At 37.6% G+C, this 144,179-nt stretch overlaps 1 protein-coding gene and 2 non-coding genes across 7 annotated transcripts; 1 reads left to right on the top strand and 2 right to left on the bottom strand.

Moving 5' to 3' along the window:
* Nucleotides 1-43,264: 43,264 nt before the first annotated feature.
* Nucleotides 43,265-140,120, bottom strand: NRIP1 (nuclear receptor interacting protein 1). Of its 5 annotated transcripts, none has more exons than XM_032878017.1 (4): nucleotides 139,772-140,120; nucleotides 120,434-120,515; nucleotides 91,102-91,223; nucleotides 43,265-48,243 (listed from the first exon to the last, which is right to left on the bottom strand). In XM_032878017.1, exon 4 carries the CDS (start codon nucleotides 47,889-47,891, stop codon nucleotides 44,421-44,423), a length of 3,471 nt encoding a protein of 1,156 aa, XP_032733908.1. In that variant the 5' UTR covers nucleotides 47,892-48,243; nucleotides 91,102-91,223; nucleotides 120,434-120,515; nucleotides 139,772-140,120; the 3' UTR covers nucleotides 43,265-44,420. The 5 variants fall into 5 exon arrangements, with proteins under 5 accessions (XP_032733908.1, XP_032733905.1, XP_032733909.1 ...); XM_032878014.1 differs by lacking the exon at nucleotides 139,772-140,120 and adding an exon at nucleotides 138,902-139,103; XM_032878018.1 differs by lacking the exon at nucleotides 91,102-91,223 and having other exon boundaries at nucleotides 139,911-140,120.
* Nucleotides 98,040-98,147, top strand: LOC116879662. Its single transcript, XR_004385078.1, has one exon. It is a non-coding gene; the product is annotated as a U6 spliceosomal RNA (small nuclear RNA).
* On the bottom strand, nucleotides 115,106-115,258 carry LOC116879664. Its single transcript, XR_004385079.1, has one exon. It is a non-coding gene; the product is annotated as a small nucleolar RNA SNORA62/SNORA6 family (small nucleolar RNA).
* Nucleotides 140,121-144,179: the final 4,059 nt, after the last annotated feature.

The following is a 144,179-nucleotide window of genomic DNA, read 5'->3' as shown; positions in this document are numbered from 1 at the left end:
AATGACTGCTTTTAGAAGTTAACCCCATTTAGGATCCTGGAGGGTGATGTCCAGAATTTGGTCCATGTCTCCCACAAATAACATCTCAATTTTCATTTCCATCTTCCATGTACCTTTCCGTCTTCACACGTATGATAGAAGCTGTGTCAACCTTATGCAGAAAAGATGGAAGGGTAGAAAACACAATTGTCCTCTTGATAATATTGGGTGGTCTTGGAGGTGCTCGCTTCGGCAGCACAAATACTAAAACTGGGTGGTCTTGGAGGCTCAAATTGCCGTGATTCACCTGCTGTAACCAGTCAGAGTCTCCTTCTTAGGAATTAATTCTAGGACACTCAGTGGGTGGTGACCAACTGACAGATTAACTGTTTGCTTCTGAGCCTGGGGCCGTGTAAGTTCAAAGCCTGGGCAGTCATCAGAGACCCTGTGCAAGAAAAGCAGAAGCAGCCAGTTGGGATAGAAAGAGAACTTGAATAGAAGCAGATTAAGAAGCAATGTCCAGAAAAACATCGTCCTTGAAAGGGAGGCAAATTGAGAGAGAAGAAATCTGTTCACAGAGAAGGGGCTAATCAGTCCTGTCACTTCCGGGATCGGTTTTATCTGGATTCCAGAGAGACCTCTTTCTTCACTTAAATGAAATGACTTTGGGCTAGTTCCTACCTCTTATGAGTAAAAAAAAGCCCCATTCAAATACTTATTATTCCTTTTCCCACTTTAATTTGCTAATATTGTTTCTACCTAGCATTACGTGGTATAAGCGTTGGCTTGGAACTTAGTTCTTAAAGCCATTTTAACTATTTGATTAGGCTGAGAGAGTTCCTATATTTTCATAGAATCTTACAGCGTTCTGAGAGAAAAGACTAATGAATTGCTTCTGTGAGTTTCTATTCCACTCAAATTTTTAAAAGCAAATGTTTTCAATTGTTATTAATTGAGCTAAGCATGCAAAAATGTCATCTATAACTTTGAGGAGGGTGTTTTGGGCTAGTCTTGAAAATATTTATTGAAACAAAATATTTCATCAGTTTTATGGGGCTTTTGTGTGAATCTAGCAAACTTAGCATTTATACAAGGTCCGAACACCATAGGAAAAGTTCTTAAAATGAATTATTTAGGCATTCATATCCACAGTACAAGAAAAAGATGAAACAGAATTTTTCTTCACGTAGTTGACCAAACTTCCCAGTGATTTTTTTTTTTAAGTGCTTTGCTAAAACAGCTTGGGGGTTCCCACTTTAAAAATTAAACTCCTGGTGTATATTTAGCTATTGGGTGTTTTCATTTTTATTTATTTATTTTTTTTTGTCCCTGGGTACAGTGTTTAATTTGTACATCTCAGTCATCTGAATGATCTTGGTGATCTGAAGCTATTTCCTGTGGAACACTCAAACCTTCCTCCCAAAGGTCCTTGAAGCTAGCTAGACCCAGCAGATACCAGGCTTCCAGGAGCTCACTGTTCTTCACTCCTGGAGGGCTTCATTCTTCACTCCAGAGGGCACCTGGGTGGCTCAGTCTGTTAAGTGTCTGCTTTCAGCTCAGGTCATGATCCCAGAGCCCCACATCTGCTCCCTGGTAGGCAGGGAGTCCGCTTCTGCCTCTTCTCTTCACTCCGTGCTCTTTCTCTTCTCTCTCTCTCTCAAATAAATAAATAAAATCTTAAAAAAAAAAAAAAAAAAAGGTACCAGAAGGTACCTGCTCATGAAGGAGATAGATCCCAGAGCTCTAACTTACACCTAGAGTGTTGGGATAAGAGCCAAAAATCTCTAGGAGTGTGACCTTTAACCAGTTATGCTTAAGAGAGGCTCATGCTAAGAGGAAATAAGATTGTAAGTGATCTTTTGGTGACCCCGTCACCTATAGAAGACAAAAAGTTTGATAGTCTTGTTCTTGGAAAATGTCTATGAAGATTTAGCAAACCCACTTGATGAGTAGGTTAACATAAGGTTTCCTGCTGGAACTCAAGCCGTAAGACTGCAAATAAACTCTTCAAAGGAAAGGTAGATCGAGGTGTCCATAGTACAGTCAAAAGGGGTGTCTATGCCTTGGTCAATAATTACATACATAGAAAGAGCCCAAATCACATCTTTAAGTTTCCCTATAGCACATCAGATTTGGCCCAGAAAAATGCAGTAATTTATAAAAGCTACAGAGGAAAAATTGAAAAGCTTTGGAACTATTAAAAAGTATTGGCTCTCAGGGCACCTGGGTGGCTCAGTTGGTTAAGTGTCTGCCTTCGGCTTAGGTCATGATCTCTAGGTCCTGGGATTGAGCCCTGCATCGAACTCCCTGCTCGGATGGGAGTCTGCTTCTCCCTCTGTCTATGCCCCTCCTCATGCTCATGCTTTCTCTTTCACTTGCTCTCTCAAATGAATAAAATAATAAAAAAAAAAAAAAAGGAAAAGTATTGGATCTCGAAACTCAAATCTAATTCCAGTTGAGACTAATACCTGTAACTCAAAATTCTGGCTTCAGATCATAGGACACAGGAAACAAAGAACAGAGATTTAAAAAAGTATGTTCTCTCATCTTAAATATTTGCTTATTGACAGATTTCCAGGTTGTTCTTCTTTGTCCCCCCATGTAATAGTATTTGACATTCTCTTTCTCTTCCTTTATTTATAAACACTCAACATCCTCAGGCCTCAGTCTGCAACCAAAACGAAGGCATAGATCTGCCCACTGAGTTACAGGCTTCTCCCTACTATACCTACCTAGAAGGAATCTTGGGCTCCGAAGAGTTTTTCCTAGCACCCAAGAGATTCTGGCACTTGGGCGTTTTGAGGGTTGAAAACCAACCGGCTGTGCTGTTTCAGACTCTCCTGGCTTTTTGCCATGGTCGGTGGGGCAGCAGTGTGTTTCCTGTCTTGGGATCCTTACAGAGACCATGACCTTCTCCCACAGGGTTCCTGGTGTCCCCAGTGCCGCATAGCACTGCGATGCCATCCAGGCCCGGGCTTCCCTTCAGTCTACCCTGCTTTTCTCCAGAAATGGGGCAAAGATTTCTAATCCCTTAATTCATGGGGCTCAAACCATTCCTTGCCACCCGGCCCAGGAATGGGATGCCCCGTTATCCTCTTTATTTCCTTTGTTCTCAGCTTCCAAATCCTTCTCGGGGCTTCAGACACAAGACTTCCTCCTCCCCTCTCTCCTCCCTTCTCCAAATGCAAATCAGACATACAAATATATGCCTGGGAGGATTGCTGAATCCAAAAAGCTGTTCTCAGTTTCAGCTAAGAAAAGACCTCGATCTACATCTACATTTGCTCCTTTCAAACGCCAGACTACAATAGTTAATAAAGATGAGATACAGAGTCACCTTTATACCTTAGTCTTTTGTACTTGCAGTAGGACGGACATCATGGTTCTTCCTAGCTTGCCAAAAAATGTGAGGGGAAACGTGCTGAAGTAGCAGCAAAATTCGGGGCTGGCAAGGTCAAGTGACATGTGCTATTGTTCACAGGAAATAATGGCAAACGGAAAGATTTTCCATCGTGACAAACAGATGGAATAGGCATGGAGAGAAAGAAGAGAGAAAAACGGTAGAGTAAACACAAGTTGGGAGCTGCGCTGTTTGAATTAATAGGTGTTAGACATGAAAGAGAGGGCCTGAAGTGGTTTATAACTGCATCAAGATAGAATCCGTTTTACCAGGATAATTTTATGTCACCTGGTGTTATGCATGGTTTATACAGCACGAGGAGCTTGGAAGTAGAAAAAATGAGTTTCCAATGGAAAGGGCCAGAACTGACTCAGACACAGGACTCGGGATCCTAAGACAGGAAAACCTCAGACTCAACAACCTGAGTTGACCCAGCAGTGACCCAGGAGAAGCAGCGACCCAAAGGGGGCTTCCAAGGTGGGAGCTAAAACAGGGAAGAAAGAGAGAAGCTTGAATGAGAAAAGGTCACAAGGGCCTAAAAGAAGATTGTGTATTGAAAAACAAGGGCTCGCTTGCCAGAAAGACAAAGCTGGCTTAGGACAAAAGTATGCTCTGGAAATCCTCAATCATTGAGGCAAGAGGAAAGTTGTTTCAAAAGTAGGTAGTTCGTAAATAGATTATTACTTCCAAAATAGAGACAGATCGGTACTCTAAAGACCAAATCTTATGGAGTCCATTCTGTTTCTCATCCTTCTAGAGTTGTGAGACTTACCTACTAACTTCCAGATGCAAAGTTCCGCTCAATTGACTGAAGAATGACTGAAATCTTAAGCAAACTAGATCACCAGGTTCTGTTGCTTTCACAGAGTCTGAATTCGTGCCATCCCCTTTTCGGAGTGAATACCTAAGGATGTTTCCAAGGCATCACAATATTATGTTGGCCTAGTTACAATGGAGAAAGTGTCCTTTCTAAACTTTGTGTGTGTGTGTGTGTGTGTGTGTGTGTGTGTGTACATGCAAGCAGGCTCGCGGGTGACGTAACAGTCAGCCTTCAGTCTATAAACATTCCCAAGGAAGAAATGTATCCCTAGCAAGACTGTCAGGCACAAACCAGCCTGACTTCAAAAAAAAATCAGAATTCACACATCCGAGTGTGTACTGTTGCTTTTAAAGTATCCATTTAGAAGGCTGCATACTTATATTAATAAAGGGATGGCTCTAAACATTTTTTGGAGTTCCTTTTTGAAGATGGCCTTCATTTTCTGTGCCACGATTTTGGAATGTCTTTATGATAATGTAGCTTCATCTTTTGAGTGTAAATGTGATTTATAAATAACCAAAAGTAAGTCAGAAGCAAATCTTAAGATGATAGATAATTAAATTGGGCAATATCATAAGGAGGTAAGCTGAACTTTGGAAAAGCTTGTAGATGTATTTACCTTATTTTGTTACATCTCAAACTTTCTTTTTGAAGAAATTTTGTTGCTTTTGCTTTTGTAATCAGTAACATCCTAAATGCTGCTCCTGACAAAGAAAATGGGTTACATGTGTGTATGTTTGTTTCATCACACAGTGAAAGCAAAAAATCTACAGACTTCATTTACATTTAGCAGGGAAAAAAAAATGTTGCTCCAGATACAGTTTAAATCCACCATTGGTAACTAAGCAGAACACTTGCAACTAAGTCAAACACACACTTCTAAAAAGATACATCAATGAGCGCCTACATGGCTGAGTTGGTTAAGCATCTGCCTTCAGCTCAGGTCGTGATCCCAGGGTCCTGGGATTGAGTCCCTGTTTGGGCTCCCTGCTCACCGGGAAGTCTGCTCCTCCCTCTCTCTCTCTCTGCCCTTCCCCCAGCTTATGCTCTCTCTCTCTCATCCTCTCTCTCAAATAAATAAATAAAATCTTCTGAAAAAGTAATAAAAATTAAAAAATAAAAAGATACATCAAAAGATGAGATTACTTCTAGCAAATTCTTTCCATCTTCTATGTAAAGGTCTACTCGGCAAAGCAAAGATGTTTTGACAGGAATTTTAATACGGTTTATAGTATCATATTTTATTAAAGATTTTTCTCCTTTTGAAAATGTTTTTTAATAACCTCTCATATGCTCCTCAGTTAGAACTATTAATGGTTGTATATTTTCCCCCTATGACTGATATGGGAAATTCTTAATACTAAATGCAGTAAAATAATGTTTTTCTATAAATTCTAGAACTTGAATTCGATATAAAATCATTCTTACCAGGCTTTAAATTATATCAACTCAATGAAACTTATTTATGCAAAATGTTTCTCCCTACCACTGTGCTCATTGGCAAACACTGCTGAGCTTGGTGTTTTATAGCTTCTAAAATAATTATTCAATATGATATTAGGTTATAGAATGTGGGGCACAAATCCCTGAAGCCTAGAGAGGCGCTAGGAGGTAGAGTCCACTATCGTTCAACCTCACCATGGTTATGCTTGAATCTGATGTCTTTCCTACCTATTTAACTTGCTTCCTCAAATACTAAATATATGTTTCAAAAGTCAAACCATACTAAAGTCAAAAAAGCGGGAGGGAGGGGCACCTGGGTGGCTCAGTGGGTTAAGCCTCTGCCTTCGGCTCGGGTCATGGTCTCAGGGTCCTGGGATCCAGCCATGCATCGGGCTCTCTGCTTAGTGGGGAACCTGCTTCCCCCCTTCTCTCTCTGCCTGCCTCTGCCTACTTTGATCTCTGTCTATCAAATAAATAAATAAAATCTTAAAAAAAAAAAAAAGGGAGAGGAATACCAACATTGCAATACGTGAGTACAGGCAATGGAGAAAGGGGTCAAAGGCTAGCCTGAAAATAGGTAGACTTACAGACTAAGTTCTCTTTCTTTCATCATTGAGTGAAATTTAGTCTAGAGATTTTGTCAAAAGACATAAAAGGATATCATTTCTCTGAGATGTTGCCTCTAGAGCATGGGCACCTTACATTAGCATTACCAGCACTTTGGGCCGGAAAATTCTTTATTGAGGGTGGAGTGGATTCTGTTCTGGGGACTCTAAGATGTTTCGCAATATCCCTCGCCTTTGCCCGCTAGATGCCATTAACATCGCTATTCCCAAAAATGACAGCCAAAAATGATTCCAGACATAGCTAAGTGCCCCCCCGGGGGACAGAATCATCTTTCCTCACCACTCCTAAGTTGAGAATCACTGCCTGAGAGCAACTGTTTTGGTATTTAGAAGACGTTTCTGACAGTAAGTTACGGAAGGTTGACATCATGCTGTTTATTATTCGTGTTGGTTTAGTGTTTCGCCACATGTAGCTTAGGGTCAAGAAAAAACACCCTGATCTGTGTAACGTAAATTCTCATCAACTATGTTCCCATGTTCTTAAGTTCTCTTTAAACTGTGAACCTGTGTTTATACCTACATTTCCTGCAGTCGCCCCAAATGGTCGCACATAAGAAGAAAAGTGCACTGCTTACAGACAAGAAAACATTTCATATGGCCAAAGATAGCACATGCTAGCTTTGCAAAGTGTATCTCAAATGTCTGCAGCATTTCATGGCAACAAAAGTTGCTGTAGAGTAAGTGGGTCAAAATTACCATTGGTGAAGTGGTCCCCGAAATACCTTTGGATTATTATAGGCCAGGCCCAAGCAAGCAAGGCTCATTAGATTTGAGAGGCAGCCCTTGGAGGCAGTTAAAATATCCCCAGTCAGATAGCGTTTGCAGGAAACACAGGTCTGAGTTAAGCAAGTGGGCGCCTGGTAAGACTTCAAATACTCTGAGAACAAGCCTGATTCTGTATGTTACGCAGAAGCTTCGCGTCTATTCTTGCTCAGCCCCAGGAGTCTAGTAGGCAAGCGACAAAAAAAGACAAACTTCAAATTTCGGTCCAAGAAGGAGCAGGTTTTATGGAACATAAAACTAACTCAGGAGCAAAGTAAGCGCTTAAACAAAGTGCAAACTCCAATAGCAAGTGAATTAAGGCGCCCACAGTGGCCTTCCAATTTCCTTGGCAACCAGGAAGGATCTGTGAGTTTTAAAATGCATGTGTGCTACACCTGAAACTAATATTACACTTTATGTTGACGAACTGGAATTTGGGATGCCTGGGTGGCTCAGCTGGTTAGCTCGCTAGTTAGTCTTCGGTTCAGGTCATGATTTGTCCCACATCAGGCTGCTTGCTCAGCGGGGAGCCTGCTTCTCCCTCTGCCTGCCGCTCCCCCTGCTTGTACGTGCTCTCTCTCTCTGACAAATGAATAAATACAATCTTAAAAAAACGAAACAACAACAACAACAAAAACAATGAATTGGAATTTAAACAAAAATGTAAAAAAAAAAAAAAGTAACCAAAAGAAAGATAAAAACCATACGACTATTGGGATGCCTGGGTGGCTCAGCCGGTTAAGCCGCTGACTTCAGCTCAGGTCATGATCCCAGGGTGCTAGGATGGAGTCCTGCATCAGGCTCCTTGCTCAGTGGGGAGCCTGCTTCTCTCTCTGCCTCTGCCTCCTTGTGCACATGCTCACTCTCCCTCTCTCTCTCTCTGACAAATAAATAAATAAAATCTTAAAAACAAACAAACCATATGACTATCTCAATAGATGCAGAAAAATCCTTTGACAAAGTACAACCTCTGTTCAGGACAAAATCTCCAAACAACAGAGTAGCAGAAAGAGAAATTAAGAAAACAACCCCATTTACAATCGCACTAAGGAATAAAATACTGAGGAATAAACTTCACGGAAGGGATGAACGACTTGGAGTCTGCAAACCATAAAACATTGATGGAAGACACTGAAGATGGCTCCGAGAGTTTTTTTCATGAATCAAAAGTATGGAGATCAGGGGCACCTCGGTGGCTCAGTGGGTTAAGCCTCTGCCTTCAGCTCAGGTCATGATCTCGGGGTCCTGGGATCGAGCCCCGCATTGGGCTCTCTGCTTGGCAGGGAGCATGCTTCCCCCTCTCTCTGCCTGCCTCTCTGCCTACTTGGGATCTCTCTCTGTCAAATAAATAAATAAAATCTTAAAAAAAAAAAAAGTATGAAGATCAAAGTCCTCACGGAGCTATAGAAAAGTACAAGGCCATCCTATTAATAAGATGGAATAATAAAAGTAAGCAAATAAAAACAAATCAATAAATAAAACACCCACGCATGCCCACTTGATGCACGCCCATACCGGAATCCTGATGCCGGTGATCCTACCGATCAACAAAGCACAGGCACTCTCCTTCTGGCTTTGCAAACACAAAACCAGTTACTCTACTCTTGATGTTTCAGTAAGTAGCACTTCTCACGTATAATAAAGGCCACCGTGAACTGTGTGAAAGTTTGCAGGGCCTGGGGACAGGGAAACTGGCCGAAGACCAGAGTCATCTACATTGTGTCCTCCCGACAAACTCCAAGCTCCTGAGAAGACAGCTTTATCAAGGGTCAGAAATACAGGCCCGAGGATCGTGTGAACGTGAGCTATGCGGCCCCTGCTGCTCTGATATTCCAGCTGGGAGAGGCAGGTCACACAGCAAGCTAGAGAAGCAGGGGAAACGTGGGCTGTTTGGATGACCACATCCTCAGCTGTTTACTCTTCCATCTGAATCACCATCACATCTTACTTGCAACTGAGACCCGGAAACCTTTCTCAATGGCCCAATACTGCTTCTCGAAACAATCGTCGTTTTCCAGCAGCAATACGCTTTTCTACTAAATATTTTTGGCGGCAGCATATTTTGTAACCGTTTGATCCAAAGCTGAGCATTATCAATCGTACACATCAAAAGGTAGGAAGTAAGCATGAGCTGAAAAACATGTAGGCATTGGAGAGAAAGGGAGAGGGGGAGATAGAAGAGATCAGATAAAGTGATAAAATAACGAGAAAGGAGGTAATTTCTGTGGATTGAATAGGAGAGAGAAGCTACTTCCTAAGGCTTTGGGGGAGGTCCATTTCCCAAAGATGGGAGCAGATTGAGAAACCTGGACCGATTGTCCTCACTCCTTCCCGGAGATTCTGAAACTGTAGGCATTAAATGTACCATTAAAACTATATACAGATTCTTTTCCTCGGAAGTAAATTACATTGTTTTATTACTACAATATGTGTCTCAAGAGGCAAGTAATTATTTTTAGTGGCTGGGTAGAAATTAGATCCACAAATAAGGGGCAGTTTGGAGAAATTAGACTCATACTACAGCCAACAGGATTGTGTTTCTCTGGACTTCCAGGTAGAGCTAAATCCTAAAACAGGCCTAAGCTCACAGAACCAGTCTGCAAATTTTGCACTCCTGTGCATTCTTACTAACATCATCCTTCACACACATCTTTGTCCCCCTCCTCCTCTGGGCACCTCAGATAACTCAGGACAAGGAACTGTAAACGGAAGCCTGTGGCCCAAAACACAAAGTTTTATGGATAAATGTTTCCGCACGCAAGCAAATGGAACAAAAGAGAGGCGGAGATGTATACTTTATATTTAACAGCTATAGTCTTTCAAATTGCAGTTATGCATAAATTAATTTGTGTTTAAATCCTAATCTGGTCATTTAAAAAAAAAACAAAAACAGAGACCCAGCTCAATTGCCTCATCACAATCCCACCTTAAAAAATGTAATATCTTGGTATATATACCAGTTATCAAAACTCACACAGTGAACAATTAAAATATGCTCATTAAAATTTTAAAATTCCATAATTTATAAAAGTGTAAAGGAGAAAAGGGGAAGCGCCATTTTAGGCATCATGAGCCCTATGAACTATCATTTTTTTAAACACTTGGTTTTCATCTAATAAATGTTTTAAAGCAAGACTATGGGGACTAGTGCAGGATTTGCTGAGTATTTGCTAAGGTGGAAGGAAAAGGGTGGCTCAGTCAGTTAAGCATCTGCCTTCAGCTCAGGTCATGATCCCAGGGTCCTGGGATCAAGTCCCGCATGGGACTGCCTGCTCAGCAGGGAGCCAGCTTCTCCCTCTCCCTCTGCTGCTGCTCCCAATGCTCATACTCTCTATCTGACAAATAAGTAAATAAAATCTTAAAAAAAAAAAGAGTAATACATTTACCTGTCTTCAAGTACTAATTACTTTTTCTGAAAATTCTGCCACATTTTGCTATTTCTCTGACATTTAATCTATTTTATTTAGAATTCCTATCCTGGGTAAGTGGTATCTTCAAGTCATATGTGTAGGATTTCTTAATAGGTGTTCACAACTATCCGTACAAAGCATGGATATTCATTTTAAGACACAGTTTGAAAGTTTGGGTGGTAATTTGGTAAGTAACAGCTATTGGATAGTTGAAGAGAATAAATACATACAAGTATTCCCTTTGTGTTTGATTTAAAAAACATTAACATTTCATTCATGGTGTCTTCTCATATTAAATTTCTTGGGGTCATCAGATCTCGATGGTAAAAGGGCAGAAGAAGGAGAGAAAGGAGAGGAGCTCTGAACAGATAGTGAAAACATATGGTGTCCATCTTGCAAGCAGAAGGCTCCCTGGTATTATTGTGACTCTCCCTGTGTTCAGAAAAGCTGGTATTAGCCAGTAGGCAATCTGCTGTATAGTCAGACGGGTGCCAGAAACAGGTGGTGCCGACCTAACCTTTTCCTTCCACCTTAGCAAATACTCAGCAAATCCTGCACTAGTCCCCATAGTCTTGCTTTAAAACATTTATTAGATGAAAACCAAGTGTTTAAAAAAAATGACAGTTCATAGGGCTCATGATGCCTAAAATGGCGTTTCCCCTTTTCTCCTTTACACTTTTATAAATTATGGAATTTTAAAATTTTAATGAGCATATTTTAATTGTTCACTGTGTGAGTTTTGATAACTGGTATATACACCAAGATAATACCACCCAAAAACAAGATACAAAGCATTTCAGTTACTCCAGAAATATTCCTCTTGCCCCTTTAGGCAGATCCCACTGGACTGATTTCCATTACCATAGGTCATTTTGCCTCTCCTTGAGGTAAGACACCATATGCATTGTTTTGTATCTGGCTTCTGTTGCTCACTATTATGTTTTTGATTCATTTGTGCTGTTACACATAGTACTAGATTATTCCTTTACACTGCTGCGTAATATTTCATTGTATGAATGTACTATAATTTGCTCATCTATTTTCCTGAATATAGATACTTAACATCCAGTTTTTCCTCCAATCATTCTTATATAAGTATTTTTGTATACATCTATTTTTATATCACTTGGATAATTACCTAGGAATGGAACTCCTAGTATGTAAATATTTAATTTTTAACCAGCGGCAAATGATTCTCCAAAACAGTAGTAACATTTTCTGCTACTGACAACAATGGGTATTTAAGTTTTTCTACACTCTTGCTAGTATTTGGTGTTGTCAGTCTTTTAGCAATTCTCCTGGGTATGAAGTGCTGTATCATTATATTTAAATTGCATCTTCCTGATGACTTATGATACTGAGTATCTTTTCATGTGGTCATTGGCCTCATTCCTATGTGGGATTCTTAAAATTTCTTTCATGAAGTTTTTTTTTTTTCTTTTGAAGTTTTATTCTTCATATTTTTATTAGGCGTTTAACTTTTTATTATTGACTTGTAAAAGTTCTTTATATGTTCTGGATCTTAATTCTTCATGAAATAGAAGCGATAAGAATATTTTTCCCAGTCTGTTATTTGTCTACTTCTTTTGTTTTCATGAACAGAAACTTTTTAATTTTGATGAAACTCAAATATTCTTTTATAGGTGTTATCTTTTAAATTCTGTCTAATAAATCTTTGTATATCCCAGGAAGGCAAAGATCTTCTTACTTGTTTTCTTCTAGAAGATTTTTTGTTATAACTTTTATATTTACATTTGTGTAGGAGAAGCAAAACTTTACTTCTACCCTCTTAGGGTCTCTGGCTAGTTCTGAGAATTAAATTGACATAAGACAGATTAACAGGAGAAAAGCAGCATACAGATTTTTACATAGATGGGGGAACCCCATAGGGAAATGAAGACCCAGAGAATTGGTTAGGCCGAAGTGTTTATATACAAGGTTGAACAAAGAGAGACAACTGTAGAAAAGTAAAAGTATAGGGAAAATGAAGGAAGATAAGAATGATTTTAACAAGGTCTGTTTGTACAGATTTCTCTTGGCTTCAGGCCCTTGTCTCTGGTTATAAGAATATTTCTTTCCTCCTGGTGTAAAAGGGCATCTTTCCCTTGGAAATTTCACCTCTTACTTTTAGGAAGAGAAAGGGAGGTCACAGTGTTCTTGCGCCTGCTGTTTTTCAAACATCTTGAACTCAAAATAATCCTTATGCTAACAAGGCAAATTTTGGGGTGGCGTATTCTGCTGATCTTCATTTATGATCCATTTCCAAATAACATTTTTGTGTATTGAGTGAGGTCGGATCAACAAAATTTTTTCAAAGGGACATCCAGTTGTTTCTACATCATGTTTACAAAATTATCTCTTCCTCATCATAGATATGATTTGCCACTTTGGTCAGATACCAAGTATCTGTGGACGTATATATCATATATATGTATTTGTGCCCTATGATGTGTACATATCATATATTTGTGTGTGTGCCTATTTTTGGATTTTTAAATTCTGTTCCATCAATCTGTCTATTGTTATGCCTATACCATACTGACCTGATTACTGTGACATTGTCTTAAGCTCTGAAATGAAGTAGTGTAAACGCATCTGCTTTGTTCTTTATCAATATTGTTTTGGCTACTTCAGTTCTTTTGCATTTTTAGACTAACTTGTAATTTCTTCAAAAAGGCCTGCTGATATTTTTATGGAAATTGTATCATATCTATGAATAATTTGAGGGAAGATGGACATCTTAACACTATTGAACTTTCCAATTCATGCATATGGTATTATTTAAGTTCATTAAAATTTTTTTCAGTAACGTTTTTAAATTTGCTCATCTTTTGTTAGATTTCTAGGTATTTAAGGCTTTCTGAGGGTATTCAAATGATATTTTAAAATTTCATTTTATAGCTTTAATGATACAATAGTAACACAATTCATTTTTGAATGTTGAAACTGTGTCTGAGACTTTGCTAAATTCACTTACTAGTTTCAGTAGTAATTATTATATATGTGTGGATTCCATGGAGTTTTATACACACAGTTTCACTTGTTCCTTTGTAATCATTATGTCTCTCTCTCTCTCTCTTTTTCTGGCTTTGTTGTAGTAAGTAGGACTTCTGGTACAATGCAGAATACAAGTAGCGACAGCCATTCCAACATTTATCCATGTATTTCTCTCTCTGGTGCTCTTATTTCTTTCTTGCATATCCTAGTTTTCACATGGCATAATTTCTCTTATTCCAAAAAACTTCTTTAAATATGTGCCATGGTACAAATCTGCTGCAGATGAAGTCAACCTTTTCTCCTTTCTGAAACTGCCTTAATTTCATCTTCATTTTTGAAGGCTACCTTTACAGGATATGAATTACAGGTGATTTTAGAATTTTATTTTAGAATTTTATTTTAGAATTTTATTTTAGAATTAAATGTAATTATTTTCTCTTCGAGCCTTCACTGTGATAAGAAGGCACCCATTATTCTTATCATGGTTCCCCTGTTTGTTGTCTCTTTTATTTTTCTATTGTATTTATTTATTTATTTATTTTTAAAAGATTTTATATATTTATTAAGAGATGGCGAGAGAGGGAACACAAGTAGGGTGAGTGGGAGAGGAAGAAGCAGGTTTCCCACAAAGCAGAGAGCTGGATGCGGGGACTCCATCCTAGAATGCTGGGATCATGGCCTGAGCCAAAGGCAGATGCTTAATGACTGAGCCACACAGGCCCCCCTATTTTTCTATTTTAAAAATATTTAAAAATATGACTTAGGTGAAGGTTTCTTCATACACTCTCCACTTAGGATTTTTTGTACTTCTTGATGTCTTTCACTAACTTTGGAAAACTCTCATTGTATCCTCAAATATTTTTTCTGCCTCATTCTTTCTCTCCTCTCCTGGGATAACAATTACACATGTATTTAATCATTAAATTACAGATCTCAGATACTCTACCTCATTACTTTCATTGTTGGGTTTCTTTTCTCTCCATTTCATTTTGGATAATTTCTACTGACCCATTTTTAAGTTCACCAGTTCTTTTCTTTTTTAAAATATATTTAATTAATTTATTTATTTGACAGAGACAGCGAGAGACAGCAAGAGAGGGAACACAAGCAGGAGGAAAGGGAGAGGGAGAAGCAGGCTTCCCACTGAAGAGGAAGCCCGATGCGGAGCTTGATCCCAGGACCTGAGGGTCATGACCCCAGCCAAAGGCATGTAGACGCCTAATGACTGAGCCACACAGACACCCGTCACCAGTTCTTTTCTGTGCCCACTCCAGTTGTCAATAAATCCACTGAATAAATTCTTAATTTTCTATATATTTCATTTCTATCATTTCCATTTGCCTTTTAAAAAATGTTCACTTCGGGCACCTGGATGGCTCAGTGGATTAATCCTCTGCCTTCTGCTCAGGTCATGATCCCAGGGTCCTGGGATAGAGCCCTGCATGGGGCTCTCTGCTCAGCAGGGAGCCTGCTTCCCTTCCTCTCTCTGTCTGCCTCTCTGCCTACTTGTGATCTCTCTGTCAAATAAATAAAGAAAATCTTAAAAAAAGAAATGTTCACATCTCTAATAAAATCCCCTTCTGTTCCCCCACATCATCCATCCTTTCCACATATTGATTATAGTTTCCCTAAAATCCCTGCCTGGTAATTCCAACACCTGAAACATCTCAGTATTTGCTTCTATTAACTGTGTCCTCTCTTTAACATGGATTATGTCTCCTTTCACCACTCTCCTCATCATTTTTTTTTTTTTTTTTTTTTTTTTTCTGTATTCTGGACACAGTCTGTAAAAGAACAATAAAGACTAAAGTAAAACATTATTTTCCACAGAAAAATCATATCCTTTCCTCTATCAGAGTGTAAGTGTGGTGTGCTATGTCAATCTAAACCATAATCTAGTTGTGTTTGGACATTCTTATAGGTTTAGTTAGGCTCAGTGTACTAGTGGCTTCAAATTATTTGAGAAGGGGATCAGGAATTTCCATTCATTTGTGCTTGGGACTTTCAGAGCCAATGATACTCTGGAGAGTATTTATAATATTCATGCAGCCTCTGGGTTTCTGAACCAGGGTCCATCTCTTTTTTGATTTATAGCCTTGTTACTAGATTTTTGAGTCAATGGAAAATTCTCTTTGCATTTCTTCCAGAATTCCTGAAGTTTACCTTGGACCTACCAAAGACTGACTGTGTGACTTGGGTGAACTTACTGAACTTCTCCATCTCTTTGCTAAAACAGAATAAGAATCATTATCCCCATGTTATATTAAGGAGTCACTTAACATTAAAGAGCTAACATGCATATAAAAAAGGCCAATGTGTTCTGGTTGAACTGAATATCAAAGTCAAAGTCAACTTGGCTATAGAAAAACAAAAATATTCTTTTTAGATTGATCTCTATCACTTATATTTTGAGTCCAATAGTGTTGAATCAATTGCTAAGTCAGCAAGTATGTGCATTTTTCTGCTACAGGCACATCTTCTTACAGATAAGAAAGCATTAAGTCAGTCTGAGTTACTAGAAAAGATGGCAGAAACACCTAATCGAACCGAAGACTAGTGGACTCCTGAAACGCTCTTATTATTGGTAATTTGCTCGTGATCTCCCAAACTTTAGCAAATGTGATATGAAAATGCAGAAACCTGCTGAAAGATGCACAACATGGCTATTCACATTCTGCTGGGAGAAAGAAATAAATAAAAAGAGAAGGAAGGGAGATTACTCTCGAGTTCATATCCAGCATTATTTCATCAACCATCTGCCATGCCTTCTCATTCATCGCTCTAGGATTATAGTCACATACAGTAGCACAGAGAGTTTCTGCACTCTATCTGTAACTGCAGTTTAAAATAAGAAGTTTGCATTGTTGAAATTAGCCCATATCCACTGCCAAAAGTACATGATCTAGTGGCTAACATGTAATGATACTATTTCCGAAAACTGTGTTGTAATTAAATGTCACAGTCTTGCATATATTTTAGACAACTCAGCACTGAAGTCAAGTCAGGTCACTGATAGAAAGTTATTGGTCAATGATCCCATTAAGCAAGTTAAAGGATGCTCTATATTCAAAATGACTTCATCTTCTCTAAGGATAAAACCACCACATGATCCCAAAGGATGTCTCCTTGTCCTCATGAGAACTCCATTAAAAATTAATATCTCCACCAATTACAATAAACTGTAAGGAGATTTCACATTTATTGTGGTGAAACTTTATTGTAATGAGAACATTGCTAGGGAAAAAATATCCCCAAATAGCAGGGTATAAGGTCAAAAAAATAATTGAAAGGACCTTGTCTTCGCCTTATTGTCTCACAAAAAGACCTAAGAAAATATTTGTGATCCAAGATTGCTTGTGGTATATAATTTACCATGCCCATATTTGGAAAGTCCTGTACTGAAGAGCAAATTAAACTCTTGAACTGAAGTAGTTCCTCTGAACTTGAGGAAAATGATTTTACTTTTGTAAGCTCTTCTTGTAAGAATGATTTCTTAGATAGGATGGACTTAACATACCTCTATTCCCCTCTCCCAGATACACAAAACAACAATGAAGAAGTGAAAATATAGAAAATATTTAGAAAGTATTAAAATTTTTTGGAATTTCTGGGATTTAGAAGGCATATACCAGCAGACCTTCAGCAAAACAGAACTGGAGGAAACCACAGGTTTCCAACACAAGTAGGAGAAGCCTGCTGTGCAGGTAAGAGGTCTAAAGGTCTCTAAGCCCAGTGTCAACAATTCCAAGAATTAAGGGAAAACCCTTGGCATTTAAAAGCAGACTTAACTGGAGAGCTGCATTTGGAAAAGCAAGCTAGTCACTTTCTTCCTTTCTCCTTCTTCTGGGCTGCATTGGCTTTAACCACTGGCTGCAGAGGGGTATTGGGGTTGGAGAAGTCTTGGCGGTGGTCAAGCAGTTACTGACTTCCAGAAATGATGGAAACTAACACCTGGAAGACAAGCTTCCATTCCAAATGCTTCCTCTCCATAAACTGACACAGATAATGGAAATACAAAGGGCACACAAGTGCTGAGTCTCAAATTCAAAGTTATAGGCAGTCAAGAAGCACTGGACATTTTAAGAAAATCAATAATATGGCAGCTAGGCAATAAGAAAAAGAATACCGCCCCACCCCTGGATAGAGTTAATAAAGCTAACAGAAAGAACTAGAGTAAATATAAATATACTTGGAAAAATTTGAAAGAACATTGCATCTATGGAATGTATTTCCTAGAGGTCTGAGAATAAAAAAGAAACAGAAATGAAAATGTCAATACAGAGGCAACTATGGTACGTACGTTGTGAAATACTGGGCTGAAAAACCTGAGCTGAGACATTCTCACACAGAGCAGGACATATGGATAAAAAGAGAGAAAATGTTAGTGTAGAGTCCAGAAATTCCAAAATCTAGACTATAGAAATTACAGAATAAGAAAAAAGAGAAAATGCAGAAAATGTGATCCAATCCATACAAACCAAAAATTCTTGGTCTGAAGAAAAGATAGATCTTTAAATCAAAAGTGCTTAGCCAGACTTTAAAAGAGCCAAAGCCACAGGCATCATGGTGAAATTTCAGAATTGCAGGGATAAATAAAATCCTGAGTCTTTTTAAAGAAAAAAAGAGAAAAACAGGCAACCAAAAAAAAAAAAAATCTGAAAAATCAGCCTGCCATCAGCATAACTTCTCAGGAGCATAATTCAATGCTAGAAGACAGAGATTATGATCTTCCAAATTGAAGGGAAGAATTCTTTCAAACCCATAATCCTATACTCAGCCAAGCTGGCATTAAAGTGAAAAATAATATAAATAAATATTCAGAAAATCAAAGCCTCTGAGTGTTTACCAAGCTAAGCAATCTCTGAAAAACTTAGTTGAGGAGACACAGCCACAAATAAGCAATGAATGACAAAAAAGGGCACGATATAGTCTCAAATATACAAAAGAGTAGTAGTAGCACATTCCTGATAAAACCTAAATAATTGTTGATGCGCAGTGCAGAAACCCAAAGCATAATAAACACTTGGAGCAAAAATTTCAGTTAAATTGACTATGGGAGGTGCCAGAGTTAGTGAGGAAGAAAATGAAAATGAAGTAAGACTATCATCCTTTTGGGGGAACAGATACAGGTAGTTTTAATCCTAGACATCAAATAGAAAAAATAACCTTTAAAAAGTGTCCTAAAATTGTAGAGTGTATTGAACAAATAGGATTTATAGCTTCTAACGCATAGTGTAAAAATAAGTGGATCTTAGAAAAAAATACGAATTTGAAAATATCATGCTTTCAATCTTGCTCTTGTACCTCTGAGGTTAACGCCAAATGCAGTCACTTCTGCCAAGAACGCACTACCTTTGCTGAAACGTTTCTAGCTGTTTGTCTATTAATATATTATTTTACAATATATACTACATCATGTCATGATGCCAAGAATTCCCTGACAACTAACAATTCTCTGAAACCAAAGGGGTTTATTAAATCCACCCAGGACAGCCTGCCATGTGCTTTCTTCAAACTGACTCAGTGTCATCGGTGACTCCACAAGATGCACTTGAGAAATGTCTAGAAGAACTGCTAGCCCAGCCCTCAGTGGAGTGTTGGGCTCTAGCTCAGCATCTTGATGTTGCCAAGGTCTGGTTCATACACTCTGGCATAATGAACTCCAATCGGAAAAGTAGCTCGTGCTTTTCATAGATGAAGCATGTATCCTGATAGGTAGTAACTAGTCTTCTTGGGTGGCTCACTCAGTTGAGCGTCTGCCTTTGGCTCAGGTCGCGGTCTAGGGTCCTGGGATCAAGCCCCGCATCAGGCTCCTCTCTCAGTGGGGGGTCTGCCTATCCCTCTCCCTCTGCTTACTTGGCCTCTCTCTCAAATAAATAAATAAAATATAAAAAAAAAAAGAAATTAGTATCCCTTATGTCCATTTAGATACAAGAAAAAGAAATTCAGGAAGGGAAGTCGCAGACAGTTTCAGTCTCCTCACATCATAAAATGCAGCTATTTACAAAAGGAGCTGGTCTCTCCTTACTTGTCCAGCAAGGGGTCCTGACGAAGGTGGGACAAAAGTGAACTTGAAAGAAAAACCAATGGTACCCAGGGATACTGTTCATTTAAGTGCATCATACCTGGGGCCTTTCTTGACACAGTGACACATTTCAAGGTCATGTTTTTGGGTTTTTTTTTAAAAAAGATTTATTTGAGAGAGAGCATGTGCACACTCATGATAGCGAGTGGGGAGAAGGGTAGAGGGAGAGGAGAGAAATCCTCAAGAGTCATATGTTCAAGCGACAGAGCCACCCAGGCATCCCTCCAAGTTTTGAGAGGTGGTTTTCTGTTTCACAGATGTATGCTTTTGAAGTTATCGTCAGACCATTATTTGATATTTTAGTAAATTTAGCTGTTCATTAGCTGAATATTCATGGATACCATTCTTGCGTACACTGTGAATGGCAAAATGATACGTTCCAATTTCTTTATAATTTGCATCGTTTTTTATGAAATCCATGTAGAGCAAAATACAAAAGCTCCCCAGTGGACTTAATCTAGTAAATCTAAGGAAGCCGTTGTGATGTGCTTCAGACATGTGTGGACGAACTCTAGCCAACATTTACTCTGGCTGTTATGAGGGCTTGAAATTATTTCAATAAAACTGACAATACAGAGTCCGCAAGAATGAGCAAGTCCTCAGTTTAGCCCAGCAGCGCCCAGAAACCCTCTACAATAGAAGATGCTTCAGACATTGAATCCAGTCCTTGGAAAAGAAGAGGTGGGACTAGACACCCAGTTACTAAAACTGCAGCCAAGCCCCACTCCCGAGCCCAAACTCCTCTACTACAGCTGGAGACAATTTCATCGGAGATCAAAATCGCAGAGGTAGGTGGTAATGACCGATTGAATGGGGTGACATGGGCACTTGCGTAAGCACTTCCCATGTGAGAACCACAGGGACTGGGGGATCCAGCATGTGATCTTACACGGGACAGAATCGTGAGACCTCTTGCTTATGGGGAAGAAAACCAGAAATTCTGGATTTAATAGCACCACATACAATGCTTGAAACACCTTGCTACTTTGTTTTTGTTGTTGTTGTTTTGGGGGCATCGGTTGTTTGGTTTTGGTTTTGGTTCTTGAATAAAGCAGGAGAATTATGTAAGGGCTGCTAACTTGTGAAAGTAAGCCAGTCATATACGGTCAACCTACGCTTTTGAACAGTTCTTTGATGGAAAATGACCATCTTAAATTGAGGAAAACAATGACTACTTTTGGGAGTCTTTACTTTAAATTGAGGAAAACAATGACTACTTTTGGGAGTCTTTACTTTGGAGGGTTTTGCTTTGTCTCAGACACTGGATCTGCCATGTACACGAACACAGACACGCACACAGCATGATGCTGCCTCACTGGTATCTATCGGGAGCCCCAGTCCATATTTCACAAATACTTGTGGTTATTCCAAAAACAGAACTATTTAGATCTTCCTAGATGCCAGATGCTGTTCTAAGTGATTTCCTCATATTAACTCAGTCTTTAGAAAGCTGTATTATGATCCCCATTTTTTTGCAGTAAAACTAAGGCCCAGGGGCACCTGGGTGGCACAGCCTGTTAAGCATCTGACTCTTGGTTTCAGCTCAGGTCGTGATTTCGGGATCATGAGATCGAGCCCCAGGTAGAGCTCTGAGCTCAGTGGGGAGTCTGCTTGAGGTTCTCTCGGTCTAAAATAAATAAATAAATCTTCAAAAACAAAACAAAAACTAAGGCTCACAGAGGTTAAGACACTTATTCAAGTTCACATAACTAGTATCTGGAAAGCCAAACCTTAAACTCAGAAGACAGGTCTACAGTTTTGCCACTCCACTATCTCTCACTGGCCTAAACAGCTTCTCTGCCAGGCAGTGGAACACATACTGCATAATTTAGTCCTTAAGAAGTAGACGAGAACTAACACTTTTTATTTTCCCCCTATGGGAACCGGTTCAGCACCATAAAAGCTGCCATAATGTGGATTTGTACCTTGTGTCTTAGAGTAAGGACAGAGCACGAGCTCTATAGTACTGAAATGTGTCCAGATGAGAGTCACAATATTTATGCTGGGTCACACCATTAAACCAGGTCCCCGAAATAAGGTGGGTCAGTCCCAAGATCCATTTAAACTTTTATGTAGTCATTGGATTTAATCTTAAAATTGTACTTTTCCTGCTGGAGAATTAGCTAATTCACTTAAAAGATATCTCCCATCTTCCCTGGTGATCCACTCTTCCCGAACAACTGTAAGTCTATGGTGGTGTGTGGAGTATGGAAGGTTGAAAAACCTGGGTCTTCTCCCTGACTCTGCTGCCACATGATGGAGGCCAAGTCCTTCATTTTGTGCCTCCGCTTCATCCTCTGTAAGTGGTAACGATTTCTTCCACATCTAACACTGATATTCGAGCTCACTACATCCTGTGTGGACGTTTCCATAAATTCCATGAGCATTTGAATAGAATAAAAATTTCTTGAGAAGAAGGATCGTGTTCATCTTAGTCATCCCTGCATGTGCGGTCTTGGTGCTCCTGGGTACTCTTTAAATATGTGTTGGATATTTGGCAATGTGAAAATATTTCACACATGTAATAAACAAAAGCAAAAATACAAACCAAAGTTTTCAGAAAGAAGCTTTGTACTGAGAACACTAACTAGGGAAGAGCCAGAAGTATTTAATTGACAATTTATGCATTTTCTGGGAAAGATCTGGTAGGGTTCAGGACATGTTATCCCAAAATATGGCGCCTTGATATATATTGAATATCTTAAGCTGAAGGAGTTTGAGAAAATGGCAGTAAGGTCACTCTGATGCAACCCCGACATCCTTCTTCCTTGAAACAGGTCATTAAACTCCCATGTGAAAGGTAACCTCCCTGTACCAGGAGGGAGGAAGACATTCTTATCACCAGAGAAAGGGAATTGGGGGCCAAAAATCTATACAAACAAACTTATTAAACTAACACTTATTTTCCTAGTTACTTCTTCACCATTTACTACTCCTAACACAAACCCCCTCTGTCTTAACAGTCGCTTGCAAATTTAGTGTTTCTTTGTCTAAAATGTATAAAAGTTTTCTGCTATAGTCACTTCTTTAGTTTTTCATTCTTTTGTGAAGGCTCCCATGTACATGTACCAATTTAATAACATTTGTATGCTTTTCTTATTAATTTGTGTCTGTCAATTTAATTTCCAGTCCCTGTCAGGGACTCTGAGAGGGTCGAGAGAAAACTGTTTCTTCCTTACAGATTGAATAATGAGTCCTTCTTCTCAGAGATTTGACTCTATGAAGCTCTCAAATGCCTTTGCTTCTCCTGCAGTTTTTATTTAATTCATTATAGCTTGAGAGTTGCCAATAAATTTATCTCACATACATAAGATAAGTGCTATTACATCACTGTCCTTCCTCTTCTAGACAGAGTTCACACAAGACAACAGACAACTAGAATGCTTTGTAGACATATGCACTCTTTTCAATGAGCACCCATGTCTCACCAGCACCTACTATTTGCAGACAGCTCACCCAATTTGATTTGTCAACATTAAACTTGGACACACACATACACACACCATTACTATCTTGAAGATTAAAGATGACCAATGATTGGATACTAAGAAATGTTCAAAGCTGTTCTGCAAAGTTTCTAGGTCAAATGTGAACAACTACCACCTACTTTTTGGCAGGTATTTTGCCCCTGAAATTATGAATTTGAGTTCTTCCACTTTTCTCCACATCTTTTCTAAAAAAAATTGCTATTGCCACTACAAGTTCACTTAAGTGCAGTCAAATTAGTTTTAAGATGATAGCAAATGGAGACTGGGAGTTAATTTTACACTGTTGTATAACTGAATCTTATGTATGTGAAGTTCCTCTAATTACTCAGGAAGCAATTTTTGTAGGATTAAAAGAGAGGAATGGAATAACTTCTTAAAAATCAATAAACATGGTTTGTCTATAGGGTATTGCCTGCTATGTTACATTTCCTTGTTGGATAAAATCTTTTTCCGTAACTGATTTTCAAAGTTCCAGTCAGTTGACTTGGATTAAAAACTAGAACTTTATATTTAGTGTTTATTTTACAATTAACATGTATTTATTATCCTCAATTAACAAGGCTTGATCACTTTCACTCAAATTCATTAGGAAATTGTGTTCCTGCCTTTAAAATATATTTAGAAGAAGAAGAAAATTTCCTCCACTTGCACTTTTGTTGCTACTTTTCTAATCCAGGCAAGAACCCTTTGACTTCTAGATCACCGTAATAATCTCTTAGTCTTTCTCTCTGCTCCCACCCTTGATGTCCCCTGTATTTATTTTCACCCGAGTAGATCAGGTAATCTTGTGAAATGCAAGCCAGACCATATTATACTTCTGTTCAAATCCTTCATGTTACTACTCATTTCACCCAGGAAAAAAAGATGAAGTCTTTACAGTAACTACATGATTCTGTAAAATGCAACACACACACATACGTGCGCGCACACACACACACTCCCGTCTACCTCGCTCACTTCCCTCCAGCCACACTGGTCTCCTTGCGGTTCTTTGGGCAGATTCAGCTTCCTATAGCTTTCCAATCTTTGTACTGATTACATACACTCCATGTCTGAACTTTTCTTCCCCAAGACTGCTGCAAGATTTTTTCTCCATCGGTGCCCACGGTTCTCGGTTATGCCGCTTCAAAGAACGAAGAGGTAGACCAGACAGAGGGTTGGACAGCAAAACAAGCTTTATTGAGCCTTATTAGCAAAGAGATAACACAAGGCTCCCAAAGAGGGGGGGTACCTGAAGGGGTTGCCACTGGAGTGTATAAGTCTAGGGGTTCTTATGGGCTTGTTGGCGGGCTGTCTCATTTTGGTGAACCCTCCATGCACCTGTCATCCAACCAGGTTTCTGTCACCGATCTATCACGTGGGAAAGGGTGGAGGGTTCCTCCAGGGTGGTGTAAAATCCTTTTAAGGGCTTAGAGATGGATGGCTTGTCCCTTTCTACGTGCCTTCCAACTATCCTTTATCAAGACCGTTATGATTAAATCTCTCACCTCCTTCAAGTCTGTGCTTGAATATCACTTTCTCAAGTTCCTACTACCTTATTTGTGCCTGTGGAGCTCCCAGCCTACTGGGGGCTAAGCTGAACCCCCTCAACCCCCCAATGTGGACTTTCTAGTACACATATCCTTTCTTTTCTCCATAACACGTAGTATTTTCCAAATTGTATATATGGAAAAATGTGAGGCTATATTCAAATCAGAAAGACATGATGGGTATTTATTATAGCTATTGCTAATCTTTTGTCTCTTCTCCCCTCCTAGAACGTAAACTCTGTGAGGGTATGAACTTTTTATATTTAGTTTACTAATGTGTTTTATGAATTATGTTTGGGATATGATAGATTCATCATAAATACTTGTTGAATGAATGAATGAATTTAAAATTCTAACCATTAATTAAATAAAAGTTTTTCAAAAGTGAAAATCCAGAGGTACATTTATGTTATTGATTTTGTCATTTACCAAGATCAGGGTCCTGTGTCTCTGAGATTTCCTTGGTCTTTCCCTCAATCTTGGTTGCCTCAACAGTTTCCACATGGCTGTTGCTATTCAGGGCATGTTATCTGTGGTTGAAGCAGGAAGAATGAGAAAGGAAAAAAGGATAGATCTCCTCAAGAGAACAAAAGCTTTCTTTCCCTTAATCTTCTCAGTGGACTTCTACTAGTTTATATATCGCTGATCAGAACTAGTTCATAGGCTCGAGTTCAGCAGTAGAGAACCTGAGAAAGGGGAACAGGATTTCTGTAATTGATTTAGACCAATCATGACTCTCCAGTTTTAGATAAGAACACAGTCAGAGGATCCATTCAGTTGTGCCTAAAGGGAAGGGATGGGGGCGACCACTAAGAGGTTGCCACAGTCGTGCTCATGTGAAATCTGCACTCTACTTGCTGAGTCTGGAGTTAACACAGAGAGAATAAAACTATATAAAAGGAGACACAAAGTGTTTACTTCATGGAAGTTCAGGGAAATCAAACAATTCACATGAGCTGGTAAATCAATAAAGGTATCGTAAAGGAAGGAGTTCTTGGAGTTCGTCCTGGGATAGGAGAAGCCTCCTCAGAAAGACATGAGGTTGACAGTGGGAGTGGGGCTGAGGCATGGAAGTCAGAATATCAGCTCCATCATAAACAGAGACAAAATTCAAACTGATACATATGCTAGATATATATACATAATATATATGTTATATACATATATAACATATATATAAGTAAAATTTTGGCAAGATTTTGTGCCAGTTTTTACAGAAACATGGCAAAAAGAAAAACCACAGCAAAAACAAACCATATGGCACTTAACACGTCCTGAGAGGCTTTGGGGCTTTTAGGAATACGGCTGAACACCTGTGATCTAATCCAATGATTTCATTACAATCATGAAGAAACTGAGGGCCAGAGATGTTCATTGATTTCTCTAAGGTCATATGGTAGCTTTCACGGCCAAGACAGGACTACAACAGGATATTTCTATTGCATCATTACATTTCCTGAATTTAAATTTACCATGAATATCTGCCCTGAAAAACATCACCAAATAGCAATTTGTTATCTACAAATAACAAGATCCTATTATTCTCATCCTGGTCTTACTGTGTCCAGCTCTAGCTGAGTTGCATGTAAATAACGAAAATTTGTTCAAGATTTGGATAGGCCATTGTAAAGAAGAGTGCTTAGATGTGTATCAATAAACTCAGGGGGGAAATTGGATAAGAAAAGGTCAGTGTTTACACAACTGAGTATAGCTTTCACTGTTGACCGGACATCTGTTAAATCTAGAGCTTTGTATCCCAGAAAAATATTCAATTATCAAAAGGGCATTCACTCACCAGCTACACATTGTTAAGATTTTCTAATATGTAAAAGTCATAAAGGTTACCATACTTAAAGAGATATTCTTGAATGTTACTGTTCCTTCACAGAAATTGACCCTCTTGTTATTTATTCAACTATTCATTTCATTGAACTCGCAGAGGAGAACTTACTGCAAATATTTAAATGGCTTTTGTTAGAGACAGAGTGTATCAACCCCCAGTAGGCTGGGGAGCTCCACAGACACAGTCTGAAAACAAATATTCAGAATAAAGAGCCCAATTTTACATCCCGAACTCCAGACTCAAGTTTCCATTATCAGCAAGTCTCTCTAAGTCCTCGTTCGTGGTTTGTGAATTCAAGACGTGGAAAAGTCCCATTTTAAACTTAACTACAAGAAAAAGTACTAAGAAACTGGTGCAGGGAGGAGAGGGGTATTAGGAACAACCCAGTGTTCCTTCCTGACCTCAGGCACATGGTTGACTTTGGAGCTGACATTGACTTGCTGATAGTTACTTAGAGTCAAGTGCTACCTGGTTTCATGCTGCTGAAAGCATAGGAACAGAAGGGTTCACGAATGGGAGGAAAGGCTCATATCCAATTTCATTCTGAAATCTCCATCTCTCTCAAACAAATGTAAATATTTAGATGCGTCTGAATCATTCATTTTGAAAACCCAATGGAGCCTTTCCTGCACGAGTGGGACACATTAGGGCAACAATAACTCCTGCTTTGCTCAACTGAGCTTTAAGACTGAGCTGACAAAACTGCTTTTGCAGGGGTGCCTGGGTGGCTCAGTGGGTTAAAACCTCTGCCTTTTGCTCAGGTCATGATCCAGGGGTCATGGGATCGAGCCTCGGATTGGGCTCCCTGCCGAGCAGAGAGCCTGCTTCCCCCTCTCTCTGCTTGCCTCTCTGCCTACTTGCGATCTCTGTCTGTCAAATAAATAAATAAAATCTTTAAAAAAAAACACAAAAAACTGTTTTTGCAGAAACCTCCCTTGCTTCCTGCACCTAGAGAACTGAAATGTCCCTCTTGGTTACAGTGCCAGAGAATCACAGCAGAAGGATCAGGGGAATCCTAGTAGATGGGAAGAACCCCGAGCTTCAAAGCCGGAGATAGGACCACATACCGACTGGTCTGATTTAAGTCTGATGACCATTTTCAGATTGAACTCATCTGCCACGGACCAGCTTCACCTGTAACTGTGGCCATCATCACACTGCCATCAGGCCACTTAGCCTTCATGTGGTTACACATGTAGAATTAAAGGGCTCAGATTTTCTTGACTTGTATTGATGCATTCACCTGTTTGCTCATTTAAATTCTTACTCCCTCTTCCTTCCCTCATTTATCCACCCAACGAACCTTTATGAGTAAAACAGGCAGGTATGATGATAACTGTTGGAGATGTGAAAGAAAACATATTTTACACAACCAGGTAGTACAGAGACAGTGGGGCAGGCTGAAATTTTGCCTGGGAGAGTTGAGAAGATGCTGTTGGATCACTGATGTTGAGAAGGGGTGGCAAGAAAGAAAGGAATTGATCAGGAGGAAAAGGTGTTCCGAGCAAGCAGAATGGTAAGTTTAAAGGAAAATTAGCACAGGTCTTGCTACGCCCAAGAAAGAGTGGAAAATTTGAATATGCCTGGGAAGTAGAAGGCATAGTCAAGATTGAAAGGGAAGAAATAAAAAGTAACCAGGAATTTGGAAGTTAGAGGAAATAGACCAGTAAGTTGGGTCACTGTCCAAACTGCTTCTCTACCTAGTGAATTCTCAGCCCAGTGTAAAATAGCTTCACCCCCGACCACTCCTCTGAAACTATGTCTGCCAAGGTCATCGATGACTTTCTTATGAAAGTCTTACTATCATCACAATGCACCAGCAATTCCAAGCAATGTAAGTATAAAATCCTCCTTCCCAAAATTCTTTTGTTGATCTAAGTTCTATGCAATTGCTACTTTCTGCTTCATTTTAATAATATATATTATTACTATACATGTATATTATAATATGGCATATTGTATATATAAACGTGCATGTGTGTAAAATTAAAATAAGCATGCTTTTATTAGTTATCCTTTAACAAATCACATATTCAGGAATCTGCAGCTCACCTCAGACACATATGGGCTCAGCTACATATATTTATTTCAAGAGTAAATCCATAATGATTCAGAATCATTCGGGCTTGCTTTGGGCATGGTTTTTGTCTCCAGCCATACGGTATACATATTCCCATGTTTAATCAGTAACTTCAAAATAAGCCATGACAACACAGGGATTGTAAAGACAAAGAAACAGAAATTGAGTTATTTTAATTCTGTCATTTTGTGTTACCACATGTTAGGAGTTTTTATTTGTATTTGAAATTGGGGAACACTTGACTGGCTCACTCTGGATCTCAGGGTTGTGAGTTCCAGACCCACAGTGGGTATAAAGATTACTTAAAAAGAAAAAAAATAATAACATTTTCAAATAAATAAATAAAATTGGAAACAGCAAAACTGTGAGAACTTTGAGGTGTTACTTGCTTTGTAAGTACAAATTTTAATCTGTAGATGAAATAATTTACTGAGGGTTTTTTTTAAATTTTTTAAAATTTTATTTATTTTTCATTTTAATTTTAACTTTGTTTTTATTTCTGAGTTTGAATAGTACCTTCAAAGTTAAAATTTATTCTTTTAAAATTGTGCTCATTTTAACCTTAACAATTCAAGAAAATAAAGACAATTATGATCTCACCTGATGATGACTACAGATAATTTCATCATAGGAAGCAGGGACTCTTGCCCGGATATTAAATACACAGGATATTGATCAAGGCAATAGTCAGCATTTGGGACCATGGCATCCTTCTTCAAAAACTCCTTTTTGGCTTCCTTGATATATACTCCCCCAGTTTTTCTCCTATGTTGTAGTTTCTTCTGCCAGATTCTCTTCCTCTCATCCCATAAGACATCATATTTCTCAGGTTCTGTCCCAGGTGTTCATCTCTTCTAAACCTAGAAGGTTCCCTAAGCATCCTCTTTGGCTCCCATAGCTTCAATAATCCACCGCTTGCTGACAACTCCTAAATCATACCTTTGGCCTGTATCTCTCTCCTGAAATAACTCGTTTATCCAACTCTCTGCTGAACGTCTTTTCTTGAACATAACTTAGACATCTCCGATGCATTCGTCTGAAACTGAGCCCATTAACTTTACCCGCTGCTTGGTGAAGTCCGGAAAGCTAGGAGTTGTCCTTGATTTAGCCTTCTCCTGTTTCACCTCCTGCCTATTCAATCACCAAGGTTGACAAATTTATCTCTCCTAAGTATCTCTTGGATCATCCACTTACATCTGCTTCCTCACTATGGATACCATTGCCTAGGCCGCCATCACCTCTCCCTGAAATGGCTCTGGCAGCCATCTTGTATTCTGTAGATACAGAGCTGTTTCCTAAGGGTAAATTGGATCACATCACTAACCTGCTTAATGTCCTTTAATAATCTCCACTGTCTTTATTTACAAGATCCCTTTGAGGGATTGTAGCTTCAGAGTTCATCTCCCAGCCACTGTGATCCTACTTAAGTATTTTAATATATTTCAAATTATCTCCTACCTTCAAGTCACTGCTCACAATGTTTCCATCCTCGAAGTTCCAAGGAGAATATTATTTCCTCTGCAAAGGCTTACGACCGATCAAGTCTGAAGTTAGATGCTTTCCTCTGCTCCCTATCAGGCAACCAAGTGGTGACTGCCATTTGTTTCTCCTGTTAGTTTTGAAAATAATTAGATTTTAAATTCCTTATGAGCAGACACATGATCAGTCTTACTCTTCATTGTGTTTCTAGGAGCTTACACAATGATGTTATAGAGCGGGCACTAATAAATGTTTTGTTAAATGAATAAATATATGTATGAACCATTTTTCCCCTAATGAGACCTTCTTTATACTGTGGATCATGGCTGCTTTGTCTATGGCTCATTGTACCAGTAGTTCCATTTTGACTTATTTCATTCCTAGAAAACTTTTTCTATGCTTTATTATTTATAATCACATTAATGATTTATTTCAGAATATACAGTAGTATAAAAAATGATACATGCTAAATAAATTCTGGCAGGGTGTTTTTTTTTTTTTTTTTTTTTTCCACCCTCAGGAAGGAAAGGAAATGTGGATGATAAATACACTGAAAATCCACCATGTGGGGCTGGAATTCAAGGCTTCCGGCCAACTTCAGAATTGTCCTTTCAATTTTAAATCCACGTACCAACAGAGATGATCATTTTAAGTCTCTCTTGGTTGGGAGCTTCAAGGGAGACTGTGTAGAGAGCATCTTTTCTGATTTCAAATGAAGAGATACACAAAAACTACCAAAGTCAAGGCACCTCATAAAGAGAAAGATGAGCTTTCATCACTACAGAGACCCAACTGAAGTCGAATGCCAAGGAAGAGGAAGAGAGGGGCCTCGTCCTCTTTGCTAGTCAGCACAACCTTCCCTTCATGTTTGTATCCACAGCAGTGGCTGCCTCCTGGTCTGGTGTTTACATAAAGATGAGAGGCAACTTACTCTGGCTCCACGCTGGCCCAAGGCAGAGCTGGCAGCAGCAGGTAACAGGCACCTGGATGGGGCTTCCCACGGGCCATCAGGGGTTCTAATCAGCTTCTCTTAGCCAGCAGATTTTGAACAGTGGGTATGTTCCAAATGTGTCAGGGCGTATTTTTCAAACATCACTGCGGATTCATTTGTTATGTCTTGCCTTTTTTTAGACCTTGACGATAAAGGGACATTTTTAACCAAGGAAGGGAAAGAGAAGCTAGTGCACATTGATGTTTTATGACATGCTAGGATCTACAGTGAGATTAACCTATTTCTTTGAGATCTTTGGGGCCCTATTATCTGCGACTCCTTGTTATTTTCCTTTCCACGACTGCAATTATATCTCCAAAGGGGGAGGATTCAAACTACACTTTCATGTTTATGTGCTCTGAATTCTGACATATTTCAAAGTGTGTACCTCAAGGTGGACTTTGAGAAAACACAGGGCTCTGTACTCTGCTAAAGGGGTGTGTGTGTGTGTGTGTGTGTGTGTGTGTGTGTGTGTGTGTCCTACTTAGAATATATATACCTCAGGCTTGAGAAACTTACCTTTGCCTTATTACTCTCCTCAGGCCAGTAAATACTTGATTCTTAAATTTTCGCACACACATAAACAAGACAGAGATCTCTCATGTAGTTTGTGCATGTTTACAGGAGTCTGCACCTGCCCTGGAAAGGTATTTGCAGAACATTAAAATGGATTCCTTTGTCTTTCATTCATTTTTCTAGGGAGCAGGACAGGATATCTAAATTTCTTAGGGCTGCTGGGACAGATGACTGCAAACTTGGGGACTTCAAACAACAATAACTTATTCTCTTAATGTTCTGGAGACCGGAAGTTCGAAATCCGTTTCACTGGGCCAAAATTAAGGTGTTAGCGGGGCCGCCATCCCTTCGGAGGCTCTAGGGAAGAATCTGTTCCTCGCTTCCTCTAGCTCCTGGTGGCTGCTGGCATGCCTTGGTTTGTGGCTCCAGCAATCCAGTTTCTGACTCCATGATCTCATTGCCTTCTCTTCTGCCTGTGTCAAATGTCCCCTCTGTGATTATATTTCTCTAAGAACTCTTGTGATTATATTTCACACCCATCTGGATAATCTGTGATAATCTTCTCATTTCCAAATCCTAAGCTTAATCACAAGGTGTTCTGGAAGGAAGAGGAGAAGTTTCTGGGGATGGACTGGGGAAGGAGTGCCCAGGTCCAGGAGCTGTTAGTAAATAAAGCATTTTTATAAGGTGGGTGGTGGTAAATCAGAAATTGTAAGTAAATCCTGAAAACAAACAAACAAAGTAGGTATCTATTAAAGAATTCAAGAGCAATTACATAAATTTGCAATGACCTAAACCAAAACTCTTTTGAGTTGAAATTTGCTTCAAGGTATGTTTAGGTTCAAATGCAACATCCCATTTTGGAAAGAGAAGATTTAATCATACAAACTGAAAAATCAAATACAAAATTAAAATTTTTTTTTTTAAAAGGAGCACCTGCATGGATGGCCCTGTCCATTGAATATCTGACACTTGATCTCAGGTCAGGTCTGGACCTCAGGATTGTAAGTTCAAGCCCTGCATTGGGCATGGATCCTACTTTAAAAAAAAAAAAGTAAATAAATAAAACATTAAAAATCATACAACCTGAAATAATAAGATCAGTCAATGTATATGAATAGATAGTTACATGATACCACAAGTGAATATCTCTCTGTTGTTACACTGAGCCTTGGTGAAAAGAACTCATCCTCATTTGTGCTGAGTCCTGTGATGTCTTCCTTACAGTGAGCCTATAGAAATCTGTGTTACAACCAGAACACTTTTGTTTGGATTAGTAAATATTGTTTGAACCCTTAAGGCTAATTAATTTTATCTTCTAGCCTATTGCCTAGAGTCTGGAGAGGGAAGGTGAACTTTAAAATATAATCAAATTAAATTCAGTAATCAAAAGATTGTTGTTCTAAAAAAAGATTATTGTTCTATGTTCACACAAATTGTAAAATAAAAGTTGATATTGCTGAAAGCTCATCAATATTTCTGGTTCTTCTTCTAGCTACAGGATGCAACTATATTTCCTACACCCCTGAAGTTAAGCTGGAGAAAGTTTTGTTTCACTGTAATGTGAAGTGTTAGGTTGTTTCAAAGTTGGTGCTCAGCTCACTATGCTCTTTAGCTCTGCCATGGTAACCACTGACCTTTCGGGACAGTGACGGCTCCATCACCCCAGGTCCCAAAGCAAGCATCACCACAAACAAAGCCCTGTGCCAACTCAAGTCAGACACGTAGCAAGAATACGAAATAAACTGTGGTTATCAGGCACTGAGAGCTTGGGTTGTGTGATACTGCAGTATCATTCAGCCAAGCCAATTGATACATCCAATGAAATCGATGGGCTTGGAATTGACCGTTAAGCCCTGTTGGTGCACAGGAATGGTGGGAAATTTAAATCACTGGAAGATAAGCTCTGTCTCTGAAAACACATACAAAAAACAAAAGAAAGTGCACACAAACACCTGTGTATTGATGTTTATAGCAGCTTTATGCATAACTGTTAAAACTTTGGAAGCACCCATGATGCCCTTCAGTAGGTAACTGGATAAGCAAGTGGTGATACATACATACAACAGAATATTATTCAATGATAAAAAGAAATGAGCTGTCAAGCTGCAAAAAAGACATAGAAGGAAACTTCAATGCATATTTCTAAGTGAAAGAAGCCAATCCACAGAGGCTATATACTGTGTGATTCCCATTTTACAACATTCTGGAAAAGATAAAACCATGGAGACAGTAAAGTGATCATTGGTTGCCAGGGGTGGGGGAAATAGAGGAATGGAAGCAAAGGTGGATGAGGGGGCAAATAGGTGGGGCATAGGGAATGTTTAAGATAGTGAAATTGTTCTGTATATTGCTATTACAGTGGGTTCATGTCATTATATTTTTGTCAAAACCCATAGAAGTTATAATAGAAAGAGTGAACTCCAACGGAGACTATGAACTACAATTAAGAATATATCAATATTAGTTCATCAGTTGTAAAAATGCACTGTATTAATACAAGGTATTAATAATAAGAGAAACTGAGTGAGGGAGTGTGGTATGTTGATATGGGGGAATGCTCATACCTTCTGATCTATTCTGTAAACCTGAAACTGTTCAAAAGATTAAGCGAGGGGAAGAAAAAGAAAATTAAGAATAATTTTACTGAACTAAATTCTAAAGAGCCATTTAAATTATCATAAGTTGAATATGAAAGTGTTGGCAGGTTGCTGTGTTGAGGTTGGTCTGGTGGATTCAACTGTGGAACATTTTTTTGATGGGCCAGGAATATTGTCCTGGCAGGATATGAAAAAATAAAAAAAGAAAGAAATGAAATTCTTGGCGAAAAGAGAATAGATTTAGGTAAATTATGGACAATGAGAATAAGGAAAAGAGTCTTTCAAAACAGTATGTGCCAAAAATGTGCCATCTTATGGACAGAAATAAAGCTGTAGTTCAACATTGCTTAAGCAGGTGACTCTGAAGAATGTGGCTTTGAATAATTTGGTGATTAGAAATAAGGTAAGTGCAAAGGACCCACTTTGAAAGTGGGAGCATAAGGCACCCTGCAGACCCACACTCCCAAGCAAAACAATATAAACTGATGACTTTTTTTTTTTTTTTTTTTGAAAAATACTCTGAAAATTTTCCTAAGGGCAGTGAGCAAATGAAGGAGACATTTGTATAAGAAAAAATCTCTGTTAAATCTTGGTAAGAGCAGTGAGAGTCTATGGCATTTGAACCAGGATCTGCGCCTTTTCCTCAGCCACGGTTTAATGGGATGGAAACTACCCTTAAGTTGGGTATGGCTGAGAAGATGAGGATCCCCTCTCCAACTCCTCTTTAAAAGTGTATCTCCTTGGAAGGGCCAGGTCACCAGCACTTCTCATCTCCACAATGCTCTGTGTTACAGAAGCAAAATTTCAAGCAAGTGCCAAATGTCAAGGACCAGTCCTTGACTCGACACAGTCCTTCCTCTACATGGCTTCCACTCTAAGGGAAGAAAGTCTACCCTTGGTATGGCAGGCCAGGAATGGTGGGCATTGGTTGACCTAACCACTGCTCACTCAGGGGGTAGATGTTTCCCACCAGAAATGGTGACCTGAGAGCCCTAAAGACTATCATTTCTACCCAGCACCCTGCTTTTAAAACAAGACTGTTAACTGAGAGAAGCAGGTCACTATCTCTGCCCCAGCAATGCAACAATAATGGCTCAGAAATTTTGCCCAGGGGAAGAGGCAAGCCATAAGGGCAGAGAGTTCTGAAAGTCTCCCTTCATTTAGAGCAGAGTTAAAGAAGTTCAAGCATCATGAGTTCTTGAAAACAATGAGGACCTTGGTGGTGAGCAACCCATCGGAGGCTGGTAGCTCCGTGAGAACAAGAAGCTAAGCCATAAACCAGCTGTTTACCAGAGAGAACGAGGGCACGAGACTGCTAGGAAGAGCTCTCCCAGAGAACAGAACAAATCTCAAAGATTGGCTTCAAAAATTACTCTTGCAAAAGGACCCAAATTTAAGTAGATCAGACAATGGAGCTATTTATGCCCCAGGGCATTGTCAAAAACAATAGAGCAAGGATCAAGCAATTAGTGGAGCCTAACAGCTGGGTGTGACACCAGAAGAAGCAGACGGTTTAACAGATCAGGGAAAAAGTCCAAGAGAGCCCTGCTCAAGCCAACATTCGAGGGTGCTGGTGCTGAAAGAAATTAAAGCCTGCAGTATATGAAAACACATCCCATGTTCATGGACGGGAGGGATTAATCTTGCTAAGATAATATTCTCCCAAAGCTAATCTACAAATTGAATGCAATCCAAATTCCACCAATCACTTTTGCAGAAATTGACAGTCTTACTCTAAAATTCGGGTATGTAAATTTACAAAACCAATGATAGCCAAAACAACGTTGAAAAAGAAGAACAAATTTGGAGAACTCATACTTGCTTCAAAAATGACCACAAAGCTACAGTAATCAAGATGGTGCATTACTGCATAGGATAACCATATAAATCAATGGAATAGAATTGAGAGTCCAGAAATTAACCCTCACATTTACGGTCAATTAACTTTATACTGTAACGATGTGCATATGTGGCTAGGTCCAAACCAAATTTTAGTTGGTTGTCCATTTTCTTTTTGAAGAGTGACTATAGCAACAAGGATCATAGCTCAATTATTCATAATAGCTAAAAAGGAAAACAACCCAAATGTCCAATAACTGATAAACAGATAAAATGTGGCATGTATAAAATGGGAAATTATTCAGCAATTAAAAAAATACTGGTATACTGATACATGCAATAACATGGATAAACCTTGAAAACTTTAAGCTAAGTGAAGGAAGCCATTCACAAAAGATCATATATGGTTCCATTTATATGAAATGTCCAGGATAAAAATCTACAGAGACAGAAATGAGATTTAGCAGTTAATCTAACACAATGGGAAGAAACGGAGTTTCTTTTGGGGGGGGTGAGGAAAATGTGTCTAGAGATTATAGTGACTATACATATACTAAAATTCGTTGAATTATATACTTCAGATTGGTCTATTACACAGTATGTGATTGTTCAGTATGTATCTATTATATTTTAGAAAGAGAGAGAGGGAGAGAGATTGAGAAAGCAATCTGATAAATATAAGAATAGGATGCTCTGGCCTATATCCCTGCTTGAGTGAGTTCACTTGCTGATCACAAGGAGCTCCAAGTTCTCTATGATCCCATTCACCTACTGGCATCAATGTCATCATTATTTTAGGAAGTTATGCTTTGACTATTGCAAGACCCTGGCTTCTTGGAACCTTTCTCAGATGACTATCGGTCACAATTTTGAGGAAAAGAAAATCCTGGAGTGTATAGTGTGATCGCTTCATCTTTAATACTCTTCTGCTAATCCTTAAGGCCATTTGGACATACAACAAGCATGATTTAAACTGAAACCTTATTTCTTCTCTTGGGGCTGGGAACAGGCAATGTAGTTTTTCTGAATAAAATGCAATAATTAAAAATTAAAATGTTTATTATGTTAATTTTATATCTGAATAAAAGGAAATTACATGCATCTGCCCAGTTCCACACATGGGAGATGAACTTCTGCTTTCACATCAATATAACACAATTTTATTCAGAACCTAACAAATCACTAGAACGTATGTATTACTTTTCCAATACTCTTAAAACCTGGCGATTTGGTCTTATACCTAAGTTGACACCATCAAACCCTCTGATGTATGAATATTAATTTGGGTGGACTAGTTCATATGTTGCTCTGGTTTCTTGCATTTCCACACCATAGGGACCCAGACTGCCTTGAGAACCGGAAATAGCTTAATGCTAATTCCAGCTCCTTCCCTGGTGAGGGTCTCAGCATCAAGGAGTTAGTTGTACCACACTCCCCAAGACAACATGTTCTGCCTGGCTTTGATTTTGTAGAGTTCGAGAGTTTGGACAAATGTAGCCCTCTGGAACATAAACACATTCATGACTGGCAAGAGAAGCCATGAATTCTTGCCTCAGGCCTATCTCAGCAGAGCAGTGCTTGGAAGGGTTGAGAGCTTCTTGGCTACAAGGCAAAACTTCTAAGATGTTCCCTGCTATTTGGAGGGAGGTGCAGTACAACAGGTTATTAGACTTTTACTGGCCAAACCCCCAATTTCCATTCTGCTTCCAAGAACCAGTTCCTTTATCAGGAATTTCTTAGCAGGTCACATTTCTGTGGATTAGAGAAGGCAGAAGGGAGAATACATGGGTTGGACCACAGAGACCACGAGCTCTGGGGCTAAAGGTGGCTGAGGAGGCTTGACATTGTTTCAGGGAAATGGACCCGTCCCAACATAAATAACTTTGTTCATGTCTCAGACTGGTGCGTGGGGGTGGCGGGGGGAGCCTTTCATTTTTTGTGTGTGTATGGCAAAAAAATGTATTTGTGTATTTCATTCATTTTCTGACGAGGTACACCTTTATTGAATTAGCTGCTTTGTATCAGGATTTGGACTTGCTACCGAATGTCAGACTTAGAAGACACATTTCTTGCCTTCGGAAGAATACAAGGCATGTTGGCAAGTACTCTAATGATTGCAACAAAGGAGGCCCACACAAAGCATTATGGGATTACAGAGGCCTGAAGGGGCTCTGCCCTAGAGGAGCCGCAGACGAAGGGCTTCTTTGAAACTTATTTCTTATTAAACTTATTAAACTTATTAAAAACTTAAGAAATAAGTTTTAAAGACAAGTATAAGTTTATAAAGCTGGGGGTGGGGACGAAAGGGCAAAGGAGCGACGTATTTTAGGCAATGTTATATGATTGAAAGGCACTGATGCCAAGAAGGCAGATGTGCTCCCTAAATAGCGAATTCTTCCTGGGAAGGTATGAACATCGGAATGTTCTGTGATGATGGGCAGAAAGGTGTTAGCTGGTGGGAGAAGGAGCTAAGAATGGGAAAACGCAGGCAGGGCCAGAAGTCAGAAGGCACGCTACCAGATGGAACAGGGCTGGCTGGCACACCCAGTGTTGTGGGGTGCTGACAGTCTTAAAAGGATTCTCGGCTCCATTGTAAGATTAGCTATAAGGCTGCCACAGGCAACGCTTTCAGTCTTTAGAGAAACCTGCGGTTTTCTAAGAAAACCATCTAACTATTGTATCCTTAAATTATTTCATGTTAATTAGCTAAGAGAAAATAAAATCTCCATGTATTTGCACTTCGGCTCTCCTCTGTGGTCCAGCTGGTGGTTTTAGAAAAATATAGGCTATGGGCATCCACCCGGGAGAGGCCACATCCTTTTCCAGAAGTGATTTCACAGGGGGATGCTGGATCAGCAGATATGACTACAACACACAGTCCAAAATGGTCATAAACTTCTCTCAAAGTTTAGAGCACCTCCCAATGAAACTTGGTAAAAGCAAACACTAGAAAACAGAATTTGTCTAGGTATCTGAGTCACTGAAAAGGTTGCTTGGAAGGACTCAAAAATCCTCTTGCTCTGACTGCAGAAATACACTATTTTAAAAACCAGGTTTTGTTTGTTTGTTTAGAGAAAAAAAGAAGAAAAAGAAAATTAAATAAAACCCAGGTTTATATAGTTCTTGTCAGACACTCAGAGGAGCTCTTGAGTGCAGCAGTACTTCCTCAGGACTGATTTATAAGTTTTCATTTATTTATTTACTTGTTTACTTATAAGTTTATAAGATTCAGATTTTATTTCCAATTATTCTGCTAAAACTAAAGAATACATTAATTCTGGTTTTTCAGAGGAGTCTTCAACTTACCGAGGAAGATGCATCTTAAAAGTGTTGTAAATATTACTTTACCAACCATTGAGAGAAACGTAGTTCATGCTAAATGATAACAATAGCTCCCTCCACCAGCCCTTATGAGGTGCATGTTTGATACCTCTCTTAGCTTCACGGAATAAACACAAAGTGACATGCTTAGTAACAAATATTTGAAACCTACTTTAATATATATATATATATATATATATATATATATATAAAAGTAGTATACTTTAGTAGTATATATAAAGTAGTATACTTTAGTAGTATATATAAGGTAGTATGCTTTAGTAGTATATATTTATATATATATAGATATAAAAATTCTCTATAGATGATATCTATATCTACACCTATATTTATATATAAAACCAAATAGGACACAGTTTAGTGATATCAGTGGTGGAAAAAAATTCTGATTACTAAAGACTTCATATTTAAGTCATGGGCTCTCTCTTGTAGTCAAGAATTAGTAACTAGTTCTCCTCTTAAAAATCCCTTTGGGGAGCCTGGCTGGCCCAGTTGGAAGAGCATGCAGACTCTTGATCTTAGGGCTGTTGAGTTCAAGCCCCACGCTTGGTGTAGAGATTAAATAAACAAACTAAAAAAAAAAAAAAAAAAATCCCTTATTAGGCAATTAATTACTCAGTACACTTACTATGCATTTTCAGAATATAAATCAACAAACAGGGCTATGCTTCTAATAATGGTATCTATACATTATAGCAAAGTATAACTTCAGTGTTTTGATGATGTAGAATAGCTGAAAGTATTTCTGCTACTTGGTTGTTTTTCAGAAAAGGCTTATAGACCTGTTAGGAGAGTAGCTGCAACATTTTCACTGTTGTAACAGACTTATTTTAGTGCCAGAAAATAGACACTCATTTTGGGAAAATGTCTTCCTCCTAAATTATCATTAATAATACTTATGCAAAAATAAAAGTTCCCAGGCCATCGGTTCACAGGAATTGTTTTTTTCCTAAATAAATTGGTCTACCTTACTTATTACATATTTTGCTTATCATTGTCAACTAGTCATTACCTATATACATACGGTATATATTTACATATGGATGCCTGGGCACACGTGTATATACACTGTTTTGGAAGATGACTGAAGACATTTATTTATTTAAATATTTATGTAGTTTGAGAGAAAGAGAGAGAGAGAGAGATGAAGCAGGCAGGGGGAGGGGCATAGGTTGAGGGATAGAATCTGGAGCAGAGTCCCAGCTAAGCAGAGAGACCCACAGGGGACTCGATCCCATGACCCTGAGGATCATGACCTGAGCTGAAGTCAAGAGTCGGACACTTAACAGGCTGAGCCACCCAGGCGCCCTGACCTTTTTTTTTTAAATTTAAAATGAACATAACACTCATAGAAAATTGGATAAAACCCAATAAAATCTTATTTTAAAACAAATGTTTATCAAATCTTTATTTCTGAACACTTTACAAATTCTTCCGCACTTTGAAAATCTACAGTGATCATTGAGTTACACACCGAACACCAGAATCGAGGCAAGGTAGGCTGCTTGCCTCCTTGAGCTACACTTCAATTGCCCTGCCTAGACACATTAACTCACTGGCCACCTCCTTCTTTTTCTTTCTGAGAAGGGTAAAGTATCCTTGAAGACTTGCTACTTTTGTGACCAGAGAGTTTTATATTTATGGAAAACCTAAAAACCAGAGAAAGCCCACAAAATAACAGTCATTTGAAGCCAAAGACAATGCATTTTTTTTCTCATTTATTCAAATTCACTGCAGGAAGTAAACACTAAAAGATTAAAAAACAAAACAAAAAAATTCACACTGCAGTATGTACAGTTCCATGACATCACATGAAGAAATTAAATTTCTAATAAAAATGACAAATTATATTACTAAGCAGATCGCATCAAAATTGGTTGTGTAAACCCCAGAATTCATCTCATGAGTGGTAATGTGCCTGTATTCCAGCATACTGGGATACTCCTGGTATAACAGTCCATTTCCAATGGGATTAAAAAATTCGTGAAAGTAGTTGTGTGAACTTGTCATGTTGAAAAGTGGTTGATTTGATTTTAAAAAGTTTTAAGACCCTTGGATTCAAAGCACATTCTTCCACAAAGCTTAAACCACAGAAGTCATATCCAAAAATGGAATACTGTCATGTTGGGATGAACATCTGATCTGACTTAAGACATTTTGCCAAATGCACAGATGCACAGGGTCCCCCATGCATTTTTCATGCAGCAGGTAATCACAACTTAAATAAAAGGTTTATTCTATACATTTGTCCAGACTTGCAACTGTATACATACATGCACAAATTTTAAACCTGTCTGATTATATTTACACTTATACATGGAATATACAGAAACCAAAGAGATTAAAAGGCTTTTCTGTTGCATTAGAACAATACAAAATATGTATTTTTCATTAAGGAAATCACTATTTACATCACCTTTAAAAACTGATTTTAACATCTTCGTGTAACAAGTCAATATATATATATATACATATTTTATATATATATATATATATATATAAAATATATACTCTCACCAGTTTACTCTTCTGTAACATGTACCAGAGAATAAACAGGTAATGCTACCTTACTGTTGTCAATGAGAGCTGTAGTACCCTTTCACAAATGACTTCATTGGGAAGAAATTCTCTAGTATCTAAAATAGTCCTTGAAAATGTGTATATGTGCATCCTTGTATCTACATATGCATAAACAAAGTGAATTTATGGATGTGTGCCCTTTCTCACTGTTCTTCTTTAAGATCACCCTAAATTCAAATTGGGGACATTCTCTAGTAAATCAGAACATCATTTTTCTGGTCATGTTTAGCTACGTATTATATATCATCATTCCTTTAACTGTGAACGACGACAACAACAACAAAAACAACCAACCAACCAAAGGAACAAACAAAAAATATAGCAATGCTGGCCCTCAATGTTCATTCCCCTGACCTAATTCCCTCCCTTGTGAAAGCCCATTTTCCCTCGACCAAAGGAGAATACCAACAATTTTTCTAGCATACCTCTAAGGCTCCATATCTTTAATAATGTAGCAGGAAAAAAAAATGACTTGCTTAAAAGCTTATTTATATGATATAGACAATAAGATTGTCACAAAGTCGATATGGGATGGAGTAGAATATGTTCACTGGCCAGTGGGATTTTCACTTCAGAATAAGTGTACGCCTTCATCTCTCCAAGATGTAGCGTAATACTCATTCCTATTGTTTTATAATATAATCCAGTAACTATTTACAAATCATTTTGAGAAAAAATAATCATTTAGGGTTTTAATTCATATTAGGAAATAACGCCCATTTTTAATATAAAAATCTTAGAAACAACTTCAAGTAGAACAACTTCAAATAGATTTCCTTCTAATTAATAGTTGATTATATAACAATTTGTTGATAGGTCAGTTGCAAACCTGGTTCACTTTTAAAAACAAAAATATTATCTGGTGAGTGAATTGTGGGCCGTGAAAGCTGAACTTAAACATATGGACTTGTTTCGAGATCAAAACCCCATGTGGTTCTTCCAAGATAATATCAATGTTTACTTCTAATTGCAATTTTAAAATAATAGGTCCACTGGAGTGATCGTGTACAACTCTGTCATGTCTATGTGCCCTTTGTACTTCTCTGTCTAGTCAATCTGAGTTTAGTGCCTTCCTTGGGTTTGAAATGTTTTCATCTTTGTCAGCAATGATCTTAGGACAATGATTTTAATAGAAACTAAGGATGTATTCAGGAGAAGTTTCCAGACCATCCTGGAATCACCTGAGTTTGGTAAGTGGCCCTGTTATACCATCCCTAAGGCTAATTAAGTAGATGTTACTCATTAGAACACATAAATAATCACAGATTTTCCTGAGATGTTGAGCCAGATATGAAAGTTGTCCCCTCCACCCAATTTTTTTTTTTGTCATAAAAAGTATTTCGAACCCGATTTTCCAAAGACAGAACGGTTATATATGAACTAAAATATTGCAAATTTTGAGTTGATGTATTACTGTACTGGGGAAAATATAGGCATCAAATAGTTGTTGTTTTTTTTTTCTTTTTTTCTTTGTTTTTTTACAATCCTGTGTTCTGAGAAAAGTCATAAGCAATGGTTCTCAAACTTCAGCATGCAGAAGAAACATCTAGGGAGTGTGTTAAGATGCAGGTGGGAGATTCCCGGGTCCACTTAGCAGAGCTTCTTGATCTGTAGATCTGAGATGCCGCCTAGGAATCTGCATTTTAAAACAAGGGCTCCAGATGATTCTAATGCAAGTGGTCTGAGTCCAGCTTTTAAGAAACCCTGGTCGTAAGACTCACAGGTACCACAGAAATGGTGAGAAGTGACTTTTACAAGAGATGGTGAAAGCTGTCCAAAGAAAAGCCATTTTGCTTCTGTTAAAAACAACTTCTTAAATATTCACCTATTCAGGAAACCACCTGAAGGTAAATGGTTAACTTTCCTAATTCTGTAAAAGGAGGAATATTAATTTAGTAAAGTAGCTAAAATACAAAAATGGAAATCTGCCTTTTTTGAAGGATCTATCAAACTCCCATCAATTGTAATCAATTTTTACTAAGTAGTACAAGGTTTAAAGAAATAGATATTGAAAAGGACTGGGGTGGGGCAGACACATTGGGAACCACAAAACCCCTTCCAAGAGTTAAAAATAAATATGTTTTTTAGCAAAAGTGAAAAATGTAAGCATATTCTTTTTCTAATTTGTTTCTGAATCAGATCATGAAAAGTGAATTAGGTTTTTTTTACTCAATAATTAACATTTCAAGAGTTATTTAACAATTTGGATTTAAAAACAAATGTGTTATGCAGGCTGACTTCTGAAAAGCAAAATAAAGTACCCTAATAAAGGCAGCAAAATGCGTTAATCCACTATGGATGGAGATATACATTTCCATTTATGCCTGTTATCTGAATATAAAAGAATTTCATTCATAGGCTACTCACAGTTGTTGTCTGATGCATACAGAGTGTTAAACAACCAATTGCTAGTTCAGTAGTTTCCTCATGACATCTAACGTAAAGCAAAAAGCAGTATGCATATTTAAACATCACCAGTAACCAATACTTTTCAAAATGAAAAAAGTTTCAATTATACCATGCTTTTCTCAAATCATGCTCTTATTTATACAGATCGCAAGTTCATACTAAGCAGTTTTAAAAAGATCCGAAGCTGGATGGCAGGTACGTTTTATTCTGATTCTTTTTTTATTGTTAGCACGTTTCCCAACAGTCCGTAAACTTCTCCGTCGGCGTTGTGTGGACGAGAGGCGTTACTCCCCATATGGCTATTATATGGGCTTCTTAGATTAAAGAAAGAAGCTTTAGTTTCTGCGGTGGGAAGTAACTCTTCTTTGACTGTAACCTGTGAGACACTTTCGGCAGGTGCAGGCTCCCTCCAAATGTCCTTGTCCTGCGTCTCTCGACTGGTAACAGCACTGCCTCCCTTCTGAAGCATGTAATACAGTATTGGGTTAGTTTTGGTCAGCCTGGGACAGTCTTTCTCATACTCATTCTTATCCGCATCTGTGATAACCCACTTAATGGGTCCCTTCTCACCAGTCACGGAACACCCGTTCAAAAGCCCAGATTCTGGTCTAGACCCTGCACAGCCCAAGTGCTCGGGGAAAGGGGGACTCATGGGAGATTTCACTACTCCTGGGTACGGAAATGTCCTGCTATCCATGCAGCCGCCGGGCTGAGGGGAACCGTACATCAGTCCATTCAGAGAAGAAATGCTGAATTCAGGTTTGCTATTGGTCACGTTATTTTTGTGTCCTTTCTTTTTACTCTCGACGACAGAGTTACTCCTGTGCTGGGACAAATCTCTTACACAGTTTTCTGAGAGAAGCAGCTGCTTCAGGACATTGAAGCTTTTGCTCTCCCTGGCCCAACTCCTATGTTCACTTTCGGGGGCTGCACCATGACTGGCAGGGTACTTAAGTTCAAGATCATTTTTGCTCAATTTCAGCTCTTGCTGGCTAAGCAAGGACCCATACAGTCCTTCTGTGGCACTGTGACTATTTGCTGCGTCGACGATGTTATTTTTCATCTTCTTAAATGGGTTTTCTAAAGGCTCAGTATGGAGCTTCCTTTTCTTAGGGACCATGCAAAGGTTCTTTGATTCTAGAATTGTCAGTTCACTGTTTCTGTGACTGTTGTCCAGATCTTCCGCCAGGTAACTCTCTTGATTTTGTCTTAGCAGTCGACTCAACAGACCGTTCTTTGAGAAAGAAAAATCCTGAGGTGAAACGGGCTCCGATTTAAAGTCCTCGGACATGGGTAAGGCAGCTGCGCTTCTCTGCACGGGAGGCACCAGACCCAAGAATGGGGCCCCCTTGGCGTCATGGGTCAAGTGCACATTTGAGTTGTGAGTATGTAAGTCATCGCAAGGCTCAGATTTGATTTTGACCATCAGTATTTGTTCACTTAAAGCTCTATCTGTGTGTTCCTGAGTACTTTCGTCTCTCACAGAAATCTTCTCTTTCTTTTCATTCTTCCCTTTGTTGGGGTTTCCCAGGAGCAGCTGGAGGACAGTGCGCCTTTCAAGCAGATTTTCTATTTCAGAACCAGAAAGTCCTGATTCGGGACCTGTTGCTTGGCTGCTCAACGCCTTGTTTTCCTCCACCGTGTTTGTTTTATTTGCCAGCAGAGGACTGTTTAATCTGTCAACCACGCCCACGGGTCTCTCTGTGTTTATACTTAGCAGCTGCCTGCTGGGTCTCTGCTCTTCTCCTGAGGTGGACTGCATTCCACACTGAGCTAAGTTCTGTAACAGTTTACTGGCACTGAAAGTTGCGGAGTTTTGCGCGCCTTCATTCTGCACGGGTTTCTCTCCGTGCGACTCATTGCTCTTTGTCAGGTCCATCAAGTGGCTGGATGCGGCACTGGCTGGCTTTTCAGACTGAGAGCCGCAGGCGTATGGCGGGGAATTCCATTTGATGACCAGAGAGTGTTGGGAGAGATTGATGGGAGACTCTGGTTTTGTGGAGCCGAGTAATGGAGGAGTGCTCACGGGGGTAGTCCTGTTTGCACTGGGGCTTTCGATGACCGAAGTCCTCGTGTAATTCTGAGTACTGAACTTGGGCACATCGCTGGGAACTTCCTGAGGACTGCTGTTTCTTTCTACGTTTTCTTCATTCTTATGGCCAAGGAGCAACTGAAGAAGTGTTACTTTCTGGTGTGAATTTAGCTTAGAATTCCTTGAGGTATCTTGATCTTCTTTGATATCTACGGTGGTGGGGACTTTGGGATCCCAGGTATTTAGCAAGGACTGAGTTAAATTATCGAGGGAAACAGGCTGGTCAGGTTCCGGTTTCTCAATTCGATGTTTGCATGACAAGTCTATGGGCACACAGTTGGAGTAAGAACTTTCATCGCCACTGCTGTCATCTGTGAAACTAGGGTTGTTATCAGAGTACTCATCGATAGTTGTGGGCGTACTACTGTCCTCGAAAATGCCTCCTCTCTCACTATGGTGGTGTCCGTTCATTGGCTTTGGTATGGTCTGGCTTTTAAGAAGATGTAATAGCAAACTGTTACTAGCAGCTTGTTTGATATTGTTTCTTTCCAGTGAGTTCTTATAGCCTGCATTCTTGGGGGAAGAAGGAACGACACCCATTGGATTTTGGAATGCCGTATTTTTGCTCGCCATTAGTTTGCTCGACGATGTTCTTGCCTGACCATTGAGATGGCTCGACATTCCTTTCGAGAGCTGGAAACTACCAACATCCTTCTGGCCGTTTTCTTGTAATCTGGCCATGGCAGCAAGTCTTTCACTTGCTGCTTGATTTGCATTTTGTGTTTTTAAAGCATGTTCCCGAGAATACTGCTGCAAATGGGCTTCACTTGAGAGGAGTAACGCTAACTGGCTACAAGCAACACTAGGTTTGGGTGAAGTGGCCGGACTAGCCCTTTTTTCCACCATGCTTGCGACAGCCTGTAATCGGGCAGCACATGACAACGGTTCACTCATGACCTTTGTCCCGCTTTGTCCAACATGATGTGGCGACTCCACAAACCTGTCTCTGATGAGGTTTTTAGTTACATCGGGAAGATTGGTATCAGGCTTTTGATCTTTAGCTTTACTTTTCTTCAACAAAGTTTTTAAGTGACTTGACGCAACACCGTAGCACCTTAAATCTTTCTCTACTTTTAAAGAATCATGACCGAGTGCGTATCCTTGCTCCTTGAGGCTCTGCCTAATTTGTTGCGACAGAGCAACGGTCTGCAGCCTAGAGCTGAATGACTGAAGCAAAGAGGCCAGTAATGTGCTATCTTGTTTGCCTTTAGGCACATTGTCAACCATGCCAGCTAGCAAAGCTTCCTTCTTCACGTTTAAATTTACGATGGAATCAGACAGCCTCTTCCGCTTCGCGGCATTCCAGTCCTCCGAAGACTGCAAGAGTCTGGCTTTTTTGAGATGCAGCATGCCAGATCCCTGATAGGACTGTGCATTGAGAACTGGACCATTACTTTGACAGGTGGGAAATGCATTACCAGAAATGTTAAAGTTCTGATCCTCTTCATTATGCCCAGCAGACTTTTTGTCAACAGCAGTACCTGATCCCTCTGCTGCCTGATGCATTAGTAATCCTTCTAGGTAAGTTAAAACAATAGAATCCTGGTGCACATCAGAGCCAAGCTCTTCTCCATGAGTCATGTTCAATAGAAGTGTTCACAAGAGCTTGGTTTCTATTCACGTTAAAGAATGGTTTTCTGGGGGTGAGTGAGATGTAACTTTAAAAAGTGACTGCCAGTTTATCACCTTCCATAGTAATCAGGCAGAGATGCCCTGTGACATTCCAACCAGGATTTCCTCTGGCAACGACAAGGTGAAAGATAGGCAAATTCCAAAGGAGCCTGACCACAGGGCTGATCGACTCCTAAGCAAGAAGGAGCAGAAGAATTCCTCAGGACATAGGTCTGCAGCAGCAAGCATAGAGAATCCTCAGCGAATATACTGCTTCTCCTTCTTCATCTTTTGTGTCCAATTAAATGCAAATAGCAGTGTTCTAGGAAAAGAAAAAAAAAAAAGTTAAGAAGGGACAGAACTCGTGTTATGCTATCGGTAAGCAAAAGAATCTAGTATTTGTAAGTTTCTACATATGTGTGTGTAAAACATACTTACATATGTAAAACATAAGGTACATACACATATATGCATTGTAGACAGTTCTCTGGTAACATATTTTGCAATTCCTATTAAACCGCAAATTGCCACTGGAGATCCTATGAATCAATCCACATTGCAAATCAATTAGGGAAAATACTTTGGCATTATGTAACCGTCTTCCAAAGCACACCAAGTTTCTGAATTTTCATGAGCACTTTGCACAGAGTAATATGAATGCTAAGTCTCTTTTATAGTGATGTAGCTCTATAAGGGAGCTAGAATTAGCCTTCTTATTTTACTGGGAGCTTATGAAGGAACAAAAGCAGAGGTGCAGAAAAGAAAAGAGATCATGTGACATGGACTCATCTGATGAGCCGGGTGTAGGGTTGAGTACTACTTCTGATAGCATCCTTGAAACATTGCAAATTCCGTTAAGTCATCTGTAGGATTTCTGTTTTCTATGAAATGGAAGACTGACAAGTATAAGTATCTTACAGGCCTATGCAAAGTGTGACAGTCTTAGTCATATTCATAAACACTGAAGCATAATCAAAGCTTCGTTTTTACCATGACCTATTAAAAACAGAAGAGAGTGATTCTCTACATGCTCATCAAGTCTATCAGAGGTTTAATGTATCCAATTTAAATCTTCACTCATTGCTCTATGTAAAAATTTTAATGTGAGGTCCATTCCTAGCAGATGAAGAAGACAGGTTATGGATGAACCTGTAATTCTAAATTTCTAGAATGTTCCTCATAGAAAATAACTCTTTTCCTCACCAATGCTATTTCTTTTTGTGTGACTTCATTATCAGTATAAATAAAGTATAAATAAACTATTATACATGATTTAAAAAATTTATAAGATTTTTTAAAATAAAAATCATTAATCTAGAAAAATGTGTCAAGGCACTTGTACCAATTTTTAGTTGAGAAAATGTGGTTACCATAATACATATAAACATTACCATGTGTATACAAGAGGTAATCACAGCACCCTGTAGAAAGTGGGTAGGAAACAAATTTAGAATAGACTTGAAGGGAAGATGAATAATTGCTTCCAGAAAATTCTAAGTCAATGTGGTTATTTTTCATTAATTTTTTGGGAAAGAAAACATAAACAGCACCATTATGAAACAGGGAGGAAAGACCTTCTTTTAACAGGAAGCCTGTTTTTTAATACGATGAATCTGTAAATCAAAGGCTAAATTTCCTGAGATGCTGCTTCAAGAGGCACTCAGTTGCAATACCTACCATAGTGCTAGCAAAAAATGAAATGCCGAAGAAAGTAGGAATTCTGAGACTACTTAAGGCTTGAATTCACTCAGATCCTACTATTAAAAACTCTTCAGGGAATTGAGTGAGCCAAATTTTTTCTGATAACTTCCTTTTCTTTCCTTTAAATAATTGAAGCAGGAGAAATCATTAACAATCCTTCCTAGCTTTCCCAAATCTTGCCTTTTCATATTTCCATTATAAAGAATACAACTTAATTGACAAATTTAGAAAGGAAACAAGAGGAGGCAAGGTGACTGAATATGGTACAGCTCCCAGACTACAGATATTAAGATATAATATAAAGTATTAGCACCACCTAATAAATAGACGCCCAGACGCCCCATCACATTATTTTTGAATCTTTGACATAGAGTTTGTTTGCTTTTTTTATTTTATATACAGGTTATTTAAGAACGCTGCCAGATGCTTAACACATATATTCAGTTAAAAATAACTAAATGTCAACACACTATTAAGAATTAGGCTTCTTGAGAGATTGATAAGCAATATATTTTAAAACCGGAATATTTTACAAAATACTGTGATTCAATGGCCTGTCAGTGGATCTACTTGCACGTCCATAATTTTGACAATGATTTATTAGAGCCTGTGTCTATTTAAAGATACTCAACGGGGGCACCTGGGTGGCTCAGTGGGTTAAAGCCTCTGCCTTCAGCTCAGGTCATGATCCCAGGGTCCTGGGATCGAGCCCCACATCATGCTCTCTGCTCCGCAGGGAACCTGCTTCCCCCTCTCTCTCTGCCTCTCTGCCTACTTGTGATCTCTGTCTGTCAAATAAATAAATAAATAAAATCTTAAAAAAAAAAAAAGATACTCAATGGTCTTTTCACAAATACAATAAAGAAGAGACTTTACTTATATGGCGTACACTTGCTAAGTGGTTTTGCAAAGGGAACAAAATTTTTCACAACATTTGGATTATGGGAGGTAAAAGAAAACCAAGAGCTTTGTAAAAGTAAGGAGGGTGCAGGAAAAAAAAAAGTAGAAAAAAGTAACAAATGAACAAATGAAGGCCTCACAAGTTTTGGAACTCTCGTGAGATTCTGTAAAGAAAACTTTAGTTTAGAAACTAAAATATGTTATATTAGTATACTATCTTTAAACATTAGGTTGGTAGATATGACAGGCAAAGCCAAGAAAGATTTAATGAACCCTAAAAATGCACATATATGAAGGAGAAAAAAATTAAACTTACCCAGTTATAGAGTAAAAGCTGATTGAATTGAAACTTAGTTGTCATTTTTATAATGTGGTGCCACAGAACTTTTAGAAAAACTGATTTTTAAAAAGTTCAGTGTAATCTTTTATAATATATCAAGAGGTGCCTTAATCTTCATTTTAGATTTATCATTCTAAATCAAAATCAGCTCTTTGTAATTTTAATGGATTTGTCTAACCTTCAGTATACCAAGAAAAATAGGCATCACCATTAGCATCTAAGTGCAACAAACATTTTATTAATATTTAAGTCAATTTATGAATAGTTAATAAAGTAAGAATGAAGGGATAATATAAAAAAACATCAGAATTTTAAGTAAGAATTTACACATTCTTAATTCCGTATCTTCCTGGTTTTGAAAGATAATGGTACCTGACAGCTCATCAACTGTCATGCAAGAACCTGGAAACATCCTTTAAGTACCAATTCCAGATTGGTCCATGTCTAAGGGGTAAGCTTTATCATCACCTCCGAGTCTTCTTTTTGTACTTGTATAATTCAAAATGTGTTACTTTAGAGAACTCTGAAAACTCATAATGACGCTGACTAGAGGACAGAAATCTTCCTTGTTTCATAATTGCAAAATATGTATTTTTTATTTTTAGACTTACTAACACCAATTATAATGACCAACCTAATGGATTATTTCATATCCATGTCATCTGTTTTCTTCCGATCTCTTTTATTACAAGCCAGCCTTCAATATTTGTCCACTTAATGATCATTTCAAATAAATTTGGACGTACCAACATCATAAAAGAATACTGTCGTACTTCCTTTGAGTAAAACAGAACAGTTGAGGTTCTTGTCACAAAATAGTGAGTTATGAAGCCCTTCTTATTGAAGTCAACTGACCAGATGAAATACTGTATTTCCTTTTTGTTTTTAAAACTATAGTGTTGTGGGAACAATGTGAGGTGATGGGTGTACTAACTAACTTTATTATGGTAATCATTTTGCTATATATGTGCATATCAATTCACCACACTGTAGACCTTAAACCTTCACAATGTTACTTGTTAATTATACCTCAATAAACCTGGAAAAATATAAAAGAACTATAACGTTGAACCATATTGTTCACTCACTGATTCCTGAGTTTGAAAAAATTCATTTAGGATGTTGTCATCTGAAGACCACGTGAGAGATGTTGCTTATACAGTCAATGTCACCATCATCATTCATGTCTGGAGTACCACTAATCATTCTCTTTGCAGTCATCCTCTGATTCATCTAATTGGAGCATCTTCCCAGGCCAACTTTCTTTTCTTTGACATTATAGATGGAAAATGGAAAATGCTGAATTTTCCATTGTGTTTACTAAAGACTTAGAACAGGAAGACTACAAAGACAGTGTCTCCAGACTTTTTAAACATTCATGAAAAATGATACAGAATTAATGGACTATGCAATAAGGAAACTGAAGATGATATAATGATGGCTTATTTCACTACTGCATCATCATTCTAGGCACTTCCATTATTTTCTCTTGGCTTATTCTTTTTAGTCTTTATTTGGCACAGTTGGAAATAAATAATGAATGAATTCTCAAGACCAGAAAATGGCAAAATACTTAATGGTATGGGAAAATTAAGGTCACTAAGATTCTGTAACATATCTTTGATTTGGTACATATAGTAATAGCAAGATAACTGTTCTTTTCCTATTAAAAACACATTGATTAAAATGTTAAAAGAAGAGTTAAAGGCATGCAATATAATCCTTCCTACTAGTTAGAAATAGTAAAAAAAAAAAAAACTTTCAAAAACTAACACCAGATCCAAAGAACCCTGCTTGACAGTATATCAAGGCTTAATGCAGTTCCTGACAATTTAATAAAATTCATGTAAAACTACTTTATAACATTAAAATTATAAACTGAATATTCCTTTTATTAACTGAAAATTATTTAGAAGCATGCAAATCTTTTAAATTTTATAAAGTTGACATTTTACTGCTCTAGCCAGTATATGGTAAAAAAAAATTATTGTTAGATTTAAAGATTTTATTTATTTATTTGACAGAGAGAGAGAGAGAGAGATCACAAGTAGGCAGAGAGGCAGGCAGAGAGAGGGGGAAGCAGGCTCACCGCTGAGCAGAGAGCCGGATGCAGGGCTCGATCCCAGGACCCTGAGATCATGACCTGAGCCGAAGGCAGAGGCTTAACCCACTGAGCCACCCACGTGACCCTATTGTTAGATTTAAAAAAATAAACTAAACTATTAAAGTAGTCCATGGAATCTTGACCATATGCACAAATCTGGGGAAAGATTCAAGTTTCAACACATAGGTTAGTTTAGTTAAATATCTATCTAGTAAAATGTGTGAATTCAGAGTGTAGTTTTTTTAAAGCTACATTTTCTTTTTTTTAAGTACCCGAAAAATATGAAATTATGTTGAAGTCTAAGGTTTTTTTTTTTTTCTTAGAACTCTAATCAATAAGATAGTTGTAAATAATTTGCACGTTAACAGTTCCCAAATGAGTGTTATATTGATTCTTTGAAATAGTTAAACTATTTTCATTGCAATGCGTTTTGCATTCTCTATTTGGAAACGGCTTATTAAGGAAAGGGAAAATCTACTGAATTTTTAAGCACTTTTTAAAATGGCAAAACAAATTTTTATTTGGATAAATGAAAGATGAATCTAATAGAATTCTTGCATGTGTGACTACTTTTAATTGACAATAAATAAATAATGAGAAAGGTCTTCCTCCAGCTGTTTTTAAGGAAAGGATTCAGTATCTTACTTGGATCAAATTCTCCATTAGAAACACATTTCAATGACTAAACACCTATGAAGTCACTTTGTATGGTTTTTAAATTATGTCTAGTGAATACCTCATGACTTCCAATTGTTTCCATGAAATCTCTTCCACTTTCTTCTCCATTATCAAGTAATACCTGTTTGAATACTGAATTTAAAGGCACTTCTCCAATATCACTCTAGTAAGCATTTTAATTTTTGGCTCTGGTTCCTCAAAATGCAAAAGTAACTGAAAGTCTACTGAAATGTGACATTCAAGAATAACTCCTATTGAGCAATATTACCTAATTTCCACTGTAGATTATTTTAGATATTTCACACAACAGGCTAAGAAAAATATTAAGATGTTTCACTAAGCATTTAAAGAAAAATATATGAATACTAGGAAGATTCCAAAGTCCTTATTATTGAAACTTCTATTAAATCAATACAAATTGAGGTAAATAATTTAGAAAACTCTTGGTGATCTCTAAGGTGAGACTTTGAAAGAAAGTTTTAAAAGTTAAAAAGGGAACAAAAATCCAAGATTTTTATTTACTAAAATTTGTCAAAAGGACATAACACCAAACATTTTCCAAATGTATGAGATTAAGCTTTCTAAACCAAGGGCCAATGAGAAGTTATAATACATGAAACTCGACACTAAATTTCACAGAACAAGAAAGAAAAAATAACATTTCAGATTGAGGGTCCTGGGGCTTCCTTAAGAAGTAAAGACTACAGTGAACCCCCTATTATAAATTAAAAATTAATCTTTACCCAAGTCAACAAAAACTGTAAATAAAAAAGGAGATATTGCCATTACTGATACCACAGAAATGAAAGGGATCATAAGAGGTTATTATCAACAACTATACTCCAACAAACTAGGCAACCTATAAGAAATGGAAAAACTTCTAGAAACATACAACTTACCAAGACTGATCAGGAAAAAAATAGAAAATCTGAAGAGACATTAGAGTAAGGAGACTGAATTAGTACTCAAAAATCTCCCAATGAAGAAAAGCCCAGGACCAGATGGCTTCACTGCTGAGTTTCACTGAACTCTGAAGAAGAATTAACACCAATTCTTGTCATACCCTTCCAAAAAATGAAAGAGGAGGGAACACTCCCAAACTCACTTTATGAAGCCAGCATTATCTGGATACAAAACCAGAAAAAGGACCCTACTAGAAAACAAAACAAAACAAAACAAAACGAAACCAAACCTAAAAAACTACAGGTCAATATCCTTGATGAATACAGATAAAAAAATTCTCAACAAAATATTAGTAAACCAAATTTAGCAGCATATTAAAAGAAATATTTACCATGATCAAATGGGACTAATTCCTGAGATGCACAGATGATTTAACACCAGCAAATCAATTAATGTGACACATCATATTAATGGAATGAAAGAAAAGAATGATGATCATCTTACTAGATGCAGAAAAGCATTTGACAAAATTCAACATCTATTTGTGACAAAAACTCTTAACAAATTTGGCACAGAAGAAATATCTCAACATAATAAAAGCCATATGTGACAAGCCCCCAGCTAACAACACACTCAATGGTGAAAAGTTGAAAGTTTTTGGTCTCAGATCAGGAACAAGACAATGGTATCCAGTCTTGCCACTACTATTAAATATGGTATTAGAAGTCCTAGCTAGAGCAATCAGGCAAGAAAAAGAAATGAAAGGTATCAGAATTAAGAAGGAAGAAGCAAAAATTGTCTCTATTTGCAGATGAAATTATTTTATATATATAGAAAATCCTAAAGACTCAACCAACCAAAAGTCTGTTAGATGCAATCAATAAATTCAGTAAGGCTGCAAGATACGAAATTAACATACAAAAATCAGTAGCATTTCTGTATACTAGCAACAAATTTTCTAAAAAAGAAATTGATTCTATTTACAGTAACATCAAAAATAAAATACTTAGAAATAAATTTAACTAAGTGAATAATCTCTACTCTGAAAACTACAATGATAACAGCAAAGGAAAAAGACGAATGAAAAGGTATCCTGTATTCATGGACTGGAACAATTAATACTGTTACAATGTCACTTCTACGAAAAGCCACCTATAGTCAATGCAATCCCTATCGAGATTCCAAAGGCTTTTTTTTTTTTTTTAACAGAAGTATAAAATAACACTCTTAAAATTTATATGGACCCACAAAAGACACTGAATAGCAGCAGGTTGGGGGGAAGCTAGAAAGAAGAATAAAGCAGGAGGCATCACACTTTCTGATTTCAAGCTATACTATAAAGTTATAATCACCAAAATAGTATTAGTATAAAAACAAACAGACCAATGGAACAAAATCAAGAGCCCAGAAATAAACTCATATTTGCCAAAAAAAGTCAAGAATACTAAATGGAGAAAAGATAGCCTTTTCAGTTACTGGTGTTGGCATGACTGGATAGTAACATTTAAAGAATAAAACTGGACCCATGTCTTATACCATTCACAAAAATGGATTAAAGACTAAAGTATGACCTGAAATCATGAAATTCCTGGAAGAAAACATAGGAATAAAGCTCCTTGACATGGGTCTTGGTAATGATTTTTGGAATATGACACCTAGCAATAAAGCAAAGCACAAGTAATTAAAAAAAAAAAAAGTAGACTATATCAAAGTAAAAGGCTTCCACACAGCAAAAGAAATAATCAGCAAAGTGAAAAGATAACTTATGGAATGGGAAAAGATATTTGGAAGCCATATATCTGATAAAGGGTAATATCCAAAAAATATAAAGAACTCATACAACTTAATAGAAAAAAACCAAATAACCCATTTAAAAAAAGGGCAAAAGACTTGAATAGTCCTCATATTTCTCCAAAGAAGATACATGAAAAAATATGCTTACCATCACTAGTCATTATGGAAATGAAAATTAAAACCACAATGAGACATCACCTCATGCCTGTTAGAATGAGAGAGCAAATGCCAATGTGGGTGTAGAGAGAAAAGTCCCTTGTACACTCTTGGTGTGTTTGTAAATTGGTACAGCCACTATGGAAAACAGTATGGAGGATCCTCAAAAAATTACAAATAGACCTACCATATGATCTGGCAATTCTACTCCGGAAAATATATCCAAAGCAAAAAAAAGATACTAACTTGAAAATATATCTGCATCCCTGTTCAGAGCAGCATGATTAACAAGAGACAAGAAATAGAAATAACTTAAGTGTCTATGGATTGATGGGTGAATGGAAAAAGAATGGAAAAAGAATGGAAGAAGTACACACACACACACACACACACACACACACAGGAATATTATTCAGCCACAAAAAGAGGAAATCCTACCATTTTGTGACAACATGGATGGCCTCTAAAGCATTATGCTAAGTGAAATATTAAGTCAGACAGAAAAAGGCAAATATGATATGACCTCATTTATATGTAGAATCTAAAGAAATAAACAAAAATAAAACAAAAATAAAGAAATAAAAAATAAAACAACTGCTGTGTGCTATCTAGGAAAGTCGTTAAGAGAGTAAATCCTAAGTGTTTTCATCATGAGAAGAAATTTTTTTTCTTTCCTCTTTTTTTTTTTTAATTATATTTATATGAGAAGATGGAAGTTAGCTAAATCTATTGTGGTAATCATTTTACGATATACGTAAATCAAGCCACTATGCTGTACACCTTAAACTTATAGTAATGTATGTCAATTATTTCAAACTGGAAAAACAAAGGAATTCTAAGTATTTGTAAACATTTGAAAAACTGAGCTATTTCATCTAAAAAACTGTAAATATCATTTGTTATTCTTTTAATTATTATAACTATCATTTTATTAAAACTAAATCTAACAGATTGACCACCGCTACAAGAGAAGCATAATAAATCAGTGGCAGAAATGGGCAAAAGTCAGTTTTTGAAAAAAAATTAAGGAACAAAAAGTGAAAGAAACATTTAATTGCTGTCATTTCAAGGGGAATAACAAGGGTATGGTCAAAGAGGAAGCCTGAAATTTCACTTATCAGAATCTATTTCTCATTGAAAAAAAGGAATAGATATTTGTTAATGTCCTTCACTATAATTTGAATTCCAAGATAGTAATTTTCCCTGTAGTAGTATCGTCATCAAAAGACGGATGTGTGGTTGTACAATTTGATGGGTACTAGGAAAATAGGCTTATTTAAAAACATTCTGCTCTACTGGGGGCCTCAACATTAAATTAGAACATAAGAGCTTCTTGCCCTCTCCCAGGCGTTCTCATTTTAGATGTAAATAGTCTTCAGAGATTGTTAACAGAAGCCACTGACACTGTAGCGAGGAAAGCAGGTGTCCAGATTGCTCTGCACTGCAACCTGAGGGACTTACATATTTTTGCCCAAGGCCAAATTTGCTCCTAACTTCCAGGTCCATCAGCTTTAACTTGCTGTCAGCTGCTTCCATAAGAGTAAAATAGTGTCACTCACATTCTCTGTTCAAAGAGACTTACTAGGACTCACTAGTGCTTGAATTACTCAAGTGTTTAATAGAAGGACGTGTATCTGAGGACCTCTTCAACTCTAAAATTTTATTTCTCTGATTCCAAGTAATTTATCAAATTGTAGTTGATGAACGTGACAGCATTTTAATCAGAAAGATGATAATCTTATCATAAAGTTGTGGAAATAGTCCTGACCAAGATGTGTTACAGTCTTTTTAGTGAATTCTGAGGGAAGGAAATGATTTTGAAACAGCCATATACCTGGCACATCCAATACCCCCCAAATTATTTATCTTCGCTGCTGTCTTTGGGGGGGGCACAGAATTTCAAACAGATATTTATTTAAAAGCCAAATATGAGCTAATGCTCAAACTGGAGCTTTGGCTTATCTCACAGTGACTACATACTACATAAAATGCAATACTAAAGATTTAGGATCCTTGATAACATAGATAAAAGCATATGAGAGAGAGGACAGTTATTTGTCCTGATGACAGAAACAGATATCCCCTATAACTGATAGAGCAAAATAAAGAGCTTCTTTGTTCTGAAGGCTTATGTACAGGATCAGATTCCATAAAATCCACTATCCCTTTAATTCTGCCTCTACAGTTTATTAAAAAATTTATTTTAAATAGAAATTAAGATGAAAAAGCTGGAGGTTTTTAAGTCAAAAAAGGCTCACAGAATGAAAGGAGCTAGAGAAAGAGCTCGATTGCCCAACAATTTCTATGCCAAAAATGTAATGCTTTACTGGCTGCTGGGCTGCATTAGCTAGAAAACTAGAATACTGTTAGCTAAAATGAATTCTAACTACAACTTTTAAAAACCTAGAAGAGAATCATTATATGATAAAGAATACATACGATGTTTATTTAGCATTAATATTAATGCCTGTTCACTGCCTCCTACTTACTGTTCTTGAGGAAACAACAGTTTCTCTGAAGAAACACAAAACACTCACTGACACATTATTTTGGTAGCACATCAATGTGGGAAAAAAGTGTTTAAATATAAAATAACAGAAGGTATAGGTTCTATTAACCTTTTTCAAGAGCTCTTCAAAGTAACTGGTGCTTTCTTTATATTCATTTTCAAAAGTATATTTTCCAATCCCTATCAAAATATAAAGTATAATGAAAAAGGGTGCTTTCTTCTCCTGGAATTAAGTGTTTACAGTGTGTGTATATATATATGTGTACATGTGTATGTATTATGTATACACACACACACACACACACACACACACACACACACACCCTAGGACATCCTTTGAGATTGTAGCATAAATCCTATTAAATTCAACTATGGTCTTCCTATCCCAAAAATAGATTTGACATACAGATACAAGCACAAGGTCAAGGTCACAGAGCAGTAAGAAAGATTACCAACAGAACTGATGTAACAGCTGGCATTTGATCAAAGTTCCTGAGGTTTTAAGTACACTTACCAGATACTCTGCATTTACTCACAGGGTACACTCTGTTTTAAAAATGTTCCCCATCTATGAAGACAAGATCTTCGTGCACTTTTTGTTATAAAGCATATTCTGCCTAAAATGTCGCATTGATCACATAACACGAGAAGAAACTTGTGTATATGTATTTCAGAATTATAAGTTTTTATATGTGTGTATGTATGTACATGTGTATGCTTGCATATTAATTTGTTATTACCAATCTTTGCCATGTGACAATTTGAAATTAATTTAACTTGCAGGTCCCTGAATCATTCCCTGGTCCCCAACCCTCATGCCTTTGTACCAGCTGAAATGGAAATTAATTTGTATATTCCTCAATATTGGGCCACTTCTTCCCAAATACACAGATTTAACTGCTAAAAATTGGTTCAACCAGAAAAATTTTAGAACGTATCCAAAGTCTTCCATGATAACTTCCAAATTATAAGAAGAAAATCTTGTTACTGACAACAGCAATAAAAGTGATTCTTAGTGGAATATATTATTGAACAGTGCAATTATCTAACACAACCATGCCTTTTGTTTTAGCTGTTCAAACAAGGTATTGAATTTATATTAAATTACATTTATGAACCAAGAGTTATGTGATGAATGTTCCTGTTCTGATCAAGAAATCATCATTTTTGGGGTGCCTGGGTGGCTCAGTGGGTTAAAGTCTCTGCCTTCAGCTCAGGTCATGATCCTAGGGTCCTGGGATCAAGCCCCACATCGGGCTCTCTGCTTGGCAGGGAGTCTGCCTCCCCCTCTCTCTCTGCCTGCCTCTCTGCCTACTTGTGGTTTCTGTCAAATAATTAAAATCTTAAAAAAAAGAAAATTTATTAAAAAAATAAATCATCATTTTTAAGGGCACACAATGCTTTGGGGGTAGATTCATACTATAAAAGCTTTTCTTGTTAAATCCAGTATCACCTGCTATAGTTTTATATAATTTGTAAATTATAATGTATGTACATGTAGATGTTCTCAATGATCAGATTTTCATTTTACAAAATTATTTTTGATAATTAAATAGGTTTAAATGAAAATATCAGAATTGTACTATGGTAGGAAGACTGGGGTTTCTCAGTTACAAAGTAGAAAGAAAAAAAAATATATGTATCCAATGAAATACCACAAAAAGTGGACCTTCCTTTACCAGGCAGAGAAAGAATGTGGGTGTAGTAAAATGACTAGTAATGGATACAAATTAGTATATCAAAATTTGATCACAGAAATCTACTGACATTTATTTTCTTTTAAATAAAGTTCCTTATAAAATACACTATTAATGTCTATTTAGAGGAATCATCTATCAATTAATCAGTTCACCAATTAACATCCTTCTTTACGTGCTGCCTGGATGAAAGTGCTGCTTTGCTATGAAAGGTCCGTGAACTCTGACTTGATTTTCCAGAAATGGTAAACATCACAATACCATTCTTGCCTGTGTTGGCCCAGAATACAGAGCTTTCCTAATTGAAGGTTTTAGTCAGCCTGAGGCAGAGAAACATCACTACAGACACAATCCCTGGGCAGACAGACATAAGGACGGTATCTGTAAGGAAAAGACTTCAATAAGCCAACAGGGTCCCACCCCAGGGGATTAATAAACAAAAAATGAGCGTGTGCACAATGTGCCTGGAGAATTTCTGTCTTTAAATATTAAAGGGTAACATTAAAATATGTTCTTCAGCTAGGAAGACGGAGCTACTGGCATACCATCCGTCAACGGGCTATTTATTTAAATGGTTTCATTTTTATTGAAGAAATTGCCACCCATACTTTCCTCCAACCTGTCTTGTGCTCACTGGGCACGTAAGCAAGTGTTTGCAGCCATCATCTCAGTGACTATAGGCAGTCACTACCAGTCTGAGCTCCAGCTTTGCTGCCATCCAGGTCTCGGGTCTATTCATTTCGTTCAGGGACAGCCTGCTCGTGGCCCTTGCTGGGCACCTGACACTCCGCCACGAATACAGACCCAGGTGGGGGGCAGGGTAGTAAGGAGGCTTTGGAAGAGGCTCTTCTCGAGCTGGAGAAGAAGTGAGAAGGACAGCAGTAATAAGAGTCAGGGCTTTTCTGACTTCGCTTACTAGACCAAAGACATTTCAGAACAACTCTGACTTCAGCAATTAAGATCCTTAAAAACCACCGCTACTATCTACCATTAGCATTACTTAATGAAATTAAAACATTTTTACTTCAACAAATCACACACTCTAGCTTTATGAGATTCTCAGGGTATCATGTATATCATTTTTCTTTTTTTGATAGAATGATGATATGTGGAATGGCGCGTACACACTATTTCGATCACTTCTATGCTTATTAGTTTGTTCAGCTCTAACATCAACGATTGAAATCCTTACATCAATACTCTCTACTATTTATATTTTGCTTGGTTATTTGGTCCTTATTGTATTTTCAATTATAGCATTTATAAAATGAATTATTTGTTTCATATTTAAATTCTTGTCATTACACATGAATAAGACATAACAGTGGGAGAATAATGGATAGAGAGTAAAGAACCTTCTACTCAGTGCCCTCTCCCCCATTCACCCACACAGTCCCTATAATCAATCATCCTCGTCTCATGAAATGTATCAGACAAAAAAATGCATCAGGTAATACGTTTTTGAATCATAAAATAAGCCCCATTTGCCTACTCTCAAGCTAAAGGAATAAGACACCTCTTTTATTCTGTAAGCCTCAGCTGAGGACTTACCCCTTCCTTGGACAGCCTTCCCCGAACTCCAGAGGCTGAGGATAGTTTTCCATTTCTGGGACTCCATAGCACTCAGGAGATCGTTCAATCATCTCATTGCAAAATCGTATTTTATTTGTTTATGCCTGGTCCTCAACTAGATGGTAAACAACTTAGAGGCAAGGATTACATCTTTGCCATCCTCATGTCCCAGCACCTGGCAGAGGTAGTGTTCCCAGTAGAACATGCAACAAGCCAGCCTCTTGGAATCTGAGTCTGTAAAATGAGGGGCCCACTGTCATAACTCTAAAGTGCTTTAAGATTTAAGATGATAGGGGAGGTCTAGGTCGCTCAGTAGGTTAAGCGTCTGCCTTTGACTCAGGGCATGATCTAAGGGTCCTGGAATCCAGTCCTGCATTGGGCTCTGTGCTCAGTGGGGAGCCTGCTTCCCCTCTGCCTGCTGCCCCCACCCCCAAGCTGATGTTCATACTCTCTCTCTCTCTGACAAATAAATAAATAAAATCTTTTTAAAAAATGTTTTTAAGATGGTATGATAATGCTATTTATAATGTTTGGTTCTGAATTCAAGATATCCTTTTTTTCCTTCATTCTGGATATAAAGTTATAAAAAATAAATCACAAAATTACAGAGTAATAAAGTATTTTGTCCTATGCAGAAAGTTCTGTGTTTAGAAGACAGTGTGACTAGTATTCTGTTAGAAAAAACAACTTTTAAACATTTTAGAAATATATATATATATAGAAGATTTTAGTTTTCACAGGAACATCTTTTTCAACATCTGTTTATATATATTTATATCTAAAAACTGATCATACTCATTGAATTTCCTTTAATTAGTGTCTCCCCAGTCAAGGTTTATAAGATCTAATATGCCCACAGACTATATCTAGAACGGGAAAATGTTTCAGAATACTGATATCATAAAGCTTTTTATCATTTTTCCCCTCTTCAAACTATACTCTACAGAAAATCGATTAAAACCTATTTAACATTATAATATTATTTTGTTAAATTTTCATATGACGGAGATATGTGAAGAAATGAAGTTAATACACTGAAAGATTTATTCCCCAAAGCCAGACATATCAAATCCTAAAAAACGGTGATGACAAAATGGGGAAAAGAAAGGTTTCATGAATTAACCTTAATTCACAGCTGTATCAACCACAATTGAGAAACTGTTCCTCTATGCCCATTTTAAAGATCAATCACTGAAGTAGATAATCATCATAAAGAACTTGAACCCTTTAAATTATGTGCTAAAGATGAAATCAAATTGGTCAAAGCTATTGTTACGGTAATCTTCTTCATTTGAACCTTTAGAGCTCTAAGTATGAGCTTTTACTGTGTCTGGCTAAATAAAAACAATATCCTACCAAAGTGATTCAATTAGAGGATATAAAAGTAATTGAATTATTTTCTGAAGACTTAAAAACGAAAAAAACGAATAACCAATTCAATAAAAACAAATATTATCCAAGCAGGTCTTGAATACTGACGCAGGAGGTCAAGCGGTCACTGATGTGCCTTTTCTACTTTTCGCTCTGTCTGCATGGTGCTGTTGGTAGGGATATAAAATCAGGACATTGACTCTTCTGACCCACGCTGAAGGGGCAAACCTCAGGTCTCTTCCTGCTTCCTGGTATGGTGTTAAAGCCTAAATAGTGTGTCTCAGGCCTGAGGAGGTGAGGGAGTCACGTGGATCCAAAAAATTAACTTTGACGTAGACGGATAAGATTTGGAAAACCCAAGATTTCTAAAATGTACAGTAAACCACTCTCAAATATATGTTAAAAACAAAACACACCTTAATGTATTCCAAGAGCTATTTGGTCATTGGCTTTAAAGATACAGAGCTTTCTAATCAAATTCTCTTTTCATTCATTGTAATTTTTTCTTTTCCCTGGCATTTTCTTCACTTGGACTCATGACTTCTTTTTAAAGCTAAACTGACCAACATCATAGTCTGCATTATATCGGGAAAACAAATTTATAGAATTTGTATAAAATTGGCAGAAGAGCTAATTTTTAGAAAGAGAAACCTATTTTCTTGTAATGACTCTACCGCCGGCTATCATTTCCCTAACAGTACGTCTTGCAAATTGATTCTACATACACTACAGGATTAGAATTTAACAGTTGAAAGAGAAGTGAAAGGTCTGCCTAACCAAGCATCCCACAGAATGCTTAAGCCCCTTTATAACCCATTTACTAACTCTGATTGTCTAGTATTTTTTCCCCCAAAACCTTCAGTGACCACGGACTGTCTTCCAAGGTGGTTATCTTTCGGAACCAGATAGCTCTGGGTTCAATTTCTAGCTCTTCCACCTACCAAACTATTCTTATCAATTCATTAGTAAACTGTCTGACTTGAAGCAAGTTAACTACTCTTGAAAGTTTTATTTACAAATGTGCAAAAACCTAGTAGAGCCTCTGTGAGGGATAAATGTTCCAGTGTTCACAGAGTGCATAGCACAGTGCCTGGGCACAGAGCAGGCACTCAGTAAAGGTTACCTATTATCGAGAGAATTTGCTTCACATTTGCACAAGTGCAACCGTATAAAAATTCTTCCCTACACTGGGCTATCCTCTGTCTCCTTTTAGCCTGAGGGCTGGTCCTTTAGAGGCCTCAGAAAATTCGGCTAAGCCTGCAATTATCCTTTAGACCGAAGAAAAGAGCTGCCATATTCCACTAAGTCTAGCTGTTTGTTAAGTTCTAGGTAAGATAGTTAAAATTTCATTGTTGACAGGAGTCTAACAAAAGACAAACAAAAGAAGACAAAAGTTCTCAGGCTCCGGTCTGTGGTGGGTGCTATAAAGATTCAAGTCTTTTTTTTTTTTAAATATTTTATTTATTTATTTGACAGAGAGAGACACAGCAAGAGAGTGAACACAAGCAGGGGAGTGGGAGAGGGAGAAGCAGGCTTCTTGCTGGGCATGGAGCCCAATGCAGGCCTCAATCCCAGGACCCGGAGACCATGACCTGAGCAGACGCTTAACTGACCGAGCTACCCAGGTGCTCCAAACATACAATTCTTTACATATTCCTGGCTGGCCAAAGCAGTGTCTAAAAAGCTCCTGGGAGCTTTCTGCTACAAACTGTGGACTCCTTTGCTGTTTACTGTAAATTAAAAAGGCCCTGATTTTCCCCAAGTGCTTTAAGCCACATCTCCTCCTCCAATGAAATACCAAGATATAGTTCCTTCATTTCTTCTTACGGGGTTGGTTAATAGTATATTATCCTCATTCACATTTTAACGAACAAAGGTAGTAAAGCTAAGAGCATTTGAGTGAGTGGTTAAACAGGCCATTAAGTAGCTCATCCACACCTAAGTTGGTTCTGGCCTTTCTTATTAGCATGTAAAACTGCCACCCAGTAGAGCGTAAGTGAATTCAGAAACATTTTGGTAAGGCAAATACATTTACGGCACTGTGAAAACTTTGGATTACTTTTTCTACTCCAGAATCTTGTCTCTATTGTCCTGTCTCTTGGTTTTTATTAGAAGGGCCACAAAGCGCAGTGGTGCAGAGAAGTCTGTGGATTCCTGAGCCTGTCATTCATCAGCAGGTCACTCTGGCCGGTCACCTCCCCATTCTGGGGCTCAGGTTCTTCAGCTAGACAACAGGAATCACAGTATCTACCTCATAAAGCTGGTGTGAGGTTCCCAACGTTCATGAAGCTGTTGTCTTAAATGAAATACGTACATAAAACACTTTAGTATAACGTCTGGTATTTTTTAAGCACATGATTAATGTTAACTATTCTATTCGTCATGGCCGTAGCACCAGATCTTTGCAAAAAAGAAAAAAAATTTCTTCATTTGCCTGTCACCGCGTAAAGTTCCTTGAGAACTGAGATTGTCTTTTGTGTTTGCATCTTGTGCCTAATAGATTAGAGACACTCAAAATTATCTGTTGAATGCTTTAACATATTCTCTATATATCCTGGAAAACAAAACAAAACAAAAATGCTGTGGATCTATAAAATAATTGAATAACCTAGCTAATTAATTCTTTAATTTTCTAGCATTTTATAAGACATGTTTCCATAAACCAAAGAGTAAGTTTAGGTACAAAAGATAGCGATCATTTCTTTCTTCCCTAGATCTTTTTCATAAAGTATCTGTTCCCAGTCCCCAGGGCACAGGGAAATGTGGGGACGTTCGGAACCTGACTAAACTGGATTGATTCATTTCTTCTCTTGGGATGGGAAATTCAGTGAGATGGAAAACCTTCATTTTGGATTGCTTTAATGAGGCCACAATACACAGATGACAATACCGAGGCGTCAGTATGCTGAAAAGAGGAATGAAGGAGGCACATACAGAGAAGCAAAGACGAGGAAAGCAAAAGGAAGAAAGAAGAGACAGTCAGGAGTTGCTGAATGGCTTTCCAGTTTCAAGGAGGTGCAACGCACTCTTGTCGCTGGGTTCCTGAACTTACTGCATGTCTCTAGTGAAGCCTGCGTACATGAGTTGAGTGGGCCTCTGTCCTGTGCAACCACAGCATCCTCATAATATTATAATAATACTACATAATAATACTACATAATTATACTACATAATTATACTACATAATACTACTGTACCTTTTTTTTTTTTTTTAAAAGATCTTATTTATTTATTTGACAGACAGAGATCACAAGTAGGCAGAGAGAGAGAGGAAGGGAAGCAGGCTCGATCCCAGTACCTGAGATCATGATCTGAGCCGAAGGCAGAGGCTTAACCCACTGAGCCACCCAGGCACCCCTACTACTGTACCTTTTTATTGACAGTCTTATCTGCAATATATCAACACTCTCCCTTACTTTTCCTACAGTGCCTTCACCTCGTGGATGGTCTGAGAGCAACATGTATCTCCAATTTTCAAATGGGGAAATGTGATGACACGAAGAGGTAAGTAAGTTGTCCAAGGTCATACGTAGATTGTAGGGGCAGAGCTGATAAAAGAATTTCAAATTCCTTATTCCCAGGAGCTTGAACTCACCAATCAACCAGCTGCCTCCCTTGACGGAACTAAAGTATGCCAATTATCCAAACTGTGTAGGAAACATTGACCAAAACAGGGGTTAATTGGACATTGGTTGTTTTAATTCCATAATCAGCTCTTTCCCTGAGTTACCCTGGGAGTGAATAACATATCTTTTGCAGGAATGGGAAGGAGGCCAGCGCAGGCCATCTGGCTGAACATGTCCTTTCGTCAAGTCATCCCTGCATCTGTGTGAAACTTACTGATGCTGAAGAACGTTACAGTTTAGTTTGTTTTATCATTTTCCCTCCACTCTATTAAATTTGAAAGTAGATAAATATTTTCATATCAGCCAAGCAGTTTAACTGACTCTGAAGTTGAATCTACATGAACTTACATATTGTGTGTGTGCGTACATGTGTGTGGGCGTACATGTGTGTGGGCAAAGGGGACTGAAATTTTCTGACATTAAAATTGACTTCTCATATTCGAAATGAAAGTAGTTCATCTAAAACATGGCCACTGGAAAGGAAATAAAGACTCACTGTTCTTTTCACAGGCAACAGCATATTGATCTTCCTCTCAATCAAGAAAAAAGGGAACCATGAAAGAGCACAGGTAGCCCATTTCCTTGTCCATGATCCCGACTTCTTCTACTTTGTAATTTTGCTAAGATGACAACAAATCTGGACGATTAACCTCAAGAGCAGGTCCGAAGACCTCAAGGTCAGATTCACATCCATCAAGTCGGTTCAAATCCTGGTTCTAGCACCACTAGCCTAAGGCCACAGTTGAAAGTTGCGCTGGCTCTTATGCCTGTATTTCTCTCCTCCCATTCCTTCTTTCTTCCTGCCTCTATCACCTCCTCCTGCTTCTTAAGTGGTTTGGTTTCTCTTCTTTTCTCTATCTGTTAATTCTCAAGTCTTAAATTAATTTCACTTGTTTCACTCATCAATGTTGCTGGTACTCACAGCTACAACGGTTCCTGGTGTTCACGGGAAAGTCCCATTCTCTATGCTGGGAACTGGATGTGGGAGTGGGACAGGGTGGGTTATTAATAGTTAATACTGCAGATATTAATGCCTAAGACTAGGGTTGTCCAAGCCCTAGATGATGGCCCCTGAACCTTTTACGGCATTGAAAATGAATGTTTGGGGGGGAAAAAAAAAAGGCAAGCTTAGAGGGAATGTCTTTAACCCAATATACAATCTGGGTATTTTCTCTTAATTGAAAGGTAAGGGTCTGTGCCACGGAATTACAGTAGGAATCAGACAAAGGTGATAAAATCTTAAGGAAGACACTTGTATTCAAGCTGTATGTGTGAGTGGATATGGAAAATGAATTCCTAAAGTAGAACCAAGCACGAAGGGTGGGTAGATGGGTTATTTTGAAGTTGGCAAGCAAATAAAGACCAGATGGTTCTTGCTCAGAGGGCTAGATAGCAAAATATTAGATGAGGGGAATCTCGATTCAGCTAACCTCTACCATCTCTAGAAAAATACGCCCCTATTTCTAATAGGGCATGGGTACGGCATCTAATAGTGGGCAGCCTTACACTGGGTAGTGCCTGCAGTCAAGCTTCGTTAGTGAAGACTGGCTGGGAAGCTGGGTTACCCTGGCTCAGACAAGCCCAGGCTTCACCTCAGGGCTCCAGATGCTTCTCTTGTTTCATCTGCTGCTGTCAACTAATGGATATCCACCTGCCTCCAATTCTTCAATAAACTTTGGTGGCTCCTGATCCTAGGTTACAGCCTCGGCCAAAATGTTTTGACACTAACTGTCCAAAGGAAGAGTCAGAAAGAACGATTACTCCATGGTGGGATAAATAAGAAAAGAGGCAGAAGGTTCCTCTGTGACAGTTCTCTGACTGCTTCTCCCTCAATTCCTTCCTGCACATCACAGGAATGCCTCTCCCTGTTAACAGGACCAGGGCACGATCAACCGAAGAAGATACTGAATTTGGCCATCGGGACCAATTCCTGGAACTCTGGAGCTACAACGGATACTGAAGAGGGGGAAAAAGTGACCTTGTGTTTTTATCTCTTTGTGCCTTACTCTACTCATTTAAAAGGAGAAGGCTCAACAAGATCGGGTTTAAGATTCTATCTCATCTCCCTTGGCTCTAGCTATTTTAGCTCCTTATTTTAAAGCCCTCCTTGAGAATGTTCTTAGTACAGCTAAGCCCAATCATTCTGCCTTTCTTTCTCTTCTCCATCTTTTAGGACTGATGCTCCTTTCAGGGGGTTAAGTATGTATGTATTCCTACTCTAGATGGCATAAAATGCCTTCGTTCATCTTCCTTCTTACTCACAAAAGGGAGACTTTTTTAAGTGTCACTCCAATTGTTTTGCAGTTGAGCTTTCGAGATAATTACCCTGGATTTCAAAAGGAAATACAAACACTTGCATAAAGGATACCAAATTTTCAAAAAGTGACTAGAATAAAAAATTAATGTACTCTTCTATGTGTATCATAATCAGAGTAAACATGGTATGCATTGCTCCTTTCACTCTTCCCACAACACACTCTAGAACCCAGGCATGTGAGAAAGATTTGCCAAAAATATTCCCAGTATTAAAGTGGAAGAAACTATAAATATTGTCCATTAACATCTGAGACAGTAAGAAACCGCATCCAGAATTCTTTTCCTTTAAGAATTTTTCCTCCTCTCCCTTACTTTCCCCTATTTCTCTGACAAATGTTTTCTCCTCTAGTCTGAATGTACTACTGTACCTAAAGAGACTCAGTCTATTTTGGAAATAAATTCCAGAGGCAATGATAACATTTAAACAATTTAACTTACAAATTCAGCTCGAGTGAGGACAGTGGTTTAGGATCTACTCAGAAATGGCTGATAAGTTTCTGTACCCATTTACATAAGAGAATACCATTCGAACTTTTAAAAGAAAAGACTTAGTGTTTCAAAAAAAAAAAAAAAAAGTCTAACCGCAAACACAGGTTTACTATAAAATAGTTACCAAAGTTGTCTTCCTAAGTACAGTGTCCCCTTCACCCTTTCAAGAGGTATGCACTATAGGAATACTAAGAGTATTCCTTCCAGAATTCTAGAAGAATGACACAAAGCAGGAAAAGGAAGGGGGGGGGGGAAACCCTTCAATATACTAAAAATATCTACTATGTATTAAAAAAAAGTCCCCAAATTTATCCATATTTTGGTTCTAACTGTATTATTTAAGAGTATAAACATTATGAAGTAAAACTGGTTGGAACACACGTTAGAATAAAGGGGCTAAATGGAGTTGTGTATAACCAGCAAAATCGAAGAACAAAATTATACATTAAAACCTGCATACTGGCACAAAACTGAGTAAGAATGTACCCTGAATTTCTACTTTTAACTACACAGTCAAGAAAAATGGTCATCAGATAGTTGCTACTAGTCAAATCTTCGTAGTACACAATTGTGACTGAAAAGGGAAAAAAATGATTAAACCTCCTTCAAATCTGTTCAATACCAGTTTTTAGTTGCTAAAAGAAATGCCAACAGGAAAAACACTTCTACAATGGCAGAAGATCACCTCTGTGTTTTGCATTATGAAGTCTTTATACCTTTGCGTTATCTGTGATGGGCCTGGGGACAAAAGATGGTTGGATGGAACTAACAAAAATGGAGACCAGTAACAACAAAAAATTAGGACTGAGAAACTAAACTCCATGAACTGTTACACCGTCTTGGCTACTCACAGGACTAGATACCACTTTAATCGCAAAGGCTTTCAATGCCAATCCTTTAAAATGAAGAAAATTTAAGAGTCAGATTTTCCGCAGTTCACTTTGGAAAGAGCTTGTTTTACATCTTCAAACAATTCGTATCATCAAAAATTCCTTCCAGTTTTCATTTATAAAACATACTGTGAGCTTCAAACACAGTGGCACTGGGGCTCATCCACTAGCTCTGCAACTGTGGGTAAATCTGTCTGCGCCTCAGTTTAATATGTAGGATATCAACCCATTGAAAGGGACAGTTGTGAAGACTGAGTAACGTATATATAACATCCAACACAGCGAGTCCTGAAGAAATGTTAATGTAGTTTTCTTCTTTGTGCTACTTATCTCTCTAGTAGATACTGCTGATAATTTATGTAATTGTTTTAACATAATTTTATATTAGTTAGGAAAAACCTGTCCTTTCCAAAATCAATCTATATAGTGGAAACTAAAGTAAGTTAGTACTATACTGTAAATGTTTTGGATACTCAAGTATTTTCAACAACCTTTTATATAATAAGACATAGCTAACCAACAGAATCTGAAATCTAAAGTAGAACCATATAACATGTATTTACTGTGACTTGGTATGTTAAGTTATAGGAAATCACTTAATCACGTATTGGGCCTACTGACTCCACTATCCTATTCTCTATAAGATCATCCATTAAAAGCAAACTGCTAGATTTTTATGCTGTACAGGGAGAATTTAAGTGCTGCCTTAACTGCTCCCCCCATTTTCATTTAATTAAAGGAAATAAAACCTTTAGTTTACTGAAAAGTATCAGCCTTTTCAGTGATAACACCTGCATCAACTTCAATTTTCTAAAGAAATGAGATTTAAAAAAAAAAGATTTTATTTATTTGAGAGAGAGAGAGAGAGAGAGAAACCACAAGCAGAGGGAGTGGCAGAGGGAGAAGCACATCGAGCCTGATGTGGGGATCAATTCCGGGACTCCAGGACCGTGACCTGAATGAGGGCAGATGCTTAACTGACTGAGCCACCCAGGTACCCCAAGAACTGTGATTTTTACAAACTTAAGTTTAATTGACCTTTGCTTTTTACAGTGAAAAATACTGTTGACAGTGTAAATGCTTCATAACAGGGATACTGAGAAGATAACTGTTTCAAATATACCTAAAAAATGGATAACATACCGAAGCTAAGAATTTGGGCTTTGAATCTTAGATCAGATGGTCACTTTTCTGGGACTCTGGGAATAATGTTACCTATTAAATAAGGCTGTAAAAAGGATTTAATGACATAAAACAAGCAAAGTACATAGTATTGTGGCTGGTATCCTGTAAGTACTCATAAGCAGAAGCAGATTCTATAGTAAATAAACTGTATTATTTCCCCAAAATTAGGCAAAAAAAAACCCCAAACAAACAAAAACACAAAAACAAACAAAAAACAAAAAACCCCCACCAAACCCAAAAAACAAAAACAATTACTAAAACCCCAAACTATATTGACATGTCTTACATGTTTTTCAAAACTATGAAAAATAATCTAAAACCTGTACCATCACAGAATAACAGTAAAAAGCCAAAGTTATGAATCATTCCCATGTTATTATGTAAGTTGAATAGTGGTCCTACAAATGCAGCTTCTGAGCCAAAAAAAACGAATGATGAATCGAACTCACATTCATACATACAAATACACACACACACACACACACACACACACACACCCTGCAGAAAAGGAGCAATCAGATAAGAGGAAATCACAACCCCTATCTGAATGATCGGAGTTTCAGGCCAGAGTTCGTCACTTACTACCCTCTAACCCTGGCAGCTTGCTTAATTACTCTAAGTCTCCCGCGTCTTTTTGCACAAGAGGGAGAACAGGCTCTACCAGGAGAATGGTCCGGAGGATTAAAGGCTGTCCAGTCTGATGAAGCTTCTTAAGCCTGAGATCCGAGGCTGCACAGACAGACCTGCCCCATCCACGATGTCAGCAGCCTCCACCAAATCAGCAAGTTAATTCCTTGAACCCCAAAGTACTAAGAAATGTTTCAGGTTTGTCAAAACTCTTAAAAATCTTTAAAGCTATACATGATTTGAGGTATTACTGTTTCCATGAATTACAGTGCTCTGGGAAGCTGGTAGAGATTTAATTTTGTAAGAATTTTAATATTCCATGAACACGGAGAAAAGAAAATTCCATGAACACGGAGAAAAGAAAATATAAACCTAAACCCATGTCTACATCTACAGCTTTCTAAATTCCATCAGAAGGACTGAGAAACTCATTTACGATTACAGACACGACTTCTTATATAACATTATCTGACAGCTGTTGTGATAACTGCGTTAGCTGTGTGTGTGTGTCCTACTGTAGGAGCTTCCTAATTGGCCCCCCTCCAATACATTCTCCACGTTGGAGCCAATGCTCTTTGTGAAAGGTAAATCCCCTTGGCTAAAAACCCATAATGGTTTCCTATTTCACTTCAAATCAAGTCTGAATTCCTCTCTGTGGTCCACAAGGCCCTGTATAACCTGGCTCTGGCGAATCGAACCAATTTTATCTCAAGTCATTTAGTTCCTTGCTCATTACACTCTACTAAGTCGCTGTCCAACAGAAATATAATGAGAACCAAAAATGTAATTTAAATTTTTTTAGTAGCCATACCTTTTAAAAAGTTAAAAAAGGTAGAGCCAAACTGAATAAATTTTATTAACCCAATATACCCCAAATATTTTGATACCAATATAAAATTCTTAAGCTATTTTATATACTTTTCATCACACCAAGTCTTCTAAATTTGCATATATTTTACACTTGGAGCCCATCTCCATTTCGACAAAGCCTGTGTGGCTCGCAGCTACCATACGGGACATCACTTGAGCTACATGGACTTCCCTTGGTGCCAGAACAGGCAGTTCTCCCCGCCCCCCCTTCTTGAGGTTCCCTCCTCCTAGAAGGCTCTTCCTTTGACAGCTCCTTTGCTGCTTTCCCCAACTCAGCCTGTGTGTCCCCTCTCTTTCCAATGGCTTCATGCCCGAGCACAGTACCCAGAAAACACAGTTGTCTTAAGATTTCTCTCATTCTGCAATATTTTTTTCTTGCTTGCTTTTCCTTGCTTTTTAAATATTTGTTTAATGCCTATCTTTGACCACTATGCTGTAATTATTCTTTTAGGAGGACAAGGATTAGTTTTATTCTGTTTGCCAGAGGCCATGTTGGAGACACTGAATTTTTGCTGAGTAAGTGGGGATCTATACATATTATTCTTAGTTCCTCTCTGACCACACAACTCTCATACTGAAAAACAAATTGCAGCATAAGAAATACATATACAAAAAAAGAAATACATATACAATCACTTACATTTATCATGTAAGACAAGTAAAGATGTTTAAAAAAGTATCACTAAGAAATTCTTTAATTTTTATGATTTTATAAAGATCAAAAGAAATAATCACTTTATTTAAAATTATAAGTACTACCCAATGAAAAAGTTAAATTTTAAACTCAGATCGATCATGAAGTATTTCTAATATTTCTCTTTTCTGTGCCTTCCAGAGAAAGTATCGTGTTAAATGCAATTTATTTAGCATTCATGTTGGTACACTTAGATCCCCTAAAGATCTACAAAAGCCTTAAAATTGCTAGGTAGGTCCTACAACTAAAGGGAGAAAAGAAAAGTGTGGAAACTACAAGTGTCACTGGAAAAACACTAAACTTTTTAGCTAATATTTAACCAAATTAAACTTTTTCTCCTCTAGCTTCTCATTTTCTAAATTATTTAATGTAATTCTAAACTGAGATCCATGATTTACTTCAGCATTTTATACTGTTACATTGGAAGGTGGTCATTGAAAATTATGCACAGTTTTTAGTACATATTTTAATATAGCCAATGCAAATAAATACCACATAACTGACCAGTATGTACTTTTGAGAGGGAATAATATAAAGTTACAGACCTTTTTTTTTTTTTTAATGTTGAAATCTGAGACTAAGTTGACAGGTTAAAAAAAATGGGAATAAGAGTATTTATACAGCTTCACTATACTGCATATAAAACACTATATCATTTATTTTAAAATAGCCAAAAGTTCTATCACATTGTATTATGGTTATCTTGTCAGGGCCTCTGTTATCAATAGTAGCATAAAGAATACATCTGCACAGGGCAAGGCTGTCTTACGTTGAGACACACAAGCCCCTATACACAAAAAATGATCAAATAATTATATAATGGTCCAAGCACTATTCACGAGTCCTTTCATTTCATTGTAATATCCTCAAAAGGTAGATATTTAATAATGCCCATTTTGAAGATGGGCAAACTGAGGTTTAGAGATGTGAAACAGTTTGCTGGTAAACTTTGCTCAACTGCCGAATCAAAGAGCTAGGAATGGAGATTCCCCACCCCACCCCCCGCCGCCCCCACTTAAGGGAGAGAAAGGCTTAGAAACAGTTTATTGCAATTCCTATGACTTGCCAGCTTTATATAAACTTGAATTTTAAGCACGAGACAGCCAAGTCCTCAAACCACACCTCCAATGCCTACTAGTTTTCCACTACTTCCATGTTTGGCCAATTTGGTTTCCCATCAGTTCTAGTTCCTTACTCATTTCTCTGCTATAAATAAAATGAGGTTATGAATCTCAGCACAGGTAGATGAAGGCGAGTCTACTCTTATCAGGCACACATTTTGGACAGACTTTCTCATTCTATGACTTGGATACTCATCTGACATGCACTGCTGGGACCTATCTGCACACCCTAACTCCATCCCCACGAGTCTGATATTTCCAAGAACAATCAGAGTATTTCTCAAACTTGTCAATTCAGCATTTAATTATGCTTCAAGGAGGCCATGCGTGGCTGGGATCTCCATCTTGGAGGTTTCTATTACCCAACAAGAGTCTCTGTTAGCTGTTCTCTTTCTCTGCTCAGCCATTATTACACTATTAAGGAAAACACTGCCATAAATTATTAAATACCAACAGACATTACGTGTTTGTGACTGTACCTTTCACAGATTTATTCTACTATAGACACTATAATTTTATATAAAGATTTTCTCCCTTGTTTTTAATGTCTTTTTTAGTGATATCAATATTTTCTCACTCTTTCTGGTATAAAAATATAGTGGGTCCACATTCATTGGGAGCAATCCACAACTGTGTGTATAAAATGATATATCAGTTTGCTTTAATTTACATCCTATTTGGAAATGAATTCAATTTTGTTGTGGCCATAAGATTTCTCATTTGTTAAATGTACCCTTTATATTAACTGATTTCTAAGGTTCTTAGAACTCAAAAACTCTTGTCTAAGCTAGGCTAATGGACACCAACTAATGAAAACATTAACTCATTAACTGAGCTTAGAGAATTGTCACCCACATAGTTAAAGTTGTCCTCATGAATGACTTTCATTTTATGGCCTAAAATAATAGTCATGAAAACATGCCAAACGTGTGTCTTCCCCATATGTTTCATGTACCTAGATATCTCTGACCCAAGTTAACATGCAGTTTCCTTGGATGTTCAACGTAATTTGTTGATATTGGTTAATACGCATAATGTACCTAGATTCACAAAATGAATCTAAATAAGAAACAGATTTCATAGTTTTAAAAAAATTCAACATCACGGATTAGTTCTGATGTTCGTACATCCTTGTCCTGTGTTCAGAGGAAGAACAAGATAAAACAGTCACTTGAATTACTCTGACCGTCAGATAATTCTATAAACATGATCCCTAGGTTGGTTCTAGAACAATGAGTCCCTATTCCTTCAACACAGAATACTTTCAGAAGAGAAGCTGACGCTAAGCACTCATTATAGTCCTCACTGCAAAAACTGAACTGTAAATAGACAAGAGAGGAAAAACTAAAGTGTGTGTGCTGGCGGGGGCGGGGGTGGATTGGTTAAGCATTCTTTTTTCATTTGACCAAGAAATATTTACTGAGCAGTTATTATGTGCCAGATACAATGAGAATTTCAGGTACTTTGGTAAACAAAAAACCAACCTCCCACTCCACCAAAAGAAGGGAAGAACAACAACAACAAAAAGAAAAGAAAACATAAATATCAATTTCTTTTATTTGGTATTCCCTTCTCTATCTTCCCATTCTGAGCTGGCTGAACATTATATATACACATGCCATGAACTTCTTTTGAGAAGGTGAAAGATTCCAAAATTTTCAAAGTTTGTGAAGTAATTACAAAGCTAAAAACTAAAATTAGAACTAGAGAAAGTTTAAAAGATGTTTTATTCTGGAAAATATTCTGGTTCTTAGTGCCATGGTTTATTTTTCCTCGATGTTATCTCAATTTACATTTTTTCAATAGGAAAATGATCACAAAACTAAGTATATAAGAATACAGCAGTAATCATTTGGATGGCTTATATTCATCTGAAAACATCTCTAGTCGTCTTAATTTTGCCATTAAGTTTAAAAGTTCTTTGAAAACAGCCCTTCCCTTCATGGATAATAAAACCTTACATTTTAATCACATCAGGATTTGGTATATTTGTATTTGTTATTTAACAAATGCTTAAAAATGTTTCTCCATTCACCCATTTTCTATAAAAGTATCTTAGAGCAAGTCTAGACCAACGTCCACGACCTCTGATCTTCTATATCAGGATGTTTTTGTAATATAAAACTAAAATTAGTATATGCAGAACAATTATACATTTAAATGGAGGTGAAATGCAATCTAAAAATTGTAAAGCTATATACTAATTTCAGGAATGTTGTAGTAAACAATGGAAAACAACTTTCCTTTCATCAGTGAGCTATTCTGCTTCCTCTCTGTCCGAAATCAAGGTTCTGATTCTAATCGAAGGATCAGGATGGGGACAGAGGAGGCAAAGGGCACTTGCAGTTCACATGTGGCAAGAAGCTCAGACAAGAGGAATTTCTCCTCTCCCCTTCACAGTACAGATTTATACGTAACCTCAAAAGTACAGCCACAACATTTCAAGAATGCCTGAAAATGGCAAGGGGTCAAATTCCAATCACAGATATTTCAACCATTTTGTGAAATATTAAAACATTTATTGAATTCATACCAAACAATCCTAAATTTTACACTATAAGTATCTGACAGTCACATAATTGAAAAAAAAACTGAAAAAATGTTTCAATTCCCTACAACAGAATCAAACAGTACAATGTTCACATAAATGAATGCAATCAGTAAAAGAATAAAGTAAATAAAACATTTCTTAATTTACTTAATATAGTTAAGGTGGTACAGTGATTACCTCTTTTTTTTTAATGAAAATCGCTTTTCTTATTCTCTGCACCACGTTATATAGGACCTTTAACTAGGTAATATACTGAAAATAATTAAAAATCATTTCCTAAACCAACTAGGTCCTCCATGACTTCTCCCATTCACTTTGTGGTTAAAATCTTAAAATATTAGCTTGAATTTCATCTCTGCCTGACACGTTTCAAGCAGTGAAGCAGATTAGTGCCTCAGAACACTTTACAGGGTTTCGTTATCAATCAGGGTTTGTTCCTCGTGACGCTTTCAGCAAAATTATCTTACTCGAATGAACTCTCATGGATGGAAGTAAACAAAGCTGTAGCCCACTGTTCTTGCATACTTTCCATTCATTTATTTCCTTTTTCTTTACTTACACTTAAAGCACGTGCCACAGAAAGAGCGCATGTTAAACATTCCTGGAGTGTCACAATATGTAATACAATAAAACAGATTACAACCCTACCTTTCCTTCACAGCAGTGGTGCCAAGCACAGGTACACCGGAGCAATCAATTTGTTCTGCAGACAGTAAGGCTTTCATAGAATACTAATGTAAAATCTCTTTTCTTTCTCCTTTGCCTTGACTCCCCAATGCCCGGGTCCCGACCAATACTAGGAGGAGGGCGGTATGTCTTCTGCTGAGATAACCACAACTACTAATCAAGTCTACGTGTACAAGGGCACAGGATTAAACCTCCACCAAGCTTGAGTCAGGGTTTGAGAGCAGCTAACACATGCACAGCACAGTCAAAATGAAACACACACACACACACACACACACACAGACACACACCCACACACCCACCCATGCACATGCCATGAAAATACAGATGTGTCTACTTCAGTGAACTAATTCATCACACTTTACCACTGATAGTTTCTTTTCTTTTCTTTCTTTCTTTCTTTTTTTTTTTTTAAATTTCAGGAGCATAAAATTACCTCCTGTTGGACTGGGGGCTCAGATCCAACAGTACCCAACAATAATTACGTTTTTCCAGAAATGAGAATCATGGTCAGTATTCTCTGAATTATACTGTTCAGTTTTTTAAACATGGCATTTTTCTAAATTGGACTATTCAATACAGTTTACATGGACTTACACTTTTAAGTATTAACATAGGGTTAACGGACTCAGCAAAGATTCTTAGGATTTTGCACTAAAAAGGTAATAGCTCACGTCCACTCCTTCAAGAAAAGCATGTGCATTACCAATAGTGAAGAGATGTTCAAAAGATTTTCATTTATCTTAAAGTTTTCATACGAAGTATAACCACAAGCTATTTAAAAAAATTTTTTCAGGTCTCAAAATTATTTAGAAAACATTTTTAACAAAACTTTATAATTATGGTAGTAGCATAGTGGTAATTTTGAGCTCCTAAATTCAAAATACTGAGGTTCCTTTCTATGGGGCATTTTTACTTGGCTTATTCTTTTATCCAAGTAAAAGGTAAGCTAATCACTGAGTAGGGTGATGACAGTAGTTGATAAATATTTTTTTAACAACACATATTACCTCATTTTAATTTGTCTGCCTTAATTTTCAAAAACTCCCGAAAAGTACTGACAGTCGAGGGGCTGCAAACGAAGCAATAATTAGGGACAACACACTCTAGATAATCAAAGAAACTTAACAGGAGGCTTCCTAAACCAGTTCTATTTTCATGTACACAAATGCTTTAACACTGCTAGAAAACATGTCCTATTCTGCACACTTTTCTTAAAAAAAAAAAAGGCAGCAGGAACAATTAAGAAATACTAGGGCCTTCAATGAAGTATTGCAATAATGTTTGCAATAATGTTTAATCAATACTGATGCATTTGTCCTTGACACACTGACCATGTCATCAGGCTACTGTCATGTGATATCATGTCATTTCCCCACCTGGCTCATGACCTTGTCCTCTAAATGACCTAAAGCTTCCCTCAAGTAGCAGGAGGCCCCTCCCCGCTGTCTCAGCAAGGTCGAATGGGTCAGCGTGTCCTCATCTATAATCCACCACCATTTGTCAGCAGGGAGGCTGGAGGAGGCAGGCTTGCTACAGGGGGAGAATGCCCAATTAGGCAGCTGTCACACAAAGCAGAGGCTGCAAAATTATCCCCTGTCAAAAGAAAGAGCAGCTGCGGGTGCCAATGACAGCAACCTTTCAACCCTTTAGGTACTGGAAACTACACAGAAGTAAATGAAGAACAATTAGTGATAACAAATCGATGAATTAGGACAGTGAATTAGAAATTACTAGCAGGTGAGCCTGGGTCATACATGACATAAGGGCATAGCAGACTCCAGGCAAGGGCAGGGACGCAAAGAATCACACGGACCATCTTCTTGCATATAGATTTTCCCTCTAGCTTTTTCTTTCTGTAAACTTAAAATCCTTTAGAATACCCAGAACCTCAAAGAACACATACCTTCTTCTTTTCAGGGAAGACCCAAATAAACTGTTTCTTGACTAGAAGTAAATCCTTCAGAACAGTAAGTCTAGTTAACTCTAAGTTGTTCTTAAACAATCTGTCATGCTATTGCCTCAAACTTAAATTTAAGTGTGGCCCACAAAATCTAAAATATCAGTTCAAATAATCACACTTAAAACATCATCCCTCTTCACCTAGTACTTGCCCTGATTCTACTTTAATCACACTCACAGGGAAATGTCTCCAAGAGAGTAACCGGGTATGAATTCTGAGAAAACTGTGATGTGGCTATCATTACGCCAATGTTAAATTTCTGTACATGGTGTGATTCTGTGTACAGAGAAGTAACTGCAGTGTGTGCTTCTGTGTAGGATATGTATCTAAAAAACCAACTATAAATTATTCGGGTTATTCTGCATTAGGTGTGATATGCATTAAGTCCCAAGCATAGGAAGCAAATTCACTTGGATTCTCCAAGGAATGTCTTTGCTACTTCACACTGCAAAGCAACAAAGGAGGAACCAAATGGCAAACAAGCCCCACAAAGGAGAGGAAATCCAGTATGGCTCAGTGTTTGGGGACATGGTTTCGTTGTGCCTCAAAAAAGTTCTGTATGTTTAGAAAGAACTTTCTGAAAGTCCACTTTAAGCTGACAATATTTTTTTTTTCTTTCCCTTAGGAAAAAGCATGTATCTTCCCATACGGATTCTTTGAGAGTTGAGAAACCTGAATGATCTGTGCTATAGTTTCTAAAGAAGCAGGGACAAATTGCTCAACTAGAATTCTAAATCACAAATGGGTAAAAGTGAGGGAGACAAGGTGAGGCAATAAAAAGCCCTTTGCTCATCCCCTCCAACACATTATAAATAAATCACGGTTGCCAGAGGGAAAAGTTCATAATTCCTAGCTCCTAAATCAAGTCATTGGATAAAATTTCCAGGAGAGAATTGTCATGGGAAGAAAACTTCTCCATTAAAAGTTTACCCAAGAATTTGATTCATAAATTACATTTCACCTTGTTAAAAAGTGGGCATTTACACATTTGCTTTAGTTCAGAAGGCAACCTTCTCAAGTCAAACATAAGAATTCAAAGAAAGAAATGGCAAGTAGACTGGAATGAAGGAGTTAATGCCTTTAGAATTCAGCTTCCATCATACATGGGTGACTATGTCTTTAAATAATTTAAATCCTCTCCATCAACTACAAAGCTGTTTTGAAGCCATTTAGCTTTGTTCTTTACATGTGTTCTAATTAAGAAATGACCTTGTCATCACACACACCATAAATCCGGGATTATTTCCTACAGCAAAAAATTCACAGAGTCCCCAAAAAAAGAAAAAGGGGGGGGGAAGACTTCTTCCTCAGTTCCTCACTAAAGGAAGTTGTTGGTTGGCTAAACGCTGAAGCAGTTTCACCGCATAATTTTTTTTTGTTGTTGAATGTCATAGGGCGGGTTAGTGTGACCTTGAGCTGCATCAGCGGCACAGCAAGGGTCGAGATGCCTGCAGGCGCCCTTGTACTGGATTTGCAAGACAAAAACCTTCAAACTGGCTGAAGGACATCTTAAATCTCTTCAAAGGTTTTCCGAACTAATCTGGGCTGCTCTTAGCAGGATCTGTGCCAGCGTGAGAGGCAAAATTAAAAACAAGGTCTTTGACAGGATGTTGTCGCCTCTTAACCCTTCCTGAGCAGAACACAACAAATCACAAGCTTTCTGGAGATAGGGTTTACCTAGAAGCATTCTTTCATAACACATTATGTAAGCAAGCAATCACAAAGGATGGGGCAACTATCAGCCCTCAAAACTAAACCTCCCCGTTGCACTTCTTTAAGAATTGGGGTCAATTTTCTTCTTGCCTGTATTTTAGTGTAGTGAATATAAAACTTAAAGCTCTGTTTGTTTGCTCTTAGATTTGCAGAACAGTCACAGGTGAAAGTAAGGAAATATTTCCATCAACGTTAATCTCTAGAATTTTCTTTTTTTTTTTTTTAAGAATAAGGTTCTAGCTGGTTAAGTTGCAAGCTTCATATGTATTACATATAGCTCACTAAAATTACAACAGGTAAAAAAAATACATCATACATTTACAAATTTCTTGTATCTAACATGATGGATACACTGCTAAAAGGAAGAAATCAGAATAGTGAAAATGAACATACTTTAAACAAAGCAATGTCGGGCTTGTTACAAAAAATCAGTATCAATGCTGGCACAGGGTGTGAGTCTTCCCTGGCAATGCTCTCAAAGTTTAATTTAGTAGCTATGCTCCCAATAGTCTAAGGGAACAAACACTGTAACACTGATTTTAAGATACTGCATTTTAAGTATCTCTGCATCTGTAACATGTCTGTTTGTCATCATCAGATATAAGGTATATCATAATTAGTTGTAAAGAGCATTTAGTAAAAGGTACAGAATTTGTTAAGGTTCAATAGGTTTCAAATCATGTCCTTCAAAAAAAAAAAGACTAAGTAAACTGAAGATTATGCTGAGTAACAAGGACACTTTCACTAACTTGAATTCTTCTTTTTTTTTTTTTTTAAAGATTTTATTTATTTGTTTGACAGAGAGAGAGAGAGATCACAAGTAGGCAGAGAGGCAGGCAGAGAGAGGGGGAAGCAGGCTCCCTGCCCAGCAGAGAGCCCTATGTGGGGCTCGATCCCAGGACCCTAGGATAGTGACCTGCGCTGAAGGCAGAGGCTTTAACCCACTGAGCCACCCAGGCGCCCCCACTAACTTGAACTCTGATAGGCTTTCCTGAATGGGACAGAAAAAGGGTAAAGCAGTACCTAGTGAGTAGATAATGCATGAAAGTGAACCATACATGTGAATTTCTTTAGTATCTGTGCAAAAGGAGAAAAGCGTATATACACTGTGCTAAATGCTTCAGCTGGAAACCTGGTGTAAAAAAAAAAAAAGAACTCTAAGGATGCAGAGTGAGCAGTAACTAGGTTTTCCGTTCACAGGTACGTGTGCCCTAGGTGGTGGTCCGTGATCATTAAAAAACAAGGAAGGTCTGGCCAGGGAGAAGAGAATGGCACCACTCTGGGTTACATAAATAGGCAGGGAAGAGCTGAGTGTGATACAGGAAGGGGGTGGTCCAGTGTGACTAGAGATTAGGCTGAAAATGCAATTGGGACCAAGGACTTTGAATCAAGGCCATGCCAAGGAGCTAGCCTTTATCTGGTGGACAGTGGAAGGTTTACAGGCAATGGTATGATTAAATGCATGCCAAAAACAAAAACAGAAATTATAGAGTCGTTGATGGCTTGGAGGGGAGAAATTGGGATGAATTCGTGCAGAGAAGAAAACATAGTCAAAATATGACAGGGGAAAGAATGTTGAAGAAAAAGATAACAGAAATAAATAAAGGCTGGTCTGAATATTTAGAAAACAATTTATAGAACATAAATAGTGCTGTAAAAAAGGGTATTTTTAATAGCAAATTCATTAAGTCAAAAAATAATGAAAATAATTATTGTACCTCAAGCCCACATTTGTAAATCATCTTGTTGACATGATTTGTGCAAAGTTTCATGATAACTAAGAACTCCTATAGAGGTATTTAGGGAAGAGTCAGAATCAGAATCCATTGAGATTTGAATTTTCTACATTTCAAATCATAATCTTCATTAAGTATCAGGTAGGGATTGTTGTTTATGAAGGCAGCAATATGTACCTTTTCAGAATAGTGTGAAGGCATATCTCCCTTGGGTATAAGACAGAGATGTCTGGCTTAAATCATAACATGGTTGATGAGGCTACTGTATTATGAAGCATTTCATTAACACTAATGAGCACAAAATTAACTCTGCAAACATTTATTGAGTATGTACTATGTTTAGAACTCAGAATTAAAAAATAAAAAGTCCCCAACATTCTATCAGCTTTGTGCTTCTAGTGTGTCACTTATAATGATAAGTCCCTAAATTATAGTTCACACCATCACACCATTACACAATAAAAAGCCTCTTAGTAAAAAGAATATTGAGTTGTCAGGGAATTAGTTCTCAACTAGCAGCCATCTTGGTATTCCCAGGCAGCTGACAAGGTATACAGAGAAATCCCAGAACTCTCTGGGAAGACCCAGTACCCATGCAAGTTGAAGAGAGTCGTCAAATACTCTGGAGGCTGACTGTCCTGCTAAGACCTCAGAAAGAATTTAACAGAGTATCAGCCAAGGTAAGAGGGTAGGGAGTAAAAAAGAACAGGAGTCACCAGGGCCAAGAAACTATCTGCCAGAGAGCAAACTGTACTCTCAGAAAAGGAAAGCCAGCATCAGGGATCAGGTTGAGGCAAGTGGAGGGGAAGGTCAAACAAAGGAGAGAAGAAAGATTCTGAAGGGAATGCTTCTCACTTCCCTTAAGAAGAAGCAAACTTTACTCTGTGAACTCCTTAAGAAATGATCGAGTCTCCAAACCCCCCAGAGGAAGAATCATCATCACAGGAGATGTATTTGGAGATTCACAAGTCGTAAAAAGGTCTAGCAATTGAAAGCCAGTGTAGTGATAGGGCACAACTAGAAGTTGTGTAGATACTAGAAGTATCTACAAACAAAATGACTTCTTGAGTGAGCACTTCCAATCTACCGGTAATAAGTTTCCAGCACACTGGATGTCTAGATATTAATATGGGGGTGGGTACTATGATAAGACTTGTAGATACTAAACAAAAAACAAACAAACCAAAAAACTAAGAAAAAAACCACACAACTTATTAACCTACAAATGCAAAAGCTATGATACATTATTGAAATAAAAATACAGAATATTCTGTAGGCAATTAGATAGTAAATTCCTATAAAGCAGTTCTTAAACCGTGGTCCAGGGACTACAAGAGTCTCGACAATCCATTTAGGAGGTACATGAGGTCAAAACCTAATCTGATACCCATTTTGTCTCTCTTGCTCATGAGTGTGCAACGGTGTTGTCCAGAGGCCATGTGATGTGTCATGGCTAATGTGTTAATGGCTCATGGAGTGTAGCCTTGTATATTCTTGTGCTTTACAAATTTTCTCAGTTTTAATTTCTAGTATGGAAAAATATTGGTTGATATGACCCCCATAAAGAAAAGCTCTCTTGGGTCCTCAATAATTTAAGAAATTGAAGGGGTGCTGAGAGGGAAAAGTTTGAAAGCTGCTGCTAGTCTAATAAAGTTAAGAACTTCCATCTTGGTTTTAATGTTCAAATAAAATCTCTACTTTCTAATTTTCAAGAATTTATGCTATAACTATGCCAGATAAGTACTGTTCTCTATGCAGAAACGTCTCAGAGACCTGAGTAGGGGGAAGAAAAAAATGACCTTTAAAAAAGAAAATTAGTAAGCTAGAGACGCACGGTTACTACTCTTCTGAATTCACCACTGAAGTAACAAATCCATAGATATTTATAAATAAGCTGGTGTGTGCCGAGAGCTGAAGATGGAAGGATAACTAAATAACAAACTAGCCCTTGGTAGGCTCTCACTGTCAGGAAAAACGTAATCCACCACCCAGTGAGTACTAGTATAAGAAAAGGCATGCGCAAAGCAAAAAGAGCATGGAAGGGCAAATTCTTGGGAGGAAGACAGGCAGGGAACACGTTTGTTAGTGAAGGCACTCTGCCACGGAGGTGGCATGAACTGACTAGCAAAAATCAAGCTTTGCCAAATGGAACAGAAGTTAAAGAGCACTCTTCAAGCAGGGGGAGGTGCATCGGTCCCAGCGGGAAAAGGAACAGCACACAGATGTTTTAGAGACTTTAAGTTTCTAGTAACAGATAACGGACCTCTGTTCAAAGCACAGAAATTGTGAGTAATGAAGACACTTTCTAGAATTCGATAATGTAATTTGATATCAGTTGAAGTCAATGATGAAAAATTTGGACTTGTAAATTTGTAGGCCTTTTTCTTCATTTCCAATCTGTCCTAGATAGTGGCTTTTTAAAAAATACAATAAAATTAATTTGTTAAAAAAAAATGGAAGTGTAAACAAAAACTGGTCCTTCACCATAGGTATTTTGAGAACCTTAGAGAACAAGATGCAGGATGGCGGGATGGAGGAAGGACAACTGGAGATAAAAATTTCATAATCTATTTTGCTTAGAAAAAGAGAGAACATGCTCATATAGGGCGGGGCAGGGAGAAGGGGAGGAGAGGGAGAAGGTGGGTGAGAACGTTGGGCAAAGCTCCATGCCCAGTGTGGGAGCCTGTCCTGGGGCTCAATCTCACAACCCTCAGATCATGACCTGAGCTGAAATCAAGAAGAGTCAGACACTCAATTGGCTGAACCACACAGGTGCCCTATTAGTAATCTTTCTATAAGTAAATGCAAATAACTAACTAACTAAATAAATAAATGAGGTTTGAAAATTACTCTAGTATATCTAGTATATCTCTGATCTAGAATGAGGAAATTCTGCTTATCTAAATAACATGCATAAGCTGTACTGTTAGCATCACTAACTTCAAAGTGCAAACCTCAGGCCGTGTGGTTGGAGGGCAGAGAATCAAGGAGAGTATCAGATTCACTACAATTATTTTAAGTGAGAAAAACCAGAGTGTGAATAAGAAGAGAAAGTGAATGGACACTCTTACCAAGACATTTTAAAATTATTTTAATTATTTCACTCGAAAATTTTCATGAGAGACAAAAAAACCTGAGTTGACATGGAGGCTTGGTGTAGTGGGAAATTTTCCTCTCAAAATGATGTTGGTTGTATCAATTAAGGTACTAAGTAAAAGACTTCAAAAAAGCCAATTCTTTAATGACATCAAGTTCAGCAAAATATTAATTATATTAACAGTGCCCATTGTAACAGTGAATTAGGGCCTGTCACTCTCCTATGGTCATTATATTATTGGGATCACTGAATTATTTTATCAGAGAAGTAACAGAAGCGAACTGGAAGTTTTAGGAAAATGTGGTAGTTGTGGAGACAAAGGCATAAGTAAGCAGGCTTCCAGCACAAGCATTCCAGATGAGGTATGCACTCTGAGACTAGATGCTGGCTGTGAGAAAGGAAATTAAAGAGTAGGTAGAAGCAATGCTGGAAATCAATACTTCATTTGAGCCCATCAACCACATTTTCTTGCCCAGGTTGTCCACAAAGCCAGGGAAACATCAGCTGAGAAAGACAAGTTAGTTTATGGGAATTAATTCCAACTAAAATAACTCACTTAGATTCTGGATTGATCTTGGTTTCACCAGTACCACGTTCTCCACTGATTACCTTGCATAAACACTTTTTTCAAAGTGTTCTTTCTTTTTTCTTTTCTTTTCTTTTCTTTTCTCTTTTCTTTTCTTTCTTTCTTTTTTTTTTTTTTTAAGATTTTATTATTTATGTGACAGAAGACATCACAAGTAGGCAGAGAGAGAGGGGGAAGCAGGCTCCCTGCTGAGCAGAGAGCCCGATGTGGGGCTCCATCCCAAGAGCCTGGGATCAAGACCTGAGCGAGCAGAAGGCAGAGGCTTCAACCCATTGAGCCACCCAGGCGCCCCTGTTTTTTGTTTTCTCCAGTAGGCTCCATGCTGGGTGTGGAGGGGGGGCTTGAACTCATGACCCTGAGATGAAGACCTGAGCTAAGATCAAGAGCCAGATGCTTAATTGACTGAGCCACCCAGGTGCCTCTCAAAGTGTTATTTCTTAAATTAAAAACATGACTTTAAGAAATGTTATATAAAGGTTGGAGAAGGCATTTCATGGAGATGATTAGACTCACTTTACCAGCCTGGTGACCTATTCTGTTAGAACCAACTAAGTTACTGGCCATTGTCTTTTCATACAGATACTTCTATAACTGATAGAAAAGTTCTAGCACTTAAAACTGTTTTGAAATAGTTATGTGCATTGAAATAGCTATCACCAATGTAATCGAACTAGGAAAAAAAACATACATTAAAGAACTCTTCCCAGTGAGAACTCATGAGATATAGCAATAAAAACTCTACTTAATGAGAAAATGAGTATATTCAAGTACTTAAGCTAAATTGATTTATGGCCAATTATCTAATTCCACTGGAGACAGTCACTCTTTTTATATTATCAGTATTTGCCAAAATCAGCTAACAAATGCTGCACTCTGAAATAAACAGAGCACAGAAAGTATATGGAGTTCTAAAAGACAAAAAAAAGGTGATTTTATTTTATTAGTTATGTGGGATGACTACTTATTTTGTTCAAAAGAAGGAGCTGACAAGGGAGCAAAAGAGATCTCACTTAAGGCACTGAGAAGCTTTATAAACACTTCATGCTTTATATGGTTTGCAATATTCATTTAATCAAATTCTTCTTTTTTCCTAATCACCCTCCTTAGCCTCTCATTCAGGACATTACTCTACTTAAAAAACATGATGTACTGGGGCGCCTGGGTGGCTCAGCAGGTTAAGCATCCAACTCTTGATTTTGGCTCAGGTTATGATCTTGGGGTCGTGAGACTGAGCCCCGTATAAGGCTCCCGAGCTCGGTGTGGAGTCTGCTTGAGATTCTCTCCCTCCCCCTCTCCCTTCTCTCCCCCACCTTCTCTCTCTTCCTTAAAAAAAAAAAAAAAAAAAAAAAGTGACCGTACCCGTTCTTGGAGTGTAGCTGTATGACAGACAAACCATAGTAAAACCTCATGGAATATATTAATTCAGAGTCTTCAAATGTTTTTCTATCAAATACTAGTCTAAATAAGGCCCTCCTTTTGGAAACTGAGAATTCAATGGCTGGTTGATGGAATGCCTACTGAAATGATATTTTATATAATGACAACTTCTCCCAAATTTATTTGACCATGGAGTCTCATTCAAAACACAATTTAGAAAACATATACTTAACATATTCACTTTCAAATCTTGAAAAAAACTTAAATATACATAAATGATTATCACAAATAGCTCATTTGTATATGCTTTCCAAACTATTCATTGTACATTCTAAATAATCTGTCTTTTCTATCTGGGAGAAAGATCTAAATCTGACCATTTTTCAAGGACAACTTATTGGCTAAGTAAATTTCTCAGCTGGCTATCTATGATTTATTTATCCAACTGGCAAAGTGGTGGTCGGTACTTGGTACAACAAAGGCATTGACAAATAAAGAACAACAACAAACTAATTGTATCTTGCGGGTCACAAGAATATGCATGATTATAATTTTCATTTTAATGAAATTAAAAGTTGGGAATTGGGGTGCAGTAACAACTTAGCTCATCAAATATAAGAACAGATTTCAGACTATCAGTCCTTAACACATAATTATACCTGAATGAAAGAACTCAGCATTTAACAAATAAAAGTCTGGCTGATTTAAAATCTTGATTTAGGGGAAAAAAATAGTATGTGAGTATGTGACAAATGACGAGCAGCCAAATAATTATTAGTAACTGTAATTTTTATTAAATAAATGTTTTAAAGATTTTCTTGCTTAAACTACAAAAATAAACAGAATTAAAATAAGAAGGAAGTAGAATGATTAAATAACTTAATTACTAGGTTTTCTGAATATAATCAGAATAGTAGAGAAAGAGGAATTTGTATTATCACTGTGCCAACCATATGACACCTTAGATAAGGAACAAATTTGATTCAAAGTTGCCATTCTCCTTTAGAAACATCAGGGTCCATTAAAACACCATGAAGTTCAGGATAGCCTATCTGTTTTCTTCCAATAAGAGTTTTCAGCTAGCTAATTGAAAGTGAACTCTTCACAACTATTGATGAGCACAATAATTAATCACTATGTCCTTTCCCAGTTTATTTGGAGTGCTTCTCTGCCCAGGCGTAAGCAGCACAAAGTCCAAGAGCTTAAGACATGACAAATTCATTTAGGTTCTAGCTCTACTAGATAACAGGAGTGTTAATCCACATAGAATTAGCCACTCACCCATCTCTTTCTGTTGTACTGTCCACTTTCTTGTGTTAATTTAATCAGATCATTTTATCGCTTCTCAGAAATGCTAATATACTATTTGCCTTATAAGAGGTAATCATTTTACCTAATTCAAAAAGTAATCATTGATTTAGACTATAATAATCCCACAATAACCAAACATGCTTCTATTTTTCCTCAAAACAATAATTAACTTTTTATCTGAAATCAGATTGCTATTTCAGGCTTTATATTAACTGTTCATTTTCTCTGTTTTTTGGTAAAAACAAATTATCATCAACACAAACACTATTTCTAATTTCGAGCTTCCCAATCCCCCACTCCAGAAGTAAGCTACTCCTTTGAATTCTATAGAATATTTTTTTCTGTCTTTCTTATGGCATTTAAGCTCTTTCTACTACTTGATTAAATTTATCTGTACTTATCCTTTCTCAGTAAGTTCCTTAGGATTGTATCTTATTCACTATCGACTTTTTTGTTTGTTTTAAACCACATTGTGCCTAATGAAATAATTTGCACAGATAAAACACAAAACATAAATCTGGTGATTACAAGCTAATTTATCACTAAGAAAGGATTCTCCAAAATATATTAAAATCACCATGATTAAGCCTTAAGAAGTCAGGAAAAATATTCTCACCATCTGTCTCTGAGGTCTGTCTCTACTTTCTGAGAAAGGAAATGGAGAAGGCTGTTGAAAAGGAGCTCTGGTGTCATCTGGAGTCTTTAAATTCCCCGTTCCTCCTCCGGTCTAGTGTGTACCTGAGGAAAAGGAAAACCAGACTCTGGAATATTTTTTGTGGAGCTCTGTAAACTTTTCCCTGTATATTTTCTGTTCAAGCGCAATGTAGAAGTAGTCATTTAACAGAGAAATATAGTTTTATGAAATAGGGATCACTGATTAAGGGAAACTACGTAACTTTTGCTTTCTAGGCAATACATTTGATCAAAGTAGATGTTTCAAGGCAACTGTGAATAAGCTTTACAGTTGCTAGGATGTGCTTGTTAACCTCTGTTAATTTCAAATTTCTGTCAAATTATTCCAATTAAGTCACATCTAAAAATTCTAAATCCTCCCAAAGGTATATTTTAAAAAAAAAAAAAAAGGAAAGAAAGAAAAAAGAAAACTAAAAAGGAAAAAGGAAAAATAGATGTTCATATTAAGCTTTTTCTGTTACAAAATACTCCCTATGTAACCTTCTAGCACAAAATTTGTAGTAAATATCAAATGCCTTACGTCCAGAGACCGACTTGCACACCAATCTCCAAAGCAGCTTTATTTTAAGAAGTCAAAAACTGGGAACAACTCAAATGCCTTTCAGTAGGTAAATGAATTATGGTATACCCATACAATGGGATATTTACTACTCAGCAACAAAAAAGGATGCACGATTGATATAAACAACAGCACGGATGAGTTTCAAAATAATTATGCTGAGTGCAAGAAGCCAGACAAAAAGGAATACACAGTTTGTAATTCCATTTGCATAAAACTGTAGAAAATGCAAAGTAATCCACAGGGAAAGAAAATGTTTCAGTGGTTATCTGGGGATGGAGGGGTGGGATGGTGCAAGAAGGAAGGATTACAAAAGGACATTACCTTAACTGTGTTGGACATGGGTGTATACACATTCAAAATTGATCACGCTGTAAACCTTAAACATGTGCAGTTTATTAGATGTCAATTACGACTTAATAAAGCTACAAAATATTAAATTTCTTCAAATGTTGTATGCCCCTTGGTGTAGCAATTCCAAAACTAGGATTTATCATAATAAGAAAAAAAAAATGAGGACATATACAAGTATTCAGCCATAAGGATGTGACAATATACATTATTTCTAATAGTAAAAAAAAAAAATTGAAAACAGCCATTAAATGTAAAATAACAAATTTGAGACAGGTTTAATAAATTCTGGCATATTACATGGTAGGATACTATGTAGCCACTAATATATTATATAAAAAATTATAGGCTATCATTCCATATAACATACACCGAGTGATAAAAATAGGAAACAGAGCACTATGTTCAGTATAGCTGAATTTGCTTCCAACATATATGAAAATAAATGTAGCAATTATTTCTGCATTTAGAGGTAATTTTTATTTTTCCTTTTTGCTGATTTATAGTCCCTAGTTTCTTTTTTCTTTATAATAAACACACATTACTTTGGTAAAATAAAATGAATTAAAGGATAAAAATACCAACAGTCTACAACTGTCCACTCCCTATACGAGTAAAAGACTCCTCAGAGCTGGTGCCCATTACAGAGCTCTGAGCTATCATGTCACTTCCACCAGTGACCTACCAAACAGTCATGAGAAAAGGGCAGGTCTGACAGGATAAACTGGAGTAATAATTAGTAATCTACGTGCTTTACAAAGCGCTTTCATGGGCATGACCTCATTTTGTCTTCGTAACTCAGTGAAACGAGCAGAGAAGGCATGATCCCATTTTACAGAGGGGAAACAGACATCTGAGCAAGGCCAATCAAGTGTCATGTTACAAAATTACGAATCTTGGATTTAAATTGAGTCTTGACTATAAATTCTGATAGGAATTCTAAGAGAAACAGGGAACAATCACTTCTGATTATTTATAACTAGAAGGCAGTGATTTATATGTGAATTTAAAAATAACCGTATTTGCAATCATATTAGCATTCCTATTAGCATCTGCTGGGGGCCTTAGGGATTTCCTAAATCCCCAGGGCCCAACCTCAGAAGCTATACCCTGGCAACCCCATCTTGCCCCTTGTCAACATTACCTACTAAAGCTCTGAAATTCAAGTAGAATTTAATCGTTTAATTTTCAGTTGTAATTCTTTCCTTCTTGAAAAATAAAGAAAATGTATTACCTTTTATTTTAAAGTGGGTAAAAGAAAGTAACCATAACTATATACATAAATTTATGAATGCTACAAACATTGACTTATAAGAGGTCAAAAGATCTAACTTAATGGTATTTTAAAATACCACCTTTGGGGCCAAATCTTTTTTGGGAACATGCAGACAAGAAAGAGTCTCCAGATGACTCCAAGTATACTCAGTGAAGAAAATGATCAATTCCTCACAAAAATACCAGTAACCATCTTCAGAGGCATAACATTAACAAGCTGGTCAGCATCTGCTAATGAGGCCTTGAAGCATTAGGAACCCTTGTAGCTAGCATTCCTACCAACATGCCCACGACTACCAGAGACTTAAAAGGTAAATAATGGTAGCCTTGTTTTCTGGGTGCTTAGTGTGTATCAGAAACGCTAGTGTGTCTAGTGTGTATCAGGTTATATACATGATCTTTAAAACGACCTAATGAGGTGACTATCATCAACCCCACTTTATAGATGAGGAACCTGAGTTTAAATGGCCCCAAATCAAAATACCAGTAAAAGCTTAAAGTGGAATTCAAATCTGGTATATTTTACTTGCAACAAAAATGGGGCCTTGGCAGTTCTCTGGAAGAGACATCTGACTTTTCTCTAGCATAACCCACCTACAGTGGTCTCAGTTCAGGCAGTACAAAACACTTGGCAATGGTATATGAGATTCATGAGTCTATACTTTCCATGTAAAGAGAAAAATATCCAGAGCCCAAAATTTGTGTCTGATATTTTGCCACATTCTACAACAGTTTAATGGCTAGTTTCCATTAAAGCACTATTTAACCCTTTCGAGCCAACACGATCACATGAAAGATAAATTAAAAGAATATTTAAATAAAAGTTGGCAAAAGGTAATATTAAAGAAACTATTCTCATAGATTAATATCTTAAGACTGTTTTATATTAGTGAATGAGTAAATCAGTCTTAAATACAAGTCAGTGGAACTGTACTTCCCAGATGTTTGGGATCATGAAGATAGGAAGCATTTCTATGAATAAGAAAGTAATTGTTATAATTATAGAAATATAATATTCCATAGAATATTATGTGATCATCAAAATACATAATTTCAAATAATATTTAATGACAGATACGGCAAAATGAATGTGAGGCTAAGAAAGCAAGACACTCAACTATCTGTTGAGCTGAACAAATTGTAAGGGGCTAGGCACTATGCTTGGTGTCGGAATTATAAAGTGAATAAGACAAGAACAATGCTAGATGCTGAGCTACCCTTCATGTATGTTCTCTTTGCCTGATCAGGACCTTCAGGTTGTCTAGAAAATCAGTTTTAATGTCATTTCCTCAGAGAAGCTTGTCCACATCACTTTACATAAAGTAGCTTCCCCTTTACCTCTTATTTTGTTTAAGCTCTTTATTTTGTTTTCTGTTTCCCTGATTTTCTTTTATCTGCATCTACTGAGGTACTTAAGAGGCTCTTGTCCTTTTATTCTATTAATAAGATATATTACATAATTGATTGTTTCAGAGTGAAAACACTTCCTTTCTGAGACAAACATCTACAACTAACACCATACTTCATGGTGAGAGACTGAATGCTCTGTCCTACTGCCCTACAATCCTGGTAAAAAGGCAAGAGGCCTGCTCTAGACACCACTATTCACCATTGGACCAGAAAGTTTACTCACTGCAGTAAGACCAGGAAGAGAAAGACACATAAATTGGGAAAAAAAAAAAGAAAAAGGTTAAAACTCTTTGCAGGCAACGTTATCTTCTATGAGATAATTCTAGGAAGTCTACAAAAAAGCTACTAAGAAAGTTTAGAAAGGCTGCAATATATAAATCTATATATCTACATATAAAATATAATGGAATTCCATATAATGGAATATTATTCAGTCATAAAAAAGAATGAAATCTTGCCATTTGAAAAGATATGGATGAGCTAGAGAGTATAATGTTAAGTGAAATAAGTCAGAGAAAGATAGATACCATACGATTTCACTCCTATGTGGAATTTAAGAAACAAAACAAACAAGTAAGAAAAAAGAAAGAGAGAGTCGAACAAGCTAAGAAAAGACTCTTAACTACAGAGAACAAACTGATGGTTGCCAGAGCGGGGGGATGTGGATTAAGAAGTGCATTTGTCGTGATGAACATGGGGTGATGTATGGAATTGTTGAATCACTACACTGTTCACTTGAAACTAATATAACATGTATGTTAACTATTCTGGAATTAAAATTAAAGAAAATTAAAACATTCTTAGCAAAAAAAAAAAAAAAAAAAGATGGCAAGTCTCCCCATACTGATCATCATCAAAATACCACCATAGCTTTTTTTTTTTTATAGAAACTGATTCTAAGATACACATGAAATTGACTCTAAGATATATATGAAAGATATATTTATATACATGCCCACATATATATATATATATACACACACACACACACACACATATATCTTATATATCATATATAGACATATGTAAAATCTAAATAAGGATTTAGAATATCCAAAACAATTCTGAAAAAGAAGATTAAAGCTTTAGGACTTACATTACCTAACTTCAAACCTTACTATAAAGCTATAAAAACCAACACAGTGTGATATTGGCATAAAGACAGACATACAGATAATGAAATTGGATAGAGCCCAGAATAAACTCTCACATTCATGGTCATTTGAATTTCAACAAATGATGCTGGGACAGGTCAAAAATCACATGCAAAAATAGACAAGTGTCAATCTTTCACAACATACAAAAAAATAACTTAGAATGGACCATAGAGGGAATTATAGAACTAAAACTTCAAAACTTCTAGGAGGCATAGAAAAAAGCTTGTAACCTTAAGTTAGGGAAAGAGTTCTAAATATGACAACAAAGGCGTAGTCTATTAAAAAATAAACAAGAAAAATGGAAAAATTAGACTTCATCAAATTCTTCAAAAGTCATAATTTAGGTAAAAGACAAGCCCCGAAATGAGAGAAAATATGCGCAAATCATACAAATGATAAAGAAATGGTGTCTAACATATTAAAACCCTCAGACCTGAAGAATAAGAAGATAAAACGATTTTTTAAAATGGGCTAAAGTTATGAAGCTATTTCATCAAAGATGCATTAATATTTAAGTAAACATATAAAAAGGTGCTCATCATTCCCTAATAGAGAAATACAAATAAAACCACAATGAGATTCCACTACACAACTCACTAGAATAGCCATAATTATTTTTAAAATTGAAAAATTCAAAGTTTGGGAGGATAGGAAGAAATTGCAACCCTCATACATTGCTGATGAGACTATAAAATGGCACAGCCACTTTGGAAAACAGTTTGGCCGTTTCTCAACAGCCTACTCATATACTTAACCACACGACCCAGTAATTTCACTCCTGGGTATCTAACCAAGAGAAATGAAAACATATGTCACTGTATGTAAATGGTCATAGCAGCATCAATCATAACAGCCAAAAACTGTAAACAACCCAAATATCCATCAACTGGTAAAGGGATAAGCAAAAGGTAGTAACAAACAAACAAACAAAAAATACCCCAGAAAGAAATTAATAATTCATGCAACACGGATAAAACTAAGAAACATAATGCTTAGTGAAGGAAGCTAGATAAAAAGACATATTTATATAATTCCATTTATATGTAAAATGTCTAGAAAAGCCAAAATTAATTAGAGAGAAAGTAGATCATATCCTGGGACAGGAGAAGGGAAAAGAAATTGACTGCAACAAGTATGAAGGACCCCTTTGGAGTGAGGAAAATGTTCTACAACTGGACTGTGGTGATGGCTGCACATCATCATGCTGAATGCTAAGGAAGCGTAAACTGTATAGTATGTAAACTACACCTCAATAAGGCTATAAAAAATTAAGAGGATATATTCTACATAGAATCATAAATGAGTGTTTCTCAGTTCATTTAAAATGAATCCGATGTTAAAATAAATTGCTATTTCTCCCATTACTTAAAATAATCACAATTAAAGATAAGCCTAATGTATAACAACTACTCTTTAGAGAATGCGAAAGTAGTTTTAAGGTGACTATTCACCTCTCTCATCTATTGCTGGTGGAAGGGTAAAATGGTACAACCGCTAAGGAGAACCAGTTTGGCAGTTCCTTAAAAGTTAAATACAGAATTACCATATGACCCAGAAAGTCTAACCCCTAGGTATAAATAGAAGAGAAATGAAAACTTATGTCCATATAAAAATCTGTATATGCATGCTCATAACTGCATTATTCAGGACAGCCAAAAACTGGAAACAGTCTAGGTGTCTCTCAACAGATGAATGGGTAAGCAAAATGTGATACATTCAGCAAGAAAGTATTATCCAACCACAAAAAGGGATGAAGTACTGATACAAGCTACAATACAGATGAACCTTGGAAATTATTACGCTGAGTGAAAGAAGCCAGTCACAAAAAAACATGTACCATATGATTCCATTTATGTAAAATGTCCAGAACAGGCAAATTCAGAAACAGAAAATAGATTCGTAGCTGCCTCAGAGCTGGGAGTGGGGAAGGATAAGAATGGGGAGTGACTGACAAAGGGTATAGGGTTTCTCTTTAGGATCATGAAAATATTCAAAAATTAGATGGCAGTGATGCTGTGTACATGTGCGACTATAGAGAACACTTTAAATGGGTGAATTTTATTGTATGTGAACTGTATCTCAGTAAATCTATTCAGAAAGATGATTACTGTGCTCACTGAGACAGCATATATGCTAAAACTGGAACAATATAAGAGAAGGACAGCATGGTCACTGCACAAGGATGACACACAAATTCGTGAAGCATTCCATATTAAAAAAAAAAAACGATGATTGTTAATGTAGGATTTATTAAAATATCAAAAGTAATTTCAGAGTAAAAATCTGGGCTTCTAATCTTACTTGCTTTTGAGCATGTCTAACATTTATCTAAACAGGTATGTTAGTGTTCAGTTCATTGTGGCTAAATACAAATCATTTTTTAAAAATCAGCTGCAGGCACCCGGGTAGCTCAGTCGGTTAAGTGCCTTCAGCTCAGGTCATGATCCCAGGGTCCTAGGATCTAGTCCCACATCGGGCTCCTTGTTCAGTGGGGAGCCTGCTTCTTCCTCTCCTGTCCCTTCCCCTGCTTGTACTCACTCTCTCTCTCTGTCAAATAAACAAATAAAATCTTGCAAACAAAAACAAACAAAACCACACTTAAAAAAAAAAAAATCAACTGCACTTTTACTCACCAGTAACAAACAGAAAATAACATTTAAAAAATATCCAACAATAAAATGTACCTAGAGAATAAAAGTTAACTTGAAAATTTATTTGAAGACATTAAATATGACCTAATAAACAGGAGGACATACCATATTCATGATAGAAAGACTCAGTATCATAAAATGAAAATTTTCCCCCAAATTCAACTGATTTTAATGCAATGCCGATTGAAATTCAAAAGGTTTTATGAGTTGATATTTGACAAAAGTCACAACACTGCAGATCACTGAAGGAAGAAGGAATCATTCAACAGTGCTGAAAGAATTGGTTATTCATTTGGGGGATAAAAAGAAATTGAATCCCTCCTACACAACATGTAAAAAATAAATTCTAGAGGGATTAAAATTTTAAGTTGAGAATACAAGTCCTTAATATTTTTGAATAAAACATAAGAGACTACCTTTATGAATTCAGAGTACGGAAGATTTAAAACTTAAGACACAGAATAGGGCTAACTATAAAGCATATGATTAATAAATTCAAGTACATTATAATTAAAAACTTCTGTTCATCAACAGACACAACAAGGAAAAATTAAAAAAGATTAACTACAGTACCACAAAGCACATTGCCTAAAAAGAAATAATTACGGTGCCCGGAATATGTGTGTGCGCACACGTGTGTGTATCCTATAACATTTTATTTAAAAATAGGCAAAAGCCTCTGCCTTCGGCTCAGGCCATGATCTCAGGGTCTTGGGATCAAGCCCCGTATCAGGCTCTCTGCTCAGCTGGGAATCTGTTTCCCTTTCTCTCTCTGCCTGCCTCTCTGCCTACTTGAAATCTGTCAAATAAATAAATAAAATCTTCAAAAAAAAAAAAAAAAAGCTTTAAAAAATTTTTTAAAAAAATTAAGCAAAATGTAAGGGTACCTGGGTGGCTCTGTTGGTTAAGCCTTCCGACTCTTGACTATAGCTCAGGTCATGATCTCAGCGTCACGAGACAGAGCCCTATGTAGGGCTCCAGGCTCAGCTGGGAGTCTGCTTGAGATTCTCTCCCTCTCCTTATGCTTCTCCCCCTACTCTTGCTCAGGTGCAGTGTCTCCCTCTCACTTAAATAAATAAATAAATAAATGAATGAATAAATAAATAAAATCTTTAAAATAAAAATAAAAATAGGCAAAATACAAAAAAGTATTCCTGATTAGGGGTGTGAGGGCCTGAGCAGGATGAGGCTGGTACCATGCTGGAATGGAGGGAAAAGTGAGGTGTGGGAGTCAGAGTCCAAGCTTTGGCAGAATGGTGTAGGTTGGAGCAGGATCTGCCCACCAGTGATCTAACAGCAGATGTCAGTGACTGATCAGGGGCAGGAGGGTACCCATAAAAAGATGCACTGTGCGGTGCATGTAGGAATGTAGGAATCCAAACAGGGTGAAGGGGGCCTCCACATGAAGGGTCTTCCAAGCTTAAAGAGAATTTGGGCAGGAGGGTGCGATGGATACGGCAGACTGAGGACACACAGTGGAACTGGTCAAATTAAGTAAACACATTTAGGCTAATGATAGGCAAGTTTCTTACTGTTAGAGAAGGGGATATAAAAAAAGAAAGGGGAAAAATGTGACCAAACTCTCACGTAGGAATGAAATTGGAAGTAGCAGCATGATTGATGAATGACATGTCAAAAGAACACAGAAGGCAACTTTAAAGGAATCCCACTGGCTAAATTGGGGCAAGGTGAGCATCAAAATAAGGAAAAACAGTTACTGATCAGAGCTCACTGAATAAAAGACAGAATCATGAACTCATACTGATACAAATTAATTAATTAAATGAAAGCTTGATGGCGAAGGAGACAGTCACTTAGTTTTAAAGTACCTCTGCACAAAGCAATTATTAAACACAGAGGAAAAATGAGTAATTTCACAGTAGAGAAACATGGCAGACACCATCTTAATCAAGTAATCATCTTAACATACACAGTAACGGGTCACAATGAAAATCGTGTATCACCTGACAAGATACAAAGAGAAGACACAGCGTAACGTCCGTGATATTCCTGCCAAATATACATAACTTGCACGTAATCATTAGGAAACAGCAGCTGAACCTAAAGAAAGAGACATTCTACAAAATAAGTGGCTTATACAGCAGAGTCTTGAAAAGTGCCAAGGTCTTGAAAGTCAAACAAAGACTGCAGAACTGTTCCAGATTGAAGGAGACTGAAAAGATGTGACAAGTAAAATGCAAGCTGTGCTTCTGAACTAGATCCTTTTGCTATAAAGGACATTATTGGGACTACTTGTGAAAATTGAATGAGATCTGAGGATTAGATGGTAGTAATGCATCAATGTTAATTTCCTGATTTTGATGGCTTTATTGTGGCTTATAGGACGATGTCCTTGTTTGTAGGAAGTATACACTCATTTATTCAGGGGTGATGAGGCATCACATCAAGTCTTCAGGGGAAAAATTTTCCTCCTCATTGTGTTATTTAAAAATTTTTAAAATTTTAAAAATAAATATATTTAATGCATAGTTTTGAGTATGTAATGGACAAAAGACATAAATGAGAAATTCATGAAAGAAAAATACCAATGTTGAGTAATCACATGAAAAGATGTTCAATCTCACTGGCAATCACAGAAAAGCAAAATAGTTAAGATGTCATTTTGTAGCTACTATATTCAGAAAAGTTAAGCAGCCTGAGATTTCCAAGTTTTGGCAATGACTTGGTTCACTGGGAGCTTCTGGTTGTTATTGGTGGTATTTAAACTGGCCCAATGATTTGTTAAACAACTGGCATTAATTTGTATAATTGATTAATATACTCATATAATGCTCATAATTCTCTACACCTCTACTTCTAGGTATGTATTCTAGAGTCTTACACATGTGCTCCAGAACACATATAAAAGAACGCAGACATTAGCAATGCTTTTTATTTTTATTTTTGCAATAGCAAAAATATATCTGTATCAATGTACAGATATACATCAATCTCAATATAGAGATACCAAAAACAGGCAAACAAAAATACCCAACAGCAACAACAATCCAGATATCTACCAACAAGAAAATAAATACATTCATACAATGAAGTATTACTCAGCAGTGAAATAAATGAACTACAAACTACATGTGATAATAAATTTCAAAAAAACACAAAGAACAAAAGCAAGTCTCAGAAGACTTAATGCAGAATGCTACCATTTTTATAAAAAAAAAGTAAAATTAAATAGCATATTACTTAAAGACCCACGTGATAAAAGCAGTATTATTAAAAAGTAAATGATAAACACAAACTTGAAGAATGATTGAGGGGTCAGGGGGTCAGGGAGGGCAGTAAGGGCAGCGCCACAGGGAAGAAGAGGCATATGCTGGTAGATGTATACTTTATTAGTCAAGTTCTGGTTCCATGTCGGTTGGTGGATTCTTGGTAGATCATTTCAATATCATGCTTTATAATATAAATATATTCCTGATTGCATAATAAAAAATAAGCTGCCACGCTGTAGCAAAACAGAGTTTTACTTTGATAAGAATATTGTTTAGGTAAGCATCTTAACTTGCACACATGAACAAATGCTAAATTGCTGGGGAACAGATTTTCCTAAATCTCCTCTTCAAAAACAAAAGCAAAGGAGCATATAAAGAGATACACTCCACGGAAATGGAAGGTAGATTTGTAGATAAGAACTTAGAGCTCGGTCAACCAAAGAATGAGGCTAATTCATATCTACTGTCAATTTGGTCTCAAAACTAGCATAAATGCTTGCTTAATTACTGCAAATGTGCAGAACTCTTTCATGGGAGATGGTCACGTTGCAAAAATTACTTAACAGGAGAAACAGGCAAACTGAAGTAATTCAATATACTTCAGGTTCTGACTAGACAGTATTTCCCCTCTAATCCTAAGCATTTCACCTCACTGGTCTTATAGGCTAATGGTCATATATTCATCCTGATTGGCCAAAAGTGTGATGAGAAAAGCCTAACCTACCTTAAAGAGCAAAATTTGTTTGCCCAATAAACAATTCCTTATACTCATAATACAATACTTTGATCTGACAAAACCCATGATAATTCAATTTTCTCAACAACCTTGCATTAGAGGTAAGGCACGTATTATCAAGCAACACTTACTTCATGCAGCATAGTATTTTTAAAAGTTTAAAAATAAGTTAGAAATGTTAATGATGCTCTAAATCAAATTTTCTATCTAAATATTTATTATCTGTAATATAAAAGGTATTTTATAAGGTGCTTCTCAGCATTTTATGTGATACACACAGACTGAAAATCTGGTTAAAGGGCATCTTGGACTAATTCCTCTTCAAAAGAAAAGCCACTCATCCTGATACATTATATATAGTGTGTGTATGTGTGTGTATAATAGCAATTCTTTTTCTGGCTTGGATCACTACTGGATATTATGCCTGAGTCTTACCTATAGTTTGCATAATACTGAGGAAATTGGGATGGGGACGATAGCTTCTTGGTTAACAAACGTCCTTTAGAGGAATTGTTGCATCATGTTATAAAGGGAACAAGCAAAAACTAAATCCATGCACACCATTGGTCCTTGTGGTGCATTTTACTTTTTATGCATATTTTTGACAAAGGTTGGGGCTTCAGGAATGAGGTATTGATTGAAAGAATAAATATATTTCTTGTGCAATTTCTGAAACTAGAATATATTGGGCACTAAATAAACGCTCAGTGCATAAATGTATTTTTCATTGGTCTATCTTAAGATTCCTTCCAATATCTCCCTGTATTTGGTCGACAGAACATAAAATATCCCTCCCCATATACACTTTCCTTCTCTGTTTCCTTACTCTCATATGGTTTTTGTTTTTAAATTTATATTCTTTTAAAAGACATTCCCTATTTATATTAATGACCAATGTTACCCTATTAAAAATATATATATTGATCCATCTTTAAAAAATATGTACATATCCAACTGTTTATTTGACATCTCCATCTGACATCTATACATTGTTTATCTGACATCTCAGATTTAACATGTCAATGACCGAGAGTGCCTGTTCTTTCTAATCTCAGGTAATATCAACTCCATTCTAAAAACCTGGCTGGCATCCTAGATGCCTGTCCTCTCCTTACAGGCCACATCCAATTTGTCAGCAAATTCTGTAGGCTTTGCCTTGGAAATATCTAAAATCCAACTACTTCTCAATGTCCCCATTCAAGTGACCATCATCTCTTTTGGATTATTACAATAGCTTCCTGATTGGTTTTCCCCGCTTCTGTTTCTAATGCCCTTTGCTCTCCCTAACACAACCGCTAAAGTGATTCTGTGAACACATTTTATGTGTTCACCTCTTGGCTCAAAACCAGAGTGGCACCCCACTCTGACCTCACTTCCTGCGACTCTCCCTCATTCACCCACAGGAGCTTTGACTAGAATACCCTTCTCCTCAGAGAGCTGTATGTACCACTTTGACTCAGCCTTTACTTAAATCATCTTCTGAATGAGAGGTTCCCTGGACATAATCTAAAATTTCATACATCCCTGCCCCAAACCTTCCAAGCTCCCTTCTCTGGTTCAGTTTTTTCTCAGCACAGTTCGTAGGATACCATGAAGTTGAATGGTTGTATACTCTTTGTCCATTTAAAATGTAAGCTTCAAAGGGGCAGTAATTCTTCCCCTTTTTGGTCAGTGCTCTATTCGTAGGACAGAGAATAACTAGAATACAGCAGATATTCAATAAAAATACACTGAATCAAGGCATACCTGTCTATTATTTTGTGATCCCATAAGGAAGCCTGTAGAAATTAACAAAACTGTGAACTTCCCTAGTTGTGTCATCCACCGTGATAGCCCCCTCAAAGACACACCTTCCCTTCTCATTTGCTGGCAGAACACTCACTCTCTTCCTCTTAGGACCTGAATCCTGATTAGGTCGAGACACCATGACAAGTAATGTTTACTCTGTCGGTCAGGAGTTTAGGCATAGGTATATGAGGCAATTATGGCCAATGGAGTTTATTAGAAAATGTTTTTCTCACTTAAAAAAAAGAAAAAAAAAAGAGTAGGATGGAAAAAATGTCTACCTTGTAACCAAAGATCGCCAGAATATTCAAGACAACAGAGTAGAAAAATGGAAAATAGCATGTGCGTTCCTGATAACACTATTATGACAATTAATTAGCTACCTGTATTTTAAACTTCATGTTCGGTAGGATATTTATCCCTCATTGTTTAAGTTATTTTAGTTAGGTCTTTAATTACTTGTATTTTAATTAACACAGAAAAAAAGTTTTTAAATAGTCACAGTTTCCTGCAATGTGTTAATCAAACAAAATGAAGATGGATGTCAGGTGTTTTTCCCCTTTTTTATGCTGCATGCCTACAGAACATGTCATATGACAATAAAACAAGATCTCTCAATATGAGTCATATTTTCTCACAGGAATTAATTTATAAACAGTGTGTTCTTAATTAAGAGTTGAAAAGAAACATATGACCAAAGCAAAGGCAATCTAAATATAGAACTTTGAAATAATTTAAATAGGGAATTGTGCTCTAAACCACTATCTGACTAACCAGGTTCTGCAGAACTATCAGTTCTCATCCAAAGGAAGGAAGAAAGAGAAGGAGAGAGAGGAAGTTAGGTGGTAAGGAGGGACGTGGGAGGTCTCAAGGCCACACAAAATCAGGACATGATGAATTAAACATAAATAATTACACTTCCTTTGTGTGTGTACACACACTGGATGGCAGCTGGGGGACCCTTTTATCCGTGAAGTAATTGTAGATTTACAGGGAAGGGGGATCTGGTGATTCAGTAATGGTTTGAGTACAAGGGCTAATAGTCATCAGGTTTTGGTTTTTAACTCAAAGACAAACCATTAGTAACAAAGCCAAAGTTTTATCTATCCAAAACTCTCTTTCAAGTTCTCACTATAAGAACCTACCAAACTATAGTGTTTCCTCATTAAGGTCTTATAAACTTAGAAAATTCCTACAAATGTAAAATCCCTATGCCATTAAACAACTTCCTTTTTAAACAAAAAGGGCACCAAACAGAAGCTAAAAAAAAAAAAAAAATTAACTTTCTATAGGATAAACTTAACTCTATACTTAATATAATGCCTATAATATATGGTAACTATTTATTTTTTTCAAGATTTTATTTATTTATTTGACAGACAGAGATTTGACAGAGACACAAGTAGGCAGAGAGGCAGGCAGAAAGAGAGGGGGAAGCAGGCTCCCCACAGAGCAGAGAGCCCAATTTGGGGCTCGATTCCAGGACCCTGGGATCATGACCTGAGCTGAAGGCAGAGGCTTTAATCCACTGAGCCACCCAGGTGCCCCTATGGTAACTATTTAATTGCCAATCTTTTATTAGCTGCCACTTGGAAAAATTACTGGATGAATTATGGCCCTGAAAAAAATCACTGAAGGATGGTGGGAAAAGTAGAGATTTCCTTTAAAATCTCCTCCGCAGATTCCACAATAGTAAAAAGGCAATAAAAACTATTCTATTGGTAATACTTCAAAAAGTATGTATGAATCAATTTAGCCGAGGGCTTTAGTCCTGCGAGTACGTCTGATCAAGGTAAGGCTGACCATCTACTGACAACATTGCCGCCTCCCGCTTTTCCGGCTTCTCCTTTGGGTCACTCTGAGGCAATGATGCAAGAAGGAAAGCAGAAACATGAATAAAGACTGGACTAAAAGTACAGAGCCATAAAATTGTTCAAAAAAAGTGGATACTGTCTTAGTCTATTCAGGCTGTGATTGTAACAAGAGTACCACGGACTGGGTGGCTTATCAACAACAAAAAGTGATTTCTCATAGTGGTGGCTGGTAAGTCTAGGATCCTGGTACATGTGGATACGGTATCCAGGGAGAATCTACTTTCTGGTGCAGAGATGGCCATCTTTTCACTATACCAAAGATGGCAGAAAGAGAAAGGGATCTCTCTCAGACCTTTTTCATATGGAAACTCATCCCACTGTGAGGATCCCACCTTCATTATCTAATCACCTCCCAAAGGTTCCACCTCCTAATGCCATCTTTTTTGGGGTTAGGATTTCAACATATGAATTTTGAGGGGAAAATAAACATTCGGACCATAGCAGATGATATATAAAAATGTGTTTTTCCAAATATAAATTAAGTGCTATCTGGACAATAGGAGATTCAAAATATTTTGGTATTTTATCTTAAGTCAACTAGATAAACATTATACAAATGGGAAAAAAAAGTATCAATTCCAAAATTCCAACATTAACTATTACATCAAAAAATTTTAGTCTATACTTCTCACAAGTACTAAAGGCCATGTTTAAAGGGTATCTACGGACTAACAATAACTAAAACTTACTGTGCCAAGAACAACATTAAGTGCTTTCTATGGTTTTAGTCTTTCAATTCTCAAAACCAACCCTACTGAGTTATCCCCATTTTACAGATGAGAAAACTGAGCCTTAGGAAGTAAAATGATTAGTCCAAAGTCAACAAAGCAGGTGTCAGAGTCAGGATTCAGACTTGTTCAAAACACGACACCAGTGTCTCAATCCTTGTCAAATTCAGTCTATTAGTTATAAACACTGTTTTGACTCTAACATGGTTTCCTAAAGATTTTAAAGAAATCTTAAATATATTTCCATACTTTAATGACTCTCAACATGCAATGAAAATTTTTTAAGCAAGTTTTTAAATTCCAATATAGTTAACATAGTGTTATATAAGTTTCAGGTGTACAACATAGTCATTCAACAATTCTATACATCACTCAGTGCTCATCATGGTACGTGTACTTTTTTTTTTTTTAAGATTTTATTTATTTATTTAAGACAGTGGATGGGGGAAGGGCAGAGGGAGAGGAAGAGAATCTCAGTCAGAGACTCCACACTAAGCCAGAGTCCCACAAAGGGCTTGATCTCATGACTCTGAGATCATGACCTGAGCAGAAATCAAGAGTCAGATACTTAACTGACTGAGCCACTCGGGCGAACTAAAAGTGTACTCGTTAGAGATGCAAGGTTTTTTTTTTTTTTTTTTTTTAAGATTTTATTTATTTGATAGAGAGAGTGAGAGAGAGCATGAGAGGGGAGAAGGTCAGAGGGAGAAGCAGACTCCCCATGGAGCTGGGAGTCTGATGCGGGGCTCGATCCTGAGACTCCGGGATCATGACCTGAGCCGAAGGCAGTGGCTTAAACAACTGAGTTGCTCAGGTGCCCCAGAAATGCAAGTTTTTAAAACTACTATTTGGAGAGTTAAATCCCAGCCATTATAATTAACTTTTATTAACTAGATGGCAAGCAGATGCCAGTTTTTGGGTTTTTTTTTTTAATAATCATACTAAGTCATGTATTATCTCACTTAATCATTATCTATAAAACAGATACTATTCAACTTTACAGATGAAGAAACTAAGGCTTCAGAGCCATAGAGTCACTTGCCCAAAGTCATAAACAGTTATGGGGTAGACCTGGGATTCAAATTCAGTCAGTGTGCTTCTATAACACATTGAACAAACCACGACTGAAGGAAGGCTCCACAGTGTCAGATCAATTGCCTTGGTCAACCCATCTGCTGATCATTTCATGAAAGATTAACAGTATGTTTTTAAATCACAGGTCAAATTTCCTCTGCCTGGAGCTGTACAAATATAATTACTAGTCCTTTCCTCTTTAAACAAAAATACATCTCTAAGATAGCCTGGCAATTTCTATAAACAAATTTACCAAATATACTGCTTTTATTATTACCATGGCATAAGTACCCTGAATTTTCCTTATTGGAATAAAGTCTGTGAAGCCTTTTTGCAGGAAAATCTCTAGGACTTTTCAAAGTATCAAAATGTTGAGGAAATGTTGATACATTAAAATAAATCTTGACCCAGTAAAAACTGGCACGAGGCCTTTTATTTTCTTGCAGTCAGCAAAACTACAAACCTATAAAAATTCAAATACTAGTTAAGGGCATGCATTTTGAAGTGCTTGCATACGTGGTGAGTTACTTTACAAACTAATACTTTATACTGAAAACTTTTTTAACCTGGATATGTAGGCAGAAATCACTTTACAAACCTCTAAGTACTATACAACGAAAGGAAAAGCAAGTCCATTTGGGGTTTTATCCATTGTTTTCTCTGACAACTGTCTTCCTTAGGGGGAGAAAAGAGTATTATTACTTACGGGCCCCTCTCTACCTCGCTTTATAGTTCACACACATTTGGGAGCTGCTGTTTATAACCCTGTATTTATCTAGATCTTTGGAAAAATCAAATGAAGGCCAATTTAATCACCTAACAAAAATAAGCAAATGTGTATGGGGAGAGCACAGTTGAAGGAAGCAGAGAGAAGTGGGTCAGTAGGTGGCAGATGGTAACGGGTTCAAACTTGAAAGGAGTTCAAAAGCGTGGAGCAGGGTTTGTGAAAACTCCTCAAGTGGAATAGAAGCAAAAAAAGAAGAATGCATAATGTGTGGAAGAGAGGTCCTAATTTAGAAGGGTGCGCTATTGAGTAAAACAGTAGTCATCCAAAAACCTATTTTAATTCTTTTGGAATATACAGAATTAACAGTATTGTCAATAAAACATGATCTTTTTAGAACATTTCATTGGATGACAACAAACTTACTTTCTCCTTTACTTTTTGCATAATATTCCTCTGATGTAGGTTATGTCCTTATTTTACAGATAGGGAAACTTGAGGCTCAAGTTAAACGGTCTCTTTGGTGAGCTACAGCTAGCTCAAACATCAAACTTACGACTCTAAGATCAGCATTTTTCATGTCACTGTATTAAACTGTGGCCATGACAGGACTACTCTTGGGATCTGCACAAGGAGTAAAAGAAATGCAACTGACCCTTGAACAACACGAGTTTGAACTGTGTAGTTCCACTATCTTTCAGTAAATATACTGGAAAATTTTTTGGAGATCTGCAACAATTTGAAAAAACAGAAGAACCATGTAGCCTAGAAATACAAGAAAATTAAGAATAAGACTACAGTATGTAACACACATAACTGTTCACGGTTATCAGGAAGGCTTCCAGTAAACAGTAGGCTATTAGCAGTTAAGTTTTGGGGACTCAAAATTACACACAGATTTTTGATTCTGCAGGGACTGGTACCCTTAACCTCCATGTTCAAAGGTCAACTGTCTATCCTTTGGTGTATGTATATATATACACACACACACACACACACACACACACAAAGAAACAGCTACTTCTGCCTTCTCTCAAGTTACATTAAGACCTAAAAGCTAAGAAAATAGCATTCTGTGGTCACCAGACTAGGTTTAAATTATATGCAACTTTCCAACAAAAACTATTCACCTTTAATAGAAACCCATGGAAGTACTTAAATAAAATGAAAGTGTTATGTATCCATTTCTTATTTACTGAAATTATTGTGAAAATAGCAAATTAGCATGGATTCAGTATTAATACAAACTCTGTGCACATATTTTTAATACACTTGTCAAAGTAACATTTAACATTCACTGTCCAGAATTCACAGCCATTCACTGTCAGGCTTTATCCATTTCTATTAGGATAAACACTTAGACTTTTCCTTCAAAATTTTTGTCCGTAATATAAAAACCAAAAACAAAACAAACAAAAAAACCACTGAAGGATCAAATATTTAGCCACCATTAAAAAAATAAAAGGTTATTTCCTATTATGACCTAGATAATAAGTAAGGGCTTTGTATACTAACCACCTAAAATATACCTGGATGGCCTGTAAGGTTAACTTCTCAAACCTATTTAATTGCCAAAAGAAGAGCATCCAAATTGCACAACACATTTTACCACGAGTAAGGTAGATTTAGAAACCATAATCCCTGCCTCCTCCTTACAAACTCAGTCTTTGTTACCAATCTGTGTCACCAGCATCTCAGCATTTAAACACATGAGACCATACGGGCCCCTATTTTCAGGGTCTACGGTGGTGACTGTATTTATGGTTCAAGATGCTGGTTCTATAAAACCGTTTCCTCCCTGGAACCTCAACCTATCTCTTTCTTTGAACTAATTCCACAGCTATAACCCAGATATACATGATATCCAGATTTTTTTGGTGGGGGAGGGGGAGAGAGAGGGAGAAAAAAAGAAATCCCTGAAATATCAGAAACTTACTCCATTCCTAGATGCTGTTCTGAGCACCAGAACTATATCCCCATTAAAAAAAAAAAAAAATTCATCATTCTGATTTCAGTCCCATTTAGAACGTCTACTAGCCTGGTAAGCTATTTAATTTTAAATACTCCTAGGAAATAGAATTGACAGGGATGGGGTCACCTTCGAGAAACTTATGGAAATCTGTGAGATGATGCCCTTCAAAAATTTTTTTTACTCCATGTAATTCAATATGATGACTTAAAGATCAATTCTGGGAAGTTGTTAACAAAACTTTCAAATTCATTCATCTCTCAAATTGTTGCATTCACCACACAGGTAATTTATTACTTTCCCAAAGGCATCTCTATTTTCTTTCTTGTTTCAGATGAATGGTAAAGAGACTTATTACAGTAAACATTCAGCTAACATATCAAATCAATCTTGTCATTAGTCAGGTAAGGAACATTAAAACAACATTCTATGTATTTTACATGAAGACAAAAAAACTTAAAGTCCACAAAACACAGTTTGAGAACGCTTAGATCATACTTTGGAACTTACAAATTTCTAACCACATGTAAAATCTTCACACGAACCACATGTAAAAATTGTTGCACCTTAAGCTTAAGTAACTTGTGCAGTGCCTTACATGATGAATTTGTATCCTTTTCTTAATTGTATCTAAAGCTCGAGGATATACCCTGGGAGCTGCTGTCTCATCAACCTTTTATCACCCCATACACACAGGGCTTGAAGCTGGGTGCTTTATGAATCACAGATTTATAAAAGATTTGATCCCTTCCCTTCAGAAGTTTACAATCTTGCAGAAGGGATGAATAAAATAAATGCAGTGTGGAAGGTACTCATCAACTACTAAGGGAGAACAGAAGAGGGCACTTCAGGTTGATTATTCAAATCACAGGACAGGTAGCGTTTTTGGTAAAAGAAAATGAGCAGGGATCACAAGACAACGCAGAAGAAATGTGTGGTTAACATCTCTGAGGCTCAGGCAAATGGAATACGATGTTGGGATAAGAAGTAGGAGCCAGATAAAAATAGAACTTGGCCTTTATCTTGTTTGGCAAAGGCCTTTGTTCAGAGTTATTAATACTTTCTTCTGAGAGGTTTACTGTCCTACAGTATGTAGAATGGGTTGAATAATAAAAAAGAAAAGGCAAAAAGACCAGTTAGAAAGCGACAGCAGTAACTGTCTAGCAAGCAGGAAGTACGAATGCTTGAATTTGGAGAACGGCAGTGGAAGGAGAAAGAAATAAACCAAAACTTATAATTCTTCCTGGTCTCATAAAAATGACTATTGAAATGGTCAGATATATCATGGGTTGATAAATAAAGGCGTAAAATAAAACCAAACACTTGTAAACAGACTTGCAAGAAAAACTGCTTAAATTATCGCATAAAGTTACCTATTCTACTTTGGGAAAAAAAAAAAACTTTTAATTTTAAAATTTTTAAAATATTTTTTACATCTTTTACAGCTTTATTGAGATATAATCACATACCATACCATTCACCATTCTGGAAAAAACACTTATAACAACTCCTTTCAATGTATTCTAAGGTAGGATACACCATTTGTTAATGTAAGTCTTTGATTACATTTTTGTACTATTTTAAAGATATTTATTGTAGGTGACCTAAATATAAAACTTTAAAAACTACAATTAGGAAACGTCTACTAAAAAAAAAAAAAAGAAAGAAAAGAAAACGTCTACTAAGTTGAAAAGTAATCTATACTTTGCTACATATAAATTATTTCTTAAAAACTATCAAGGTCTGTTTGATTCATACTAATTTTAAGATGCAAAAATACAATGTGTGTCTCTATATTTCACAAGAAGTATCTTATAAATATATTTCTCTGATTACCAACATTATTTTTATGACCCAAATGGAAAAATATACATATAAATACCCAAAAGATAAATTACTTGGCCATAATAATTTACCTTTCAGAGTTATAATACATGTATCAGTTTGATGAATAAACTATTTTTGACGAATTCAAATTATCAAAATGTATTATTATATATACAACTGATGATCTTTGTTTTTTTCTTGCTTTAAATATTCCCTGTCCCCAGAAAACTCCTAAAGGCAAATTTCCAGAAGTGGAAAAAAAAGGGTAGTTTGTCCACGCATTCAAGAAATACTTAGTCAATAAATATTTATGAGCTCCTTCTAAATCCCTGTCATCAAGCAACAATTTTTAAAAGTATAACTGATATACAAAATGCTATACAACTTGATGAATTTGGAAGTAAGCACACACTCATGAAATCACCGCCACAGGCAATGCCATAAATATATCCAACACCTTCAGAAGTTTCTTTCAGCCCTCTTTATTTTTTGTGTGATTAGAACACTTAACATAAGACCTACCTCTTAGCAAATTTTTATGTATAAAATACAGTATTGCTAACTACAGGTGCTGTGCTATACAGAAGATTCCTAGGACTTATTCCTCTTGTGTAATTTAAGGTTTACACCCTTTGACCAAAACCTCAGTTTCCTCTTCCTCCCAATTCCTGGTAACCCCCACTCTATTCTCTGCTTCTGTGAGTCTGACTTTTGGGAGTCCTCACCGAAGCAAGATCGTGTAGTATTTGTGCTTCTGGCTAGCTTATTTTACTTAAGGTAATGTCCTTTAGGTTCATCCATGTTGTCACAAATGACAGGATTTCCTTGTTTTTTAAGGAATGGAAATACTGCATTTTCTTGATGCATTCACATGCTGATGGACCTCTGGGTTGCTTTCATGTCTCGGTTACTGTGAATATTGCTACAATGTACACAGGAGTGCAGACAGCTCTTCAAAATCCTGATTTCAATTTCTTTGGATATATACCCAGGAGTAGGACTCTGGATCCGATAGTAGTTCTTTATTTTTTGAGGAAGCTCCACACTGCTCTATAGTAGCTGTACCAACCGAAACCCGGCATTATTCTTGCTTCTTTCATATATATTAGTGATGAACACAACATAAAAAGATTCCTGCCCTCGGGGAGCTTTCACTTTAGAAGAGGAAAATAATCAATAAATAATAATTTTAAAAAATTTTATGTCATGGTAATTTTAAAGGTGGTAAGTGCTGTGGAAAAAGAAAAGTGGAGAAAGGAAAGAGGGAAGGCCTCCACTCAGGGTGGAGTGGTTGCCAGGTAAGGCCTCATTAAGAAGATGTGATGGCCTGGTCAGCAAAGACAGGAACTTTAAAATTTACTACAACCAAGATGAGGGCTTTTCAACAGAGGGATGATTTTCATCTTTAAAAAGCAGCCAATACCATGTACTGTTAGAACTGGATGTCAAAAAAGTAAAGTTGATTTCTTTTAAAAAGGAAGAGGTTAAGTACTATTAAAAAAAAAAAAAAGTTAGTGAGTAGAACTGTAAACCAGCTACCTCGGATCTAGAATCCAAAATAACAGCTAACATATACAATTACGGCCAGTATTGCTCAAGGAGCCCTATCCCTCACAACAACTCCACATGTGACCATATTCAAAGGTCAATAGAACCTTATCCACATTCTGAACACTAAAAAAGCTTAAAGCAAGGCAATTTGGTAGTAAAATTCGACCTAAGTTCATATGAGGTAGCATATGTCTTGATTTATCCTACTTGGCAAATATATGCATGAAGAAACATTAATTAACCCTCATAATGTAGTTAACCTTTAAATATCCTAACTGATGAAAGTCACAGGTACACCGATATGTATACATATAACCTTTTTTTAACTGCCCTATTTTATGTGGGAGATAGTGGAATTACATCGCTCAGTTTTATCACATTCAAATTGAACCAGCCACGCTTTAAAACAAAAAAAAAAAAAAAAAAAGGAAAAAAGAAACATACAATAAGGTTAAAATTCTATCCATCCTATAACCTAGAGTAAGATGGAAGCTATTACTCATCTGCTGTTACAGATTTCGATTCTGCGGTTTAAAGATATGTATTTTTCATACATGTTCCCTAAACACGGGCGAATTGCTTTATCTGATGTTCAACCAAAAAAATGTTAATTATTTCAACAGTGAAGGAAAAACAGGCAGTTTGAGACCCACTCAATGATGGTATATTAGCTTCTGACAGCATGAGCAGGAAAGTCAGAAAGAAGAGAATCTGAGGCAGATTACTCACTGGATGTGGAGCCCAACGGGGGGCTCAATCTCAGGAGCCTGAAATCACAAGCTGAGCCCAAACCCAGAGTGGGCTGCTAAAGCGACTGTACCACCTAGCACACCTATTCTAAAGGATAACCAGATATGAATTTGACTAAAGCCTTGTCTTTTAAAAACCCAAGATGTAATTCTATAGCTGTGCTGTCCAATATGATAGCCACTAGATACATGTGGCTATGAAGCACTTGAAAAGGGACTGGTTTGCCTTTTTAAAATCTTTTCAATTTTATTTTTATATATATTTACATACACGCACACTTGCAGCAAGAAGTACTATAACACTCACTGACTTGGCCAAACAGAGCCCCTTGTGAGCAAAAGACTTGCCCCTCCTCGTGTAGCACTACCCACACTTGCGAGTTCACTGGCCAGGCAGTGGCCTCAACTCCAAGCTCTAACAATGTAGAGGAAAGATGACTAGTTTTAACTGAGAAGTGACATAAGAAAAATATACACTGAATTTCAAAAGCCTACTATAAGAAAATAAATGTAAGATATCTCATAATTTTATATTAATTATGCAATGAAATATATTTTGCTGATACTGGGTTAAATAAAATATTTTATTAAATGATCAGGTTCTTTTTCCTTTTTTAATGTGCCTGCTGGGCAATTTAAAATCACATGTGCAGCTTACATTATACTTTTTTTGAATGAACATCACTGCTCTCAAACTGAGAAAAAGACCTGACGAAAAATTTCTCAAGTACTTATGTTCTAGAATGAATAATTTCACTTTAGAGCACCAAAAAGATTAACACAACACAGATAAAAGTAGAAAGAAATATTCATCACAAATGCTAAGGTAAGTTTTTTGTGACTCTAGAGTGTATTATTTTAGATATCAAGCAGTATCCCGAAATTCAAGAATGAGATAAAAGCTTCATGTATAAAATGTCTGATTTAATTTAAAATTTCAGTATTGCCACAGTAGTAAATATATATGGGAGCGTTTTACGTCCTATTTTCCTTCAGTAGGGTTAGGAGAGATCGAAGTTGCATAGATCAAATACATGCCGTAATGGCATCAGAAAACAGGCAACTTATTTTTAATAGATGGGAAAATTTCATTCCTCCTAAAAAAAAAAACAACTTTAGAGTTTACACAAAATTGGAGAAAAATAAATCTGTATCACAGTATAATCTGTCATTACAAAAAGATACACTGATTGACATTTCCCAAATATCCCAAAATATCCCAAAGAGCACTCTAAGTATGCATTCTACTGAAGTCAGACATACACATGCTCCACAATTCAGCAGTTAGGCTCCTGTGCATACACTCATCAGAAAGGAATGCTTATTCCTACTAAATGATCTAAAAAAAAAATTCATGGCAGCCTTATTTGTAGCCCCAAATTGGAAAGCTATTCAATGTCCATCTATAGTAGAAAGGATAAACAGTGGTGTGATCACACAACGGAATACAGACAACTGGGGGAACACAGGACACACACACAATGATGCTCAGAGACAAGATGCTGATGAAAAGCTCTGACACAAGAGTTCGTATTACGTGATTGCAGCCATAAGAAGGTCAAAAACAGGCAAAATGAACACATAGCAAAAATGCCATAGCTTTGTTTCTGTTGAGTAGAGGTAGTACTGACTAGGAAAGACAGCCTTCTGAAGTAGGGTGTTAGTTATGCAGGGTATGCTTATGTGTAACAAGAAAAAAAAAAAAATCACTGAACTAGCAAGTAAGAGTGTCTATTTGACTACATGAAGTTATACCTTGGTAAAAAGTTGTTTTGTTTTGTTTTGTTTTAAGTAACTTTTTTTTTTTTAAGGGGTCTTAAGTATCATTAGTTTCAAAAGAATTACTTAAAACCAATTCCTATTTTGAATTTACATTCTTATTCTGAATTTACTTAATTCTACAACTAAACTGAATTTATTTGCATTTTTAATAAAATATTGTAACCAGTTCAACTTTATTCAAACATCATCTTAATTTTGAGATTACATGATAAACTTTCATAAATGGATAATTCATGACTTTAAAAGTGTAACAAGCCTCTGTATAACTAATGAACTATTTGAATGTCTATTTCAAATATTTAATTGTAATAGTTCATTCTTATCTTCAATTTAAAAAGATAACTTTCCATGGATGAGAAGAACAAATATTGTTAAAAGATTTAAATTACCCCAAGCAATCTATACCATTAATGCAATCCCTATCAAAATACTAACAGTGTTTTTCACAGAACTAGAAAAAAAAAAAAATCCTAAAATTTTTAAAAATATTTTATTTATTTATTTGAGAGAGGGAGATAGAGCAGAAGCCTGGGGATTGGCAGTGGGAGAAGCAGGCTCCCCGCTGATCAGGGAGTCCAACGTGGTGCTCGATCCCAGGACCCTGAGATCATAACCTGAGCCAAAAGAAGATACTTAACCAACTGAGCCACCTGGTACCCCCCCAAAATACTAAAATTTGTACAAAAGACCCCGGAAAGCCAAAGCAATTTTGCAAAAGAAAAGTACAGCTGGAAGTATTATAATCCCACACTTAAGTTACAGTACAAAGGTGTAGTCATCAAAACAGTCTGGTATTAACACAAAAACAGACACACAGATCAATGGCACAGAATAGAGAGCCCAGATATAAGCCCACAGTTATATGGTCAATTAATCCTTGACAAAGGAGGCAAGAATATGTAACGGGAAAGACAGTCTCTTCAACAAATGGTGCTGGGAAAACTGGACAGCTACATGCAAAACAATGAAACTGGACCACTTTCTTACACCACACACACAAATACACTCAAAATGGATTAAAGACCTAAATGTGAGACCTGAAACCATAGAAGTCCTAAAAGACAGCAAAGACAATAAGGTCTGTGACATCGGCCATAACAATATTTTTCTAGATAGGTCTCCTGCGGCAAGAGAAACAGAAGCAAAATAAACTATTGGGACATCAAAATGAAAAGCTTCTGCAACAGTGAAGGAAACAATCAGCAAAACTAAAAGGCAACCTAGTGAATGGGAGAAGATACTTGCAAAGACATATCCAATACAGGGTTAGCAACCAAAACATATAAAGAAGTATACAACTCAACACCCAAAAAACAAATACTCTGATTAAAAATGGGCATTTTTAAGACATTTCCCTAAAGAAGACATCCTGATAGCCAACACACACGAAAAGATGTTTAACATCAGTCATCATCAGGAAATGCTAAATCCAAGCTGCAATGAGGTATCACCTCACACCTGTCAGAATGGCTGAAAACAAAAACACGAGAAACTCTAAGTGTTGGGGAGGATGTAGAGAAAAAGGAACTCTCTTTCACTGTTGGTGAGTGCAAATGGTATTCACTGAATGCAAATGGTACGGCCACTGTGGAAAACAGTGTGGTGGTTCCTCAAAAAGTTGAAAATAGAACCGCCATATATATACACAGGAACAGATGTCTGTACATATATATAAAATAATATATACTGGAATATTATTCAGCTATAAAAAAGAATGAAGTCTTGCTACTTGCAATGGCATGGATGAGCTAGAGAGTATAATGTTAACTGAAATAACTCAGTCAGAGAAAGACAAATACCATATGATTTCGCTCATATGTGGAATTTAAGAACACAACAAACAAGTAAGGAAAAAAGAGAGAGAGAAAAAGAGGGAGAGGGACAAGCCAAAAAACAGACTCTTAACTACAGAAAACAAACTGATGGTTACCAGAGGAGAGGTGGGTGGGGGGATGGGCGAAATAGGTGATGGGGATAAGGGAGTGCACCTGTGTTAAACATGGGGCGATGTATGGAATTGCTGAATCACTGCATTGTATATGTGAAATTACTATAACACCATGTGTTAATTATAGCAGAATTATAATAAAATTAAATTTAAAAATAATAAATACCAGTAACCCCTCCGCCCAAATAAAAAGGTAACTAGATTTCACAAAATCCGGAGTTTCTGATCATATCATTTCTTTCACTGGTAATAGTCAAAATTAAAGTTAACATTTGGGGTTCACTTACAATTTCTTTTATAGTCCTAATGTGCTTATTTAAATTTCTTACTCACTTTTACCCTCCCTCTCATAACTGACAAGAGGAAGGAGAAAATACCACTTTGCCAATGGTGAAGAATTTTAAACACAGAAAGTTACTACTTTAAAAGTTCAATATATTATGCTATGGAAACATAAAAGACTGTAAATGTAACCAATCCTAGGAATTCATATGGTTTGACAAGTGATTAAGAAAATCTGTAACACTGATTTCTGTGTTATCTCATGTGAATATAAATAATAAATATCCAATTAATAAAGAAAATATGTATTCAAAGAAGCTGACTTATTCACTACAACTTCAAGAAATACATCATTAAATATTTCTATTCCAAACAAGAGAGCAGGCAAGTTTAGGAAAACACAAAACTTAGGGGAGGTTTAAAGGTGGATATTAAGAAGGAAACTTTGGAGAAGGCTGAAGGGAACTGTTTTCACCACTGACTTTAGTCTAATTTGGTGCAATCACATGGGGTCTTGGGGTCACAAAAGACAAAAACATAAAACAGGTAAGTTCCTTCCTTCCTAGTAATGCATTACATGTCTGAGACTCAGGCTTTGCAAGCAGATGAACTATTATGCAACACTGATCTAACCACGTGATAACGCAGATAGGGAACTTAGCAGATGGACAGAGGCAGAGTCAGGTGTCCAGGGATCCTGATGAAAGACTGGCAGAAATGTAGACAGCAACTGATCCCTATACTACAAGGTGGAGTTGTCAAAGGCAGGAAGAACTTTAGCCCTGCCTGATTAATTTAATGTATATTCCATACTGTCTTAGATAAATAAGTGCCTTCAATATCTCATTTTCAAATGAAAACATTCTTTAAAATAGTCCTATATGAAAAAAGGTAAAATGTAAATACTTCAGGTGCTTAAAATAGGCAACACTGTTTCTATCTAAGCCAGATTTATTTATTTATTTATTTTGGAAGATTTTATTTATTTATTTGTCAGAGAGAAAGAAAGAAAGAAAGAGCGAGAACAAGCAGGGGGAATAGCAGGCAGAGGGAGAAGGAGGCTCCCCACTGAGCAGGGAGCCTGACGTGGGACTCAATCCCAGGACCCTGGTATCATGACCTGAGCTGAAGGCAGATGCTAACCGACTAAGCCATCCAGGCATCCCACTAAACCAGATTTTTAAACAAGATTTATTTATTTATTTTAGAGAGAGAAAAAGAGAGAGTGGGGGCGGGTAGAGGGAGAGAATCTCAAGCAGATTCCCTGCTGAGTGAGGAGCCCCACAAGGGGCTTGATCTCATGACCCTGAGATCACGACCTCAGTGGAAATCAAGAGCGGGATGCTTAACGAACTGCGCTAACCAGTCACCCCCCACTAAAGCAGCTTTCTTTTACTTTCTTACACAAAATTCAGAATTACCAACACTGAAATATATCCCTCTCCTCTGTTACAAACATCAAACAACTAGTTAATCAATATTTGAAACTTAAAGAAAAACAAAGAACAAATTGCAACATAATATTCTTCCTATAATTGGAAAGACATAACTATATTTTTTTTAAAAAATGGAGCAACAGACAAAATACAATACCTTCCAGATGTGTGTCTCCTGACTATTAAAATAATGGGTCCTGAGAACAGAGGTCTGAAATAGCTCACAGTCCAGAAACTCCCTGAAAATTAAGAAAAATAAATATTACTTCAAGTACCTCTTATCTCAAAGAATTTCAATGGTATGTTTTACAATGGAATCTTAATCATTGACTAAAATAAATTATCACAAAAAATAGCAAAAAAGATGTAAGATAAAAAATATTCTTCATTATACATGCTTTCTTTGGGCATAGCTGTTGACCGTATCTGATGAACAATCTGCTTACAAAATTATTTACCAAAATACACTGTCTTTATACTACATAAACACCATTACCTATTCTCAAGGTGAGAAGCTAAAGGTGATGAAGAGGAATTCTGAGAGAAAAGCTACTAGGAGTATTCTGTAGTCAATACTGAGTTGAAACACCTCTTTTTTTCCTCTCTCTTTCTCTCTAGACCACTAGGAACAAAAAACGCTGAGCTGAGATTTAGAAGCCTTCTAGATACAGAATGACATCAAGGTGTGGGCAAGTTTATACCCTCAGGAATATAAGAGCGGGTGAAGACTTTCTGACCATCAAGAGACACAGCCTGTACTTTAATACTGCGGTGGCCGAGGGAACTTTATATTGATCAACAGGCTAATGGACAGTGAAATTAGTTGGTCCTAAGGAAGGCGTGACGCAGACACCCTGATCCCACTACGGCAACTTCAACTTCCGAAAATACAGTAGCTACTTTTCATCATTACTTCATTTTACCAGTGTCTGTAGTTACCCTAAAACCACATAGAGGTATCAAATTTCTTTGAGTAATGCTTTCTCAACACCCTACCCAAGCAGGCTCTTGGACCATTATGCTTCCAGATCACTTTCTGGGCATCGGGCTTCTTCTTACTCTCACTGTGACTGTGAACCCCTCATTCATCTTTGAGTCCTCCGACACCTAATACAGTGCGAGGCCCATAGCTGACCGGCTCCACCAATCAGTGGATCTTCGAGACTTCTTCAATAATATACCATGCTGAAGTAAAAATAATACCGTGAAAGAAAGACGGTAATTATATGGGCCAACTACAAGGAGGAATACTTGTCTTTTAATTACTTAACTCACACACACACACACACATACACAGACAGACACAATCCTTCATCAGCAAAACTCTTCTAGTATCTATATTAATGCTCTCCCATCCCTTACAGACAATCAGCCTGGTAGGGTGGCAGATCTCCTTTCTGAACTAGGACTCCAACCCTTCTGTCCGAGGTCCTGCACCAACTGGCCTGATAATTGCACATGAACACAAATTCTCTACGCACATACATCAGCTGCTCCTAAGCAACCCTCCATCAGCAGCAGGAAATGTCACCTACATGTATGAGTCAAAGATACCCAGAATCATAACTAAGGGCAGAATGTTCCCAAAATTTTAGAAGTAGACAGACGGCATCATCTTAAAATAGAATTATAACTATTAGAGACAGATAACAAACAAACAAAAACCCTGAAAAGACCTCCCAGGGGTTTAAAGAAAAAAAAAAAAAAGAGCATTATCATTTCCTATTAGGACATTACTTTTTCAGCAGCTAAATAAAAACATTACCAAATCATTTTATGTAATAAAATTTAACCTTATTTTGACCTTCCTCATAAAGCAAACAAATCTCTCTATCCAATAAGGTTCCATCTGAACTATGTAAGATGATAAGCAATACCTTAATTGCATTCATTTACATGACTTTGAAACTATTCTGGGCTGAAGTCACTGACTGCAAGGTCACAGAATACAAAAAAGTAAAATGTATACAATTTACTGAGGAGGAATGATCCACTTAGAGTGATAGCACCTTCTCCCTCCTCATTAAAAGATACCAAATGCTTAATGCAATCAACAGGTGCAGAGTTCTCTTTTTGAAACATATCACACATATGCACACTGATTTTATAACTATAAATACATAGATATACTAAGAATATATATTAGAATAAGTTCATCATATATTATGGCTTGCTTGTTAAAAATCAATCTGACTGAATAGAGGTAAAGCACAATTCTCTAGCATTTAAAACCAAAAGATGAAACAGAGCTATTATTTTTTACATTCTCTCATGAAATTTCTAACAACTAAAATTCAGGTTACAAAGCTATAACAATTTTTAGGACAAGAACTGCAAACACAGGATCTTAAGTATATTAAAAGTTTCTGCTTTCTCTTTTGATAACCTAAACAAGCATACATTCAATTATTTTGCTTAGAGAAGCAGATTTTAAATGTCTCAAAGTCAGTAGTACAGTATTAGTAAAAGGAGGGAAATACAACAGACAGAAATTGATTACCACAGATTATAAGAGCCAATGCATATCTTTGAAAACTTCAGAATATACCAAACCACACAAAAACAAGGTAACCAAAAAAATATTTCCCTTTAGTTTTGTAAAATTCTAATACAAACTAGATAATATTGGCACTTGAATTTACTGGAGAAAAGAGAAGGAAACGAAGATAGGATCTCAGGGGTACTTTAAAAATGTTTATTAGTACAAATGTAGAGTATGAGATATTTGTTTTATGTTTAACATAACAGCACTGGAATATTCATTTAAGAAATTTCTATCCAGGGTTGCCTGGGTGACTCAGTCAGTTAAGTGTTCAGCTCATGGTTTGGGCTCAGGTCATGATCTTGGGGTTGTAAGATGGAGCCCCACGTTGGGCTCTGCACTGGACTAGGAGCCTGCTTGGGATTCTCTCTCTCCCTCTGCCCTTCCCCACCTCCTTTCTCTATCTCTCTCTTTCTCTCGCTCAAAAAAAAAAAAAAAAAAAAAAGTTTCTGTCCATTAAATTAGATAAACCTCCCACATTTCATTAACTAACTAACCAAGTACTTTTATACTCCTCAAGCCAATGTTTTATAATTAAAGCTGAGTTAGTGAAAGAGAAATAACCTTATTATAAAATGTATGTCTCTTCACCTTCTTCTCTACCTTCACAGAAGGGCAAGACTTTTTTCATGTAAATCTGTGTTAGATCCAAATAGTTTCAACCGATGGTACTCCACAAAGAACACAGGATAAATACATATTTATTTAAGTACTACATTCCTAAATAAACTTCAATACCATAATGTCATTTTGTCCTTTTTAAATGAGAAATAAAATATCTCATTTTTTCTCTATAAGTTAAGCCAATTCACTTTGGAATAGCTTACTAATAAAATTAATGCATACATGTATTTCTAAAGGTACTAGTTACTATTATGATCCACATATAACTTTCAGTGGCCATTTCTTCTTTAGATAAATTTTCTTCTGTAAGAAGCAACTCAGGGTCTAACATAATATACATAATTTGTATAACTATGTAACAGGCAATTCATGGTTCATATCCTCTGACGAGGATAAAAACATGGGGGCCAATCGGAATCTTCCAATATTTTTTCCAGTGTTCTTGGTCACATTTTTTTTTTCTTGGTCACATTTTTACTTAAACTCAAATCTCAGGTTGACAATAATTTCCTGTTAAGATGACAACTTTTTGTTATTTCTGAAACACTTCCCTCTGTCCACCCAAGTGACTGAACGAATGCCTTGTGTTCCTGCAGCTCACTGATTACAATCACAATATCTGAAGTTCTATTTCATCTACACAAATTTAGGATTTTCCTTTCCTTGGCTATCAGAACACGTTAAAGCCAATTTTTATAGCCACAAACTAGCCTTTGTGTATCTTTAAATGGGCTACAACCTTGAACTGAAAATGAACTGTATTAATGGCATCACTCCTCCAGCTCTCAAAGAAGGAAGTTAAGTCCAACTCCAGGTTTAGATATACTTATTTTAACAGCATCAATCTCAGGTGAGCCTAGTAAATCCTACCCACAAAGCAAGTGTGCACGCATGTGCAAGTGTGTGTATGCCTCTTCCCATTTTCTCTTTGCTTTTTTCTTTCCTCCTCCCCAGGAGGTTAATGAACAAAATATTACACTTTTAAGTATATATAATCATACTAATAAATAGTATCAGAGATAAACTACCCATCTGTCAGAAAAAGAGTTACCTAAATAAAGAAAGTTAACAATTGTGTATGTAAAATTTAGTCCTGGACTGACAGGGTTGTTCAGATAACACTCAGAAAAGCACAACGTGACTTAAACTGTAAGGAACAGGCCAAAAATACTCCATAAAAATCAAGTCTGCCTAGAATACGCCGTATCTCCATTTGAAACACCTGCTAAGAACATGTGCATTCACAATTCTGTCTAGGAAATATTTTTCTTCCTCTCTCACCTGTTCCCCCGCCCAACCTGCATCCACCTCCATAAACAGCAGTAATCCACCATTATAAAACAGTTGACGGTTAAAACAATGAGCCAATGGAGAAAGTACAATATTCCATAACTGACATTTACTGCATTGGCCTTGGACTTCTAATCTTTACCAGACGGGCACACAAATCAATCCATCAGCTCATAAAGGTGTGCTTTTTTAACCTCTAAAACAGATGGGATTGGCCAGAAGTGTCTGGCATGTCAAACTGCTAATCACTGCTGCCCTTTGCACAAAATAACCCACTTAAGTTGAGGCATGGTTGCACTGTAACCGACATTAGTCTGTGGGAAACCCATTTAACTGTCACACACTCCTGCCACTCCTGCTCTCCCTTAATTAAGCCTAATGCCTTATGCTTTGACCTTTTGTTCTAGCCTATTAACCCTATCTAGTACAAGTTCAATTATGTTAAGCTAAAAACTTTGCTGTAAAATATTAAATGCCAAGCTCAAAAAATCATAAGGGACATCCTCCCAGCCCTTAGTTCTATGCACCCTGTTACTCCATGCATGCAACAGTAAAACCTCATTTTTGAAGTGATACTGACTCTTACGGAGTTGAGAAGAACCAAATTATGATTCTAACCCAACCCCCTTATTTTACCAACTGAGTCCAGAAGAACATTAAATGACTCGCCCCTTTCATAGCTTCAGCTGAGCCATATTGAAACCTATCTGTCTCTGGCTCTAATCCTTTATTCTTCACGGTATCTCTGATTAATAGTTAAACCAACAGACAGCGTGTTAAGGATACTAGTATTTTCACCACAAATTTGGATCTCTCACCATCCTCTAGAATGCACTACACATGCCAAACTGCACAAACTGGCCTAAAGCAAAATATGCGGGCAAGTGAAGAGACCTCAGAAGTAATTTCCCCATGCCCACAAAACTTTCTATCCCCTCCCTATTTCTTTTCTTCTTTTTAAAGGTTAACAATGGTCATCAAGAATGGCTAGCTTCTGCAACACTCAAATATAAGGCAATATGTATGAATACAATTTTTTCTTTCTTTCCTGATGCTTCATTTAAGTATTTAACAGAGAAAATGACTTAAGCCACAGAAAGCAATTACAACTCACAACTTCTCCCCAGCAGACAAATTCATAGCTGGATATCTTTGAAAATACCTCTTTTGTACACCCATATGTATATGGATTTCTGTTCACATCTATCAGAATTTCAAAATATAAAGACAAAAAAACCTTGTTTTTTGTTTACAGTGAAAAAAAAAATTTCAGTGTAAAATCAAATCAGATGTAGTCCAAACTAACATGCTGTCATCACCGGGGTACTTTACTTGTAGCATATAGTAATGTGTATTATTATCCCTCTTCCAGTCTCTTCATACCGCTAGAAAACTTTCTTACTACTCTCATTGCAACACATGAAAACAATGTAAAGATCAGATAACAGATTCTGGATTTCATCTGGGATTCTTGTGAAAAAATGCATATTAATTTTCAATTTTCAGACGATTAATCATCAGATTTTAATTTTGTCCTTACTGTTGACTGTCCAAAGCCCATTTTACCTATTTCCAGTATTAATCAATGCTGTCATTCCACCAGAACCTTACAGGTGAAGGTAATATGCCTTTAATTGGAACATACAATAATTTTTAACAGAAAGATCAGTGTTGTACTAAAATAATGACTAAATCCAATGACAGAAATTTATTATGTGTTAAGGTGTAAGAAAACACGGCATCAGAGTTTAAAACTCAAAGTAAATGTGTTCATGCTATTAGAATGACACCTTCAAAGGAAAGTGTCACTTGGCATTATCAGAAGGCATACGAGGATGTATAAAATGTAAAATACATGGATGGATGAGTAGTCAGAACTAAAACCAACACTGGTAGCAGAGAAAATTACCAGAAAATAATGATTCAGAATCTTATTCACCCTTTTTACTGCAAAGGAAAATGCTGTTAATTCAAACAACACATCATGTCTTAGTTACAAGAGTCAGTTTATGAATACAGAGATTAAGTTTGGGTCTTTGTTGAGGAATCCTACTTTGGAAAATTTATACCAATGTATAGAATTCATGCATTCTCTAATATACTGACTGACATTAAGGAACAATGAAAGGCAAAGACAATTCAGTTAATCAGGATAAAACAATGTTGAAAGCACAAAGTAGAATATATCACATAATTAGTAAATGTGCTAATTTTTCTACCCTCTTACTTTGGACAATAGTCCATTGGCCTGCATATCTTTTTTACTATGATTTATAAGCATGTGACATAAAAAAAAATCTATGCGAGCCATGAGAGAAGACGTCCCTTCCAAGCATGCTTGAAGTTTAGTAAAAACACTTTGTCTTCACAAAGCAAGAAACTGGGTTAAAGTTATTTTAAGAGCATTTGTGAAATCTCAGTGTTGTAAATATATATATCCCTGATAATCTATACATTTCCTTTCGCATTTGAAAATGGCTAATTTAGACATTTCTGAGCTCCATTTTAAAATAAATTTCTTCTCTACCTTAGCATTATTAATCTAGTTGAACATAACAGTGTTCTAACAGAAGATTCACCTCCAGAGAAGAGCAGTTACTAGTTAAAACAACAGCAAAGGGGCTTCATATACTACGTAAGTCCTCCAACTTAGTAGGGTTTGAATCATCAAGTCATTCTTGATGGCCTCTTTTAGATTAATTAACACCAAAATTAATTCTAGACATGAGATTTCAAAATGCCTCCATCTTCCCAACCAGTCAAATCCAATGCGATTAAATGTGTCAAGCTGGTGGTTTTTACCATTACCATAACCTAAGGAGACTATCTATAAGGCTCTATAAGAAAATTTGTTTCCTTAAAAAATAATTAAATGTTCCCCCAAAGGTTTCGCTAAATGTGTTTTCTAATATAGTTATTTGTGTATTTTTGAAGAAACCTAGCATTATAAAACAATTTTAAGTGCCAAGTAATTATAATGTCACCAATAGTTTCAGATTTTTCTTCACAATTAATATGCCTAGAAAGATGATGATAAGTTTTAAGGAAGAAATATTATCCCTTTTAGAAGTCCTAATTTAAACAGTCTAAAGAAAAAAAAAAAACCTGTAGAACAGTAGCTACTACGAATTAGCTACAGATAATAATTAGCTGCTGTTATATATAAATACATAAAGGACTCCATTCCTGACCCCCCCAAAGCCAGATTTTACCAGTAACTGGGATTGGTACGGTTCATTTCAACAAATGTTTATAAGAGCCTTCTCTGTGCCAGGCACCTACGGTACCAAAAGTACACTGATGAAAAGCCCCTATTCACAGAGCTTAGGGTCTACTGAGAAACACAAACACTAAACAAGTGGGACTATTACAATCAGGAAGGAGTACAGAGAACTGTGAGAGACAAATCTGATCTTACTGGAGGCTTGGGGACTGTAGTGAGCATCTACACACTCTTGCCCACTGTCTCAGGAGTGAGAATATTCCTTCTCAATCTGCTTCACCAGGGTTAAAATGTGGTCAGTCTGGGCTACCATTAGGTTTCTTCTCTTGCTCTCTTTCTAGAAGGGTGGATCTCGACACCCTTGCCTTAGGGCATCACCACCTTCGTCCACACAGTTACCTTTTCACAGGAGAGCACTGAAACAGGGGCCATAACCTTACCGTATATTCCCAATTGAACTGAGACACCCAACTATCTGCACTGATGATTTTAGAACATGACTCTTCAGTAATAACCAGAGCTGACCTGTGAGTATTTTGATCCCACTAGTCAACTAAAGGTACCTGGCTCTGTTAACCTACAAAGAGAAGTTTCCCTACTGGTTTTTAAGTAGAACTCAAAATGTATATAACATGTAGGAACAAAGCTGCATGAATAGATGCATAGCTCCACTGTAAAACTTGTTTTAAATTCTCAGCCTAGAAAGTAACATTCCAACCACTAGAATACATGAATCGTAAGACTGTTCTAAAGACCATATTTCAATCCCAGGAGAAGAAAATAGGCTACAAAGACGTGGGGGGGTGTAGTTGGCTCTGCCTCACTGTACTTCTCAAGACTGTCTTTCTGATTATCATGAGGTCAGCTTGGACTTTACTGCTAGATCCATCACCAAAGATTAATAACTACTTCTTAACACCTGGTACATAGCCCTCTTGCTGAGACTGCCTTAATAAAACAAAGTGTGAAATAAATTAAGACTTGATTTCTTATCCTGGGTTTACTCAACTGCTATCTGTGTGAGTTTTGGTTTTTTTTTTTTTTTCCTTTAAGGAGCTCAGGATTCCTTATCTTTTTTTTTTTTTTTTTTTAGATTTTCATTTATTTATTTGACAGAGAGAGATTACAAGTAGGCAGAGAGGCAGGTAGAGAGAGAGAGAGGGTGGGGAAGCAGGCTCACCGCTGAGCAGAGAGCCCCATGTGGGGCTTAATCCCAGAATCCTGAGATCATGACCTGAGCTAAGGCAGAGGCTTAACCCACTGAACCGCCCAGGCACCCCTGCTGTCTGGATGAGTTTTAAAATTTACTAAAATTCTCAGGGGTTCAATTTCCTCCTCTGTAAAATGCAAGCAACTGTTTTGGATATTTTATTTTATTTTATTTCCAGTATTTATTTAAATTCCAGTTAGTCAACATACAGTGTAATATTAGTTTCAGGTGTACAATATAGTGATTCCACATTTCCAGACATCATAGCATTAACAACGTTGGAAGATAAGCAAGTAATTTTACCCCGTTGCATCACAGGTATACCCTGGCAATAAAGAAAAAAGAAAAAAACAAAACAAAACAAGGACAAATTAGAAATTGAGAAAACAAAAGGGAAAACAGGAAAAAGAGGAAACCAAAAAAAAAAAAAAAAAAGAGAGAGAAAGTAAGATCAAAAGAAAAAGGTGTGTAAGGGCTAAACAGTAGCATTTACTACTATTTGATTTATAGTTTATACCAACCACCTATCCTATGTGCTTTTTCATTATGATGCCTCTATAAAACCAACTTGTTTGAAAACGGGGAGGACAAAATACCTCTAGGACAAATATACTTAAACCTGGAGCATCCTTAGGTTTTATCAAATTCCCTTCCAATCTGAAAATCTAAGGATTCTATGAAATTACTTCAACTCATAAAAGCTGAAAACCAAACAAAACAAAACAGGAAGAGGAAAATATGATGTTGATTCAGGTCAGTCAAGAATTACTAGGATAGGTAAAAGCAATGTTTTATTAACAAAGTAAACAATGCAATTCTTTGAGTTTTGCCTCAACACCACCAAACATCTGGATATTGGGAAAGAACCAGATGGTGAATACAAAATTTCTATCTTCAATCCCAGGCCTCATGGAGATTCACTCTATTTCAATTAAATTTTTTAAAAAGGCATGGATGGGTTAGGGAAATATGTAAATATGTATCTGAACCCTAGAAAGTTTGCCCCCCTCCAATAGTTCGCTTATGTAGTTTCTTTCTTACCTGGCCAGATACAATATATCCTCTTAATAAAACATCATAGTAAAACATTCTTTTGCAGGTTTTATAGAAACCCTTTTGTTTATCCAACATTTACTTGGCAATTCAAAATCCAAAGCACACTAGAAAATATTATGTATATGAGCGTTATTACTCATCCTTGTGTCTCCAATGTTGTTTGAATTTGACTGTACCTTTTAATGTAGAGGGAACCAGTTGGGCTTCTTTTTTTTTTTTTTTCTTTTTTTTTAAGATTTTATTTATTCATTTGACAGACAGAGATCACAAGTAGGCAGAGAAGCAGACAGAGAGAGAGGAAGGGAAGCAGGCTCCCTGCCAAGAAGAGAGCCTGATGTGGGGCTTCATCCCAGGACCCTGGGATCATGACCTGAGCCGAAGGCAGAGGCTTAACCCACTGAGCCACCCAGGTGCCCCTCGGCTTAACTCTTTTGGGTTCAAAATTCCATAAATTTTAAATGAGGTAAGTAAAAAGAGGTAAAGAGGTTTAAGACTACATTTCTCATGACCTTAACAATAAAAGAGCATGTCTAATGTACACTTAAAAATACACTATATGCCACAAACCTCCCTAAAATCAAAAATCTCTTTCCTGACAATAGTCTACTCCCAAAATGAAGCCAAATACTCATCTTTCTATTTCTGCTTCCTTCTGGTAAATTCACAAACACATTATTAATTTCCTCTTTGTATCAAAGAGCCTAGTTTATTAGCATAACATAGTCTTTAAAATAAAATTATTGTGGGTAAAGATAGGGCAATGAATGAAACAAAATTCATGTCAAGAACCGTTATAGTCAAGAATTTTAACTTTTCAACCAGGAAGAGCTCCGGGTCTGAATTTGTGGAAACTGCTCCTTGAAGTAGACAAACATAATTAGCCTTGGGAATACCTGGATTAAGACCATGACAAGGTGTTCTAATGAATTATATCGAGAAAAATAGTTGCTTTCTCTGCCTCAAAGAACATTATAGTAACTCTGTGGTATACTTTCCAAGAGTTAGCATTTGAGGAGGGAAAAGAGCTTTCATGGTTGCCCTTGGTGCTTACATTTTTCAGGTAAGCACAGGGAATGGGGCATTAGTTCTCCAGAGAATTAACAATAACTCCTGCAGAATTATCAACTGGAAATAAGAGTGCCTTCCTCCTAGGACTGGTTTTTGAGAATCCAGGCTGGGTGGACTGGATGTGCTCCTTGAGTTCTCTGGCTATCAAGTTTGGGAGCAGGATCGTTGATGACATTCTAGAAATCAAATAGAGACTGGTTTTCTCTTATAAAGATGGCATATTCTCATGATAAAGCAAATCATTATCAATGAAATTAGCTGTGTGACCTCGAGAATTTTTCAGATTAGATTTCTCTCTGTAAGTAGAGAAAATAATAGCTTTATACCACATGGAACTGTAAAGGTGCCAGCTCTATGCCTGGCCAAAGCAGGTGCCCCCCCATCCTCTTCCTTTTCCTGATCTTTCTCCTAATAAAAAAGGACAATGCAAAAAAAGGTAGCTTTTCTCTATTTCAAGTTTTTCCCCTTGTCTACTCCTGTTAAAACCATAGGCTTGAAATCTTTACTGTTTACTGACAACAGCATACATCGATATATAGAACCAGAATTCCAGAACTTAGAAGTCAAACGAATCCCCCTTGCTTTATAATCTAATGACGTTACCCAGAGAAACAAAAGGACTTTCCCATTATCTGTATCATACATTGTTTTAGCAGCAGATCCTAAGCTAGAAAAAGTATATGTGGGACAACATAACAAATATTTAAAAATTAATTTTTCAAAAATCAAACTTGAGCCTACATGACCCATTGTGCAAATACTCCTTTTACAGGAAAAAAAAGTGAAACTGTGATTAATTCCTTTGAGGATGTTTCTTATTATATCCTATCTGGGAGGGTTTCACAGGTTTTCTAGTACTTTTTCTTGGTGTTCATCCCCTTCTTCTATCTACCCTCCTTCCCTTAATCTGTTTTTTTTTTTCCCCTAGTGTATACATCCACCACTCTGTTATAGATTACTAGAAATTCATAAACTCAAGAATCAAAAAAAATCTAAGAAAGTATGCTTTTCAAAAACCAGTTACAATCCCTTAAAGACTTCCTGTCTCTCAAATTCTGAAGAGATCCCTTAAAAGATAAAACCCTTTTTTAAAAAAAGATTTTATTTATTGATTTGACAGACAGAGAGCACAAGTAGGCAGAGGCAGGCGGGGGTGGGGGGGGGGGATGCAGGCTCCCCGCTGAGCAGAGCACCTGATATAGGGCTCCATCCCAGGACCCTGAGATCATGACCTGAGCTGAAGGCAGAGGCTTAATCCACTGAGCCACCCAGGCCCCCGAGAAAACCCTTTTTTATCTCGAACTTCTAATTCTCAAATTTTGATCACGTTCTGTCACATGCAAGTTCTCTTATCTACATTATGTTATTAAATCAACACAATTATAATACTATTTTCACTTTAAGACTGCATATAAACATGATTTCCTAACTACTGCAATGCTAAATTATCATCCGACTTTTTAAAATACGGTAACATATTTAAGATGTTCACATGTTATACACAGTATGGGCAAATTCAACAATTAAAAGCCCACAATTACAAAGAGAAGCTAGTGTAACCACTATGTGACTTAAGCTTTCCTCTTATCTATCTAAAGCTAATCACCTGACTTTTCACCCAGTAACCTCACATTGCTGGTACAGGTAAAATAAAGCATCCCAATAACGAGAGAAGCTCCTAATTCCTTAGTTCCTGATCTGTCCTCAATTCATCACCAAATTACAGATTTGAAAATAAGAAGCCCTGTCATTCAACACGTGACTGAAAAAAGACTCTCTTAATTAGAAGTCCAAGGGCAAGAGACTCCGTCCGTTCCACCAAAGCTCTGAATAAACACCAGCATCAGGTCAGTAAGCGCTGTCCTGGTCCTAGTGGTATCTTAAGCTGATGACTCAAGTTCTCAGCAGACTTCTAGTTTAATATTTCTTGAAGCACTAGGCTTAGTCACAGAGTGACCTGGAATTTAAGGCAAATAAGGGTCTCTTCCTTTCATCCTTAAAGACATTTTTGCTAAATGACACAAAGTTAAAGAGGCAAGATGGGTTTTAATTTAGAGTTTTTATTCCCTGAGGTACACCAAGTCAAAAAATTTCCTGGGGAGAGTGTAACATGCTAGCTTTGAATTTCAAACACAACTACTAATCCTGTCAGAGAAGAAATTCTATTTCCAAATTTCTTAACAAAATGCTCCCCCCTCCACCAGTCTCATTTATTAAAAGAGGAAGGTAAGACAGAAGAAAGGGTGGGAAAGAGGACAGGTGGATGGAGAAAGGTGGGGAGGGGAAGAGGGAGAGAGAGAAGGAAGGGAGGAAGGATGGATGGACAGACGGATCGATGTCACAAGCATCCTCCTAGCCAAAGTTTCAACATATTCTGGAATTATCCTTGAATTTATTACAACCAAAAAACAAATCAGAAGAATTATCCAAATCAGGTAGTTATCCATAACATTATCTTCAGGAACAATCTATCTTAAAATCTGGTAAAGACAATGAGAAAAAAATCTTAATACTACTTAGTAAATACAGTATAGTGGTCCTTTCGTTTCATAACTACATTTTTGAATTGCCAATCTCCTAATGAATTCTTTAAATCTCTCTCTCATTCTATTGCTCCTAGAGTTCTAGGCCAAATGTTATCCCAGCATGGTCTAAGGTATTAATTTTAACAAAATGCAAATACGGTGGTAAAATGTATCACGTTTCCCTCTTTTCTGATCTTCTCAGTGTTCTATGAACTTAAAAAAAAATTACCTTGTTTCGGGTGTATTGACACTCTAAAATACCACAAGGTTTGTAATGCTTTATCTGTAATATTTGCAATATAGTGCAGGAATCCATTTGAATTTCAAGGTTCATAGTGCAGAGAATGTACTATTATAATGGCAACAGTTAGTATAATGTTATCTCAGAAGCTGTATTTATTATGAAAAATTAAAACTGCCCTTCATAACTGTAGTAAAGTGAAAGGAAAGGTCTGTTCTAAGTGACCTCTAATTTTTAGAATCCTAAATATTCAATATCCATCAAATTGAATGTTAAATTTCAAGGAACAAAAAAACAACAGATGGGCATTTATAACATAATGTGTGAAGAAACCCTGATAAGACTTCAGATGTCTCTTATTTGCAGTTTTCCCCTGCCCCTGATAATGTGCTTAAAGAAAACATTCTTTCTGTAGTAATTTACATTGAGTTATCTTCATCAGCAATCCTATAAACGAAGTCTCTAGTTCACTACCCAAATGCAGCACTCTTTTCCATGTTCAGGAAGACCCTTAGAAAACACAAGTTCTTAAAAGAATAAAGAAAAGGTGACCTAATATGAATTCATTTTCTTCCAAACAAACTGTAAGTCCTGGTTCTATCCTGGTACCCAGTTTTCAGCTCCAACTTAGGTAGATTTAAGAGACACTCAAAAGCAAAGTATGCACAGGCACAAATGGGGAATTCGTCATTTTCCCCCTCCAAACAACCACTATTTATATAATATTGCTGCCCTCATAAAAGGGAATCCATTACCATCAGCAATTCATGTCCCTGCTTCAGCATCAGATGCAAACAGGATACGGAAACAAGATCTCTCTCTTCCATTTACTTTTTGTTCATTCCAACCTCTGGACATAATAATCCTCAGTCCCATTCCACTGGTCTGCTACATCATCTGACACTCCTGATTTCTACCTTTTCAAGTCTTAGTGACCATCCTGTTACATTTCGGTGATTGTTTTGGTGTCTAAATACTACAGAATGAGTTTGCTCATTACCCTCCTGATAGCAACTTAAGGAAATGAATCTTGAACAATTCAGTTCAGGGATTCAAGTGTATTATCCTGAGGTCCCTCCCCCTGCCCTATTCTGTTGAGAATGTTTGACTTTTCAATAGTAATCAATGTGCTTTTTGGTGATCAATACACTTTTCATAAAAATATTTCCTCAGTTGGAAGATGTGGGTACAGGGGCTTTGTTAAAAGAGCAAATGCTTCTTTCCCTTGTCTTCACCCACAAAACAGTAAATCAGTATTAAAACAAAACAAAATGCACCCGGATGGTATATTAGCCTCCTGAAGGGGCATATGGAAAAAGCACACAAGTAAAGAAACCGCCCCTCACCACATCCGAGAAGGGAAGCTACAAATGAGGGCATTTTCATGAAAGAACACATCCCAAAATGCAGAAGCTGTTTACTTTAGAAAAGGGGGCGGGAGAGGAGAGAGCAATAGAGAGAGAGGTGTAGCACTGACAGATAAACAAGAATTCTTCTTTATTAACCTAAACTCTAAAAACTAACGGTATCTGGCAATCTAAAGTCTGAAAAACAAAACTGATCCTATCACAGTTTAAGCTGAACAATACTTTCTTGATGAAAATTGGATGTTCTGAACTTGTTTTGGCAGAATTATCTTTTAACCTGATACACAAAACTACTTTTCCAAAATAACACTTAAAATACGAGCTTTCAAGTGTCTTACAATCTGCAAGTCTTAAAATTAAGTCTCATCCCTTTACCATCACATATCCTAAGTCACTTTGATTTAACATCATCTTCTGTATCATTGCCGCCTATTATTGGTTTGTAATGAAATCTGTACAATTAATAATAACCTTCTTCCCTCTCATCTTACTAGAGAGCCAAGGATGACATATCTTCTTATCTCCCTACTTGTTCCATTAGATTGACATATTTTGCCTCATCTGTCACCTTCCATAAAACTCTGCTTTCAGATATGAGTTAATTCATTTTTAGTTGTCCTCAATGTTCTAAAATAGTGATGTTTGACAGAATTAATACAGTGCTCTAGTTCTCTCTGTTCAACTGGTACTTAATTAAAGATCTTGGAGGCCATCTTTCTCTCAGGTTACACCATTTAAAGAAGGAACGTTACTTCCTCCAGACAGTGTGATAAGCCACATGGCACTAAAGCTGCCATCCCCAGGTCTCCCATTTAACAGATTGCTTTACCAAGTATAAACTACCAGCAAGACAGATTACCACTTTACTTCACACTGATTTACTTTTAACATCTCTGAACCCTCAGTCTACTTTGCCTACACTCGTTCTTACCTTGTAAATCTCCAGAATTGCTGGCGTTTTAACACTCCTTTACACTTTTATCATTGCTTCTGTTTGAAACAGACCTCAGAAAGTCCTAATGACGTTTAATCTGTAACATTTCTTGAATTTCTGGTTAACAATGCAGAAAAGTCGTGAAGCCATCAAAGAGAGCAAACTTGGAGCACAAACTGAAAATTCCCTGTTTTAAATTCTTTTGAATTAGTACCTTTTGGAGAATAGCCACTCAACTTGATATGTCATAATTTTCATTTCTAAAGGCACCATGGATAATTTAAATTGGCACTTGTTATTTATTACACAAATAATTGTTCTCTCGGATGGACTTTTGAAAGCTAGCACTTCTTCATCATTTTTTGACCCTACTGGAACCACAAGAGACATGTCAATTTAAGCAAACTTCAGGAGCAATAAACTAACAAACAGACTCTAGGTGGTGGTATAGGTTATTTTTTATCATGATGTTTTGCTCTTAAAACTGCAAGAGTCAGAGGAGCCTTCAGCCTCTTCTACAGACACTTCTTTCTTACAGACCTACAATCTTTTAGGATGTTTCAATTAGTAAACTCCAAGTTCTACAGAGTTTTGGAGGCAAATGCAATATATGGATCTAAGTCAAGTTTTCCCGCAGACATTAAACAAGGTTTTCAATTGCTTCAAGAGCACTGCAGAGATCTCACTTGAGTAAAACTAACAATGAGCAGACCTTTTTTTTTTTTTTTTTTTTTTTTAATACGTATTTACTCATAGGGCACTTTCAGGGGTAGGTGTGGAAGGAGGTGTTTCCCCACCAGAGTGAATGAAGTGGACTAGAGAAACAATCCCACAGCTGTTTCATTGACTGATTGTTCTTTGTCTCTAGGAACTAATTCCAGACAGAGAAAAGTTGCTACTGGTGATGAAGCCTTATTCTCGGAACCAGCTAAACCCACTCACCATCACTGAAGCCCCGAGCAAAACCAAAGCAACTTATTTCTAAGTTGAAAAACATTTCAACATACTCCAGGCAGCAGCCCAGTTAGGTGCCAGGCAATGGAAGCACTAGATGTGTTTAAAAAGTCCACTCATTTCAGGGCCTCTTCCACGAAGGTGGCAAACCGATGATTAAACACTGAATAATCCATCGGGAAGATGCACCCACTTGCTAAACCTATGATTCACTAATAAGTAGGTTCAATGCGATTCACAGCTTTAAAGAATGAGTTACCAAAGCCCTCTGCTTCACAAATCCCACTCCCCTCCCCCAAACGTAAAGAGCATTCATGGTATATAACCCAACACCTATTTTCACTTTGGACACCTATACAAAGTCTTTCTCCCTCTAAAGACGGTTTTTCAGGCCCGGACCATCTCACAATTTAATCATTTACATTACCGGAGACAAACTCCAACTTAGTTCCACCGACTGAGTGAGAAGTCCTTGCAGGTAGGAACGTCTTAATTTTTGTCTAAAATAAGATGTCCTATTAAGAAACTGAACGCAAAAGTACTTATCATTCTGTTCTTTTACTGTCTTCAGACACCCATTAAATCACTCATGAGATAGAAGGTAGAACCGCCTGCAATGCTTCTGAGATCAACATGTGTCAGAGTCCGGGCTTGCTCGCCTGTGAGCCACAGTTGATTTCCTTTGTTCTTCCAGTCTGAACACCAACTCTTGGTTAAAATTTGGAAACTACTTTGGAAAGGATGGGAGGGTTTGTAGACTATTTCCAGGGAAACCGTTCATAAAACAATATTCACTAGTAATAAGGAGGGCAGAGATGTAAGAGGAGAGAAAAGACGCCTCCCAGGACCTCCACGGGGCTCACCCCAAACGTGAGCCCCGCTCCGGGCTCGGGGGTTGAAAGTGATGGTTGAGGCCTCGGGTCCAAAGAGCCTCGCCCTCGGGGAAGGTGGGGGAGTGCGGGGGGGAAGGACAAGGACCGATCGGCCAGGCTTGGGGGTCTGGTGGGGGGGCCCGGAGAGCTGTCCCCTTTCCTGTTCACTTTTCTCGACCCGGAATCCGGCGAGCGCGGAGCGGGGAGGCACCGGGCGAGAGGCGGGTAGCAGCGCCCGGCGCCGCCCAGGTCGCCCCGGGCAGCAGGACCGAGAGCTGCGCGGCGACAAGCGCCCGGACTCCGGGCCGAGGGGGCAGCCGAGCGGGGGCGCGACCCGAGCCGGGCCACCCGCGCCCGGCCCGCCTCAGGGGACACACGGCGGCGGCCCCTCGGCCCAGGACTGCCACAGACCGGCCGGTGAGCCCGGGGCCAACTCCACAACTTGCCGGCCCGGCTGCCCGGGCCCCCCGAGTTCCCGGGAAGGTTCGGACCCGGCAGGAGGGGCGGAACGTCCCCGGAAACGCTTCCTCCCGGTCGCCGAGCCCACCCCGCCGTCCGCGTTCGCTCTCGCCGGCGGCCGCGCGATCCCCGCGGCCCCGACGCCCCCGCGGCCCTGCCCGCCGCCGCCGCCGCCGCCGCCGCCGCGGGCCGCGCTCCCGGGCCGTTTCCGGCGGCGCCCGCGGCCGCTCCCGGAGCCCCCGGCCGCGGCCGCCACTCACCCGAGGCCGCCGCGCTCCGAGCCTCGGGCTCCGTCAGGCTCACTCGGCGAAGGCGCCCCGCCGCCCCGTCCTCCCCGGCGCCCCGGCGAGCTCTTCCCTCAGATCGGCAGCGCTGCCGAGCGCAGGGGCGGCCGCGGGGCCACCGGCGGGCGTGCGCGGGCGGGCGGGAGGGCTCGGGGCCGGGTCGTCCGTCCGCCTCGGCCGCCGCCTCCTCCTCCTCCTCCACCGCCGCCGCCGCCGCCTCCCGAGTTCGGGGCTCTGCTGCAATGTCTGCGAGGCTGACTTTGAGCGCCTCGCTCGCCGCCCGCCCGCCCGCAGCCGCGCTCCTCCCTCCGCCGCCGAGTCCGCCGCGGCCCAGTCCCTCCCCTCGCCGCTCCACGCCATGCAGCTCTTCAGCCAAGTTTCTTAACCCTTTTTTCCCCCTCCCTCCCATTGTCACCGGGGCTGGAGGAAGCCGCTCGGGTCCCCGCGGCTCCAGGGCGCTGAGGAGCCTCCCCCCACACCCCCCGGTTTTGCTGTTTTCCTCCTTGCCCGCCCTCCAGATGGCCGGGCGGGGGCTGCAGGGCCCCCACGGCGGCGGGAGGACCGCGTCGGCCGGGAGAGGAGGGTGCTCCACGCGCCCGAGCCGGCCCCCTCGGCTCCCGGCTCTGTCCAGCCGCCCCTGACCGCCTGGACAGCTCCTCCCGGGCCCCGGGGGCTCGTCCTCGTCACCCAGGCCGAGGGCTCGCGTTTGGGACACAGCCTGGGGGCCGGGACGCCCAGGTCCCGCCGGGGTGCTGGCGCCTCGGCGTCCCCTCCCATCGCCCCCCGCCCCCCCGCCAAGACGCGCTTTCCCTCGGCTCCTTCTCACCCACCCCCAGCTTCCACCACCTTGCAATGTATGTGTCCTGCTTTGGTCTTGGGGGGCACGGGCACTAACTCCAGGTCACTTTGACCCCACGCCTTAGCACGCAGCAGGCGCCCGGGAATAAATGTGGAGTGACTCGGAGAGGAACACTGGGGAGGAGACCTGAGGAGTGCCCCGTTCAGCTCCTTGGACGGACGTAGGACCCAGGAGCAGGGTTTGTCTTCAGCTGCTTTGTCACTGCGAAGTCTCCAGCGGAGTCAGTCGGCGAATCTACATCACGCCGGGGAGAATTTGACCCTACCAGGCGAGGCAAAAAGAGCAGGGCTGCCACTTCTTCGGCAGCTCTCCTCGGTTCTGTCTCCGAATAAGAAATAACAATTACATCACGAGGCCGGGGCGGCAGCGCTGTGGAGCCTCTCGGTTTCCTGCAGCTTAATCTCGCTGCACCCGCCTCTAAACTGGGGGGCATATGGATTGGTGGCGAGAGAAAGTGGAGAGGGGAGAGAGTCCTACGAAACCATAATCCACCCCCCACCCCATCCCCGACCTTGCATTTGCTGTTTTAAAAATCCTATCCTCAATGCTCCCCCAAACATCCAACTAGAACTATTAACACCCCTTCAACACCTCCCCAGATGTCAGGTTTCTTTTTGACTCTAGCATCTAGCATTTAGTAACTCGCCATGAAAAAAAAAAAAAAAAAATTACCAGGGGAAATGAGTGCCGTTGCTGAAATTGTTTTTGCTTGATACAAAAACGCTGAAGTACAGCTTCGCCTCACCCCTAACTCAGAAATGGCATGCCTGTGTTAAAACACTTATTATACAAACAAATGAGTGGATGAGGCACTCCATTCTTACAAGGAGGTGTCCGTATCCTTAAGAATTCTATAACATTTGAAAATAGAGTTGCTAGCGCACTTAAACACCCCCCCCAAAAAACCCCAAAACTCATTATCCTAGTCATGAAACAGTATTCTGTGCCTGTTATGTAATGACTGTATTGTACATTTAAAATTTCATTTTACCTTTAAAAATATGAAAGTTCTGTAATACCTTCAAGTCTTAATAATGAAAGCAATGGTTAATATGCTTAATAAATCCACCACCCAGCACCGTGCTGGGCCCATTGTAGAAATAGTTTGCTTAATGGTGATAGTGCATTTTAGAACAATTATTTTACATTACCTTAGTGACTCAACTGTGCAATCTGTTGCCGTCTTATATTGTTTAAACTTCATATGATGGCTTATTGTGTGTATATACTAGTTTGAAATCTGTTCAAGGCAACTTAGTAAAACCTTCTGTTCCATAGTATATCATTTATCCAGGACTGATGCAAAACAAACTGTTCCAATTAAGTGATGATCAGCAGAATTGGAATCTGGCCCTTTAAAAGTCAAACTTCTTAAAAAAAAAAACTGTTAAGTATTATGCAAAGATTTTCTAAAATGGGTTATAAATTTTTTTCCTTAAGCAGTTTATTGGATTTCTTTCTTTCTTTCTTTCTTTCTTTCACTTGGCTTTTTCTTAAAAAGTCAGGGTTAATTTTATTAAAAGTGTTTATTATGGTAGGTTGTAGTGGATTCAACAAATACATCAAGTTTCTCTTCTATATCAGGCTTCTTCCCACGTGTTAAGAGATGCTCCCAGGAGGTGCATAAGCTATCAATGGCTGCGCTGAAGGACTCTAGGATGCTATGACTTCATGATTCGTTCTGCCTTTTGCAGTTTCTCTTTTCCCCTTCACTAACTGACGATCTGTTGCCCTTATTCTCTATTGCCACAGCATGCCTGCCGCTGGTATTTTCCTCCTCTTCGGACCAGCAGCTTCTAGTCTGGTGCAGACTGAGAATCTAGATAACTTCACTTCCCACAATTCCGTACAGTAAAACTAAATAGATCTTACGTAAGAAGCTGATGTGCTCACCAAGGAGTAAGACACATCAACCTCAATGCATAGACTTTGGGACAGCTATTCAGACCACTCAAATGTTGCTTTGAAAAGCATTGTTTTTGCTCCTTAACTGGGTTTTGGATCACTGAGGCTTATAGACAAACAGCCTTCTAATAAGTGAGGTTACACAGTTGACCCAACCAGCAGAGTATCGGTCCTGCCTTCCAACGCTAGTGTTAAAGTCTACAACCATTTGTCAGATGACTTAACAAAGGTGCTCACCTCTTATTAATCCATCTTCTATACCCCCCAAAAATCCAATCACTGAAAACCTGAACTCTTTTTTGATAGTGCCTTAGTGAAAGTAAATTGTGGACCTTTTGCGGAATTCATTTTTACTTAATCGTGCTAATTGTGGTGAGGCTCCTTTGTTGTTCTTTGTTTTTGAAAAATCAATACCTAAGTTTCCTGGCTAAGAGAGTCATTGCAGTGATACGGGGCATATATATAATATCAGAATGCCTATTCAGTAATTTGTATTTTGAAGACAACACTCATTTTAACCAATTGTGATGTGAAAAGATGCCCTTCAGTTTATATACTTAAACACAAAAGTATTTTTATAAACCCAGGGTTCCTGTGGCCTCAGACATTCATAGTTCAGGCTTAATATGATTATCCATCACGGAGAAATAGTCTGGGAAGCATATGTTTATGAGGTGCTCCCTAATCTCCGCTGTTATTAGCATCTTTTCACACCATCTTGTGACTGTACCCCATTCTAAATGCAAGCACTGCTGGCAGAGTCAGGGTCCATCTCCCTCTGGTTCACACTGGTATCTCTCCACCACCTATCCCTGTGCGCAACAAGCAGAATTCAGTAGATACTGGGCAAGACTCTGTTCTGGCCCAGTGGACAGTGTTTAGCTCCACCTGGGGTACAGGTGTGGGAGGAGGGAGTTTAGGGAACATTTTTGCAGAGAAGATAATGCTTCCGCAAACTATTAAAAGGTAAAATTTGCCAGGTAGGCAAAGTAAGAAATGGATTCTCAAGAAATGAGAAAAGACTGTTGGACACTAGAGAGGTATAAAGAAAACAAAAATATACATTGAGGGGTATTGAATCTACATTATACACTATGAATTAGTGACTAACGAACTATGACAACCGACAAAAATGTTTAGTGATGGGACTGCAGTGTAGCTACACTGTTATGATCTCCTTAGCCTCTAGAGAAAGTACGGCCCAATAAAAATGTAAATTGAGACACAAATGTGAGCTTCATATAGACTTTTAAGTTTTCTAGTAGCCACATTTAAAAAATACAAAGAAATAGGTGGAAGTAATTTTAACCCAATATATTAAAATATTATTTTAATGTATGCACAACATAAACATTATTAGATATTTTTCATTATTGACACTACATTTTCAAAATCCAATGGACATCTCAATTTGAATAAGTCATATTCACGTGTTCAAAAGTCACGTGCAACTAATGGCTGCTGTACTGGACAGAAGCTCTAGAGGACACAAGAAATATTTAACAATACAATTAAAAGAAATCTCTTAGGGGCGCCTAAGTGGCTCAGAAGGTTAAGCACCTGCTTTCTGCTTTCTGGGCTTTAGGTCCTGGAATTGTGATCTCCAGGTGCTGGGATCGTGATCTCCAGGTCCTAGGATCAAGTCCGGTGTCTGGCTCCCAGCTGGGCGGGGAGTCTGCTTCTCCCTCTCCTTCTCCCTCTGCCTCTCCCCCTGCTCGTGCTCTTTCTGTCTCTCTCTCTAAATAAAATCTTTAAAAAAAAATCTCTTAGGATGAAAAATCTAGATCTTATTAAATCTAAGATTTTATTTGTGTTGATTACTGGTGTTTGACTATACTGTTTTATAAAAACCACTTTCTTGTATCTAGGCTTTTATGCCAATTAGAAAATCAGCAAAGTTTACGTTTTATGTACTGTGTCTTCATTAACCATACAGTAGTTACAACTACTGCTATTTCTATTAACTCTGGTGGTGGACTGTAAACGTAAACTGGCTTTATGGCAGAAATAAAACACTATAAATTTGGGGTTGAATAAGCTTTAAAGAAGTCTTCTGTGAACTACCTCTGTGCAAGTTACTGTCAAGCACGTTCTGTGCAAGCCCAGGTTTTGCTTTTCAGTTCCTCCATGCCCAGTTAGTTACTTGTGGACTCTAAAATCCAACCCAGCCTCTTTTGAGGCAGTCACCTGCCTGAAGCCGGTGGTAAGGTTGTGCCGCAGAGCCTTGGGTACCAGGAAAGGTCTACAGGGCTCAGATGAAGATGTTGAGACATGCTGTCTGCAGGCTACTGTGAAGTTTTCCGTAATGACATTGGAGCCTTTTTACTTTTGGTGGGGCTTGAATGCCAAGGACTGGCAAAAGCAGGGCACTCAATTTCTACACTGAAATGAACCCTGAAAACTGGATCTTAAAAAAAAAGTCTGAAAATGATTGTGTGCCAGCAGCTTCATGATCTTAGTTAAGCAAAACCTTCTTAGATATGGTACCAA

The sequence above is a fragment of the Lontra canadensis genome, unplaced genomic scaffold (assembly GCF_010015895.1).
Source record: "Lontra canadensis isolate GAN:19392208 unplaced genomic scaffold, GSC_riverotter_1.0 scaffold62, whole genome shotgun sequence".
Lineage (NCBI taxonomy): Eukaryota > Metazoa > Chordata > Mammalia > Carnivora > Mustelidae > Lontra > Lontra canadensis.
This window is presented reverse-complemented; position numbering and strand designations above follow the sequence as displayed.

Coding starts and splice junctions, on each gene's coding strand:
- NRIP1 (XM_032878017.1), bottom strand. CDS start 47,891: ATGACTCATGGAGAAGAGCTTGGCTCTGATGTGCACCAGGATTCTATT.